Source organism: Vulpes lagopus, chromosome 6 (genome assembly GCF_018345385.1).
Source record: "Vulpes lagopus strain Blue_001 chromosome 6, ASM1834538v1, whole genome shotgun sequence".
Taxonomy (NCBI): domain Eukaryota; kingdom Metazoa; phylum Chordata; class Mammalia; order Carnivora; family Canidae; genus Vulpes; species Vulpes lagopus.
Window position 1 is genome coordinate 45,546,538 of NC_054829.1, and position 144,179 is coordinate 45,690,716.

The 144,179-nt window shown below is 38.6% G+C and overlaps 1 protein-coding gene across 2 annotated transcripts; it reads right to left on the reverse strand.

The window, feature by feature from the left end:
- Positions 1 to 35,758: 35,758 nt before the first annotated feature.
- FRMD6 (FERM domain containing 6) lies at positions 35,759 to 111,573 on the reverse strand. 2 transcript variants are annotated; one of them, XM_041759464.1, is made up of 14 exons: positions 111,451 to 111,573; positions 73,587 to 73,831; positions 67,370 to 67,460; positions 64,175 to 64,254; positions 63,054 to 63,130; positions 60,707 to 60,893; positions 57,166 to 57,321; positions 54,010 to 54,075; positions 52,878 to 52,946; positions 49,961 to 50,135; positions 46,231 to 46,566; positions 44,600 to 44,731; positions 40,662 to 40,753; positions 35,759 to 38,758 (listed from the first exon to the last, which is right to left on the reverse strand). In XM_041759464.1, exons 2-14 carry the CDS (start codon positions 73,683 to 73,685, stop codon positions 38,474 to 38,476), a joined length of 1,845 nt encoding a protein of 614 aa, XP_041615398.1. In that variant the 5' UTR covers positions 73,686 to 73,831; positions 111,451 to 111,573; the 3' UTR covers positions 35,759 to 38,473. The 2 variants fall into 2 exon arrangements, with proteins under 2 accessions (XP_041615398.1, XP_041615397.1); XM_041759463.1 differs by having other exon boundaries at positions 64,151 to 64,254.
- Positions 111,574 to 144,179: the final 32,606 nt, after the last annotated feature.

Genomic DNA, 144,179 nt, shown 5'->3' on the forward strand with positions numbered 1-144,179 from the left:
ATTGGGAGCCAAGGCCAGACCTCTGCGGGTATTGCTAGTCCCTCTCCCTGACCATTAGTCATGCTCTGTGGCCGTGAGTCTTATTTTTCCAGTTCCAATCTTTCACAAACAGGTTAATCATTGCTCTAAGAGAGAGAGGAAGAAGAAAAATGATTTAAATTCACTCAGAGGCTGAGAGTAATCATACTAATGCATTAGTTCAGATGTTATTTTGGGGCAAAATTGCTATTAGTCTGCCATAATTCATCTGAAAGTTCTGTAATAAGCTTTCCTGCCATTATTTATTATTTTATAGCACCAAATATGCAAAGTGTAGTCTGAGAGATGAAAGTGGTATGCAGAGATTCTGCAATAAATTCACTTAGTGTACTTATTGTCTTCAATTCAAGTAATATTTTTGGATTACCAAGTATGGATATAGCCTTGTGCGAGGCACTGGCAAGGGGATGAGATACAGAAAAGAGAATCAGATGTTTATTGAGCCCATATTCTGGTCAAGGCACCCTGAAAATATGGGAATTCTAGTGGGCCCTGGGAGTCACAGTCTGCCCTCATTTGCTTATAATGTAGGTGTGGGGATGGCATGAACAGACAAAAATGGGCAACATATGTTTTTCCAGCTACATAAGGTATAATTGACAAAAATTGTATATACTTAAGTGTACGATGTGATGTTTTGATTTAATGTATACATCTTGAAATGTTTAAACGAGCTAACTAACATACCCATCACCTCACTATTATTATTTTTTGTAAGAACAATTAAAATCTGTTCTCTTGGCAAATTTCAGGCATAGCATACACTATTACTATTGTTCACTAGTCACATGTGGCACAATAGCTTTTCAGAATATATTAATCTGGCATATCTGAAATTGTATACCCTTTAGTGAATATTTGCTCATTTCCCTCACCCTTTAGCCCCTGGCAACCACCATTCTAATCTTTTCTCCTAAGAGTTTGACTTCTGTAGATTCTACATGCAAGTGATATGATGCAGTATCTATCTTTCTGTGTCTAGCTTATTTAACTCAGCATAATGTCCTCCAAGCTCATCCATGCTGTTGCAAATGATAAGATTTCCCTCCTTTAAAGGCTGAATGATATTCCACTGTGTGTGTTTTACATTTTCTTTATCCATTCATCCATCAATGGATGCTTACATTGTTCCATATCTTGCCTTTTGTGAATAATGCTGCAACAAACATGGGAGTGCAGATACCTCTCCAGCACTGTGATTTAATTTCTTTTGGACATATAGCTCTATTTTAAAATTTTGAGGAATATCCATACTGCTTCCCATAACAACTGTACAAATATTGTACAAAGGTTCCCTTTTCCCCACATTCTTAGTACTTATCTTTTGTCTGATAACAGATGATTAAATATGTAGGAGGTAATATCTCATTGTAGATTAATTTGTTTTTACCTGATGATGAGTCATGTTGAGCACCTTTCATGTATTTGGTGTCCATTTGTGTGTCTTCCATTGGGAAGTATCTATTCAGATGATGCCCTGGAATCATTGTGCTGAGCCAGTCCTATGCCTGCCCGAGCCTTGAGGGCCCCAAGTCCCAAGGAAGGGTAGGAAAAGAAAGTGGATGGCTGGGGGCTCAGCCCCAAAAGTTCAGGGAGGCAAACACAGGGGCTAGTTGAATTTGGCTTTGGAAAAATCCATCTCTGGATGCTGATCCATAAACTTCTTTAGGATCTCCTGCTTTTTCTGTTCATCTGAGGTTGAATTCCTCATAATATTTTGGATATTGACCCCTTATGAGATGTATGGTTTGTAAATATTTTCTCCCATTCTGTAGGTTGTCTTCACTCTGTTGATTGTTTCCTTTGCTGTGCAAAAACTTTTTTAGTTTGATACATCCCACCTGTCTATTTTTGTTTTGTGGACCCCCTTTGGGGTCATATCCAAAAAAAAAAAAAAAAAATCACTGACCAGACCAATGTCAAGAAGATTTTCCCTTAATGTTTTCTCCTAGTAGTAGTTTTATAATTTTAGGTCTTGGGTTTAAGTCTTTAACCCATTTTGAGTTGGTTTTTGTATACAGCATGAGATAAGGGTTTGATTTCATTCTTCTGCATATGGATATCCAGTTTTCCCAGTATCACTTGTTGAAAAGATCATCCTTTCCCAATTGTTTGTAGGTGGCACCCTGCCAAAGATAGATTGACCATACACATGTATTTATCTATGTGTCCTCTATTCTGTCCCATTGGTCTCAATGTCTATTTTTATGTCAGTATCATACTGTGTAGATCACTACAGCTCTGTAGTGTATTTTGAAATCAGGCAGTATAATGCCTCCAGCTTTGTTCTTCTCCCTCAGGATAGCTTTAGCTGAAGGCAACATATTAACATTAAGAAATACCTTGAGGCTAAATGAGAGTGTGGATTGTAAGCGTGAGCTCCTTTTGTCACAGAAATCTTTTCCAAGGAGCAGTGACGTAGAATTTGAATATAATCTAGAGGGGTAAGAAGCATGGGCTCAGAGTCCAGATTCAGGTTTTGGCTCTATCATTTACCAGCTGTGTGAATCTACAAGCTACATGACTCTTCTGTGCCTTGGTTTCTTCATCTGTAAAATGGATGTGAGTGATACCTACCTCAGAGAGTGGTTGTAAAAATTAAATGAAGAAATAATACTTCAGCTGACTGCAACACTAGTGCCATTCAAGTGCTAGTTATATAGTTTCTTGTGGTTCTGATGGGCACAGAGGAAGGAAGAGCAACATCACAGGCTTATGGTAAAAGACGATATAAGCCATCCATTACTGGAAAAGAGTAAATAGCATGGGGTTGTCCCAGTCTCTCCCACACCCCATCCTTTTGCTCACTTGGCTCCTGAGCCACAGCATGTGGCCAATAGAGACAAATGGAGGGGGACACAGGATTTACACTGGTTGATCTCTTGGGTTCCCTTTGACATTCTTCAAGAGGTTCTGGTGGGGTTTGAATTGCTTTTCAATTACTCTTGCCTTCTAATGGCTCTTCGTTTAGCAGTGACACAGGGCGGAGACTGTCAAGAGGGGCTTCTGGTTATTTCCTTTTAATCTGAAGTGATCTCAGCCACATCTGAACCCTTGGGCCACTTTGTTCGAATTATGTTTTTTTAACTCTGGCTTAGTCTATAACTGAGTATGTTTCCTTTTGCACATTGGATATGTCTCTGATAAACCCCATAAGGGTTAAGGCTAGGCCTCATGTGCTTTGTATTCTGACTACAGCCCTTTCCATGGAGTAGCTTCTCATCATTATGGTTGAAATTAGAAAAAGAGTATTTTCTAGGTTCAGTGATAAGCCCACTACTTGGAAAAGAAAGTTCAAACCTGAAATAGTGGAAATCTTAAGAATTTTATAACCTGATCTTGAGCAGGATTTCTATTCATTCCAGAAACCATATGGGCATCTTTAATTTGAAGTAAAAAATGTGACTACTTGTTTTTTTTCAGTTGCTGGCATTGGGCAGAATCAAGAAGCCTCGGCCAGCCCTGGTTTCCTCCCGAGGTATGGCACTTTATTAAGAATGTGCTAGAGCTGGGGCTGTAATGCTGTTAATGCAATTGGTTTCCTAGTCAGATAGCTGTGAACAGAATTTGAAGGCAGGGATAGATCTTTTCAGATCAATTGCACTTGTAGCTTATAATGCCAAGAAACCTCTTCAGTGTACAGTATTTAAAAAGCAACTCATAATCCATATTGTAGTTTAGAAAATATCACAGGAGAGGAAAGTATCCAGATAAATTTTGGATTTCAGTTATCCTTTCCAGTGCTATTATTGTATAAGAAATTCTTATAACTGAAAATAAAGGTTTAGAAAAATAGTTTAACATTTGTAGCATTTAGTTCACTCCTTCCCACCTACTCCCCAGCCAGTGGGACTTAACAATGAGAAGGCAAATTTCAGTGGGGTCAATTGAAAGAAGGATTTTAGAGAAAAAAGAGGGACAAGGTTCTGTCATTAACAAAACAGTGTGACTATTTTGTTAAATGCCATTCTGAGGCTGGAGGCTACAAAATCGTGGCTTTCAACCCTGGCTGCCCATTAGAGTCATCATATCTTTTTCCTGCTTGTTTTTATTTTTACTTTTTATTAAAATATGACATATGTTCACAGTGAAGTATACTAATCCTAAGTGTGCAGCTTGATGAATTTTTACAAGGGCATCTACCTGTGTATACCATCAGATCAAAATATTTCTAGGACCTCAGAAGCCTCCCCAGAGGTAACCACTCTTCTGATTCCTACCACCATGAACAAATTTTGTCTGCTCTTAAACTTCATATAAATAAGATCATAAAATATGCAATCTAATGCATCTGGATTTTTTTTCTTAACTGAATAGAATGTGATTCATCTAAGCTGTTGCTTGTATAGTTTGCTCTTATATTAATGTAATATATACATTATATTCTGTGTAGTAGTCCAACATATGAAAATATATCAGTTTATTGATTCTTCTGTTTGCTTTTTTTTTTTCAAGGTGAAGCAAACAGATCGGTCTTTGTGTGCATAAAATATTTCTGGAAGAAACTGTTAACAATTGCTCTGGAAAGGGAAACTGAGTGATTACAGCCAGGGATGAGACAGAAAATTACTTTTCACATACAGCTCTTTGTAGCTTTTGATTCTGTCCAGTGTATCTGTTATAGATAATACATAAATTTAAGTAACTAAACATTTTATTTAAAATTAAGTCCTTCTTATGTTTCAATTCTGGAAGTTCATTCCCCCATTGATTGACATTTGGATTGTTCCCAGTTTTTAGTGATTATACTTCTGTGGATAATCTCATACCCGTCTTTTGTGGCATAGACACCAAATTCTCTTGGGCATATAGGAGTGGAATTGCTAGGTTGTAAGGAAGGCCTATGTTTACCTTTAGTAGTACTGTGAAACATTTTCCAAGATAGTTATATTAATTAAATAACAGAGTTTTTTGAAAGAGTGTGAGAAAGCAGGTGGGGAAGATCACAGAGAGAGGGAGAGAGAGAATCTCAAGCAGATTCCACACCCAGCACAGAGCCCAACATGGGGCTGGATCTCACGACTCTGAGATCATGATGTGAGTCGAAATCAAGAGTCAGATGCTTAACTGAACCACCCAGGTGCCCTGGTTATATTAATTTATATTCATACCAGTAATGTATGAGAATTCCAGGTGTTCTATGTCTTCTCCAATAGCTAATATTACTCGATTTTTAAAAGTTTAGCCTAGGAAGATTAATAAGATACCAACCACACAAAGACTTATAGAATTCTTCTTGGGCAGCACTCACACATCACTACTTTTGGAAGTTCTCCCAGACTATTCCAATGTACAGTCAGGGCTGAAAATCATGAATTTGAATGATGTCCTTACCAGGCTGGCTATTAGAATCAATGGGAAAACTGTAGAAGATACAGGTTCTTGGGTCCTATCCCAGACCTACTGAATCAGATTCTCCAAGGGAAAACCTGTGGTTTGAACTAGATCCTGGAGTGATCTGGATGCAACAAGCCCTAAGTTTGAGAACCACAGATTTAAGACATGTTTACCAAAAATTTTAGCTACTTTTTTTCATTGAAAAAGACATGCACAGTAAAAAGCAAAGAGAAAATTAGTTACTTTGCATACACAATGGAAAGTAAAACTTCTCCTAACCTACACCCCCACTGCCCCTCCACAGAGGTAACTGCACTGCTGAGTTTGATGTTTTGTGTGTTTTCTAAAAATTTTGTAACATACCATATTTGTTGAGACACTTTATGTTGTATGTCTTTGAAAATCCTTTGTACACTGGCTTTAATTTTAAAAAGAACATGGAGAGAACTGATTTCCACAACTGAATAGTTCAGATTTAGCCCTGGTTTCAGGTACAGTAAGAGTTTGACAATCAAACTCAAGTGTCAATTTTTTACACCTCTTAGCTGTTCTTCTGATGATAATCAGGCCCATTCCTTTCATGGCAGCAAGATGGTGGCAGCCATTTCTGGCCTCAGAAATTCATCTCCTTACACATTGCCACCATTTTCTGGTCCTTTCTCTACAAATCCTGGTATTTTCTGTCTCACTGGTCTGAAATGGGTCATAAACTCATCCCTTATTGGCTGAAGCCTGTCTCTTAGCTCTGAAGAGTAGGTCATTTTACCAAAATATGTGATTACAAATGTGAGTGAATTTCCCAAAGGAAAATCAAATGAATGTTCTCGACAGAGTAATAATCATGGCTAACCCTTAATATCATTTACTATGTAATAGTACACTCTATAGTTATCAAAAACCCCTTTCAGAAAGCATGCTTCAGCCCTCTGGTCAAGATAGGTTGTCCCAGGGAGTCTGGCCTAAACCCCAAAGGTCCTTGCAATGTTTGATTTATTGTCTTCTTCCTCCTTGTCTTATTAGCAGGGTAATCGAGGGTATGCCAGGGCAGAAGCTGGTGGAATCTTAGAGGCAAGGGATGGTTGGTTTGGAGCGCGTGCTCCTTCCACCAACTTGGAAATGAATTGGCTGAATTCCATTTATTTCCCAATTGATAGGCACCCATCTCTTCCTGAAGCTGTGAGATTAGGCTATCTTCCTTAATAGCTATCCTTTGTACACATACTCTTGAATAGCTTCATCATTGACAATACTTGCTGCAGTAGCAGGGTTTGCAGAACAACTGTGATGTTAAGGATTAGCCTTATAGTCCCATTTAGCTCTTCCAGACAACTTCCTGGTCACCTTTGGTTAGGACTGGTTCTTCCTTAAGGTCACCCATTAGGAAATCCAGGGGTCTCCTACTCTAACACTGATGCTGGGCAAAACTGTACCAAAACAAAACGGCTTCTGCTCTAAACGGTCAACATATGTCCTAGTACTGGCCTACTTAAGATTTACAAGCAACTCTGAAATTGTAAGATTTGTATGAGTAATTCTAAAAATGGTTTCCTTCCTATTTCTATTTATCAGTCGTGGCTGATATATTAGGTGTCATCCAAATGGTATATTAGGTGCTGTCTAAAACTAGAACAGGCGTTGTCTTGGTTCAAATGGATTAACAGCTTTATTGGAGGTGGAAGGGATAGTAACAACATTGTAAACTGTTGTGTGTACTACAAGTCCCTTATATATACACTTTATATGACCTGTTTTTATATCATAACGCTTTTGATAGACATAACTTTTTCACTGGGCTCTATTACCACTATTATTACTACTATTATTATAAATTTGTTTAGTTTTTTCTACATTAACAGTGGGAACCCTCTTTTAACATTAATCTAGAACTTTCTAAAAGTATTCATACTTTCTGACAGTATTGGAATGTTTTCAGCCTATCTAGCGTTTTCTCTAAGATTGATTCCAATATCCACCAAGGAACTCTCGCTCCTTTTCATGGCAAATAGTGAGATGGGTCAGGATGTGGAGTCTATGTTGCACTCTGGACATGACTATGACTTTTGGCTGTAGGAATGACAGGATCAAAGGCACAATGTACCATAAAGCATGGTTCTCAACCCAGACAAACTTGTCATCCACAAGACATTTGGCAAAGCTTGGGGACATTTTTATGTGTCATGACTGGGGAGAGGAGACTTGCTACTGGCATGTAGGGTCTACACTCTAGATGGCCAGGGATACTGCTAAATATCCTATAATATGCAGGATAGACACCACCACAAAGAAATATCTGGTTCCAAGTATCAACAGTGTTGTGGTTGAGAAACCTTGCCATAAAGCATTCACTCATGCTGATGCTTTCAATTTACCTGCTCTAGTTCTCTATCTTTGTTTTTGAAATATCTTATTGTATACAGGTAAGTTTTTAACCCTTTTGTGCATACTTACACATACACACAAAGCTTTATGTCTATGCCTATGAAATTTGACATTTTGTGTTATATGTTACCACACTGAATCCTGTATTTGAATTACTGTGCTGCCCAGAAAAGCAGATATTATCCCCACTCTTCACGTAAGAGCATGTATGGTGCTCCAAGGGCTGCATTTTAGGTTAACTAATGTGATTTACAAACAGAATATATAAGCAGAAACATTATGGGAAAGTGTAGTGTGCTGGCCATGCTTTTTTTCCCCCTTCTTCTTTCTCCCTTTCTTCTCAACCCTTAGTTCAAAATCTGAGAACTGATTCCAAATAGGGCAGAATCTATGATCTGCTGGTTGGTACTATCAGAGAGCAGCACCAGCTGTCAGAAAACAAAAGCAAGACACGACCTCCCTCAAAAGGACCATTTCTCAAGGGAATCTTAAGGGCATGCAGCCTCTAGCATGATAAGTAGCACCCCTGGGATAGAATCCATATTTATATTTTCCTGTTAATAGTGCCGTTTTCATTCCTTATTATTTATTTAAGGTTTTTTAATTTTTTAAATGAATTTCTACACCCAGTGTGGGGCTTGAACTCACAACCCTGAGATCAAGAGTTGCCCTCCCCACCCCTTGTCCCCGTGGACTGAACCAGCCAGGCGCCTCTCATTCCCTCCTTATCTTTAAACATATTTGAAATATAGCAGATATACAGGAAAGTGCACATATCATAAGTGTGCTACTTGATGAATTTTAAAAACCTTATCACACCTGTAGAATGCACCTAGATTGAGATGCTAACCATGACAAGCAACCAGAAATCCCCTTGCATTCCCTGTCGGTTCCTATTCCCACCTCCCAACCAAGTCATTTTTTAAACTTCTGATAGCATAGACTGTTTTTTACCAATTTTTATAATTTAAATAAATGAAACAATACAGTATGTACTCATTTGTGTCTGGCCTGTCCCACCCAACAGTGTGTTTGTGAGATCCATGCACACTGTCATGGGTTACTTAGTAGATTCATCATTCTTACTGTTCTATAGCATTACAGTGTGGAATATAACACACTTGATCCATCTGACCATTGATGAACAGTGCAGCTTTCACTTACGGGCTATTTGAAATAGTGCTGTTTTGAACATTCTTGTCACTGTCTTTTGGTGAACATACATAACATGCGTATGTATTGCTGTAGGTTCCTAGGAGTGGAATTTTTGGGTCATAAATATGCACATTTAACTTTAGTATATAATGCCAAACAGGTTTCCAAAGTGGTTGTGCCAATTTACATACCCAGCATTAGTGTAAAAGGGTCCCATTTGCTCCACATTGTCACTAACACTTCATATTTTCCATCCTTTTCTTTTTAGCCATACTTGTGGGTTCACAGTGGTATTGTAATGTGGTTTTCAGTTTGCATTTTCCCTAAGATGAATGCAACCAAACACCTTTTCATATACTAGTTGGCCATTTGGATATCTTTCGTGAGATGTCAGTTTTCTATTATTCATTTAAAAAAACTTATGGTATTTTCTTCCTTGTTTTATTTTATTTCCCTTGCTGTGTAAAGGCTTTCTTCCAACCCTTGCCCTGGGGAGTCATTATAACATTTGAATTTTTAAGGTAACATTCTTTCATTTTATTTTTGAACTGTGCTAATTCACTCTGTTCCTTTTTCTTAATAAGGAGCATTTTATTATACTTTAATGATCAGTTGTTAGTATACTAAAGATATAAAATAAAGGACTTCATTTCTTCAGAAACTTAAAATGTAGGGGATCCCTGGGTGGCGCAGCAGTTTGGCTCCTGCCTTTGGCTCAGGGGCGATCCTGGAGACCTGGGATCGAATCCCACATCAGGCTCCAGGTGCATGGAGCCTGCTTCTTCCTCTGCCTATGTCTCTGCCTCTCTCTCTCTCTCTCTCTCTCTCTGACTATCATAAATAAATAAAAAATTTTAAAAAAAGAAACTTAAAATGTAGAAGTATAACCTATTAAGCAAAGTAAGTCCTGCTCACAAGGTTTGCTTTTTGGCAGGTATTTCAACTTTAGATCAAACCAGTGCCAAAGAAATCGGTAATATTGAGGGCTTTCTGAGAAATCTTTGATTTTATTAATTTAAAATGTGATTAAAATGCATATCAAGCTTTTTTTTGGTGAAATACACATAAGATTACAAAATATAAGGTTAGGTTCTTACTCAGAAAGCTTAACATAGAAATTATTTCAAGAATAATTTCACAAGGTGGTCTGACTTCATAAGTACTGATTATAAAAAATACATATGTAAGGGTGCCTGGGTGGCTCAGTCAGTTAAGTGTCTAACTCTTGATTTGGGTTCATGAAATCAAGCCCCACATTGGGCTCCATGTTTAGCTTGGAGTTTGCTTGAGATTCTCTCACTCTCTCTCCCTCTGCCCCTCTCCCTGCTCAGATGAATAAAAAAGTCTTTAAAAATATTTACATAGGTAAATTAAAGCACATTTCAGTTAAAATTCCACCTTCATTAGTGTATTAGTTCAATTTTTAAAATATTTTTGCACACAATTTTCATCCATATTTTTTAATAGTTTCAGATATTATGAGGTTCAACAGAGAAAGGCTGTATTGTTTTGATGTTAAGTATCCACATTTTCTGCATCATGCTAATATACTGTGCCTGGAACTCCCCCTGCCTTCTCCCAATTTTACATTCTGAGGGAACTGTATAACTACCACCATTAAAATTTGCCAGTAGAAATTTATTCCCAATTTCACATGGACTTATCTTTTAAAATCCCTCATAGAGAACCCATAAAAAACTCACACATATATGGTCGATTAATTTATAACAAAGAAGCCAATAATTTACAATGGGGAAAGGATGATCTTGTCAACAAATAGCGTTGGGAAATCTGGAGAGCTACGTGCAAAATAGAAAAACTAGACCACTATCTACACCACACACAAAAATCAACTCAAAATGGATTGAAGACTTGAACATAAGACCCAAAACCATAAAACTCCAAAAGAAAACATAGATGGGAAAGCCCCTTGATCTCAGTCTTGGCAACAATTTCTTGGATTTGACGCTGAAAGCAAAATCAAACAAGTGGGATTATATCAATAAACAGCTTCTTTATAGCAATAGAAGTTATCAACAAAATGAAAAGGCAGTCTATGGAATGGGAGAAAATATTTGCAAACTATATATCTGGTAAGGGGTTAATATCCAAAGTATATAAAGAGCTCATATAAGTAAAAAGAAAACAGACAAATTAATTTAAAAATAAGCAAAAGACATGAATAAACATTTCTCCAAAGAAGACATAAAGATTGGCAACAGATAAATGAAGAGATGCTCAACATCCCTAATCATCAGGGAAACGTAAATCAAAACCACAATGAGATATTGCCTCCTCACATCTGTTGGAATAGCAATTATACAACATATATATATATATATATATATATATATATATATATATATATATATATTTTTTTTTTTTTAAAGACAAGACGTAACAAATGTTGGTGGAAATGTGGAAAAAAGGGAACCCTCTAGCACTGTTGATGGGAATGCAATACAATACAGTGCAGCCACTGTAGAAAACAGTATGGAGGTTCCTCAAAAATGTTAAAAATAGAAGTAACATATGATTCACAAATGTTGGTAGAATAGAATAACATATACATGGGGTATATATACAAAGGAAATGAAACCACTATCTTAAAGAGATTATCTGCACTCTCATGTTTATTGCAGCATTATCAACAATAGCCCAAACATGGAAACAATCTAAGTGTCCACCAATGGATTAATGGATCAAGAAGATGTGGTATATATATATACCACACACACACACACACACACACACACACACATATATATATATATATATAGAGAGAGAGAGAGAGAGAGAATATAATATTATTCAGCCATAAAAAGAAGGAAATCCTGCCATTTGCAACAACATAGATGAACATAAATGAAATGTCAGAGAAAGACAAATGCTATATGATCTCACTGATACCATAGAATCAAAAAAATAAAAAAAGCCAAACTTATAGAACAGATGAGTTGTTGTCAGGCAAGGGGTGAGGGAAGAAATGGGTAAAGGAGGTCAAAAGTTTTAAACTCCCAATTATAAAACAAATAAGCTCTGGGGGTGTAATGTATAGCAGGTGACTATAGTTAACAATACTGTATCACATATTTGAAGGCTCCTAAGGGGGTAGATCTCAAAAGTTATAATCAAAAGAAAACAAATTTGTAACTATGTGTGGTGATGGATGTTAATTATACTCATTGTAGTGATCATCTCACTATATATACATACGTTGATCACTATGTTGTACACCTTAAACTAATATTGTATGTCACTTATATCGCAATTTAAAAAATTAAAAAAGAAAATCCCTCAACTGAGATATAACAGATTTTTAAAATTGTTATTTTTACCATCTTTTAATGTTTAATTTAATAAAAGCTTCAAAATTACTCATCGGCACTTTCATTTTAAAAGAGGAAACAAAGTTGTTACTCTCCCCTGCCCACATTATAGTTTAGCAGGGAAAGCATAGACCTCAGGCCAAAAACATCAAAACTTTCAATTAACTAGTAACTGCTGGCATGTTTCCATTTAAATATCTTTACCTCGTTATCTCTGGTTGCTTTTCAAATCATTAGGTCACTAAAGTCTGCTTTTGAGACAAAGATTATTCCTCCCCCAGAAGTCAGGGGAAATATAAAAAATGAAATTAGTGATTAAGGATATAAGTTAATTAATGCAACCATTTTGGCTTAGTTATTTAAAGTCCAGTTTTTTTTTCCTCCAGCACACTTGAAAATACACTATCCCCCAGCTATCAGAATTATACTGAGATCTGTAATTTTTCCATGATGAATTTATCTCACATTCACGAAGAAGAGAAAGAATCCTGAAGGTGAGCCACACAAAACTAATATGTTGACACACATATACCAAGTTTTACACGTATACACTCCCACATATTTTAAAAGATGGCTTCTTTAATACTAACAATGAGATTTTTGTTCCAACTAAGGAATTTTGTTCATGCTTTTGAGACACATTTGCCTAATGAACCATCACCTTTTAACCTTATACTCTTGGAACACTTCACCTTTGTTTTTACCACTTTACCCATCGTTAAGCGTACAACTCGATGACATTAAGTATATTCACATCATCCACCTCCAAAACTTTTTCATCCTCCTAACCTGAAACTCTGTTCCCCTTAAACAGTAATTTCCCATGACCTCCTTCCCCCTGCACCTGGCAGCCAGCTTTCTACTTTCTGTCTCTATGAACATGACAAGTCTGGGTACCTCATAGAAGTAGAAGCACACATTTGTCTTTTTGTGATTGGCTTAATTCACTTAGCATGTTGTCTCAAGCTTCATCCCATGTTGTAGCTGATGTCAGAATTTCCTTCTTTTTTTAGACTAATATTCCACTGTATGCAGTTACCATATTTTTTAATTCATTCCTCTGTTGACAGACATTTAGATTGCTTCTGCTTTTTGGCTATTTTGAATAACATTGCTAAGAACATGAGTGTATAAATATCTGTTTGAGTCCTTGTCTTCACTTTTTTGAAAGAAGGAAAGAATCCCAGGAGTGGAACTACTCGATCACGTGATGAGGCACTGCCATGTGTTTTCCACAGTGGCTGCATCATTTTATTCCCCCAGCAATGCATAAGTGAACACTACTTTTAAAATTCATACTTCTGAATACCTTTTCTAAAAAGCTTATGATCTTAAGATCAGCACTTGTCTGTTTATTTATTTACGGAGATACCTAGAATAAAAATTTTACCTTTGCAACTGGTGGAATCACCCTGAGTCTGGGGGCAGCTCTGACTGGTATGTACCTACCTGGTTCCTCCTGCTGGGAGTCTCTTCTGACTCCCTGAGGGAGGTGGATCTGGGTAGGTATCTTTCCCTAGCTCTGTAGCCAGAGGGGCATATAAACACCACTCAGCAAGTCCTGTTGACCCAATTGTCCCAAGTGGCAGAGACCTGGCCTCTTCTAGAAGGCTTTTCTGCAGATTTGTAACTGTATTCTAGAGGTGGTCTCCAAACCCAGAATGCCTGTTTACAGTTTACTCTATCTTTGATCATCTTTTCAGATCCTCCTCTTTTTTTTCCTTTGTGTAGTCTTCTAATTAATTTAGTCTTTAGCCTTTTAATATTCTTTGCCAATACATATCTGAGAATTCCTCTGGGGTTTCCTTGGAGCCAGATCTTTCACACCCTGGGCAGGAAGTTATTTTCAGATGGACTTCTAGAAAGTGATTGCATTTTGATTAGGATTTGTGAGTTATACTTGTTGTGACCATTGGAAAGGCCAAGAGGCATTTCTGTACTTGAAATATGAGGAACTGACTTTTGTCACTTGAGGTTAGGAAAAGGTGGAGGTGGCACAGAGGATCATTCTCGTGGACGGGAGGGAGTCTCCAGAGTTTTACCCTCATATTTATTTGAACTGATGATGTCTGAGGATTCTCTCTCTAGCTTCCCTTATGCCTTCTCAAAAGATCCCTCTTGCAAACAGGGATATGGCAAGGACTGGGCCTTAGAGTGATTGTGTGTATGCTTGTCCTCTATCCTCGCTGACAGCTGCTCCTAAGTCTCCTGTGCTGGATCTGCTTCCTCACAACCTCTAAGTGGTGAAGTGTCCTGGACCTCTGTTCTTAGACCTCTTCTCTGTTCTTTTATTTTTTTTTTAAGATTTTATTTGTTTATTCATGAGAGACACAGAGAGAGGCAGAGATATAGGCAGAAGGAGAAGCAGGCTCCCTGTGGGGAGGACCCAGGACCCAGGGATCCCAGGGATCATGGACCCACGGATTATGACCTGAGCCAAAGGCAGACGCTCAACCACTGAACTGCCCAAGTGCCTCAGAGAACCTCGTCTCTGTTCTATCTACATTCATTCCCTTGATTTCTACCCACCCCTTGCATTAAATAAATCATTATGCTAATAACTCCCAAGTGTATATATCTGGTTTTGTCCTATTCTTAAAACACTAAATTTGTTTATCCAGCTTCCTACCCCGTTATCTCAAACTAGATAACTGAGAAGAATGTTAAATTGAATGTATTTAAAATCAAACTTTTTTTTTTCTACCCACATACATTTTTTACCTTCTCTCTTTCCTAGTTCAGTAAATAGCTCCATTTATCCAGTAGCTCAGGTCAAAATTCTTGTCATCTTCAATTTTTCATTCTCAACTGTTATATCTAATTCAACCTGCAAATTCTGCCACTTTTATATCCTAACGTCTATCCAGCCTCACCTCCTTCACTGCCTCCTCCCTGCTCCCCCGCCATCTTCCATGCTTGCTCCTCCACAGAGTTCCTTAGGTTGATCTTTTATCATATCACCTCTGTTCTCAGATCTCTAAGGGCTTCTCATTTTATTCCCTGAACAAAGCTCAGTCTTTGTCATGACCTGTGGGCTATATAAGGCCCTCCTATATGATCTGTCTCTGGCTGCCACTTTCACCTCTCGTGCTGCTTCTGCCCCATTCCTCTAGTGTATCTACGCTGGACTTACAGACATTCCTCACACACACCCAGCATTCCCACCTCAAAATATTGAACCTTGCTTTTCCCTAAGTCTGGAACACTCTTCTGTTTTGACATGGCTCATTTCTTCCCTGTATTCGGGTCCCTGCTCCTATGCCACCTTCTCTGAGAGGCCTTTTCTCATGACCTTATGAAGAATGACACCCCCCTCAATACCGTAGGTCATACCATATGAAATGGCCATCTTTGTAGGTCAAAATGGTAGAATATTGTCAGTTTCAGTTGGTTCAGCACACACACATGCACACATAACATCATTGTACTTACCTGTCATCCTTTATGGATTTATTATTGCTTATTATGAATTATGGATTGTTTTATTGCTTATTTATTGACTTATTATTTTCTCCTCCCCGGATGTGTATCTTGAAGGCAATGATCTGGACAGCTCATTCTAGATGGTATCTGAAACAAAGAGGCATCTACAGATCACCATCTGCTGTACACTTCTCCCATCTTCTGCTGAGGCCTTTGATAAATTAAGCTCGTTAAACTGCTCTCTGTGCAGGCATACTGGCATTTTTGGAGGCCAATCCCTTTCACCCCTTATCAGGAGCCATGCTCTTCTATCCTCAGATTTTCTGTTTCGAGATCCTGTCATCCCTTTTATACTGTTTTCTCTTTCAGATTGTTTGGTTATGGGATCAGACTGCACTTTCCTCCAAACTTCTGAGAGTTGTGTGCTGACTTCAAGTTCCATGTCAGAGCCTCCTCCGAATGTTTTTTTGGGGGGGGGGCATTTTAACCCCCCCATGTGAAAGATTCCCAGTCCCCCAGCCCTAGCTTCCTATACTTCTGCTTCAATAATCAGTTTTTAGTTCTTCTTCCAAGGTCAGAATTAAATTTAGGAGAGAAGTTCCTTGTGTTTCTTTCTCTTCCTCTGCAAAATGAAATTAACAGCAGGACAAGGTCAAAAGTATACCATATGTTCTGCTTTTAGAGAAATGAGATTTCCAGTTGAAACTCAGAGGGCTGGTAAGTTCCCATTACCACTATGACTTGCAAATGTGTCAATTCTGTGATCTTTTAGGAATATATTAATCAGAGCTCCATCTTGTTTATCTGAGGCTATTGTATTCACTCATGTTATGCCAGGTGCTTTCCAAACCATTTAACAGAGGGTGGAATCTTCAGTCATCAATATGACAAGGTTTAGGACTTTCCCCAGGGAATACACCCAAAGACTGTAACTTGAGGTCCTAACGATTTGATTCAAAGTATTTACTGAATGCCACTGTTAATGAAAACAATTTTAATGATACTTGTTGAAGATGGTGAGACAGACCTTATTCAGGACTATCATGAACGTATTGGGACCACTGCAATGAGATTTCACGGTGGGAGAGAGATATTGGGCTCAACTCTGAATGCAGGATGAGCAAGTGGGAATTTAGAGCCAAGGAGCACAGATAGGGTCAGTAGATGGAAAATCACTGAGAGGAAACATCCAGGGTAAGGGGGATTTGTCTAACTAAACTGACTGATTCTTGCTGCAGACAGGTCAGGGTGACCAGACATCACCTGGGGGAGTAGTGGAGCATGGGAAGCCTGATGAGATATCAAGGGTAGAAGGTTCTGGTTAAACTGACTTAGCTGGGCTCTTGCTAAAACTAGAGTTTTATAAGGTAGTGCACAAATGGGCTTCAGAGAAGGTTCAGGAGGTTAAGTAAAGGTTGATCAAAGCAAAGCATTTTTGCCACAGGTAGCAAGAGGAAGTGGATGGGAATAGCACAGAGTAGGGATCAAGGGCCTGGATCTGGAGTCACACATACTTGGTTTTGAATCCTAGTGCTCTGTGTATTAGTAAAACCAGTAACTTTAACAGAAAGGAATTTAACAGAGGGAATTGGTTAAATGGGTATTGGAGATGCAAAAAGGTAAAAAAAGAAGAAGAAGAAGAAAGGAAGAAGAAGAAGAAGAAGAAGAAGAAGAAGAAGAAGAAGAAGAAGAAGAAGAAGAAGAAGAAAAAGAGGCCACTGAGGCACCAGAGGGATGGTGACTTTAGGAAGCAGCTATTACTCCTAGGACTAGCAGGACAAAGAGAAGAGGATGAGGGCATTAGAACCTCAAAACTTAGAGCAGAGCCCTTTATAACTGGGGGCCCATACCTCTGGGTTGATTGGCGCTGGCATTTTTGAGGGCTGGTCTGGGGATGTGGGAAGTTACTGCCACTGAGATGAAAACCACCACAGGCATGATGCTGACTATACCAGGAAGCAAACAGGAAGCAGCAGTTCCTTCTCCCTTGCCCAGACCTACAGTCTCCCGCTAGCATGCCAATGAAGAGCCAATGACAAAGCAGAAATGTGGTTTGCAGAGTCCCAGCCTCAGCATCACAGAGATTGGTTTTAAAACAGAGAGAAGTCACTTACTAACCAGTATAATGGCCTTATAGGAATGACAGAAGCCCTCTTGGCCTCCATTCCTGTACCTGGGTAACAGGGAGAAGCACCTCCTCTCTAGGTTTTTGTAAGGATTCAATGAGTGGTGAATACAGATTGCTCAGCAGGTGCATGGACAGCAGCTCCACATCTGACTGTGTCTGACACCCCATCTTCAGCCTCAATCCAGCAGCCAAAGGCTGACAAGGGAAGGAAGAAAGATTGAAAGAGGGAAGAGGAGAGAAAGGAGGAGGGGGAGGGTAGAAGAGAAATGAGAGGCATCCTGGGCTTGTGTAGCAATGTCTAGTGGGAAATTTTACACCACGGAGGGAAGGGCTAAGGCTCTGTGGACCATCCCTGGTCCCCTTGGGAAGTCTTTTCCCATTTGGAACAGATTACATGCTCCAGGTGCTTTTAATGACTCCTGGGTGTTGTTATGATTTCTGCAAAATCAAGGGAACGAATAAGAGTAGCTGGAGGTATGTGATCATTTTCTAAGAAGTGAAGGCTCAGTGGCTTGGCAAAAGGTGACAGCAGGAGGTCTTAATAAGTTAGACCACAAATTAATTCTGTCTTGTTTCTCCTTTAAGTATTTTTTTTCCTTGTGTCTTTGGCGCTAGCAGCTATTCCAACTGTGTAATTAAGTCATTTCTAAAACAGCTGAGCAGCTGGGTCAGTACTATATGTTCCAGTGATCATTGGCTGTCAGGCTGAAGCTTAAATTAATATTCTGAACAGTTATTGAATTTATGCTGCCCCATCTTCATGGAAACCAGAAACTGGAATGATTCCGCTATTCAGGCTTCTACTTTCATCAACAAATTCAAGGAGGGATACAGTCCAGAGCCAGCCTGTTATCTCCAACAATATTTTTTAGACTGGCTGTTGATGTGAAAAGTAGATAAGACTAAATTTAGTCTGAGGAATTGGAAATGTAACTGTTCTCTGTGTGTGCCCAGGCTGGACAGGACAATCATCACCCCACCACACGGAGGTGTCTCTTTGCCTTCCGGCCTCATTTCCTTCCTGGATAATAAACATAAATTCCCTATAATGCAAAAGGGTTACTTTCTGGAGGTGCAAATTGAAATTTGCTGGCTGTATAAACTTATGAAATTAGTTTTGCTGGTGGAAGAAATCTTAATTAAAGGGTTGTTTTGAAATAAGGAAGAGTAATAAAGTATTTTTCATTATGTTCACCTTGGCACCAGCCACATTCATTTAAATGATCTAATTTTATTCTTCTTATTTAATGGATGACATTAGATCAGCTTTCCCAACAGTTTCATTTCCAAAAAGTTGATGAAGTCAAAAGCTAAGTATATATGGTAGATCATTAGGGTTTCTGCTTAGAACCACCAATATCCCATAGTCCTGGATTCTGCTGTTTTGGGAGAAGATGAGATTTTAAAATATGAGTCCCTCTTTTCAAATAAAATGGCTATGTCCTGTATACTAGGAGGTCACTTAACTAGCAGAATTACAGAGGAAAAGGCATCTCCTCCAAATCAGTAAATTTGCTCCAATATTAGTTTTTTTGGGTGACTTTTCATAAAAAGAATTAAACAAAAATAATGGATTTAATGTGTGAGAATAAAAATTGGGGAATTTAAAAATTGGTGGGTAGTCATATCAGAAAGTGGGGGACAGGGTATTTATAAGTATTTATTGAAGGCAGTAATGGGAGTAAAATTTAACTTTTAAGAAAATATTTATTTATTCATGAGAGACACACACACACACAGAGAGAGAGAGAGAGAGAGAGAGAGAGGCAGAAACATAGGCAGGGGGAGAAGCAGGTTCCTTGCAGGGAATCTGATGTGGGACTTGATCCCGGATTCTGGGATCATGACCTGAGACAAAGGCAGGTGCTCAACTGCTGAGCCACCCAGGCATCCCAAATTTAACTTTTTATTCCATCTTTGTTTGTTTGTTTGTTTGTTTTAAGGTGAGACTATATCTACCTTCTCCTCCAGCAGGCTTCTTAAGGAAAGAGCAAAGGATTTGGTGTCAAAGGCCTTGATGCTCCTCTCCTGTTTCCAGTCAAGATAGAATAACAGGGATGAGATTTACAATTCCTGCCTGAACCAACCAAACCAAACCAAACAAAACAAAACAACAACAACAACAACAAAAAACTGAAAACAAAAAACAAAACACCTAAAATAAAGAGAGAGAGAGAGAGAGAGAAACAATGGGCTTTTTAAAAGTATGAACATTAGAAAACAAGGGACTGTGACTCTTGAGGCATGATTTAAAAAAAAATGATGAGTCTTACTATTTGTGTAAAATCAATGCAATCCTAAACAAAACCGCATTAAGTTTTCTTTGTAGAAATTAGAAAGCTGATTCTAAAATTTGTATGGAAATGCAAAACACACAAACAAACAAAAAATCCCAAACAAAAATAGTCAAAACAACTTTGAAAAAGAAGAGCAAATTTGAAGGGCTTATCCTACCTGATTTTAAGACTTATTATAAAGCTATAGTAATCACACCATATGGTATTGGTATAAAGATAAATAGATCAGTGGAACAGAATAGAGATTCTAGAAATAGGATTACATATATCTGGTCAATTGATATTCAAAAAAGATGCAAAGAAAATTCAATGGAGAAAGGACAGCCTTTTCAATAAATGGTGCTGGGACAACTGGATATCCATTTGCAAACAAACAAATAAGAAATTCAGTACGCTCTCACATCATGTAAAAACTAACCAAAATGGACCAGAGACTAAAAGTAAAACCCCAAATCACAGAATTTCTAGAACACATAGAAAAAAATCTTTGTCACCTGGGGTTATGCAAAGACTTCTCAGGTATGGCACCAAAACCATCATCTATAAAAGAAAAAATTTTATAAATTTGACCTCATCAAAATTTAAAACATCCACTCTTTGAAAGACATTAATAAGAGAATTAAAAGACAATCTACAGAATGAGAAAAGTATTTGAAAAATCACATATCTGATAGATACTCATATCAAAATATATAAAGAACATACAAATCTCAATAAGCAAACAAGCCACTTTTTAAAATGGGCAAAAGATTTTAACAGATACTTCACTAAAGAAGATATATGAATGGCTTATAAGCCCATGAAAGGATACTTAAAATCATTAGTCATCAAGGACATTCAGATTAAGACCACAACATAGGGGATGCCTGGGTGGCTCCGTAGTTGAGTGTCTGCCTTCAGCTCAGGGGGTGATCCTGGGATCTGGGATTGAGTCCCACATCAGGCTCCTTGCAGGAAGCCTGCTTATCCCTCTGCTTGTATCTCTGCCTCTCTCTCTCTCTCTCATGAATAAATAAATAAAATTTTTAAAAAAATATTTTTTAAAAAAGACCGCAACACGGTATTATTACATACTTAACAGAATGTATAAAATGGAAAAGACTGACCATAGCAAGTGTTGGCAAAGATGTGGAGAAACTGGAACTCTCATACACTACTGTTTTGTAAAATGTATAACCACTTTGGAAAACAATTTAGCTATTTCCTAAAAGTTAAACACGTACCTATCATATAACCCAGATATTCCATTTCTAGCTATTTATCTAAAGGAAATGAAAGCCTAGATCCATGGCTGGGACTTGTACATTAATGTTTATAATAGCTTTATTCATAGTAGCCCCCAAATAGAAATAGTCTAAATTTCCACCATCAGGGAATGGATAAATAAACTGTGGTTTATCCATATAGAAGAATATTCATCAACTATAAAAAAACAAACCACTGATGCACACAACACGAATGAATCTCAGAATAAGTATGATGAATGAATAGAGCCAGACAAAACAGGGTGCATGCTATATGTTTCCATTTATATAAAACTGTAATAAAATGAAAACCATAGTGACAGAAGGCAAATCAAAGTTTGCCTGGAGATGGTAGTGTGAGGGTGGAGAATGAGGGGGCGGGGACAGGGGGAGTCCAAAGGGGCTGGGGATAACAAATATGTTCATTATCCTGATTATGGTAATGGTCTCATCATTTCATACCTGTCAAAATTTATCAAATTTTACTTTGAATATGGGCACTCTATTGTAGTTCAGTTATATTTCAATAAAGCTGTTTTTTAAAAGGCCCGTGTTCAAATCATAGTTGTGTGATCTCAAACAAGTTTCTCTTCTCTGTCCTTTTTTTAAATTTTAAGATCTTATTTATTTATTCATGAGAGACACAGCAAGAGAGGCAGAGACATAAGCAGAGGGAGAAGCAGCTTTCCTGCAGGAAGCCTAATGTGGGACTCAATCCCAGGATCTTGGGATCATGACCTGAGCCAAAGGCTCAACCACTGAGCCACCCAGATGCCCCTCAGTTTCTTAACCTCTGTGTCCCTGAGGTCCCCCAGAAGACAGTAATATTACAAGCGTCTCACAGGTGAGACCCTGTAGCGACAGCCCTTAGAAGAGTACTAAATCAATAGCAGATACGGCATCTTGTCCTCCCTTTATAGAGACCTTGATTTTACTATTCATGCCTCAGACAGTGTTCTCTTTCTAGGTTCCATCTTTTACCTTCGGAAATCAAAGGACCTGAGTTTTGAAGCTGAGGTAGTTCAATCTCTTAAAATGCATTTATAAACAAAGTCAGATGGGGAGAAACGAGAACACACAGGAGATTAACAGAGCACTCAGGTAGAAATCACGCTTGCCCGATCAGCAAGGGACAGAATAAATTCAAACCATCTGCCAGTGTGTGACCCCGCTCCCCAAATTCCCCACATTCACATGATCAAAAATTATAACAATAAAATAAAAAAAACCCAAAGATCATATGCTTTTTGCCTGACTCCAAAAGAATCCAGATCAGATCCTGAGACTCTGTGACTTGGGATACCTCACTCACTCTTACTGAGTCTCAGTTTCCTGACTTCTAGACCCACTACCCATCTGACCATGAGGGAGAAACATGAAAAGTACCTTGGACAGCACTTGGTTCAGGTAAGGTGTTCAGTAAAAGTTGAACAGGCTAGGTTGTGGTAGCTCTTGAGTAGTGATCTCTGGTCCCAGTTCACTACTCTTTTCACTATTCTCTGCTGCTAGTTCCCTTGGCTAGTCCGTGGCAGAGGGGCAATGAGATACCAGGTATCTTAGCTCTCGGTCTGGCATTCTTGCCATTGTGCAAGGTCATTTCTTTTTAAACCACCACGAATTGGAATTAATTTATTAATTAGGGAGAAGGGTGCCTGGGGATAAAAATCATAAAGGTGGCAGGAAAAATCCCTCTGGTCCCTACTCCAATGCCGTTAATTACCAGTGCAGTCCAGTGTCTCTCTAGTGGTGCATTCTCTGATTGCTACTGCCCCTGAACCAGAACCCTTTCATGAGCTTTACACCAGGTAACCCTGATGCTGGACTGGAAATAAATGGTTCCGGTGCATAACTGCTGTCATGGCACTCCTCCACCACAAGATGGCACACAGCTCTCTTCTTTCAGAAGAGAAAGAAAGGCTAGTGCAGCAGTGGAAATCTCAAACCAGGCATGTTGCAAATCAGATGAAAATGCATTATTTTGAGTTGCCTCTTTCACTCTTAAAAATAGTCAGTACAAACCAAAGAGCATGGAAGGAGATTTCGCTAGCCTGAGAGGTGATGGGAGAAAGTAGCCCAGGCTGCGGAGACCCAGGAGCCTTGGTGAAGTGGTAAATCGTGCCTTCTTGAGGTTTGCACCTGGTCCTGTTGCCTCCCTCCTTGCTCCTAACTCCAAAATGGATTTCTGCCCCTGGCTGAGTGTCTACTTGAGCCTTGATGAGACTGTGATGTTCCTGATGATGTTCCTGTTCCTCTTCTACTCCCTTAAAGACATTAGTTCCCTATTGCTTTTCCCATAAAGGCAAGGACAGGTTTTTCACATTTCTCCCTGTGTTCTCTGCTGCAGAGCATCCACTTTAGACATGACTTATTGTTGTGGTCATACCAGTACAGGGAGGTGGGAGCTGATTTTATTCTGTATCTCACCTGGAATACACCCAGGCCTGGGTGGGCTGCAGTGGTTCTGGCCTTCCTCCGAGCCACGTCTCCCTAACAGCCCTCTGCTGGCAGGGCCACCATCTTCCTTCCAGGTCCTTCCTCCTCACATAGAATCTGTCAGCTGGCAAAAGGTATATTATAGAGCCTAGAGCATTTGTAATACCCGCCCCCCAGTAGCTCATACATCTCTTTTGCAAAGAAGAGAATATTCCCATTGCCCAATGTAATGAGAAGCCCTGCACTTAAAGCTGGTATCATCATCTTTCCTATGAAATCTTGAGGAAATGTGCTACAGACACATAGACAAATAATTGCAACATAAACCTGACTGGGGGAGGGGGCGAGGGCAGGTTATAGATGATCTCTAGAGCCTTAGTGGGAGTTAGCGAGTCCTAGGTGGGCAGAGGAGTGAATAGAGTGAAGAGGAATAAAAGCAGTGAGTCAAGGAATGGGTCACTGCCCATTCCTTTAATGCTGACATAGAAGGGATAAGAAGCAGAAGAGAAGCTACTGGAGAGAGATATCCATAAAGGAGACAGACAAGAAATGCCAAGGAGGTGTACGTAGAAGCAGGAAAGTGCTTTGCCATAGACTCTGAATGATTAGAAGGAAGGAGTCAATGGTTTTGATGCAGCAAGATAAAGACCGTGGACTTTCCACACTGGTGACAGCGAGGTTGCAGAAGTCTGATGGCAGTGGACTGGAAAGCCAAGCGGAGTTGAGAAAGTGGGGACAGGGAGACCAGGTCACCTTTTGGGTGGCACTGGCTCAGAAGGGGAGGAGAGAGGTGGGCGATGGGGTGGTGACCATGGGGTGAGGACCCAGGAGGGCTGAACTGGATCAAGGTAAAAGAAGCTTCTATTATTTGTTTGATTTTAAAGTACATGCATTTTTTAACTTTTTATTTTAAAATCATTATAGATTCACAAGAAGTTGCAAAAACAGAGAGGTTCTACACATTCATCACCCAGCTTCACTCAAGAGTAACATCTTAATCTGTAGTATATATTAACAAAACCAGGAAATTGACATTGCTACAACCTATAGACTTTATTCAAATTTCAGCAGTTTTCATATGTACTTATGTGTGTATGAACAGTTCTGTGCAACTTTATTATTAGCATCAATTTGTGCCACTACCACAATAATCAAATACAGACCTGTTCAATCACCATAAAGAACTCCCTTATATTGCCTTATCCCCTGATGACCATGAATCACTATAACTGTCATTTGAAAATATTATAGAAATGGCACCCTATAGTATGTAACATTAAGAGATTGGCTTTTGTTCACTCAGCCTAATGTCTTTGAGACCATCAATGTTGTTGCAGGTACCAAAAATTTGTTCTATTACTGGGTAGTACCCATTATATGGAAATATCACACTTGTTTCAGCCATTTACTTCTTTGAAAAACATTTGGGTTGTTTTCAATTTGGGGCTATTACAAATGAAAGTGCTATGGTCATTGTGTAGAAGTAGGGTAGAAGTTTTTGTGATGTTAGTTTACATTGCCCTGGCAGATTTGCCATATTTTTATCATATGGTAAGCGTTTATCCACTTTTAAAAGAAACAGCCATTTTTCAGAAGACTGTACCATTTTGCATTCCCAATAGCAATTTATGAGCGATCCAATTTTTCCACAGTCTCCCCAGCATTTGGTACTGTCAGTATTATTTATTTTAGCATTTCTCATCGGTGCATACTATGGGGAGCTTTTTACTGTGTTGTGTTTTATTTGCTTGTAGGCTAGCAAAGGTGAGCTTTTGACATGTTTATGGGCAGAGGGAAAGGAATGAGAGAACATAATGAGTTGAAGGTTTAGGAGAAAGGAGATGAGTGGACGGACGTGGTCTGGAGAAGGAAGGAAGACAGGATGGAATGAGCTCTGGCAGCAGGATGTGAGCCTTATTCTCTGACACTGGAGGAAAGAATGTCAGGATGGCCAAGTGAGTAGAGATAAGCTGAAAGTGAGAGGTTCAGAAGTTGACTCTGAACAACACAGCAGCAGAACAAGATTGGAAGTGGAAGGCCCTGATGGGTGGCAGCATGTGCTTTGAAGTTAAGCTACTCTGGATTCCGGTACCAGTTCTACCACCACTCACCAGCTCTTTGACCTTGGGCACGCTATTTGATCCCCCCAAGTACTTGGTGTCCTCATTTATACAGTGAGGATAATAATAGCCCCCCCCCCCATAGGGTCATTGTGAGAACTGAGTAAGGTTCTATGCACTCGATGAATAGAGAGCGGCAGGGAAGGTGGTCGCACAGCCAATCAAAGAAATGAACCAGAGAAATGCGTGGTCCGCGTCGTTGGATAACTTTTGGTTTACATATCTTCCTACTGCCTTCCACGAGACTGAAAACAGCCTGAGGGTAGGAGCCATATGTCTTATTTTCTTTGTCTTCTAGCAGCCAGTTCCAGGTCTCCCTCCCTCCTCGAGGGCTCCCAGTAAAATCTGTTCAATGACTGAATGAATGAGTCGCGGTCAACCCCACTAGAGCTCGGCCTGGGACCCGCGGGCCGCCTTCCCTCCCACCACGTCCCACCTGCCCGGTTCGCCCACCTGCTCCGGGACCACCCCGCCCACGAGCGAGGATGCCTCGAGCCGGGCTGTGTGACTCAGGTCTGAAAACGCACAAGCGCCTTACTATTCGCGATTAAAGTCAAGTGATCTGTTTCTGTCGGCTACGGATGAGGGCGAATTAAAAAGGAAAAGAAGAGGAAGCTTCTGGGCGAGACTTCTTTGAATTACCTGTTCTCGGGACCACTCGCGTCCTGGGAGGGGTCGAACTCCAGCAAGTTCCACAGGCGCGAGGGAGGCGGCCCGACGCCGGGGAGCCGAGAGGCGGCCGAGCCGCGGGGCCCGCTCAGGTGCGCAGCCAGGTGAGGCGCGCGGCGGGTGTCCGCGAACCCGGGAACGGCCGCGCCGGACCAGCGGCCGCCGCAGCGCACCTGTGTCTGCTGGCGTGTCTTGAACTTTGGTCCCCACCCCTCCCTTTTTAAAAAAATAATTAATGCATCGGAAAAACACCCCACTTCGCGTCCGTCTCTCTGCCTCTCCCTCCTCGCTCGGATACGATATGCAGCTAAAAATGCCGCCCGCAGACGCCCAGGGGGAGGGGCTCCCCGCCGCATCGTCCGTAAGCAACGGAGGCAAAGCAGGAGTTTGGAAAATCCACACACCGCCTGCCACCCCCTCCGCACAGCCCTCCCGTCTCGGCCGCAGAGCCTCTGCCAGCGGACGGGGAGGTTCAGCTTCGCCCGGGGTCTCGGCCAGACGAAGCCCTGGATCCCTCCTGCCGAACGGCCGGCTCCGACCGCCAGGGGTCAGGCTGCGGTCAGGATCAGGCAGGGACGCCCGGAGGCTGAGCTCCGCCCCCCGCCCTCGGGCCCCGCCCCCGCGGACGGCCCCGCCCCCGCCCTCGGGCCCCGCCCCCGCGGACGGCCCCGCCCCGCCCTCGGGCCCCGCCCCCCGCGGACGGCCCCGGCCCCGCCCCCTAACGCCTGCGGGATTCCTTCCCCGTGCGTCACACAAGCTGAGTTAGACCCGCCAGGGAACGATTCCCTCATTTGCATTTGAGGACCACGAACCTAAAGGATCCCGTGGGGGGGGGGGAGGCGGGGGGAGGAGAGGAGGAGGCGCTTATTCTGGGTCCTGATTCTGGAGGCAGACTCTCTGGTGGAGGGTTTGGGACGACGAATCTGCATTTTATGCAAACTCCTTAAAGGTTCTATGGCAGGTGGTGCAGGAACACACTTAGACAATGCTTTAAGCAGTTCAAACCAGGGCCATCCCTAAGTGGCGGGATTTGGCTTTGTGCCTTGCCCAGGACTTAAGCATGCCAATGGGATGAGGCATCATATCTATGGCCCCTGGCCACTTGAATAAACATCTAAGATTGGGATGAAGGAAAATTCTTACTCCCTGGTCCCAGATGAAGACCGTTGGGGCTGGCCCTGCCTTCTCCTGATGTCCTTCATGCCTCTCTGTTCCTTCTAATCATTTCTGGGCACTGGTTTCCTTATTCCATCCCCTTTGATGTGCCTCCTTCCTTCTCATTGTTCAGCAAAAGCATCCTGGATACAGGCAGCAAAGCTCTGCTCAGAATCATGTTTGTTGTCCCTCCTTGGTGCTAAGACACAATTTACTCCATGAGCACCCCAATGTACTAACAGCTTTTCAGGGAGAAGTGGGAGTGAAATACAGCACCAAATATGCTCATCTGTTGTAAGATGCAGCCCAGTTCGAATCAATAAAAATGTGTTTTAGAGCTGAGAAAGGTTTCTTCTTCTCATAATCGAATGTGACTTCATTCATTCAAGTCAAATTCATAGAGTACCTTCTGTGCCAAGAATCTGCTCTAAGTGCTGTGGGAGGAGTAAGCTGGATTCACAATGCTGTCACCCTCATAGTGCTGCTATTATGGTGTAGGAGGCAGGAAATGAGAGCATGAATTAATGAATGAGAGAATGAATTAGTGAATCAGAGAGTTGGAGATTGTGACCAGTGCTATTAAAGAAATAAGTAGGATAATGTGGCAGAGATGCTGGGTAAGAAGAAGAAACAGGTTCCTAAAGTAGAGCTCATAGCTCGCATAACTGAATCCAACCCATTCTGGCATTGTCATTTTGGGTGCCATCTATTGGTGCTGAACAAAAGCACAATGGCCTGGCCTGTCCACAGTTCTCAGACCTTGGAGGCTGTCCAAGGGGAAAGAACGGTTTGTCTTTGAACCCCATCAGTTGGCCTTTCTGAGTTTCTCACTGAAGATAAATGATGAGATAAAAGTGGCAACAATCTATAGGAGAACTTTGCTCTCACTCTTCGCAGGAAGCCCCTGCTTCTCCTATAGCATGAATTTGTAACTGACAGACGCTGTTGACTCCCTGCAGATTTTTACCCCTGGATTTCAGAAAATTCCTACTGCATCTGAATTGCTAGTAAAGAAGGAAGAAGAGAAAGCTGAAGTAGGAGAGGATTGACTTATTTCACTCAGCATAAGGACAAACATTATATGGTCTCATTCATTTGGGGAATATAAAAAGTAGTGCAAGGGAATAAAGGGGAAAGGAGAAAAAATGAGTGGGAAATATCAGAAAGGGAGACAGAACACGAGAGACTCCTAACTCTGGGAAACTAGCGAGGGGTGGTAGAAAGGGAGATGGGCGGGGGGTGGGGGTGACTGGGTGATGGGCACTGAGGGGGGCACTTGATGGAATGAGCACTGGGTGTTATGCTATATGTTAGCAAATTGAACTCCAATAAAAAGAATAATAAAAATATTTTAAAAAATGAAGTAAGAGAGGACTGCCCTGGGGCCATCGACAGGAGCGGTCTAGAGTGGTCTGGGCCTGGAGGAGCAGGGCTTCTGGGGTGCGGTAGAGGAATGAGTGGGCACAGCAGAATCCTGGGTGGTTCCCCTACAGTTTCTGATGGGCTGGTGTACTGCGAGGCCTGGAAATTAATCTTTTTTTTTTTTTTTTAACTTATTTGGGGATGCCTGGGTGGCTCAGTGGTGCCTTTGGCTCAGGGTGTGATCCCAGATTCCCAGGATTGAGTCCCACATCGGGCTCTTCATATAGAATCTGTTTCTCCCTTTGTCTATGTCTCTGCCTCTTTCTGTGTGTCTCTCATGAATAAATATATAAATTTTTCTTAAAAATTAAAAAAAAAAAGCTTCTTTGGAGCTTCTGAGAATAATTAGGGTTTGTGAACACTTGATCTAGGGCATAGACTGGTCAACAGTCTCCCACCCTGACATCCTCTGTGTCTCCACCCACTCCCTCCGCATCTAAGGCCTCGCGTTCCATCTTCAGCCCCACTTTTTGTCTTAGCCCCCCTGAGGCCAGGGGGCTGAAACCTGAGTCAGCCCCAACCCCACGCCAGGTGGAGCAATTGACTTGGGCCGGTTCAATAAAGGCTTTGAGTTACCAGACACACATCTGCTGGCTGTTCTCACCAAGGAAACGGGAGCCAGATCACTTTCACTGGGCATCAACCCCACATGTCCCCAAGTGCAAGGAGAAAGGGAGATTCATCTCGCCTTCTGGTGCTTTCACTACAAACAACTCCCATGTGGCGGCCCAAAGTCTTTGGCATTTAATAGCCCAACACCTCCCAGAAAAGCCTGCAGGCATTGTCAGGAAGAGTCCAAGCCCAAAGGAAAGCAGCCTGCCTCTTCCCTTCTACCTCCTGGGCTTGTGCCCATACGCTGTTCATCCTTCACGGGAGACAAACTTAGGAGCCCACTCCTCAAAACGAAGACTGACTCCCTACTCCACTTGCTTCCCTGTGCTGATCCTTTTCTCTTTATGGTCTCTGGAACCCAGGGTTCTGTGCTAGGGACTGAGATTAGTTTTCTTTTCTTAAAAAGAATTTTAAATTTTTAAAGTAATATGTTTATAATGCCTCTAACAAAAATAGCAGCTTCCTCTTCCCTCCCCAGATGCTAACACTTCCAGTTCTTGAGGTGGTTCTAGAAGTATTAACCTCCATATTTTCAAGCAACATTCTCATAATATGTGTGTACTGCTTTTTCAGTTTGGAATCTTATCCGTCAGTTTCCTATTATGGAAGATAAAATACCGCTTGGTACACACATTCACTCTCTCTCTCTCTTCTAAGACTAAAGGTTCTCTGGTCCCAATAGAGCTTAAAAAGCAAGTCTTTTAAATATTGGAAAGAAAAGTGCTGTTCAGTACTATACCCAACAAAGATCTCTTTCAAAAAACAAAAATGAAATAAAAACTTTTTTAGGCCTACAAAAACTGAAAGAATTCAACACCAGTAGATCTGTATAGGAAATGTCAATGGAAATCTTTCAGGCAAAAAGAAAACTGCAGATGAAAGACTTGATTTGCAAAAAGAACGAAGAGTCCCAGATATGGTAAATACGTGGGTAAATATAAAACACATTTTTCTCATATTTTAAATCTCTTTTTAAAAATAACTGACCATTTAAAAAGCAAAAATGAAAACAATGTGTTATGAAGTTTATAACATGTTAAAAAGTCAAAGGTACCACAACCCCAAAAGACCGGGAAAGGAAAATACAAGTTTCTTATACTATATTTGTAGTAAATTTATACTATATTTGAAGTGGTGTAATATGATTTGCAGGTGGATTCTGATAGCTTAAAGATGTGTACTATAAACTTTAAGGCAACCACTATAAGTAAGCATAACTAAGAGGCAAAAGAGAGAAAGTGAAATAAAAATCATGAAGCCCAAAGAAGGGAAAGAGGAAAAAAGCAACAAAGAAGAGGACAAGTAAAAACAAATGGAACGTTGGTACATTTAAACCCAATCATATCAGTGATCAATTAAATGCAGAAATCATGGAAGACACTTGTTTACAAGGAAGAGCCTAGAATGTTTTGAAATACAGACCCAGTGAGAACATATTTTCCAGATGCAAACAACTCCAGAGAATTCCTGTCATTAGTGATAGTGATGAAGAATTGGCAATTTCTTTCTATAAAGGGCCAAGTAATGAATATGTTAGGCCCTGCAGGCCCTATGGCTCTCCACCCTTGTAGCTGGGAGGCGGCCCAGATGATAGGCAGGTAAACAAAGGAGCCATCTGTGTACTGAGTGCTCAGCCCTAGATGGGGACACTCAGGCCTCCAGAGTGTGCTCTCCAGTGCTCTCCCTCTCCTGCTTCTTCCATCCTGCTCTCCCCCTGGCTTCCCCAGGTAACCATCTGCTTTCTCAATTCTGGGAGCCCTCTGGCACCTGCTTGGGTCCCTCCTCCCTCAGTGGCCTGGAAACTCTAGGCAGTAAACTGAGACCTTGACAAGGCTCACCTTGTTTGGTTTTCTCCTCTCAGGGCTCACTCTACTGCACTATCTATTGCTGAAGGTTTTTAAGAACATTTTTTAGACCTATTTTTTCTTTATTTTTATTATTTTAAAAAGATTTTATTTATTCATGAGAGACACAGAGAGAGGCAGAGACATAGGCAGAGGGAGAAGCAGGCTCCCCATGGGGAGCCAGATGCGGGACTCCATCCCAGGACCCCAGGATCACGACCTGAGCCAAAGGCAGATGCTCAACTACCGAGCCACCCAGACATCCCTATTTTTTCTTCTTTAAAAGTTGTTGAAAGTGAGAGGGTAAAACTGATTCTATCACTCCATCATGGTTGAAATGTTTCACTGTTGGGATTTTGATTGAAATTGATGGGGAAAATTGATCTTACATTATTGAGTCTTTCCTTTAAGGAATATGGGGTATTAATTTAGGCCTTCTTTTAATTTCTCCAGTGGTTTTTGTGGTCTTCTACATTCACTTTGCTGTTGCATTTAAGGCCTCTGTAGAGGCTCCTTCTCTTCTTTCTTAGCATCTTATTTACATCCTGTAGCAATAGAGGGATGGAGTCTAAATAAGACCCTGGGGCTTCTGCTTTTTTAAGTAGCTGCTAGACCTATTCTCTTCCTTCAATCTGTAGGTCAGAAGAGGGCCTGTGACTTGACCTCTGGGGCTGGTTTAGTTCCAGCTGACTCTTTCATGATGGCTGAGCAGGGTTGAGCAGCTCTGGACTGAGGCCTGGTGTGTGGTTGGGAAAACCCTAGAAGCACCCCTCATGGGACACCAGGGTAGAAACTGACTTAAAGCTGCTGCATTTGGCATGGATGCCTGAAGCTTTTCTCTCTTTTATTTTTTTAAGTAGGCTCCACACCCAGCATGGAGCCCAATATGGGGCTTAAACTCACGACCCTGAGATCAAGACCTGAGCTGAAATCAAGACTCAGACCCCTAATGGACTGAGCCATGCAGGTGCCCTGCTTTTTTTCTACTTATTTCTACAGTTAGGTGTGGATAACACCTAAGGACTGAATTATTGGTCTGCTGGGGGTGCTATCTTCTGTATGATTGTGGGGTCACTCCATCTACCTTAGTTATACTCTGGGCCTCTTTATTGATGGTTAGTAATGCACAGAAAAAAAATCATCTCTAATAATATCTCTGGGATAAACAGGCATTTGTGGGCTAGTGAGGGAAGTTGGGGATATTGTGTTGTAAACATCAAGCAACCAATTTAGAAGCAAACTTGGAACATAATTCCTTTCTAAGTTGGGAACTGTTTTTATGAAATCCATCTCTTGTCATAATGACAGTAATAAAATGAGGAGACCTTAACTGACTACAGTTGATACCAGATGGGTAAACACCCATCCTAAGTAATGAGTTGGCTAATTATAGCCGTGCCCTGTTTATAGATCTTCGATTAATCCCTTGAGAGTATATAACTCCATCACCCATAATGTCTCATTGCATCTGAGTAGGACTTTTCAGAGGTCAGCCTCCACCATTAACTCATATAAATGTCTAAGAATCAAAGGGCTAGGTGGAATTTAGCTTACTTTTATTCATTATTCTCTGTAGGGATCAACTTATATAAAGCATCAGAGAATTGACGAAGCAAATAAAAGTGACAGGGAAGAGATGTTAAAGTATTTTACTGTACTCACATAACCTCCACTTTCATGCTTAGCAAAACAATTATGTGTATATGTGTATATACCACCCAGCTTTCTAGAATGTGGGTGTATTCAGACTTCCTGAAATGGTGAATTCAGTGCCTCACTTGAATGTTGGTCCATTCTCTGACCCCTTTATTGGTGAAAAGAAAACAACATCATTCCCACAAAATGCAACACTGGAGATGCAACTCAGTCCAGGTGTGGATCACTCTAGCTCAGGAGCAAGTCACCCAGCTGGTCTACATTGCTTGGGTTCACCTATAGAACAATGGATCTACACCCTGGATACACACTAGTTAGCATTACTGGCCAAACTTTTAGTAGTACCATGCCCACCTGGACCAAATAAATCAGAAGCTCTGGTCTGGGCCATGGGCATTGCTGTTTTAAATACTGCAGGTCATTCTTATGTGCAGCCCAGCTTGAAAGGCACTTTCCATAGATTAGAGTGATTGTGGCCATTGTGCCAATTTTTAACATTCAAAGCATTCATGCAGAGTAGATTTTAATTCATTCTATAAAGCAATGGTGAACTTTTTGGTTTCCCAAGGATATTGCCAAGCATGGAAAAGTTACCTATTTCTCTAGGAGTTAGCTTAGAAGATGATTGTGTGTAAGAGAGAAAGAGAGAGACAGGGAGGAGAGAGTGAGAGGGGAAGAGAGAGGCATAGCTTCCTAACTTTTGAATTTTCTTCTCCCTGCTGCCACATTTTTGTTCAGGTCATTTCCCCAGTCCCGCTCTCTTCTCCCTACCTTCTTGTAGCACAGATCCCATTATTCCTCTCAAATAATGTCTCCCAAACATGACTCCTTTTATAGTCCCCTTCAGTGGCTCCCTGTCTAGAAAAAAACCACCGAAGTTCCCCTCTGGGCACTTTCATGACTAGTCTGGAGAAAATCGACTAGTCTGGAGAGAATCCTTACTTAAGCCTAACGGCCCCTGAATGAGCACTGTCATCTCTGGCTTTTCATCTTCATGGGGACAGTTTGTACCTCACCCCAATCTGCCTTAAGTCCCCCTTCAAGGCTCTTCTTCTGAGTAAAACCTTCGTTCTTCCCACCTCCCATTCCCTACCTACCCCCCCAGGGTCGTCATTGCTTCTGTGCCAGAGCAATACCCAAATAATCCTTCTACAGGTCTGGTGTAGAGGTGTTCCAAAAAAGTGTGCAAATTTCATTTCTCACACTATCAAAATCCTACATGTGTCTTCCGCATTAGATGGAACATTCTCTTAAGTGCAGTGGGTAACATGGTATATGTGGTAGAAAAGGCAAAGCTTTTGGAGCAGATTTGGGTTTAAAACCCTGCTCTAAGCTTACGAGCTGCAGGATCTTGGGGGAAGTCTGAGTGTTTCCTCAGCTGTGAAATGATTTGACTCTCTGAAGGGATGTGAAGATGAGATGTGACATGTGTTGTGTCAGATACATAGCAGATGACCAGAAAGTTGACTCACAATTTTACCAGATATGCTGCAAAATTCATGAGGAACACTTCTGTACAAAGTAACTGTTGGTTAGAAGATTTGAAAACCCTCCTTTCTCTCACCTTTGTCATCAGGGGCATAACTATTAGTTAATCCCCCAAATAGCGCCCCCCCCCTTTTTAAGATTTTATTTATTTATTCATGAGAAATAGAGAGAGGAAGAGACATAGGCAGAGGGAGAAGTAGGCTCCCCACAGGGGAGGACTCCATCCCAGGACTCTCGGATCACTCCCTGAGCCAAAGGCAGACGCTCAACCACTGAGCCACCCAGGCATCCCCCAAATAGCCCTTTGAATTATTAATTTCATCAAAGACACACACACACACACACACACACACACACACACACACAAACAAAACAAAAACAAAAACAAAAACAAAAAACAGAGAAGCTGATGGTCATCCTTTCACAAGGCCAGACAGGCTTCTTAGACTCCCGGCTCCTGACTGGAAGCAAAGTTCCAGGCTCCGTTCTTGATGCCACCACTGCCCTCACATTCAGCCTGAGGATTGCATGTTTTTAAATGTAATCACTTACTTTTTAAAAATGAAAATTTAACACCCCAAAGATGATGATTTTGAGGGAAAAATTAAGGTGGTTATTTTAACTTAAAAAGTGAAACATATTCTATTTTCCTGCATCCTTTCAGCCCCTCAGCTTGGGCCTGCATGGTGCCTGGCTGCCACAGCCTCTTGGAGCCTCAGTTCCTTCATCTCTAACTTGAGAATCAGAATAGTACCTGCCTTTTGCAAGTATGAGGATTGAAGGAGTTAATAGAGGAAGTCCTAACCCACGTGGGAAGGGGACAGCACTCGGCAGGGCTCAGCCACAGTCTTCTTGAGCCATCACAGCAGCCGAGGGGGTGGTCCAGCTCAGAGCTCTCCCACGCAGGACCTTAGCTTGCCCCTCCAGGTGCTATACTATGTGAAGGAAGAATACAAAGAAAACATTCACTCTTTAATGCCTCTTGCTTAACTGAGAACTCTAATAAAAAAAGAAAAAGGCACTTTAAAGACAAATAAAAAGTAACTTTATTGACTGCTAATCTTAACATGAAATGCCTATAAGAAATCATTACAAAATAACAGTTTTCTTTTACACACTTTTGGTATCATCCTGATATGATGATCCTTTCACAGAAAGGATTATTTACAGTTTATGTAGATATAAAGCTCATTGTTGCAAATACAAATGTAGATGTATAGAGGCAATATATACCAAACTGGTATACCGACTAGCAACGATATTAACAAATGCAGAATAAATTACAGCTTCATATGTTTCTTTTCCTTTTTTATTGTTTAAAACAATTTCCAAATACAAAATGCAGATAACCAAAATGATTTTCATATACATATATATAATTCTGCTGCAAACAGAGGATCAAAAAGCAAAAATGTTCCTTAGCATGTTTCATTTTTGAAAACCCACAAGACTATCCATGAATCCAATTATTAAGAGGGTGTGCAAAACCACCAACAATGCTGGTAAAACCCTGAAGACCTGATTCTGGCTGAAGTACAGAGAAAATAAAGCACTATATACTTAATTAAATTAAATATGCTTTTGTCTGGATGTTTGCCGGAAACGCTAAGAGCTAAAGAAATGCACTGCATTATGGTCTGGGCTCTTTAGAGTTAAACTTCCCAGGATTTGTCTCCAAAGCATCTATATGAAATGTTGATTATTTAACGACTTACTTATAAGTGAAGCAGTCATTAGATGATCCTTCTACCTTTTCATACATAAGACTGGAGATACTTTTGTACATTCTGACATCTGAAACTTTGGTTCTTTTAAAACTTTTGATAAAAGCAAAATAATTTCATGACTACAGAACTCTACGTAACTTTTGTTCCTTTCTAAGTGTGGGGTTAAGCTGATCTGACCGGGCTTGTAGTGTACACACTGCCCTGCTACATCTGCAAACGGGCGTGCCGAGGCAGCCCAGGTGGGGCTGTTCTCCATGTGTTTAGAATACTGATTCCCACCCACGGGAACACTGCTTGTTCTGTTGTACCTTAAATCTATTTCTTTGTTACCTGAAAACTTAATTTTGTATAAAAATATGACTGTTTCTTTAGAAAATAATATATAGTTTCTTTTTAAGAAAACCTGGCAGATAGAAAAAATGGTATATCAAAATATGGTAAACAAATGTTGTAAAATATGAAATCATTACAAACATCTCATAGAAAGACATTGTGCTGAAGTTCTCTCCTGAAGTGCGAACAGCATCGTTACTGTACAGCTAAAGGTTAATAAATTCACTCTCCTGACTTGGTTTCATATATATATATATATATATATATATATACTATCAGCAATGGCAGTAACTGTCTTAAAAATGGCCCCCTCTCAAACACTAACATTTTTTTGTATACTTTAACTTCAAAATTGACAAAAAGATACCCTCTGGAGCAGTGGTATTAAACCCTGTTGCATATTAGCTCCATCTGGAGAGTTTTAAAGGAAAAGGCAACTCCACCTGGACCTCACTGCAACAGACTGATTTTATTGGTCTGAAGTGGGATCCAGACATTGTTATTGTTTTTAAAGCTCCCCAAATAATTCTATTGTGCAACCAGGGTTGAGAATCATGGCAAAAGACATATGAGAAAACAGTCATTCTTAACTCTATATATATTAACTGATTGTCTGTAGGTATCATTCATTCAGTGACACATCGTCCATAGTAAACAAGACAGACCACGTACACAAAATAGTCATGGAGCCAAGATGAAGAGTTAGTAAGCTTTAAACACATATAAACACACGCAGTCTCGGGTATTTATATATGTATAACATATACGTACAGTTAGGGTATTTTGGTTAAGCAGAAGCCAGCCTTACCGTAATTTGTTCTTGATTAAAAACAAAGCAAAACACCAAGCACAAACATTTTCTAAGACCTTTCCATAGCTTTAACAAACTGGTTTTGTAAACTCCACAAAATGCATGATGACATGAACACAACTGATCAGTTACTTGGATGAGAAGCTCAGATGAGTCCCAAAGCTTTCAGGAAGGGCGGGAAGAGGACATGGCACTGACCAGGCATGAAGGAGTCACAAGGCATCATAGCACGCAGAACTTTCTGGTTATTGCTTCATTTGCATCTTCTTGACCCTGGGCTGCGCTTCTGTTATGTACGTATCTTTGGCTTGCTAGAACTACAGGATTTTGACCACTTCATTAGTGTTCACTTTGGGACAGCCCCAGTGAGGCAGCAATGGCTATGTACTAGGCAATGGTCTCTCCATTGAAAGGAGAGACTCTCTTTTCTTCTCCTCCCTCAAGCCACATGCATGAAGGAGTGACCACAAAAAATTTACAAGCAAACAAATAAACCTAACAACATCTTTCACATAATAAAAAAAATGTGATGTCGTGTAATCAAACTAAAAAACAAAACAAGGAACAGACACACCACAATTCAATGTTCTGAAGGCTTGGTAACTAGTAAAGCACATTTCCTTCCAAAGGATCATGAACTTCCGGGCACTTGTCTTGCTGTCCATTCTCTGTAGTTCTTTTATCTCTGTGTAATACTTAAAGTGCAGTTGTCCCAATCCCAAGGCTTCTATTTCCATTGCCAATATCATCAAGAAAGAGCTATGTTTTGGGGTGAAGAAAATATGGCACAATAATTAAGGAAAGAACCCATGGCTTTTCAGCCTCCAGCAAACAGCAGCCGGCCTGTACAGCTAGCCGCACGCAGATGTACTTTATACAACAAACTCTGGAACTTCATCATGTGTGAGATCCAGAGAAAAGTACTTGCTGGTTCTTTTGACTGGAAAAGCATCTTGGATGTTGACACACTGCTGAGCCAAGCAGCTGTTGCAGTAGAGGCCTTCTTCATCCAGTTCGTGGCCACACCCAAAGGTGTAACTCTGAGCAGTGTCTTGACATAGACCTGCAATGCGCAAGAAGTCTTTCTGGTAAAGTCTGATGTCATCAAGGCTCAAGCTATGTCGATCGGTGGAGGTCTTTGGTTTCCGACATATAGTCTGCAAAATAAGGAAAGGTTAAAACAACTTTAAGAGTATAGACTAAACTGAAAGGTTAGCAATATTTGCCCTTGTAAAGAGAGAAGCTGCAAAATCATAAAAGGTTATGGAATTCTTATATGTTGGAAACTAATTTCTAATTGGAGGTTTCTGGGCCTCTGAGGCCCTGTGGGGAATATGTCAACACAACCACCATCACCACCACCATGAGCAACACTGGCTAGCATTTACTGACCCCCTATCATGTGTAAGGCCCTAATGGTTCAATCTTCCTGTCAGGTCTAAGATGACAGTGGCATTATTTTCCCCATTTTACAGATGAGTAATCTAAGGCAAAGGAGGTAAATGCAATAGGAACCCAACTGTCTCTAGCATTTCAGAAGTCAAGAAATTGTCTTAAAATAGGGCTGGATAGGTTAAGATGGGGTCTAATTTTTTTTTTCATTAGAATATGACATTCAGCATGGCAATACTCTCATGCTGAGGTCCGTTATCATTTTAATAAGATGTGGGGAAGTGAACCATTCAAGAAACACAATTTGAAGAATTTTTTTTTTTTTCTTTTAAAAGCTAGAGTTCTTGGATAAAATACTAATGCATAGTACAGAAAAGGCTGGGAGGTGAGAGGCAGGTCCCAAACACTGTAAGCAGTATTCTCCCAAATACTTCATACAGTAGGCAGCAGACTTGTAGAACTCATTACCCCAAGAAGTGGTATTAGCTGAAAATATAAATAAGTTAAAAAATGGTTCAGATAATTACATGAATGAAAGATACTTCATGGGTTATTTAAGGGAACTCAACTCTGGCTGCCAAACATCATAAAAGCCAACCTTGTCAGAATAAGTTATCGCTTTCTGCTTAAAGGCAGAAGTGCCAGGAGGAGAGAATGGGGTCTGAGCCCAAAAACATTTTATTAGGAAATACCACATCTGAGCACTCTCTGAAGATACTGATCCCCTGTACTCATGCAGGCTTCCCAGGTGCCATTGGGATCTCCCACGCAGAATGCACTAGGGCCGCATCACAAATCCACACGGCAGGCCCACAAATGTGCTTCCCATCTTGGAGGTGCAGAACCCAGTCCTTAGCTGCGCCCCACAAACATTTATATACAGTAAGATCTAACACCGGGTGTCAGAACTAGAGGGCAAACCTAGGCAGTGTGACCCTGAAGCTCGTAATCATCATGCTACACATACTGCTTTAGAAATTATTAATTGGAGTATTCAAAAAAATATTTAATAAAATATCATGTACACATTAATACTACTTAAATGAGACAGGAAAAAAGGGAGGAGAGAGGCACACACAGAAGGCAAAAAAACAAAAAAGACAGAGATGCTCCAAGAAAGAGAGGCAAAAGTGGAGAGAGAAGGTGAATGCTCAGGAAACAGAGGTGAATATCAGCTATATAATAAACCCAGATGCTGCAACTATGAGTTTCACAGTATTTTACATTTTGGTATTTTAATAGTCTAGCCAGTGATCACAAGTTACCAAACAGTCTCAATCAGCATACTTTGAAAGTATGTTTCATTTCTACCATAACAAACCTGACAAAAAAATTATCCTCCCAGTTGTTAAGGTCAACACACACACACACACACACACACACACACACACACACAGAGCACCTGAAGTCTGAAGTCTAGACACTTCCCTACTATAAAAAAGTATGAAACAAAGTACATAATTTATCTAAAAAAAAAAATCAACTTAAAGATGCATGGAACTAGAAAATAAAGTGGATATATATATTCAGAACAAAACTAGAATGTAACTAGTGAGAAGCACTGCCTTAAGGGTTTTTAATTTTTGCTCATTTATATAAATGTAAGTTCCTTTTTAAAGTTTTCTATAACTTCAGTATCCAATTTAAAATTTCCAATTCCTTCTGTACCTGTGGAAGAGAGTCAGTACTCTGGCCGCGAAGCTTGACAACTGTTTCTGAGGAGCTGGAGGTGGAAGAACCGATTTCTTTCACAATCAACCCTAAAGTAAAACATGGGGAAAAAAAACAACCCAACAATGAAGACTTCTTATTATCCATACTTCTTGCCACATGTCTGACATATACTACCACCACGACTGAAAGGTCAAATATTAACCATTACTGAAAAATCTGCTATTCTTCCATAGGAGACAACCAGAATGGAATATATACTGTCTCTTGTCTTACAGTAAATAGGGACAACAGGGATAAATGTGGGGTTAGAGTACAGGAAGGAGCTTAGGACCTGAATTTTCTAAAGTAAATGACAACTTCTAATTAATCTATTTATGAGGGTAGTAACAAAAAGACTGTAGGTGTAAAGCGGTTTATCTCCTAAGGTTCCCACCACTCCACAGAGCATGAAGTCTGAACTTAACCCCTGCTGAACTATGACGTGGCCTTCTAGGCTTGGTTCCCCTTAGATATGCAGTGATTTAGTGTGAGGTTTTGACTTCCAGAGTCATGCGGATCTGGGATGGCACTGGCTCCGGACAAATAATTAGCTGTGGATGCTGGTCAGGGACTTAGGCTCCCTGTGTCTCAGTCTCCTCCTATATAGTAGGGCTGACAGCAGCATCTATCCAAAAGAGTTTAATGATGACTGAAAAGCAAATGCACGGAAAGGGCAAGCCAAGGTGCGAGGTCTGCAGATGGGACACACTCAGCTCCCAGGAGCTCCTCAGGCTGATGGGGACCCTGCGGCACTTGCCTCCTGCAGCAGATCCTACAGGGGAGAGACCACAAATGGGAGGCCCCCCTGAACATTCAGATCTGGATCTTCAAGACCAACAGGATCCCCTAATTACCTCAGCGCTCAGGGGTAATCTGCTAATATTTTGGAAACAGAAATCCAGGGCTGAAACTTCCCTTTGTGGCTTGGCAAGTGAGTAAAGCACCAGAAAAAAAATGTTTCAAAAGATAAAACTAACAAGAACTAGAGATGGGAAGTGAATATGATCACTGACGTTTTTCTCGTGCATAGATGAAGCAACTCAGTCAAACCCCGGATCCTTAAGGCCAAATGGTTTCTTAAGGATCTTCTTCTTAGGGAAAGTATGTTTTCACCTTATAAAAAAAAAGAACCTTGAGTAATGTGATTTTTATTTAGCTACTGCTAATAACCTCAGAAATGGTATTTTGTGTTCTATCCCTTAACTATTTACTTTTAAGATTTTATTTATTTATTCATGAGAGACACAGATAGAGAGGCAGAGACATAGGCAGAGAAAGAAGCAAGTTCCCTGCAGGAAGCCCAATGTGGCAACTCGATCCGGGGACTCCGGGATCATGCCCTGAGCTGAAGGCAGATGCTCAACCACTGAGCCACCCAGGCGTCCCTATCCCTTAATTCTTTAGAAATGACTCAATAAGTCAGTGACTAGTATATGCCTTGCATATTAAGTGTTTGATAATTAGTTCAGTTGAAACATGAAAGGAAGACACTCTCAGTTTACATGTAGACAGTTTAAAAACTCTCAGGTGGATATACTCATGTTTTGGGGGTGTACAGATTGCTTTAGTGGGGGAGGGTCTTTCTCTAGAATATCCTTATCTTTTAAAAAGCTTTAAACTTTTAACAAATCATCAGAGAAAGATGTGGACTAGTGTACTTGGTTGGCAATTGGGACAGGTCCTTCTGGATTTCCTGATAAATGTGCTCTTGGCCACTATGCCTGTAAAGAATCTGCTCCCAAACCCAGACTTTGCATTAGCTAGATCTGCATCAAGTCAGGTGGTTGGAATACTAAACCAACATCTATCAAACTTCCATCACTACTCAATCTCAGCTCCATATTTTATTTATTTTATTATTTTATTTTATTTTTCAAAGATTTTAATTATTTATTAATGAGAGCCAGAGAGAGAGAGAGAGAGAGAGAGAGAGAGAGAGAGAGAGAGAGAGGGAGAGACATAGGCAGAGGGAGAAGCAGGCTCCATTCAAGGAGCCCGACGTGGGACTCCATCCCTGGACCCCAGGATCATGCCTTGGGCCGAAGGCAGATACTCAACTTCTGAGCCATCCAGGGATCCCTCAGCTCCATATTTTAAAACAATGTTTAATGCTCAAATTGTAGAGAATTTGGAAAAGTAGGATGATGCAAGAAAGAAAACAAGACCATCGATAACCCCATCATCTAGAGAAAAGGCTGTTAATACTTTTATCTATTTTTTGTATACATATACATTTTTAAATTTGAGATCATCCTATTATACAATTGGTGTTTTTCTTGCCTTTCTCCTATTATTATATATTCTTTGAAGATCCTATTACTTAATGGTTGTATAATATCTCACCGTTTGGATAGAATATACAACCTCTCATTGTTAACTGTTTAGGTCCTTTTTCCTTTTTTTTTTTTTGCTATTATAAATAACATATCAAGAAACGTTTTTGTATATAAACCTTTTTCAGCAGCTACTCTATTTATATTTTATTTCTATTTAAAATTACAAAATCTTAGAAAACTTAAATGTAGGAATATATAAAAATAAAAAGCACAAGTCTGCTTTCCTTTACATCTCCTTTTTCCCACAGACACTTTGGTGTGTACTGTTTAGACAGTTTTATTTCCACAAAAATACACATGTACACAGTGAAAGCAAGATCTCTACCCATCTATAATGTGCATATAATTGGTTTATATTTAATATATATTAAAATGTATTTATAAGGAAAAACGTCTATGTTATAGAGCAAATGAGAAAAAAAAAAAAAAAAGAGCAGAGTTTGGTATGAGAATGTTAAGCATGATCAGAGCAACCTGCCAGATGAATCTGTGTTGAGTAAGCAGAGTGATTCTCTGTAACCACTGGCAGGTCTATTCCTGGCAGAGCATCTGGAGGCTGTGGTTCTGCTAGGTTAGCAAATGAAATTCTGCAATAAAGAGAGCCTCATGCTCTTACAGATTAAATGCCCGGATGAGAGGACCAGGAGTATTGGCCCTGTTCATCTCTGATTCCTAGCACCTGTTGCATGGGTGAGGCTCACTATCAGGGACTGTGGATCTTGACAGAGTGATCGCAGGTCATCCTGGTTGTAAATACACTCTTTCACTTAAAGCTCAACATGGCTGAATAATAAGCACCCGCACCATGTCAACAGCAGCGCGACAGCACTGATTCCTAAGATATGTTTTTATATCAAATGGAGACCAATCCATAAAATGTGACAAAAGCCATTAGGAGTGACTGAGGCTTAAAAACAAAATCCATAGTGTTGGTTTTTTTTTAGGGTAATATCTTTTATTTGGTAGAAATAGATACTATATACTCTGTACTAGGGTTACAGTGAATGCATGTTTTCTAGTAGAGCTAATTGGATATGGAATTTAGTAAGTGTCTTTTGATGTCAAACTTTTTTGACACGTTTTCCTCGGGGCTCCTATACCTAGTATGATCTAGTGAGGGGAAAACAGTACAAAACAAACCTGGAGACCAGACTTCTGTTTTTAGCCACATAATATTTGTCCCCCTAATCTACAGGATTTCTCATCTGAAAAAAGGTCTTTGAGGCTCCTTCTAGATGTATTATATGACTCTCTAGTTATCGCTTAAAATAGCAAAACAAATGAACAACAACCAAGAGAAAACTGTATTTTACCACTTTGTCCAGACCTTGGGGTAGAAGAGGCTAATTCCCAATTCTAGGTGCTTCTTCCCCTTCCTTTCCCTTTCTTCCTCAGAAGATACCAGTCCTGTAGTTCGGGGCACTGCCTTGGCAAGGTTCTGATTCCAATCCTGTATGACCTAGAGCCCCACCCCATTCCTTCTATTTTCTGAGGCACCTGCTTCTCAGGCTGGGGCAGTCTATTACTTAAGGAGAAGAACTTCCCATAAGAGCTCACCAGAGTGTCCATTCAGCTTCCGTGACATGAGCATGTCCTCGGTGATATAGATGCACATGTCTGGGCTGACTTCCAGAGACTCTTCATTCATCTGCTCCAGGTCCCTGGGATCATCGACCAACATCTCTATTTCTGGAACAGAAGAAGGAAAAGACATTTGGGGATATGAAGGGAAAGGGACACCAGAATTCATAGCCATACTTTGAGGGAGGCTATGTAATTGTCCCTATTTTAAAACAGACTTGCTAATGAGAATCTATATAATAGGAAACTCTTAGGACAATTTCCCACTAGATGTATTTGTTCTCTTTTTTCACAGGATTGTTGTGTTTGTTACATGTCTTCTAATGCCACAATCTGATTGTTGATTATTCTTTACTCTTTAAGAAAAAAGAAAAGAGAAAGGGGTGCCTGGGTGGCTCAGTTGGTTAACTGTCTGACTCTTGATTTTGGTTCAGGTCACGATCTTAGGGTTGTGAGACAGAGCCCTGCATCAGGCTCCTCGCTCAACGCAGTGTCTGCTTCTCCCTCTCTCTGCTCCACTCTGTGTGCTCACGCACATTCTTGCTCTTTAAATAATAAATAGAATCTTTAAAAAAAAAAAGAAGAAGAAAAGAGCTATACCACCTTGCTGAGATGACGAAGGGTAAACTGAGACTGATGGGCTGTTTGCCTAGGGCCAGAGCACAATGAGTATTTCATGAAGCTCCCCATTTCTCTTAGCTGCCTACCTGCAAGGCATTTAAGTGACTTCATTTGAGATCCACATGAATTCTATAGTAACCAAACAAATGTGCTGCAGTTTTCCTTAATGAAGTCAGTATTTTTTCCCCAAACCTGAATGCTATAGCACTTGAGGCAGAAAAATAGTAAAAAGGTTATACACATATGCTCAGCTTGGTGATATAGGCTAGAGGTCTGATTTTATCTCAACAGAGTTAAGCAGCTAGGTACTAACTTTCTATTATATTCCCAGAGTTCCGGGTGCAGAGGAGGAGTTTAAGAAATACTAAAATAAGCAATGGTCTGAGCTCAAATATTTTTTTCCTGCAAAAAGTTTAAGACATTTCTGTCACTAGCACTACATCTACTCAGTTGTCCTAACCAACATCTATTTACTATTTTTATTTTTTTAAAGATTTTATCTATTCATTCATGAGAGACACAGAGAGACAGAGACAGGCAGGAAAAGTAAGCTCCCTGAGGGGAGCCTGATGAGGGACTCAATCCCAGGACCCTAGGATCACGCCCTGAGCCAAAGGCAGGTGCTCAACCACTCCGCCACCCAGATGCCCCGTCAATGCCTATCTAATCTGGGAATCAGAAACGCAGATGTGAGCACTGCAGGACTGACCACTGCTCCATTTCACATAAACCTCTAGGACTCAGAATCCACCAACACCCAATCCCAGGGTGGCAAAGGATCATGACTAGAAGAAAGCTTTGTTCACCACACAAGCACCAAATCATGGGAGAGGATACAAGACCCCTCCTCGTCTCTATTATTGCTTCTTAGTTATGCTCCACACATCAATTCTCCAGAAGTGACACTTGAAAAAAATACTAGGCAAGACGAAGGAGGGGAGACAGAAACAGCAGCTTGCTCGGAAAGCCCACAGTGAGCAGGTTACCATCGTCCTGCGAGTCCTCTTCCAGCCGGTCCTTGCCGCTGCTCTCCACTCCAGAAGTGTGGGAGCTGCCGTGGCTGGTCATGGAGCTGCAGCTTTTCAGCTTGCGGTGGATGGCGCTGCCAGAGTAGCTGTCCTCGGGCCCCGGGTCCCGGGGCTTGGTGTCCGCCTCGATGCCCGAGGTGTGGGAACTGCTGTGGCTGGCGGTGGAGTGACGGGACAGGCGCTTGTGCTTCACGCTGCCCGCGCTGCTTCCACTGGCCCGAGACCGCTTTTCCAGCTGGTCTACGTCAAGGTCCAGGCTGTCGCTGATGTAAGACTCCCGATACTGCTTCTTCTCTGCATGGTGAGGAGCACAGCACATCATTATATTCAACCCAGACAGAAGAAAGGGCTGGTTAGCTTTAGTGAGTCACTGGGCTAAGAACTAGGGTGCTTTCACACCCAGAATCCAGGGACTGGAGAGTGATGATTCTGACAGGAGCTCAACTTAAGACTGCAAATACATAAAAACCAATACAACAGATTTGAGGTTGGATTTAAACTATTCAGAGAGTCTTAAAGCTTCAAAACTATAGAAAAGTACTCTTCCATGTAGAATCACCAGACCACCTCTTGTCTGCAAATTGCTATTGGCCAACAGTGACACAGGTTCAGTATGTGAGAATAAATATTTAGAAGTCTTTAGAGCACTTGAACATTGCCATGACAGCCACTACTGTGATTTTGTATGCAGAAGGATCAGTCCACAATGGATGAGAAATCTTAAAAATCTGGTCCTTCCCCACAAATAATTTCAGAAGTACTGCTACATAAGACTGTTTAATAAATATAATTATACTAACTGCCAGTGATTTTATTTATTCAGTTTGGCCCATTACTAGCTTAGTTATGACTGCTAAATATAATTTAAAATAAAACTATTCTTCTGCAAATTTCTTTCAGAGAGTTCTAAAATTTAGCTTTTCATTAATGAAAAATTAATGAAGGCCCCTTTTCTCCATTTGGGGTGAACTAGTGAGGCTTTATCATCTATTTAGAAAACATAGTAATCATTGCTGGGTTGATGATTTATACTTATGTGGCCTCTGAACTATAAAACTATTCTTTAATAGGTCAGGGCCATTCTTTAACACAAGGACATACTAGAAAGTCCCTTTCATCAAATGCTTAACTAAACACTACATTAAAGCACCAAATTCCAACTGAGTTACAGGTATACAATAATATTTCTGTGTTTCAGATCAGAATTTTAAAACAGAGAAGTAGTTTAGATTCTTTATATTCTTAATACTGATGAGAAATAACACATTAGAACAATGTTAAAGATGGAGAATGCATTTGGGGAATGTTAAATAGATATTATTTCAGAAATTGCTAATTTGTAGACTAATTGGGTTCTCAGGGGCCTATTGATGGATTTAATTGCCTTGTTTTTTGGTTAAGTGAAAACACTTGCACTCCTGATGTCTAAATCCAACTCTGAAGTATAATCACCATAGGCTCCCTAGAGAGGGAAGGAATATCAGCAGAAAGAGAAGATGCACTTTCAAGGAAGCAAAACGCAGAAACGCTTGCAGAAGGTTTTGTGTACATTGTTGTGCTCCAGCCATTCACATCAATTCTAAGGAATCTGACTACAACACAACAGCCAAGTATGCACAGCCATGCAGAAAACAGACTGGGGCTAGATACCAGAGCCTAACACAACACAGCCGAGACAAGTCTCATGCGCATCATCTACAATCCATCTTTTAGAGCTAGACTGGGTTTTAAAGATTCTTATTTTCTGAAGGCAACAGGGGATGAGATGAAGATGGAGAGCTAAAGCAGTCTGCAAAATTCTCATACAATTTCTATTCACTGTTGCTTTAAAATAATAGTCATGTGGCATTTGCAAGGTGGAAAGCAGAAAGAAAATAGTTTTCTAAAAAATTCTTTAGAGGCTGGAGTTCTAAAACAATTGGGAATTATGGCTCTAGTAACTTAAAAGTTTTTCTACCTCTTTACAAACAGCCCTTTTACTCCCAACACCTCCCAGCAGGTTCAGAGTCAGTCACAGTTACTCTATACTCATTAGTATATTAGAAGGCAAGCACTGCCAACCTATTCTTTACCTCATAGGAACTTAGGGTAAATCTACTTCCTGTCAATGTGTTAGAGCAGCTTTGGGTTATGCGGCTGGCCAGAGTTCCCTTCTTACAGCTGTATCACTTAGATCCAGTACAAACGTTTAAGAAGTGTCACACCACTCAGTTACAAACTGAAGGAAATATTTACATAATTCTGAAATTTATTCTAAGACCTGCAAAATGCAGCCTCTTGTCTCCCTAGTAATCAAGGATGTCAACAGCACAGATCGTCACTATGTTGGTGTTCTTTGTATTCTCTCGGTGGTAAAAGCCCAGAGACCACAAAGCTTTTCAGATGTGATTTTGAAACAGAATGCAGTGTAGCCTCTTGACATATGATCTAAGAATAAGCTCCAACTGTTGAATAAAACTGGGTTATAAAACCTTTTTTCATGACAAAAGCATTTTTTAAACTTCTCCTTTAATGCTATGCAAGAATTCTTATGATCATTTTCTACCACAAAGTGCTAAAAGAGTCTTTCAGATAAGGTGACTTTAAATTAAATTAAAAAAAAATACAGTCTCTTTTTGTATGGGTTTTTTGTTTGTTTGTTTGTTTTGCTAAACCAACACCAGGAAAAGAGTTTTCTTGTAAAAATGATGAAGCTCTTAAGTGTGGATGAGATAACTGGAGTCAGGCTAAGGTGGGCCCAGAGAAACTTAGTTCAGGCTTTCTTTAGATCTAGAAGAATCTCTAAGTAGAAGAAACTGGTATGTTTTCTTTAGAAGAAAAAGAGAGATGTCTCTTTTCTCAGTTCTATCAACATTTATCCAACTAAGAAATCTAATTAACACCTGTTATCATTCCTTCATTGCCTTCCTCATGTAAGCCCCCAAATGCGCTTGGTACTATGTATGGTAAAAGATAAAACTCTGCCTTGTAAGAACTGAAAATTCTTTGTAATTTTATCTTAGAACCTATACGGGAGGTTCAAGAGTTCTTTCAGGCTCTAAAGGGCTCCCCTCATCATCTAAATAAGAATTTATTAAAATGCTGATGGGAAAGCTTGTGGAATAAATAAACTTTTCAAGGCTCTATAAGCTGGCCATTTAGGAACATGGCCAATTTGGCAAATGATGGGCTCTACACCTAAGTTACCTATTTTTACAAGTCTCCTTGGCGCTTCTGTCCCATCTTCATTCCTCCTAACATTCATGTCAGCATTGGAGAGATGTATTTATGACACTGATGAGTCATCATGGGGAAGAACTGGCAGTGTGGCAGCAGAGGAAGCCAATACACCTGGCAGTTACACCAATTTTCTCCAAAAACAGAAGTAGTTTGGTGACAGAGAGTGGAAATGATTCATGTTTTTTTTTTTTTTTTTAAAGATTTTATTTATGAGAGAGAGAGAGAGAGAGAGAGACAAAGACCTAGGCAGAGGGAGGAGCAGGCTCCACGCAGGGAGCCTGACGTGGGACTCGATCCTGGGTCTCCAGGATCATGCCCTAGACTGAAGGCATGCTAAACCGCTGAGCCACAGGGGCTGCCCCTTGGATCCTATTCTTTGGGGTTCTAGAGCCCCCCTGATGGCAGCTCTAGGGTAAGGGGCCACAGATGGCAAAGGCACCATTTTCTTCTTCACTCAAGACCCCCATACCTTCATTTTCCTCCAGCTTCCGGATGTGGCGCAACACAGGCTGCAGATTCATGTAGAGACGGTGGCTATTGCTCAGGAGTTGCAGGAGGTGTCGGGAGCGCATGGGGCACCCTGTGTAGTAGATGAGCTTCCTGGCTGAGGGCAAGCCATCTGGCAAAATCTCAAATTTCTTACCCTGTGGAGTGAAAGCATAAATCGGATTTGGGAAAAGAAGTCTCTAATTTGCCAATGTCCCTTTCATTTTCTTTCTAATAAAGAAAACTACAGATTCAGAAATAAATGTAGAAAGCTCCATTAAAAATCTACTGAGAGTTAAATTATTGTTTTCCCATTCAAAAATGTCACAGGACAAAGTTTACCAAAAATTCAGAGAAGTATCTAGCCAGGGTCTTCTGGTAAACACTGACTGAGGACTGTTGAGGAATATCTTTGATTTCTCTGGCTAGTTGGGCCACTTGTGCAATGGAGAAGAGAAGGGCCCACCATGAAAACATCTTCCAATGCAATTCCAACACCCTAATTCAGCAAACAAGAGGAAAAATTCTAGAAGCATAATGCATTCAAATATTTGTTGAACCAAACATTGTAGTTGTCACTGAGAAAATGACAGTAAATAGGACAGACTAGATCCTTACCTTCATAGAAATATATTCTAATAGAGATGGTAAGTAAACACATAAAAATAACTAGTTTGTGACAAACTCTGATGAGGAAATAAGGAGTTATGATAGCAGGATAGCACTTCAAATTCCTGTTTATAGGGTTAAGAAAAAAAATGGAAAAACTTCTTTAGCTGGATAAAAAAGAGAGGCTGGGGGGCACCTGGCTGACTCAGTCTGTAGAGTATGCAACTCTTGATCTCAAGATTGTGAGTTCAAGCCCCATGATGGACATACAGCACAAGAAAGAAAAGACAAGGAAAGGAAAGGAAAGGAAAGGAAAGGAAGAAAGGAAGGAAGAAAGAAAGAAAGAAAGAAAGAAAGAAAGAAAGAAAGAAAGAAAGAAAGAAAGAAAGAAAGAAAGAAAGAAAGAAAGAAAAAAGAGCTGGAAGCTAGAGGGACAGTTCAAGGGATGAGACAGAGAAAGGAAGAGATAGTATTTTAAGTTTCTCCATCATAGAGATATAAGGAATCTCATTCATTAAGCCCGAGGCCATTAACATAAAGTTCATTAACATACGTTGATGGTCAGAGTTTGGCAAAGTTTATGATAGTTATGGGATATTATAAATTCCTTCACCTCTTCGTTACTGAATTGGGCAGCAGGACTGCAAAAGGAATATTCCAGACATAACAATTCTCAGCCAGAGGGGAGAAGTAAAGCAAAGAGGGAGGCATTTTCTAACTACACAAAGTCAATAAAAAACAATATGGCTTTGTGTATTTCAGTGAGGGGTGGAGTTTTCACCCCTGGACTTTTCATTTTAAAGGAACCACCAGTGGATCCCAATGTTAGGGTGGTAATAACTGCCACTTAATGAGCACCAGGCAGGTATTAACTCATTTAATCCTCACAAGAAGCCTATAGGGAAGAACCAATTATCCTCAGTTAGGAACAAAGAAACTAAGGCACACAGGTTAAGTAACTTGCTCAAGGTCATACGACTTGGGCAGGACTGGGCTGGATCAGAGAAGAATCATCTGGGAAATTCACCAAAATAGATACCTGGTCCCCAATCCACACCCACTGGATCAAAAATCTCTTAGGGGAGAAGGATGAGGCCCAGAAATCTTTATCTTAAACAAACTCCTCAGATGAGGCTGATGCATAACTAGATTCAGGAACCACTGAGTCCAGGACCCTTAAAACATTCAACTCCATAAATGTGCTTTATTACTACTCAATTTGGGGCATGACAGGGATAACTAGAGTAATAATTCGCTCATTTTCATATAGCTCAGATCCTTTTCCTTTCACAAAGGGCCTGTGAGGAGGAGGCAGGTCAGGCCCCATTCGATGTATGAGTAAAGTGAAATCAGATTGAACTGTGCCCAAGTAATTAAAATAATGTAAAGTCAGGAACAGGTCTTTTGACTTCACAGGGCAATGTGGAGTCAGTACCCAAATGCTATTTGGCAATACAGCCCTTTATTTATATAGGCCATCTTCCTTATGGGAGAGAAGCACATGTGTACAAATCCTTATCTTCCTCTTTTCTTTGTGCATTTTTTCCAACAGTTTCTGAAGAAAAAATATGGATTTTAATGACCACTAGATATACATATTAATAACTGTAATTCTTTGAACCCTACCAAAAACCAGATATAGCTGGCAAAATAGAGAAACAGCTGGGAAAAATCATGAATTCGCTTCTACAACAAAAAAAGGATACTATTCTCAATATTCTAAAAATAACAGTACTTTTCCTGTTAAGAACTGTAGATCTTTCTTTGTAATGATGAGTTTCAAAGAGTTAGATATTAATAGAAACATCTTGTTATATCACTCTTTATTCTTTGCTCAAAGAAGTAACTTTCAAAAGAACTGGCCAACTCCTATGCTATAAGTAATTTATCTTGTGGTTATGGCTTTCTGTTTTCTGCTCCCTTTGCTATAGGCTTTTGAAAATAATTCTGTTTGATAAACTCATCTTGTACTTTCCCCATTATATTTCTTCTGCAACTAGAGTAACTTAGGATAGCACACTGGGGACGAGACTTACAAATTAAAATCAGTAATTTCTTTTGCCTTAAGATTCTTTAATTTTAGGTTCACTACTGATGAGTGGCAGGGATTAAAGCATATACAGTAAGAATATAAGAAAGCTAGTGGTATTCTTCCTCAACTTTTTAAAAATACCAGTTTTTGTACCTGGGACAATATCATTTTTAAAAACAAAACAAAAGAGAGAAGAATAACAAAAATCCACAAAAACAAACAACTGCAATTTTTCTTTAATCAGTTATTTTAAACTTACCACAAACACCAACTTTCCAACATTTGTCCAGGGGAAATCATAAAGTAATTGTTTCTCTTCATCTAAATTCTGTGGAAAAAATAATGCATGCAGAGTTATGGAGGAAACCACCAGACACTCTACAATGGCTCTAACTTCTCTCCTAGAAAACTAAAATGTGGTAATTAATATCTGAAGGAGGTCCTCAACTCTCTTTGGAGTTCAGACGGTAATTAAAACATTAGTGATACAAAACTGTAGCTTTGTGTTCCTGAGTAACTGTATTAACTGGCCTTTCAAGACAATCTTTTCCCTTTGAGCCTATCCCTAAATTTAAATAAAAAGTCCAAAAGGCTCAGGCATTCAAGAGATGAGGTAAGGTACTCAGACTTTCATAACTGGGTATTTGCCTAAATCAAAGATAAGAGATCCTCATATTCTCCTTGGTCTCACAGAAAGAGGCATTCTCTTTCCCCTGTTCATGGCTGTTGTATAATATTATCCCACTTGCAAAAGCATGACAGTTAAATATATTTTTTTAATTTTTTATTTATTTATGATAGTCACACAGAGAGAGAGAGAGAGAGAGGCAGAGACACAGGCAGAGGGAGAAGCAGGCTCCATGCACCGGGAGCCCAATGTGGGATTCGATCCCAGGTCTCCAGGATCACGCCCTGGGCCAAAGGCAGGCGCCAAACCGCTGCGCCACCCAGGGATCCCAAGCATGACAGTTAATACTTATTCAAGGGATGAGCTTTATCAGAAAAGTGCAATGGAAATTAAAATGTCTGGTCTGGCACTGTGTTAAAATGTCATTTTTTTTCTTTATATAGTTATAATGCTCCAGAGGATTAAATAGAGTATTTAAAATGAATAACCACAAAGAAAAATGTTTGGATATTAATGATCTATTAGTGATGAACCTGGTCCAATCTTTGGCTTATTATTTTCTTTTTAGAGAACTGACTACTGTCAGGGCTTGGACTGTATCACTTCATCTGTTCTACATCACCTGCATCTGTACTAGACAAATAAGAAGTAATGACCAATCCATGGCCAGAAATGAGCCAGTGAACCTATCAAAGACCATGCAGGCACACTATCATGGAAGACACAGTAGACAGCATTTGACACTAACTTCTCATTTACTAACCTGAAAAATCTGTATTCCCCGCATGGTCAATCCAAGGGTCAGAGAAGCTTCAATTTCCCTTTTATCCTACAGAAACAAAATCATATAAAAAATATGATCTTCTTGTATAATGGACAATTAAGCACCAAAGAAGACAAACAGAAGGAGAAATCTCAGGATTATAAAGCTTTTATTTTTTTTTTATTTTTATTTTTATTTTTTTAAGCTTTTAACTTAAAATAACTTTGCTCATCTTTCTGCATCCCTACTTTACTGTATGCTTTAAGAAAATCATGAGAACCTATTAAATCAATAATGGTATATTCTACTTTTTAAGCCACTTTGATTTCAAAGCATTAGTGCTTTCACTATATTGTATACACTTTCATATCTGACAATAGTCTAAATAGTTACATTATTGAAAGCTCTGGTAAACAAGACTATTTTTGCTGCTTATCTTTATTTTTTTAGTTTTCTACCTTTCCTTAGATGTTAGAATGTTGAAACTAATGTCATAACTATATTTTGAGATGCACTAGATTTTACAGGTTTCATGTGTCAACTCTGAAGCCAAAATCAGAGGCAAGCCTAAATATTTAAGGCTCTCATTTCATGAGGATAGAAGGTTGTTAAGGCTTTGATTAAGTTTGTTTGGAAAGAAAATTCTTATTTCTAAGAAGTTCAATTATTAAAAAAAAAATAAAAAAAATAAGTTCAATTATTACTTGCCAATACTCTATACATTATTTTAAAAAAATTTTTTAACATATAGTGTATTATTAGTTTCAGAGGTAGAGTTCAGGGATTCATCAGTTGCATACAATACGATATACATTCTACTGGCTAAACCATAAACTATGCAAAAAATAAACTACAATAAGCATATGGAAAAAAATTCCTGAAATGTCCTCTGAATTTTAAATGTACTCTGAAATTTGGCCACATATTTTAAGTCCTTATCTATAATAATGGGATATAAGGTTATGAAGTTCAAAATAGAAGATAAATAAAATTACTAAGTAACTAAAATATTTTCATTATGATATTCCTCAACACAAATAAGTGAGTATGATTAGTGCCAGTTTTTCCATGAACACAGGAAGAAATATGTTTAGAAAATGCATCCTTATATGGCATAGACAAGACATGGCCTATTTTCACTATTTGGATTTTTCCCAACTAGTATGTTTTTATATCAAGAAAGGTATATACAGTATAGGTTTAACAGGAGAAACCAATCTATCACTGAGTTTAGGTCAATTTCTTCTTAAGGCTACTCTGATTGCTTCCTGAAATAAGACTGTGCTCATAAAAATGCTGGCTGTGCAGGCACAAGGTGTGCATTACTAAGAAAGGGACACATAAGTTTCTTTTCCCAGAATGTTTCTTGTCCTTTGTCTATTTTATTTCCACTCTACAAGAAACCCTTAAATGAAACAGGTTTAATGGCTTCTTGATTTCTCTGAAGAATGAAAACTCTGCTCACAAGGTAACATCTATTTCCCTACTTCATTCAGTTACATTATTATTTATCATCTTGGTTTTAAGTAAGTAAGAGAGTCATTTTCTATGCCATGTAGAAGTACCACACTGTAAGTAAATAAAGGATTAATTTTTACACAAAAGATAAATTGGGGATATTTACTAAAGGATTCTTTAAAGTACTAAGTGTCACTATCAAATAAGAAGCAAATGATAGTTACTGAGCACTGACTAATGTGCCAGACATTCCACCTGGCCACTTCAGAGTCATTATATCATAGAATTTTCCCAACCTTGTGAAATATATAGAATCCTTTCCACTTGGTAGATGGTCCAGGATTATAGTTATATTCACCTAGCATCACTTAATAGTGGTGATGTAGGGTTTCTGACATCTGAATCTAAAGCCACACTCTTCTATATACCATTCATATTCCCAGTATACTTTAAAATAAAAACTGATTGTCTAATGTCATCTATTTGCATTTTCTCATATGAATTGATGTGTCACAAATGAAATCTTTTATGGAAAAAAAAAAAAGAAGTAACTACTCAGCCCTTTGGGAACTTGGCCAAAAAGATCCCACGGAACTCAATAATGCCTCTCAAGAATGATAGGACATTAACAATGCATCTCTTGGGCATGGAAGTGAGGGAAAAAAAAATACCATTCCTTGGTACCTTATTAAGTTTTCTGAACCAGCCAGGAAGATTATCTAGTAACACACCTAAACTACAGTTCAGCTTCCAGTGGTCCAATTATGCTAATCTTACCACAAAGGGTGTAGTAGTAATAAGAAGCATAGCAATAACAGTGATAATGGTAACAGCTTAACATCATGCTTAAGATGTGCTGGGCACTGTTTTAAACACTTTTTATCCATAAATTCCTTTAGTCAGGTAGACCTGAGTTGGATTCTAGCTCTGCCACTTGCTAGTTTCATGGTCTTTGGATGTTTCCTCATCTGTAAAATGAACATCACAGTTTCTATCTTACAGAACTGTGAAAATCTAAAAAAGAAAATAAAGCGTGCCCCACAGAAACAATACTTAATAAACATCAGCTGTTGTGGTGGTGGTTCTTATTAAGAGATACAACGCAAGTATAGCCTCACTTTGAGGAACATTAAAAATTACTGATCAAACGAGTTGCAAATGTTACTGCCCAAGGCAGACATACAGATTTGGAAAAAAGAAAGATAATTATTTCATAATTACTGAAAAGCCAGGTTCACAATCTGAAGCCACCTGTTATCTCAGTATCAGAACCATTAAAGAAAGACTCCATCATGTTCCCAGTCTCAAGGAAAAGCACCATTAACTCCAACACTGACCTATGATAACAGTTCACATGAAACTTTTTTCTTTAAAAAGCCCTTTAATGGGGTGCCTGGGTGGCACAGCAGGCTAAACGCCCGACTCTTGGTCTCAGCTCAGGTTGTGATCTCACAGTCATGAGATCAAGCCCTGTGTCAGCCTAGAGTCTGCTTGGGATTCTCTCTCTTTTTCCTTCTGCCCCTCCCCACCCCCACATGTGTGTCCATGTGTGCACGTGTGCTCCCTATCTCTCAATAAATCTTTTTAAAAAATAAAAAGCCCATTAAAAAGTGAAATGACAAATTTTAACAAAATCTTCTTCTAATGGAGAAGGTATTTTTTTTCCTCAGAAGCTGCATACACACTACAGTTTTGTACCTTATACAATCTGTAGTAATGCACAGCAACATCATCCAGTCGGACGGCCTCTTTGATGTATTTAAGATGTGCCTCGGAAGCAGTCAGTGCAAACTGATCCTTGTGCATGTTTGGAATGTGCTTCAGGATGTAGTCCTTCCCTCTCTTGGAAACAACCTGTTGGAATACAATAGATATGCAATGCAACATTTGTTGGAGGGATGGAAGTTCTACCCTCACATCCCCAAAATGATGAAAGGACAAGAACCTAAAATAGGCCATGTAAATTGGCTAATTTCCAGTAGGAAATTTCCCACTTTTATTCTGTTTTCACCATCTGTTATGTTACTAGGCTGAATCAGCTAATACTAGAAGCTACAAAGTCAATATAGCTGTAGTACTGTAGATCTGAGAAGAAAAATCACAAGAAATGAGAAAAATATGTTCTTTTGGCTTTAAACTCACCAAGAAAAAAAAAAAACATGCAAACTTGCAAAATTTTATACACATCACTGTTTATACTTGCAAAATGATTGGTACCATGCAATACATTGACTGTCAACACATATTCCAAGTTCTGGATTCTACTTAACTCTTCTAAAATTACAGCCACAAGAGTGGGAGGTTCTAAATGTTGATCCAAAGAAGGCAGGGGACTGGGAGGAATTCTCTGAAACATGTCTGGTTTTTGCATAAAAGGTTCATACGAACGCTCTATTTGAATACTTGTGAGAATACAATTTCATTCAAACATTCATTGCAATTCACTGTGGCTCAGGTTTTCATCAGAGAGTAGCCTAAGCCTTTCAATGCCCAAAATATATAGTATCCAGCAGCTGCAGGCTAAGAGAAAGGTGCTGATTAGTTAAGTCTTAGCTGATTTCATGAGGATTATAAAATATGAAAACAATTAGGCAAAGAAAGCAAAAAGAGTAGTGTTTAACATCATCAGAAAAAAATTAAAGGATTCTTAATTTTAAAATGTTTTTATAGATAATGATGTTTTGTTTCTTCCTATTGAATTAAACTTGATAAATTCCTGGCCATTTAAGAAGTTTTGCTGAGAACTCAAAATTACAGAGTTTTCCTTCGAGACTCCTTTTACATGGAGGTAACCTAAGTTAGGAGTTATCAAACTTTTCTCGGATCAAAGAACACTCAGAAAATAGTATTTGTAAAGGCACTGAAGTAAGTGGCTTTGGTGATCCCAAAGATTGAAGACACTCATATCTCAGCACCCTGGAGGCTATGGCACCCTAACTGGTGAGCTCTGATTTAAAAGACCAAGATTCAGGGCACCTGGATGGCTCAGTCGGTTAGGCGTCTGCCTTCAGCTCAGGTCATGATTCCAGCATCCTAGGACGGAGGCCTGCATTAGGCTCCCCATTAGTGGGAAGTCTGCCTCTGCCTCTACCCCTCTCCCCTGCTTGTGATCTCTCACGCTCTCTCAAATAAATAAAATCTTTTAAAAAATAATTAAAAAAAATAAAATAAAATAAAAGACCAAGATTCACCGAGTCCCTGATGGCAACTAGGGAAAGAAACACAGGCTGATTTGGGTTCCACAGATACTGAATATGTAAAAGCTTGACACCTTTTGTGGTTTCTTTTTAACAAGAGAAGCACTGTCAGTCCACAAAACCTTATATTAAGCACCTCAACGTGAAATGCTGAAGAAACAGAAAAGGTGACATTTGTGCCTGTCCATTAGAATATACAACCAAGCAGTTTACTGGAGGCAAAAGATAAACAGATTATTTGAAAAGAAGACATAAAACACTGTGTCTAGGGTATTCCAGAGCCCAGAGGAAGGGCATTTGGGTACCTAATGGGTTCCTCCAGGCAGAGGATGAACAAGGGTTAGCCAGGTCAAACAGGGTGAGGGCTTTCCCCAGCTAGAGGGACTTTAGAAGGAGGAACACAAGTGTGAAACTCCACAGGACGTGCAGAGACATAGGAATTGCTGGATATTGTCAGAGCATAAAATTCAAGGCACAGGACAACCAGAGAGGAAGCTGGAAAGACTGGCAGAGATCAGATCCCAGAAAGTTCCTCGGTCATGCTTGAGAGACAGGCTTTCACTCTGAAGGTGATAGGGGAGCCACGGAAGGTTTAAATCAGAAGCAAAAGCAACTCAAATGCAAGCTGTGAAGACTGAAGCACAGACAAGCCCCCCAGAGCAGTGCTGCTGAGTGCTGACAAGAGCTGGAACCTGGGAGACAGAACGACGATGGGTAGGGCACACAATAACAATAAACATTTAGGAAGTCAACCACAGCAAAAATTCAAGAGAATTTTATTTCCTAAGCTAGGTGATAGGTGATCAGTGCTTTATATTAGAGGATGTTCCAGATGACTGGATAGGGCAGGGAGAAAGAAGGGTGATGGGGGAAGAGTTCTGATGACTCTCAAGTTTCTGGGTGACTAAGTGGATGGCAGCGGCAGTAGCTAAGATGAGGGATGCAGAGGAAGGAATGCATAGAATTGAAGTGGGAAAAAGATGACCTTGATTTGGAGCATTCTGTGTTTGAGATACCTATGGGTAAAGAGCTATCTAATGGTCACAGGGAAGAGAAACAGATTTGGGAGTTGCCAGCACATAAGTGGTTGTTAAAAAGCATTCATTTGGATGAGATCTCCCAGGATGGGAGTGGTTAAGTGTCAGATGCGGCCAAAGAAAGAAGTGGGAAGTGTCCACTGGATCTGGCAATTTCAAGGTCACCAGTGACCTTAGGGATAGCACCACAAGTGAAGTGGTAAGGAAAGAAGGCAGAAGGAAGCTCCCTGAGGAGTTCACCTGGGAAATAAGGAAGGTAAAAAATCAAATATATGTTATTTTTTTCAAGAGGCTTTACTGAGAAGGCAAGGTGAGAACGGTAGTTCTTTTTTCCTTTCTTCCCTGAGGATGAGGTAGGGCAAGACAAATATACTTTGTATGTTCTAACTGACAAAGTTAGTTTGAGCAGAGGCTAAGGATGTGTAGGGAGGCAAGTTACAGCAGAGACCTGGACCAAGACAAGTGGGCACCATACATGGGCAGGGTTGTGTGGAGAAAGGACACTTGAGACAGGCCATGCTGGAATAATCTAAATTTTCTTGCTGAAGAAATGGCATGCTTCCTCTCTTGGGAGTAGAGGAGATGGCCAGCAGAGCAAGGAGTTTACTTATATTTGTTTTCTCAACACAGGAAAAGTTGTAAATGATCTTATCTTTAAAAGATAACGTTTTTCTCCCTTCAAAGGGAAGAAAATGATGCTTGGATTAAGAGTAAATAAGAAAATAAAGATATACAAATGCCAAGAGAAGGCTGGCAACTTCCAAGTTCCACCATATTCAGGACAGACAGCAATCCTCTTCCCCATTAGCTGTAAGTGGCAGATCAACTATATCCAGAGATCATGTGTACCATGCTTTCAGGTGTTAAATTTATATTTGGGCATCACAGAGGGTTTTACTGGCCACAAACATCTGGGTTCCCATTTCTGGAAGCAACAGGAGTAGCAGCATAATGAACTAGAGATGTGCTAGAGAAAACACTTTAAGATTCGAAAACAGTGCCTACCCAAGCAGGGAAGTAAGCCTCTGGCTCAAAGTATTTTCCATAGTGCTTATTCCTTTTGAAGTTCCCAAGATCAGCCTGCAGGGCAAAGGCTGCCAGCAGGAAATAGGCTTCTTCTCGGAGTACACACTGCGAATGAAGAACTTGTTTTCTCAGGTGCCAGTAATAATAGTATCGTGCTGCTCTGTCACTAGGAAAATAAAAGAAAACAGACCTCACATTTGATGGAACAATCCAATGGCGTGTAAACAGAACCCAAATCCTGCTGTCTGTCTAGTGACAAGAGGTCTTCTGTTTCAGCTCCCTCTTTCTCCCTCCCCACGCCCAACTCCTTGAAAAAAAGGGGGGAGGGCTTGTAGCTAATACCTGATTGCTGCCTCACCCAGGTCACAGGGAGACAGAACTCCACGTCTGACTCCCCAAACAGCAAACATACCATTTCCTGAGGCCTGTAACATTTGATTCATTCAGAGAATGGAAACAAGGTCTGAATCACTCCACTCCAATATAGTTAACATTTCACTGAACAAGGATTAGTATAGAAGCCTAAGCATTTGTTGTCTGCATTAAAATTATTTTGCTGCAATAATGCTCGCAAATCTGAGGGGACAACCCTGGCTCTAATGTTTTGCTGTTCTGTTTTGGTTTGGTTTTCAGCTAAGCTCATTACAAATACTCTAAGACCCTTTTAAAAATGTTTCTGTTTATATGCCCCCCCCCCAAAATTAACTTATAGTGCTTTTTTCCCCTCAGAATGAATGAACTGAAAAAAAAAACTTGCCTTAAATCTTTTTCTTTAATTGAGTGGATACTTTACGGGTGTGGTTTTATATGCACATGTTATGACAATCCTGATACTCCTCACAAATGGAAATACTAATACTGCACTCATTACAATCTGTTGAGGTCAGAAATAAATATAGTTCTCATTAACTACATTGAGTAAGAAGTGCTGACTGGGGAAAAACATGGTCAAGCTCCAAAAAATGTCAGAGGCAAATGGGATGCCTCTGTGATCAAAGTAAAAATGCAAGGAAAAAAAAAGCGCGTGCTTGTGTGTGTGTGTGTGTGTGTGTGTGTGTGTATGCGTGTATGTATTTAATGAGTATATTTGCCTTCCTATTATTTTAGGTTGAATGTTTACCTGAGATTCATAGCTCATTAGCAGATGACAATAAAAACCTGAGTTGATTTCAACTAAGATGGTGTTTAAGAATGAAAAGTTTAAAAATAAAGCATTTATGTAATTTTTTTCCCTCAGGACAGAGTACTTTTCAGAGCACTTCTTTTTATAATGCTGACCACACAGTGTTTGGACTAGTTCATCCCTGGGGAAAAAAAGAAGTACAGGGATGAATTAAACATTGATTAGCCCCAGGGGGTTAATTAGTGGCTAAATAACATATTTTCCTTCTTTTCAGCACATTCCATACTTAGTAGGTAAACTGAGTAAATATTTCACATAAGTTCAGAAAAACTAAAAAAAGTTTCTTAATCTTTTAAAAAATTATTTACAGCTAATATTTTTTACTTTTAAATTTACATATGGCAATAATACAAATATTAAGAACGAACCTCACATATAACTCATTAGCCAAATGTATCTATCTTTTTAACACGTGTTTCTCAGAGTTTAGAAGTAAATAAGTAAAACAGAGTTCACATTTCTAGTATTTTCTATCAGTCAACAAAACCACTTCTGAAAGTTTTCCAACACTGAATACTATACAAATGATAAACTGAGTTTCTGAAATGGTAAATTCTGAGTTTGTGTAAGTATCAGTATTGTTCATGCACCTACCTACAGAAAAAGAATCAATTACCTACCTTTGCCAAATGGCATCTAAGATTCTCACAGGACAGCTTCATTGGGTGTAATCTTAGCTTTAACGCTACTGCCAAGAACAGAAGCAAGACCCCGAAGGTGAAAGAAAACCGGGCTGTATAAACAGCATGCATTTTTATAGGAGAGAATTCTTGCTGCTGCCCTACTCCCCACTCTTCCACCAGAAAACAATATAATACTTTAATCAGTTTCTTTATTCTCCACAAAAATGCTAGTTCCTTCTTGAATGAAGTATCCTTTTGGTGACTGATTATCGAAAATGTGGAATACAGAAAATATTAACATTTTTATCAACAGTCTATCATTCATTTGTACATTGAACAAATATTTATTGAGTGTTCTAGGAACTGAGGATATACGAGCATACAAAAAGAATTTTTAAAAAATCCTTGCTCTTTTGGAATGTATATCCTAGCGGGTGGAAACAAACATGAGTACTTTATTTAGTACGTTAGGAGGTGAGTGCTTTGGGTAAGTAAGGGTTTGGAGTCCTTGTCCTCCTACCTGATCAATCTGCCATTTTCCACATAGTACTGCACACGGAAGTGAATGATCATAGGAGGTCCAAATTGGTCAATACCCTAAACAATGACACATATAAAAAGCAAGCTATTTTTAGTTACCACAAAAAGGGGTTTCAAAAGCAACAAAATTCTGTAATTTACAAGATAGTTTTTATATCTTGAAAGGTTTTATCTTCCAATGGGTGGTGGCTGGCAAAAGGCAGACAAATGTCCCTCTGGATACCAAGTTCATGCAAAACTGAGAAGTTATAAAACATCATCATCATGTATCTGATACTCATTCACTGTAATGCCAATGACAACATAAGGGAAGATAAAAATAAATACCAGTGGAAATTTCTAGTTGAGATCCAGCTCCTCTCTCAACTCTATCCCCTGTGGTGACCATTTGCTCCTCATTACAAATGTTCTCTTGTTCCTCTGACATTCCACATACCAAATTCTAATATACTGTTTGTTTATTTTGACTTTAATGTGCCTTACTTTGTAGTTGGCTTTCAAGTAGCCTTCCCATTTATTCCAAGAATTCTTAAAATACAAATTGAAGGATCTAGGATTAGACACTAGGGATTTATTCCTGATTTACTAGGGTGATCCTGGAAACATCAGGTAAATTCCCTGTGAATGATCCCTCATGTAAATGGAATTGATGTTTACTAAATAAAGGCATCATCAGTATAATAAAGTAGCAAAGTAGCAAAGGGAAGTGTAGTAAAAATGAATTTAAAAATTATGAATAGCTTCTAGAACATCAGTTTTGACAGCTAATACAGCCAGAGATGAGGAGTAAGCAATTTTTCCATGGCTTTCATCTCAAAGCATTATCCCAAAATTACTAAAGTTATTATCCAACATTATTTAAGCAGATACTTAAAAACTATTGTTATGTGCTATAAACAATTAATACACTTCATTAACATGACATTTTAGAACTTATAATTCATTTCCGTTTCCCATTCTCTACTTCATAATACTTTTATGAATTAAAATTTAAAAACTAAATATTTTTCTAATATACATAGCTAAAATAAACCTTTTAAAAAATCAAAATAATTTTGCTTATAAATGTAATCTCACCCAAGTGACTTCGTATTGTCGTACCTTGCTGGCCTCTTTCTTCCATTCTTTTGGACAATATTTATACAGCTTTTGTGACAACTCCATATAGACATGTTCATTATCTGCACATTAAAAAAGGAGACAAGATGATAAAGATGAATTTAAAAGAAAAGAATATACACAAAAATGGGTTTTTTAAAAAAAAGACTCAAGATTTGTGAATGTGTTCTGAATTCACACAATACCATGAAAACTCAACAAGATACTAAAAGCCAAAAGGTTGGCTAGACATTAATGACATCTTTTGAAATTATTTTGCATTTGCAACACAGAACACATACTATTAAAAATATGTATTACTTAGAAGAAATACTAGCTTCTACCTCCCACTTTTACTTAGTTTCTATGGTCAACCTAATGTAGAGTCAAACTTGCAACACTGTGTGCTTCCTTGCTTTTAGAGAAACATGCTTTCGTTGAGCTCTCAGAGGATTCTTGTCATAGGTGGAGAATAATGAAACAGGGCAGAAACACCATCCTAATTGTTATGTAGGAAATTAGGGGACCCTGAGGATAACTGCCTATTTCCAAGTGAGGGGAACTTGCCCCATGTTTTGTGAACAACAGCCTTTAAGGCTATTTCTTCTCTGTGTTCTCCACATATAGCATAGCCTGATAAAATGGCAAGTCATTACTTACACTGCCTTTGGGATTGATCCTATGGAAAGAGGAAAAGAATCTCATGCAAAAAAAGAATGTCAAAGTATTTCCTCAAGGGCATGATGTTCTTAAGATGAACAGAAGCTATGATTGTTAAAACTCCAGGTAAAAGTGATCTAAACATGTGAAGACAGGCTGGTAAAAAACATTAAAATTTTCAGATTTCCCAAAGAAAATCTCTTGAAAGAGGGATATTTCACAAGAGCCTTCAGTATTTCTCTCTCTTACAAAGCCATCTTCTTTTTAAAAGAGTTTATTTATTTATTTTAGAGAGACCGCGCATGTGTGTGTGTGTGTGTGAGTGGGGAGAGGGGCTGAGGGGTAGGAAGAGAGAATCTGAAACAGACTTCCTATTAGCCGTGCAGCAACCCAACATGGGACTTGATCCCACACAGTGAGATCATGACCTGAGTCAAAACCAAGAGTTCACGGCTTAAATGATTGAGCCAACCAGGTACCCTCAGAGTTTTAAGCCTAAAAAGTTTATTCTATTTTCTCTAACCATCACTAAGGGAGTATGCTCATGGAAAGCTCTACATAAAAATAAATGTACTCACTCTGGAAGGGTAGAGTATCTCTTTGACTACTCCAAGGTTAAGACACCTGACTGAATGCTGGGGTGTTTTGACTGAGAAAAAGCCGTAAGAGAATAGGAAAGGTAGAGCTACTCTGTTTATAAATGACATATTAAGCCAACCAATTTGAATGAAAGGGATAAAGAAGAGGTCTCAGATACATAAAAAGGGTGCTACTTAAATTCACTTATCAGATCAACTAAATTATCTCCCATCTCTCATATGCTACCAATTAAACATGAAATGAACAAGACCAGACAACCTTCCTGTTGAATATGATTTGTGTTTGGCTTGAGTTGCCAACTGAAGAAGCAATATAATGAACAGAAATGAGACTGTTCCCTGTGTAATAGCACATATTTTTAAACTACCACCATCTCTCTACCATCTGACAGTTTGATCATGGCTCTATATTTTAGGCATTCTAAAGCATATAACAAAATCTGACAAGCAGGTGAAGCAGTAATTTCAGTTGACATGAGAGAAAAGTAAAATTGAGAGAGTCAAGTGATATTTCTAAAGCCACACAGCTAGCTAGTGGTAGAACCAGAATTAGAACCAGGTCATCTTATTCCTTTTCCAATGTTCTTTCGCCACATTACAATATCTCTTTTTAAAAAGGTATCTTAAAACTCTTATTTTGAAATCTAAGGAAGCTGTAAACTGGTTTTATTAGGCTGACTTGTTGAACAACACAAATCAACAGTCTGGCTGTAGTTGTAGCATTAAAAGAATTAAAACTTTGAGTTTAGAATAAAAGAAAAATTTTTTAGAATCTATACAGCATCTTATTTCTCCCAGACCCTTCCTTGAAAGTATGACTGAGAGATGTACTAATAGAAGGATAGAGTTAGTAGATAGATAGTGTGTTTTTATTGCTTTAATTATTGCAGGAAGAAACCAAAGAGCAAATGGCTGATTCATTGGTTGAGGTGCTCACTGCTCCAGGGTCCCTGGCCTCTCCTAAAAAGACAGCTGAAAATGGTTCACATTTTGGTGGAGAAGGGCCTTGTTTTTCAGCTGATCATGATACACTTTTCCATTTGGCAGATCTAAGCATTTATGACACTAACACAGATTCTCAAGATGTCATAAACTTTTACATTTAAACTAATTCCAGGAGTAGAATATGATCCATATACAAGTAAAAAATTAAATACATTTCACAAAAGTATATTAAAAGTATTATTGAAAACCTGAATAAAGATATAAATGGTTTTTTGACATAAGAGTAAATTAGATAAATTTAAAAATATGATTTGAAAGAAAAAGGTTATAAGGAATGGTGCTGGCAAATCCTGGTAACTTAACTCAAATATTATGGGGTTGGGGTGGGGGAAGAGGCTTATATGGAGCCATTTATGTGGAGAAAACCTTCACATAAAGTATATAGCAGAAACTCATCCCCCATCTCCAAGTCATACAGTCTAATTGGAAAAAATGTATGAAGAGGAAAAAACAGAAAATAAGAGCAAATTAGTAGATCATTTTGTTATACTATATAGTCAACAGTAGGAGAACTTGAGTAGAGGAAAGTTATTTTTCTTATGTCTAAATTTTTTAATGTTAGAAGTTATAAAACAAATTATAAAAACATCCAAGATAATTTTCTACTAGCTCCAGCTGCTCCCTGAGTGCAAGGCAACAAAAATCAAGCTTGGTTCACTAAAACAGAAAAGAACAAACACAAAATCTAGATTCCTTAAAAAGAACTGATTTTTAAGTTTAAACTATAATGCATGGTTTAAAATTCTAAATCTCAGAAGAAATACATATCAGTTAAGATTTAAAAATGAATACTAGACTACAAGTAATAACCAGTTTATGGGTATTATGACAATCACAATCTTATCACAATATGCCCAAATTAAGTTATAGCAACAAAATATCATTTCCCCAGGGATAGTTGGTTAAATCTGTCAGCGGTGGGACAAAGACCTACTTTGTATAACACTGAGTCCAAAGAGGTGACAGTCCTTTAGCCTGAGTAGGTCACACACCTGGACCAGCAACTGGTGACACAGAATTTTAACCTGTAGAGAAAAAACAAAACAAAATAAACAACACAACTTGAGATAATAAGTAAACCAAGCCTACATGCTGAGCCACAATCAGGCAATTTATTTATTTTATTTTATTAAAGATTTTATTTATTTATCTTAGAGAGAAAGAGCATGCAAGTTGGAGGAGTAGCAGAGTAGGACAGAGAGGCAAGGGGAAAGTATCTCCTGCAGACTCCATACTGGGTACAGAGTCTGACATGGGGCTCAATCCCACGACCCCAAAATCATGACCCAAGTGGAAACCAAGAGTCAGACACTTAACTGACTGAGCCACTCACGTACCCCCACAATCAGGCAATATAATGCACCTTACATATATGCCTTAAAAGGACAAGTTAACACTAGCAAAACAACTGTTGGTTCATGGAAATTGCTTTAATTTGTGTTGTTTTTCAGTAATGATTATCACAATACAAATTTTTACGAAATGGTAATAAGGTACCAATGCAATCTTGTGCAAGACTCATAAATCTTATGACACATGGACAAGGACTTATTCTAAAACCAATGTGCATGATAAATATATCAGAAGGTACACAAAACAGGCTACTCAGATTATCAAAAGCAAGTCAGGCAAGTATCTTTACAAGGTATGTTTTCCTCTTGATGGTCTAAGCAAAATATTTATATACTATTATAGTGAGTGAATAACTCATTTTATTTATCTTAATCACGTCTATTGTCTTATAAGTACCTAAATAAGGGTCCCTTCTCAGTCCTAGTAGAATTCAAACATAATAAAATCCTATTAATTTGGAACTCTGTGACTAGGTTATTCTGAAAAGTTACATGGTGAACAATTATATACTCTTTAAAAGACATAATTTTAATGACTTCTCTAATATTTAATCAAGCATTTTGAGGGATAGTAATTCTGCTGGGTCTGCCTCATTGAATTTAGAATCATTCAAGCTTATCAGAGTTGGAACTGACTTTAAGAGCTCATACAGGTCAATTTCTTCATTTTATAAAAGTAGAAAATACAACCTAGAAAGCTTAAAGTCATGTAGCTAGTAAGGGCAAAAACAGCAAAACACAATTTTGCTCATTTAAGTATTCAAATATTTTTAAATGTGTACATTAAAATATATGCAACATGATGGTTTGTCATTTTAGCTATATATATTATGTGTGGCATTTCCCCCTCATTTGTACTATTAATGTGCAATGATACTGATGCCACTTAGAGTTTTAATTATAAATTCTAAATTAACTCTGAATTCATGACTTTTTATCATACCTTAATAAAGGTAACTCAGATTCAGAAAATAAAAACATGCTGAGGCCCTTCAATAACTGAAAGCCAAACAATTCAGATGGTGATAATTCGAACTGAAAGAAGAAAAAATAGGTTTATTGCTCTTTCCACATTTACTATTAAATGGCAACTAATCTGAAGCACTTTACTGGAAAGAGCAAATGGTATTTATTCAAGACCAGAAGCACATGAATTCAGCTGCTTAGGGGCAAAAGGGACTGGAAGAAGCTGGGACAGTGTCTTATTTTATATTCAGGATATATCGTTGACATTCAGTAAATGTCTGAAAAACAAAACATGAGTCTGATACCCCTGTGGGCTCCTCACCTTTGTTCTGTTTCATGACTATGGACTAGTCTCTGGCCCACTGAGCAGATCAGTTTATAGATCTGCCATTCAAGAATTTTGGGAAAATGCAGCATTGCAAGGCCACCAACACCACTGGGAGAATACATTTGCTAAGAGGAAATCATTTCTTCTTTGCTCATTAAAAAGACTGTGTGTTAACTGAATTTAAATAAAATAAAATGATTGTGTGTTTTTGAGTTCTGCATTACCACAATTCTACTTTATAAAAAAGCTTAAATAAACATGATGTAAGTATCAAATGTTATATAAAATTGAACCATTATACTACAAATTTGAGACTTAAAATTTCATACCATCTAGGGTACCTTTAATCCTTAGTTTTGACTGTATTTTCAAATGTCATAAACAAAGCTCTTGGGATAAAAATGTAATAACAAGTTAACAGAAAAATTCCAAACCACAAACCATATACAAAAACAAACCATGTTGTAACTTTGTGTAACCACTGTTCAAATAATGCTATACATTTCCTCCATATATATACATCCCATATACTTATCATTGTTCTGCTAGTTCAAATCAAGTATTTGGAGTCTACTGATAAAACTCTGTAACAACTATCAAGTATTGTTCTTGTTCAAAACTGTAATTTAAAAAAAAAAAAACAAACCTGTAATTAAGTAAGGCTGTGGCTCTGAAGTTTTGTCTGCTGTGAAAACAAGCTGGAGTTTTTTTGTATTTGCATATTATGAGTCTTCAAGGCTACATTTTAGCTGATTGTGAAATTATTCAAGTTCTTTAATCTTCAGGAACAATGGAGCTTTAAAAAGTGCTATAGAGTATGAGGTATTAAGAATTAAAGTATTACTTAAAAATCTACTGTATATGAAACTTTCTGATAAAAACAGCATTTGGGGCACATGAGTGGCTCAGCGGTTGAGCATCTGCCTTCAGCTCAGGGCGTGATCCCGGGGTCCTGGATCAAGTCCCATGTCAGGCTCCCTGCATGGAGCCTGCTTCTCCTTCTGCCTGTGTCTCTGCCTCTCTCTCTGTTTCTCATGAATGAATAAATAAAATCTTTAAAAAAACAAAAACAAAACAAAACAGCATTTGATCCTAAATGTCAATGGTTGGGGGTGCCTAGGTGGCTCAGTCAGTTCAGTGTCTGACTCTCGGTTTTGGCTCACATCAAGATCTTGGGTCCTGAGATTGAGCCCCATGTCAGGCTCCACACTCAGCAAGGAATCTGCTTGAGATTCTCTACCTCTCCTTCTGCCCTTCCCCCCACTCATGCACACGCTCTCTCTTTCTCTAAAATAAATAAATAAATAGATAGGTAAATAAATAATATTTAAAGTAAATAAATAAATAAATGTCAATGGTAATTGAGCAAGCATGTTTAAAATATATTAAAAAAAGAATTGTTCCCTTTTGTCTTACTGAACAGGTATAAACTCTTGGCCACTATTTATGTAACTCAATAATTTGTGTACATTTATCATAATCTCATCATCAAAATTTACCAAGTTTCCATGAATATTTACCTGATGATTAAAATCTTTAAAACATCCCCTACTAGTTCAAACTCATGGAGAAACTAGAATGATCAAAACACTAAATTTACCTCTCATGCAGAAAGACAGTATTTTACCAATATATATATATATATATATATATATATATATATATATATAAACTATATATATATGTCAAGAAATAAACTATCTTTGTTTAAAAATAATAGAAATATGAAAAAATGAGACCATTAATAAAACTGTTTTTGCTATAATTAATTTGTTATACTACAAACATCAATGCAATTTTATGAAAAAGATAACACTGTAGAAAAAGACAGACCTTTGGCAGCCCTGAATGGGCTTTCTAGCAATGAGGGGTCTCCATACTACTTAACTCCTCCTCCCTCCTTTGTTCAACAGCTTGCTAGAGAGGAGTCTATGTGCCCTGGAATAAGAAAATCTTATCGGCCTACAGGGGATTCAGATTCTCCATTTGAGCTTCATTAACAGAGCTCCCTAATGAAATGAACAAACAGCTCAAAGAAATTTTAAAAAGTGCTACTCTATTAAGTGCTCACTTACTAAGCAATTCCCAGCTGCCTAGCACTACAATTAGCAGTTTATTCATGTTATATTTTTAAATCCCCACAATGACCTCGATGAGGAGAGGAAGATTACCTCTATTTTATAGATGAGGAAATTGGAAGCAAAAAAATCTAACTTGCCCAAGGCTGCAGAGTGTGTCAGAGAGTAAGGATTTCATCTGAGGTCCCTGTGACTCTAAAGCCCTCCTTAAGCATGATGATCCATGGCTGTACAACCTGTGAACATAGCCCTGACCACCCTGTAGGGATATTACACTAATTTTGCAAAATAAGGTAAGTGAAGACATGTAAAATTAATCTCTGATAAGGAGTTAAAGTAATAATAACTGCTACTATGTATGTGTCAGGAATGATGCTATCCGCTAATCCTCAATTCTCACAATTACACAGTAAGATTATAGAATAGGTGTTATTCCTAATTATCTTCCTCCATTGAGATTTTAGTACCAGTTAATTTCTTTGAAAATTATAGTCAGCTCTTAGTATTCCTCATGAACCCAGATTAATCTTCCTTCCACTTATCCAAGGCCAGTAAGGTCTTGTTCCATATCCTATATGTATACGTAGCTGCACAAATGAACACACAGATATACAGTCCACTGAGTAGAAAGATATAAATGGACCTGAGAGAAATTTCTTAAGTGCTTAGGCTATAATGCCATGGATAATGAAATTTTTAAAATTCAGTGGGTATTTTTTTAATAAAATAATGTATGTAAAACAGAGTAGAGTTGTATCTTAATGTATTTTGCCCATGACCACACTGAAAAAGATAAGCTCTCAAGTTTTATTAGATTTTTAAAAAACAAATGTTGTAAAAATAATAGCCTATTGCTTCACATATTCAAAAACAACTTTGGGTACCCTAAATAACAATCTTGCTAATCAACAGAAATTCTGCCCAACAGATGACAAAATTCATTCAAGAGGTAGGTGATGGGCAGCCTGGGTGGCTCACGGTTTAGCGCCACCTTCAGCCCAGGGCATGATTCTGGAGACCCAGGATCGAGTCCCATGTTGGGCTACCTGCGTGGAGCCTGCTTCTCCCTCTGCCTCTCGCTCTGTCTCTCATTAATAAATAAATAAAATCTTAAAAAAAAAAAAAAAGTAGGTGATGCTCAGACAATCCCTATGAGCAAAAATAATGTTATGGCAGTAAATCAAGAAACTGAGGAACTGTGGTGATTGTCAGAATAAAACTGAAATAATTATGACAATAAGCAGAACCTTTTCCTGTCTAAATTTTTTAATGAAGCTACTTCAATGTCATACATATTCAGTATAACATTTAGAAATATTCTTTTATATAGCAATTGGCTTAAAAATATAGTAGCATATAGCAAAGAAAATCAACTTAAGACATGCACAAAAGCAAGTTTTTCTCTAATCCATTTGAATACAATCAGTGAAAGGAAGAATATGAACATTGATAATAGGGAGAGGGGTTGAAAAATGCTAGGCATGATTCTGATTACCATAAATCTGTTTGGCAGTCTCTACCAAAGCTAAACACAGGTATACTTTATGATTCATAACTCCACTCTTGAATAAACTCCAGAAATGTATACATATGCACATACACATAAATGAATTTCACAGGCTAAATTTTATTTAAAAGAAGCCAGGTACAAAAGAGAACACACCACATAATTTTAGCTGCATGAAGTTGGGAAAAAATTACTCTATGGAGAAAATAGTTACTACCCTTTGGGTGGATATTACTGTCTAGAAGGAGTTACAAAATATTTTTCCAGGGTGCTGAAACTCTATCATATCTCAAGCTGGATGATGATTACATGGGTGTACACAATTATAAAAATTCTCTGAGGTGCACACTTAAGACTCCTATACCTTGCTGTATGCAAATTATAACTTAATTTTAGAAATTAAGAAAAATAGTAGCATATTCCTCAATGACCAAGTTAACTAAGAGGGTTAACTCTGACTCAAGAACCGTAAGCCACATCTTAGTGCTCTCAAGTGCATGGCCTATTCTTGAAATTCGCTGGATTTAAGCTACTATTAATGATCAAAATGCATATTAAGAAGCCAGCAGTTATTACTATAACATGTGTGACAACTCTAAAGCACTTAAAAAGCAAATTCATATTATATATTAATAAAAATTTATGTCAGTAGAACATTTTAAAATAGCAAGGTGTTATTTTTCTATAATATAGTAACCAAAATTCTGTAATTTTACCCTCAGGTCAAAGAATGTTGAAGGCAGTTGCACTTAAGCCATAATTCAAAGTTTATACCTGTGTAGACAACTTTAACACCCCAATCCTGCTACATTATTAATGCTTTCATTCTGTAATGTTTTCACCCTTCACCGGTAGTAACTTGAATGTGGTCACTGGTGTGGATAGAACATTCAACTATTTCTAAAGTTGGATCCACTTACATTTATGATGATGTTCAGAGATTCATCATTGGGAAGGAAAATACACACACTCCGGCGGTCTTGCATGACTCTGTTGTTATGGAAGTTCAATTTGTTCATTGTGTTGTGGGCTCTCTAGTGGTCAGGGCTGGGCTCCGAGTCCTCGGCAATTCCTCTGATTCCGAGCACTGCAAAGCCAAACTCTGCTCCTCATCACACGCCCTACAGGAGAAGCAGCATGATGTTCCACTACGTAGGTTTCATAGCTGTAAAAAAAGCCCAAACACCAGCCATAAATAAAGGCAGCAAGATTGGTGAGGAGAGAGACAGAGAGATGAGCAGTGCAACTGCTCTTGTTGGCACAGGGACAGCACGTCTCAAAGGTAGGGTTGCCTAGTTTAATAAATGAGAACTCACTGAAATTTATTCTGTATTTTGCCCACTATCAACTGTTTTAAAACTTTCATTCACAGTCATGAATTAAACATAAAGCCACTGAGCGCCTCATATATTCAAGGCAGTACTATGCACTGCAGGGCCCACAGAAACAGAGAGCCTGCCTCTGAGAAGTTTCCAATCTCACGTGGGAGATAATCAAGAGTTCCATAAATAAACAAAATGACAAAACAGCAGCAACAACAAAATTGTCAATCACTCCTTTTTTTCCATTACAAACTCAAATACATGTCTTGGCTCTTCTATTACATTCCTTCTTCAACCACTGTGGTCTGGCTTTTACTTCTTCACATCACTAAAGTGGCTTTACCAAAGGAAGCCAGTGATCTCTAGACCATCAGCAGAATCTCTAGGATTCACTTCAAATGATCTCTCTTACTTACCAAGGTTAAGCCCTCCTTACACATTTTTTCCTCCCTGAATTTTTATGGCACTGCTCTCTCTCCTGATCCTTTAACCTGACAATGCAAACAATACTTCTATGTTTTTCACCAACCAATTAACACACAGAAATAACAAAACTGTATATCTCAAACCATGTTTGTATACAAAAGAACTGTGGATTTGGGGGATATCTAATCAATTTATTAAACATATTTTTAAACTCCTCTCAGGTTTTCAATGAATACAATTGTTTGCAAGTAATGAAGATTTTATCTCCAATCTTCAATATTCACACCCTTTCTGTGTTTCATATCTTACTGTGTTGGCAAAACTTTGCAGAATAATTTTAAAACAATTTAAAATAATTTTCTACTTTTAAATCAGTGTGTCTACTATTTCATATATTATTGCTAATATAACACTATTCAACCAAGTATATTGACTGGTTGCCTCTCAAACCAACAGTAATTATTTTTCTCCAGTAGTATTTATATTGCCTCTTTCTACCTATATTTGTTGGAGCCGAAGAGAATTTCCAGGAATACAAAATTGTTTAACCAGGCAGACAGTATAACCACACAGTTTTAATAGAAAGGCTACAGTCAGTGCTTACATAAATCAAAGCATAAATGAGATATAATCTGGTCTATTTGCTTACAGTTAAATATCCATCTGTTATCAACAGGAAGATGGGACGGAATATAATCTTACATGGCACTAAGAGTAAATATAAACTAGTATTTCTTTTTAAAGTATGAATAAAATACCATCCATAAGGGAGCTACTCAAACTAAGTAAAAACAAATGGTAATCTTATATTCAGTATTTCTTTATTAGGAAGGTGACCAAAAGTCCCCTTAGAAGTATTTCGCCTTTCTTAAAGGATCATAGCAATTGTTTCACACTAGGTTATAGCTAGCATATCACCCCATAGCATCAGTGAAGGTCAGCACTGCAGTTTATCTCCAGTATGGGATGATTAGTCCATGTGTTCTATAAACACAACGAAGTGCACCCCAAATCCAATCCACTTTTAGTTCAACAGTTCCAAAGCACCAATTGGAAGACTGGTGTTGGCTGCCTCAGAATCACCTGGGTGTCTATAATAAGTACAGAATCCTGAGCACAGTGACATTTCTACTCACTCAGAATCTTCCAAGTCAAGACTCAGGAATCTTAACCTTTTAAAAAAGTTCCCAGGTATTTCTGACATATAGTTGTGTATAAAAACCACATTTGAATTAACACAAGGAAGGTACTGAGTAGACAGCTGGTTGTAATACCTTCATAGTATAAACTGGGGAAACAATGAAATATAGAATGGAGAATAAGCAACATATGTAAGAGACATTGTCACTGTAACTGGAAAAAAGTTGTCAATATTAAAGGCTCTGAGGAGTCCTGCAGACAATTTCTTAAATTTGTTTAACTTAATATTTCTCAAATTTACTTGGTCACTGAATACTTTCCCTCTCATGTAAGTCCTATCTATTAAGGTCCTGTAGAATAAAATTCTTAAACGTACCAATGAGAAGTACGGTTCTAAAACAATTTCCTTGTAAAATCTTTTATTTATTTATTTATTTTAGATTTGAAATTTAGAGAGAGAGAGGCAGGGACATAGGCAGTGGGAAGAGCAGGCTCCCCGCGAGGAACCTACGACTCCAGGATCACGTCCTGGACTGAAGGCAGACGCTCAACCGCTGAGCCACCCAAGTGTCTCTCCTTGTCAAATCACTAATGGTAGATTTTTTCCTACATATTGATCTATTCCAACACTTAGGCCTCCTCTCTACTAAAATCTTTTCAAAAAGAAATTATCAACTATGATTACATGCATCTTATTTAAATTCAAAACCTTGAATGATATTAATCCCAGCATAATTCTTATTATTTAAATTCTACACTTCAAATTGAGTTACTACTATAATTGTCCATTCCTAATTAAACTAATTAAAGGAATGTATTTCTACTGACCTACTTTCTAGGATTTAAAAAATAAACTAAGGAAAAAATATCTTCTGAGGTTTTGAGTTTCCAGAGCTTCATTAAGATAATTTTCAAATTTCATTTGAGTACAATTTTTAGTTATTTTATGATTCAACTAATGCAGTAAAAAAAAAAAAAAAAGATTGGAGGAGGATTATTCAAGAGAATTTCATAAAAAAGCAGTCTTTCAGAAGCAGTGCTGCACCATTGCTGCTTCTTCTGCTTTGAGGATGGCAAACTAAAAAAGTCCCAAAAGAGCGATGAGATTAAGTTTTAATGCACCCAGGAGTACATGAAAGCTGATTAAAAGGTTCCAGTAAAAAGGCAAATGTCTATATCTCTAATATGCTTCAGTATAAAATGTAATCTTACATTGGACTGTCCTGGGGAAAAAAATCAGACTAAATTTATACCAATTTGAATCATGGAAATTAGCCTCTGAGTCCTTAGCTAAGTCCAAACTGAGTCCAGGAGAGCATACTTCCTACTCCAAGGCAGGCCCTTTTCTGTCCAGTGATCTTAGGATAGATTATTGCTTTTAGAACAGATATTTATGAAGAACACAGCATGCCGTGGTATCATATATTCCAGACAACGAAACAACCTTAATAATGATCAAACCCCATCCTGTCATCTTTATTAATATCTAACTTACAAATAAAATACAGTAAGATATGACTCCCCCACTTGAATTTTAAACCCACATAATTATAAACATCTCTTATAAGTTGATGTTTGAGCTTAGAACAGAATTAAGAGATGGATGTCACTTCCTTCCTTCCCTCCCTCCCCTTACATTCATCCATTCTTCCATCCATCCCAGGGAAGAGTTTTCCAAATAGAGGGAACAGCAAAGGCCAAGGTTCACCTACTGTTCAGAAAAGGCAGAATAAAAGTACTAATTATAAAAAAAAAAAAAAAGTACTAATTGTAGCTAACAGTACATATGTATTATGTGCCTGGGGCTTTTGTTAAGCACTTATGCTATATTAAAGAAAACTGTAAACTCTTTGCTATGCTTCCCATTAAGAGATGGGATCTATTTCCCCTTCGCTTAAATCTGGGCTTGCCCTGTGACTAACTCATATTCAGTTAGAAGTTCTGCCTCATGGATAACTCAATTGTGCAAATACTCTTTGTTATTTCTTTTTTTTTAAATTTTTTTAATTTATTTATGATAGTCACACAAAGAGAGAGAGAGAGAGAGGCAGAGACACAGGCAGAGGGAGAAGCAGACTCCATGCACCGGGAGCCCGATGTGGGATTCAATCCTGGGTCTCCATGATCACGCCCTGGGCCAAAGGCAGGCGCCAAACCGCTGTGCCACCCAGGGATCCCCTCTTTGTTATTTCAAAGCATTATCTCTCATTAATAGTTCAGTAGCTTACAGTTTTGTTTCTTGTCTATTTCCCCTACTCAATTTCTTTTAATCTCTAATGATAGGCACATAGTATTTGCTCATTAAGTGTGGGTTTCACTTACTACACACGTCTTTGGACAAGGAAGATCCTACCACAAGGTTTCTTAACCTTGGCATTATTGACATCATGGGTCTAATATCCTTTGTGATGTGGAACATCCTGTGCATTAGGGGATATTTAGTAGCATTCCTGGCCTTTACTCACTAGATGGCAGGAGAATTCCTCCACCTCCCAGTTGTGACAACCCAAAATTTCTTTGCAGATTGTCAAATGCCACTTGGGGCAAGGTCACCCATTGTTGAGAGCCAACTATTGAGAACAAGTTTCCTTAAACTCATTACTTTTTACCTTCTGGCTGTTTTATTTTTTTTTTAAATAAAGGCATATCTGTATCTTTGTTTTATTGTACTTTGCTTTATTGCACTTCACAGATACTGTACATGGTGGGTGAGGGGTTGTTTGTTTTTTTTTTTGTTTTTTTTTTTACAAATTTCAGGTTTGTGGAAAGCCTGTTGGTAACATTTTTCCAACAGCATTTGCTAACTTTGTGTCTCTGTATCACACTTCGGTAATTCTCACAGTATTTCAACTTTTTCATTATTATTATATTTGTAATGGTGATTTGTGATCAGTGATCTTTAATGTTACTACTATAATTGTTTTGGGGTACCTGTGTAAGATGGTGAACTTAATAAATGTGGATGCTCTGCTCCACCAACAAGCTATTCCTTGTCTCCCTATCCTCCCTATTCCCTGCAAAATGATAAAACTGGAATAAGAACAATTAATAACCCTACAAAGGTCTCTAAGCATTCATGTGAAAGGAAGAGTTGGATGTCTCCTACTTTAAATCAAAAGCTAGAAATGATTAAGCTTAGTAAAGAAGGCATGTCAAAAGCCAAGACAGGCTGAAGGCTAGGTCTTTTATACCAGTTAGCCAAATGCAAAGAAATGCAAAGAAAAAGTTCTTGAAGGAAAAGTGCTATTTCAGTGAACAAATGATAAAAAAGCAAAACACCTTTATTTAGTGACCTGGAGATATCAAACCAGCCACAACATTCTCTTCAGCCAAAGAGTATCCAAAGCAAGGCCCTAACTCTCTTCAATTCTAGAGTGAGGAAGCTGCAGAAGAAATATATGAAGCTAGCAGAGGTTGGTTCATGAAGTTTAAAGAAAGAACCCATCTCCATAACATAAAAGTGCAATGTGAAGTTGCATATGCCGATGTAGAAGCTGTAGCAAGTTATCTAGAAGATGTAGTTCAGATAATAAATGAAGGTGGCTATCCTTAAACAACAGATTTTCAATGTAGCTAAACAGCCTTCTGTCAGAAGATACCATCTAGGACTTTTATAACTAGAGAGAAGTCAACTCCTGGCGTTAAAGCTTTAAAGGACAGGCTGACTCTCATTAGCTAGGGGCTAATGCAGCTGGTGACTTTAAGCTGACGCTAATACTCATTTACCATTCTGAGAATCCTAGGACTCTTAAGAATAATGCTAACTCTTCTCTGCCTATACTCTATAAATGGAACAACAAAGCCTGGATGACAGCCCATCTGTTTATTGAACACAGTTTACTGAATATCTTAAGCCCACGATTGAGACCTACTACTCAGGAAAAGGTTCCTTTCAAAATATTACTGCTCATTGACTATGCACCTGGTCACCTAAGAGTTCTAATGGAGACGTACACTGAGATTAATGTTCTCAAGCCTCCTAACACAACATCCTTCCTGAAGCCCATGGATCAAGGAGTCATTTCTGACTTCCTAGTTTTATAATTCTAGAAATAATTTCCATAAGGCTATAGATGTCATGGGTAGCAATTCTACAAATGGATGTGGGCAGTCAATTGAAAATCTAGAAAAGAGTCACCATTCTAAATTTAGGCCATCAAGAACATCATTAATTCATGGGTCAAAAGGTCAAAATATCAGCATGAGCAGGAATTTGAAGAGGCTGATTCCAATCCTCATGGATGAGTTTGAGGTGTTCAAGATTTCAGTGGAAGAAGTAACTGTGGATGTGGTGGAAACAGAGAACTAGAATTAGAAGTAGAGCCTGAAGATGGGACTGAACTGCTGTAATCTTGGGGTAAAACCTGAATAATGAATGAGGAGTTGCTTCTCTTAACAGATGAACAAATAAAGTGACTTCTTGAAATGGAATCTACTCCTGGTGAAGATGCTGTGAAGACTGTGGAAATCACAACAAAGTATTTAGAATGTAACATAAGCTTACTAGATCTAAAGCAGCTGAAGGGTTTGAGTATTGATGTCATTTTTGAAAGAAGTTCTATTGCAGGTAAAATGCTATCAAACAGCATCATGTGAGACAGAGAAATCGTTCATGAAAGGAAGAGTCAACTGATGCAGCACACTTCATTACCATCTTATTTTAAGAAATTTCTACAGTCACCTCAACCTCAGCAACCACTGTGCTGATCAGCTGATCCCAGGTGAAATGCTTGAAACCTGGGTGCCCTTGGGCAAGGTTCTTTACTTCTTTGTGTCCATTTTTCTCACCTCTAAAATTTAATTTTTGTGAAGATTATTCAATTCGCTACTCTTTACTACCAAGTAACATTATCGATGTCCTATTATTGAAAATAAGTGGAAGAACTGCTTTTTGGTAGTATGTGGTGGTTATAACCAATCATTCTGTTATTAATCTTCTCTTGACTTCTAAAAGGAAGTGTTTTTCTCTTGTTTGTGGCTAATAGATTATTTCACTTCTAAATTTAATAATGAAAAAAAATAAATTTAATAATGAGATTTGCTACATACACCTTGGGGCTGGGAATGGCAAAGCACCTTCCAATTAAAGTGGACTTAAATTGGTGCCAACTAATGCTTATCATACTCTAAGGAATAAAATGATGTGGTTAGTTCTACAAATGTTTGTACTCTTTGACCCAGTAATCTCACTTCTGGGGAATGCATAAAAAGGAAATAATCAATCAAAGTACATCACATTTTTGATCATAAGTACTCACTAAACTATTATCAATTAAAGACTGGAAAAAAAATCTACACAGTCTAGTAATAAGAATGGATTAGTGAACTGTAGTACACCAATAAAAAACACTATTGAGCACATTCTCCCCAAATCACAAATATCTACTGTAGCCCAAAATTACTGTTTCACTATGTTTTTAGAATAGAACTAGCAGGACTAAAGGAAGCTCCTAAATCAAATAGGTAGAAAGAAAGACAGTAAGACAACAAGGCAGGGAGAAAAACAGACAGAAATTAATGACTCAATCAATCACAAATTTCTGTTAACGAGCAAGTATATAAGTTAACTGGTACTTGAGTCCTCCAGCACCTCGTTAAAGTATACTCCTTTTTGTCTCACATCATTTCTAAATTCTGGTCCTTAGAGGCCTTATCACGTTTTTGAAGAGTTAAAATTAACACAGTAGAAATAACAGGAAGTAATACAATTATATTTCAAGTTGAATACTAAACTGTGTGGTCAAAAGGTTGTCCATGGATTTGTGGAAAGGCTGAGAACAGAGGGAAGTACAGCTGCTGAGGAAAGATTTCATGGAGGGAGGTGAAATGGTTTGTATGCAGTGCGGAGAAAGAAAGAATGACAACGGTGAAAGTCATATATAGATAAGGGCCCCAGATAGGGAGGCAGGAGACAGACCTGAGCCCCTCAGAGAATCTGTGTTGCTGTCCCATGATGCAAACCCAGGCCGGAGAGATGAGAAATCAGGCTATGGAGCTTTCCCCTGAATTATAAGGCATCTCCTTCAGTATCCTGACCGGGCTTCCAAGGAGACTCACTGAGACATCACAACAGTATCCTGTAGAGGGTGTCATTTTTCAAAGTTCTGTTCTATATTAACCAATCACATTCTCTAGCTTTGGCAACTCACTTTATTCACTTGATTACAGAGGCCAAGCACAGGGTAATGATAATATTGTCAAAAAGGAAAATGAAATCATCACTTTTTTTCACAATTGAGATTAAAAATATATTTCTTCAAAGCATGATTCTAGACATATTCTGGACTATTCTCTAGACAGAATAATAATAAGCATAATTATAATGGTTTCCAACCCGGAGTTCATAAAAGAAGTAATGGGCACAACAATCAGACTAGAAAAAGAAATAAAAGGCATCCAAATTGTTGTTTTTTTTTTTTTTGAAGGAAGGCTTTCCTTTTTTTTTTTCTTTTTTTTTATTTTATTTATGATAGTCACAGAGAGAGAGAGAGAGAGAGAGAGGCAGAGACACAGGCAGAGGGAGAAGCAGGCTCCATGCACTGGGAGCCCGATGTGGGATTCGATCCCGGGTCTCCAGGATCGCGCCCTGGGCCAAAGACAGGCGCCAAACCGCTGCGCCACCCAGGGATCCCAGGCATCCAAATTGTTAAAGAAAAAGTTAAACTGTCACTATGTACAGATGACATGATACTATACATAGAATACTCTAAAGACCAAAAAATTATTAGAATAAATGAATTAAGCAAATTTGCAAGATATAAAATTAATACACAGAAATCAGTTGCATCTCCATATACTAATAATGAAGTAGCAAAAAGAGAAATTAAGAAAACAATTCCAGACATATCCAATAAAGGGTTAGTATTTATATAAAGAACTTCTATATGGCAATTCAGATGGCCAACACAGATGAAAAGATGCTCATCATCACTTGGTCTCAGGGAAATGCAAATTAAAACCCAATAAGATACCAGCTCACACCTGTCAGAATGGCTAAAATCAATAACACAAGAAATAACAGGTGTCGGTGAGGATGTGGAGAAAGGGGAACCCTCTTGCATTGTTGGTGGAAACGCAAACTGGAAGAAGTATGGGGAGGTTCAAGAAGTAAAAAACAGAACTATACTAAATGATCCAGTAATAGCATTACTGGGTATCTACTCCCAAAATATAAAAATACTAATCCAAAGGGATATGTGCACCCTCTGTTGCAACATTATTTACAATAGTCATGAAATGGAAGCAGCTCAAGTGTCCATCAACAGATGAACGGATAAAGAAGAGGCGGTGTTTACACACACACACACACACACACACACACACACACACACACACACAATCAGATATTTCAACCATAAAAAGAAAAGAATGAAATCTTGACATTTGCAATGACAGGGATGAAGCTAGAGGGTATAATGCTTAGTGTTATAAGTCAGAGGAAGACAAATGCCATATCACTTCACTGAAATGTGAAGTTTAAGAAACAAAACAAATGAGCAAAAGGAAAAAGAGAGGGAGAGAGAAACCAAGAAATAAAGTCTTAACTACAGAGAACAAACTAAGGTTACCAGAGGGGAGATGGGAAGGGATGGGTGAAATCGGTGATGGGGATTAAGGAGTGCACTTGTAATGAGCACTGGGTGCTTAAAATAAAAACTTAAAAAAAAAAAAAAAAAGGATTCCATTTACAACGGCATGAAAAATAATAAAATACCTAGGAATAGACTTAACCAAGGAGGTGAAAGATGAGTAACTCTAAAAGTTATAAAACATTAAACAAGAGATTGAAGACACAAACAAATGGTAAGATATTCCATGGTCACTGATTGTAATAATTAATATTGTTAAAATTTCCATACTACCCAAAGCAATCTATAGATTCAATTGTCATCAGAATACCAACAAGATTTTTCACAAAATTAGAACAAATAATACTAAAATTTGTATGGTGCCACAAAAGGTTCCAAATAGCCAAAGTAGTCTAGAAAAAAGAAGAACAAAGCTGGAAGTATCACAATCCCAGGTTTCAAGATACACTAGAAAGCTGCAGTAATCAAAATGTACCATACCAGCCCAAAAACAGATACACAGATCAATAAAACAGAATAGAGAACCCAGAAATAAATATTCGCCTTATATGGTCAACTAATCTATGATAAAGGAGGCAAGAATATACAATGAGAGAAAGTCTTTTTAATAAATGGTGCTGGGAAAATTGGATGGCTACATGCAAAAGAATGAAACCAGATCACTTCATTACACTATTACAGAAAAAAAATACCTCAAAAATTAAATACTTAAATGTGAAGCCTAAAACTATAAAATTCCTGGAAGGAAACATAGGCAGTAATTTCTTCAACACTAACTTTAGCAACATTTTTCTAGATGTCTCCTAAGGCAAGGAAGACAAAAACAAAATTAAACTATTGGGACCACACGAAAATAAAAAGGTTTTGCACAGTGAAAGAAACCATTAACAAAACAAAAAGGCAACCTAAGAATTGGAGAAGGTATTTGCAAATGATATATTCAGTAAAGGGTTAATATCCTAAATAACTCAACACCAAAAAAAAAAAAAAAAAACCAGAAACAAACAAAAAACCTAAACAACCCAATTAAAATGCAGAGGACTTGATGGTATACAGTGATGCTCAAAATCACTAACTGTCAGGGAAATACAAATCAAAACCACAATGAGGTATCACTTGTTACAATGGCTAAAATAAAAAAGACAAGAAATAAATTGGCAAGGATGTGAAGAAAAAGGAATTCTCACACACTATTGGTGGATTGAAAGCAAACTGGTACAGCCACTGTTGAAAACAGTATGGAGGTTCCTCAAAAAATTAAAAACAATTATCATATGATGCAGTATTTCTACTACTGGGTATTTACCAAAAAAAAAACCAAAACAAAAACAAAAATATTAATTCAAAAAGAGATATGCACCCTATATTTGTTGCATCATTATTTACAATAGTCAAGAAATGGAAGCAACCCAAGTGCCCATCAATAGATGAATTGATAAAGAAGATGTGGTGTATATACATACAATGGAATATCACTCAACCACAAAGAAGGCTGAAATCTTACCATTTGCAAAAATAGGGATGGACCTTTAGAGAGCATTACGCTAAGTGAAATAAGTCACACAGAGAAAGACAAATACTATAGTACAATTTCACTTGTATGTGGATCTAAGAAACAAAACAAACAAAAAGCAGAAACAGATCCAAAAATACAAAAAATTGGTGGTTGCTAAAGGGGGGGTGGAGGGATGGGCAAAATGGGTGAAGGAGAGTGGGAGATACAGGCTTCTAGTTATGGAATGAATAAGTCATGGGTATAAAAGAGCATAAGGAATAGTCAATGATATTGTAATAGCATTATTATGATGACAGATAGAAGCTACACTAATGGTGAGCATAGCATAACACAGGAACTTGTCAAAGTATTATGTTGTAAACCTGGAAACTAATGTACCACTTTGTGTCAACCATACTTTAATTAAAATAAAAAGTAATGAGATCTTTATAATTATTTTAAATATTTCAAACACCCTGATAAAACTGGCATATATTTTTAAAAATTGATATATTTACCTATGGTGATATTTCAAGGAAAACTAAAAGATCATTCACTTAAGTAATTTTAATACCATTTTTCAAGTGCTTATTTTGATAGTACATTTAGTGGGTTTTTTGTTTTGTTTTGTTTTGTTTTGTTTTTTAAATTCATGAGAGAGAGAGAGAGAGAGAGAGAGAGAGAGAGAGAGAAGCAGGCTCCATGCAGGGAACCCTATGTGGGACTTGATCCCGGGACTCCAGGAGCATGCCCTGGGCCAAAGGCAGATGCTCAACCACTGAGCCACCTTTTACCTGCCAGATTTAAAAAATGAAAACAACTTATTTTGATAGACAATCTTTTCCAACATGAGGCCCAAGGAAGATGGGGGAGAGGAAAGACAACCAAAGTGATCTCCAGTGGTCGAAAGGTTGCGATTTAGTTGTATACATACATTTAAAAAATAATCTTAATAAAAAAAAATCCTTCCTTCTGTCTAACCTATCATTCTAGTGCTTTTCTCTGCCACCATATATCTTCACTGTATTCTCATCTGGATTTCTAAATGTTCTGTCTTGTTTCATTCTTTAAGTCGGCCACCCCAACCATGCTGCCAAGGTGACCTCATTTTTTTCTCTTTCCAAATGTTCACTTAAATTCTAGTTATTTAACATATAGTGTAATATTGGTTTCAGAGTAGAATTTTGTGATTTATCACTTACATACAACACCCCATGCTCATCATAAAAAGTCCAGGGTGACCTCTTTAAATGGCACATCCAATCCTGCATCTCACATCCCAGCTCACACACTCTTTCATGCTACAGCACTTCCATAGGAGAACATCTAAACTCTAAGGCACAATCTTTCACCATTGGGTTCCATCCGGCCTCTGTGTGGGCATTCTCTAACTCATGCAGTACCTTTACTACAATTGTTTTCATTGTAGCTCTCCGAGCAAGTCTTTCTCTCATATGTCTGTGCTTTTGACTGTACTGTTCCCTCTGCCTAGATATCCTCCCTGGCCTATTATCCATTCACCTCCAAAAGAACAAGAACAAAGTATCTTCGTTCTCCCCCAGAAACTCAAGATACTTGTCTGGGAAGCATGCTTCCACATTGGTAGGAAGCTGATGGTCATTTCCCTTGCACTCTTATCACCTTTGTACTTGTTGGCAAGTCTGTCTCCCCACAGAGAACTGGAATCTCCTCCAGGATAGGATCCATCAGCATCATGTCTCTAATGTCTGCAGTAGAATTGGGTCTAATAATAGGCAAACGGTAGGAAGCAAGGAGTAACTTATTTATAAATTCACTAGATATTTGAATTTTCTAGCAATTAAGATTAAAATCATGTTTTTGAAGAAGTATTCCCCCATCTCACTCCAGAAATGGGAGTCAGTATTGGTCGCAGCTTCTTGAATATTCTCTATGTGTTAATTACAGGGAAAAAGTACATATTTTTCCTTGTTTTTAAAAGTAGAAGACAAACATGAAAGAAAATTAATTTCCAAATCTTTTAACAAAATACAGTTTCTGGGATCCCTGGGTGGCGCAGCGGTTTAGCGCCTGCCCTTGGCCCAGGGCGCGATCCTGGAGACCCGGGATCGAGTCCCACATCGGGCTCCCAGTGCATGGAGCCTGCTTCTCCCTCTGCCTATGTCTCCGCCTCTCTCTCTCTCTCTCTCTCTGTGACTATCATTAAAAAAAAAAAAAAAAAAAAAAAGTTAAAAAAAAAATACAGTTTCTAAGACAGCTTCCTGTGTATCAAGTTAAGCCAACTTATGTGAAAGCAAATATATTAAAAAATACATTGGTTGGGAGGCATTAAATGGCAAATACCAAAAATATCCAACCCAAACTTGAACTCTGCAGCCAAACTGCCTGAGTTTGACTATTAGCCAGCCATTTCCTAGGTATGTGACCTTTGACAAGTCCTTTCACCTCTACATCTTGGCTCCCATATCTGTAAAATGGAAATAGTAACAGCATCTACTTTAAAAGATGACATAGGCACATAGTAGACACTATAGAAATGTCAACTCTTAGTAAATTAGTTAAATGCTATAAGGAAAATTTATAAACACCAAAGTAACTTGAAGGCTACCAATGGGATGAATGGGTAGTTTGAGATGTCATGCAAAACCTAGTTTCTTCCTGGTACCCTTTAAGGTTTGCATCTCTCTGAGTGGTCAAATAAAAAAATGAGGAAGCAAACATGAATAATGATACTCACCCTAACTGGATGTCTTAAGTCACCAGCCACCCATCATACAGCAGGGCCAACTGTGGGCCATCTCTAGAGCTAGAGGTAGGATCAACTTCCCCTGAAGTACATGGGCATCAAAACAAAAATCTGAGTACCTTTGGGAAGCTGGGAGATGAGGGGAGATGCTAAATAGGTAACCAACAAGAACAAAGGCAATGGTAAAATTCATGAATTTTAAACCAGAGAAACTTTATTTTTTTCATAGCCATCTGTATTCAAAAGTCATATCAGGTTTAGCAACCAGGCACAAAAATTCCTTTCAACCAAGATGAATTTCTAGCATGACATCGCCAACAAAAAGTGCTGTTCTCAGGGAAAATCCTCCAACTTAGAAGCATCTGCTTCTAATTTCCACAATGAAATCTTTGATTCCTTCATTCATGGGACTTGCACTCAATTCCCTCTGACACTGGAACTGCAGCTTTCTAGATAATGATTTTGCTGTGAAATTCTTATTATCTGGTAGTAACAGAGAAATTCTTATATTACACACAAATCTTTAACATTATACTCTCTTTGGAAAAAATATTTCAGGAGAAAAATAAGTTAATGTGAAGAATATAAACAATTCTTTCCTATGAATACAAAGTTCAAAAACAGGTGACTAACCAATAATTCACTCAGGGATACATACATGTATTGGTAAGACTATAAAGAAAGGCAATGTAATGATTAACCTCAAAACTGTTCGGAATGGAGTAGTCTGGGAGTAGGGGATGTCTTCTGAAAGAGGAAGGAGCAACAAAGGAGCTACAGAAATTATTATTTTTCTTATGCTTGGTAGTGAATATAATGATGTTGATTACTATTTTAAAATGTACATAGACACTATAAGCATTTTCCTGTGTATTTTATAATTAACAAGTAAACTTATCAGAGGTGGTATTATTGAAAATGCTGTGAATAATTACATACTGGTGATTAAACTTGAAAAAAATACATAAGGTAGGACCAATACACAATTCTGTTATAATAGCCTACTACTGTTAACATAAAACAAATCCTATACAAAGACTTGAACTACAGCAAACTAAAATAATCCTTATAAAATATTATTGTGCTTATTGCACAATTGTTTCTATGGCCCAGAAATGGGGGAAAGCCTTAGATATTCTGGTATTGTTAATGAAATCTCATAAGAGTATTCACAATTTGGTAGTATGTGTATGTATCAATTTCTGGGGTTCTATCTACTACTAAATGGAAAAATAATGCAATAAAATAACCACCAAATGAAAACTTTATCACTGTGTCAGATTTTACAGATGATCTATTCCAGCCCCTTATTTTTATTGGTAATGAAACTGATACTGTGAGACACTGACCTGCCAAGATGATACCAGTCAGTTTTAGGTACCCAGTGTGCTATACTTTTCAGGATTTTTCTTCTCTAAATTCTGTTCAAAAGCTCCCATGAGTAGGGAACAATTTAATTTAAACTAGTCTCTTTAAAAAATTTATTTTTTATATAAAGATAACTAAAATGTTTAGTAAAGTAAATGTACCCAAACACTAATAAAATCTGCCTTCCATGCTGACAGTTGTAGAATTATATGTAAAAACGTTTATGACACCAGAAAATGAGTTTGAGATCCTAGGAATCCAAATTTTACCCTTATATACATAAATTATGGGCTGCAATTATTTTGTTAGCCAGACACATCTGAAAAAGTAGCATTTGCAGCAGGACACACCCTTACACATGCACACATACTGTTCATGTGCCAAACGTGCAGAATGGTGTAAAGTAAAACTCACAGGTCCAAGTATTCTTTACAGTAAAAGAAGATCAAAAGCACAATCTATAGACTTCAAAGTAAAAGATTCCTCCAGACATTTTAATAAGGCTTTATATTGCTACAAAAGTTCTTTTTAACATCCCATTAGGGGCTTGCTGTGAATACGTAAGTTAGAGGCAAAGTTCTCACATAAACTTATAAAGACATCTGAAAATATCAATATCAAAAGTCAGAGAAAACATTTATTTTAATTTAAAAAAAGCTTGAAACTCTAATTTCAGTTTTAAAAGCCTTTACATAAAAAAAAAAACTGATAAAATTTTCATTTTATATAGGGCTTCCCTGTTATATATGGCTACCCTATTCCCCTGGGGCATCATCCAATCATTAGCCAATCTACTCTAAGAAGACTGAAATGATTTGTGCTATTCTGCAGAAACACAAATCCAAAACTGTTAAGGCAGCTGTCAGGAACATCACTGAGAACCAAGGCTGTATACCTTAGGTTTTCCCCAAGGTAATCTTCAATCAGAAGTTGGCTCTCTTCTACCCATCATCCAGTGTTAAATTCCCTTAGCTTACTTTTAGAAGATTACCACCATAAATTTGCCAGCTCCATTAAGTGTGAAATCTCATTTTCAATAGTATTTACCTATATAGTCTATTTCCCATACACCCATTCACAGGCCTTGTTTCTAGAACTCTTCTCAACCAGGGTTTTTGAAATAAGAATAAAACAAAGTCAAATCAATTATTATCAGTGTATTTCAAAGAGAGTAGAAGCAAAGTCATTTATCAGTGAACCGCAGGGCTCCCTGGTGTGTAAAGTCTACAGAGTCCAATAGTAAGTCACTGAATAGCCTAGTCAAGTCACCTCCATTTGACTTACCTGTTCATTAGTTTTTCTGGTTCTGTGATGTGCATCCCCCCTGCACAAAGCCAAAGGACAACATTCCTTCTTATAGTAATCATCCTCTAATGCTTTGAGAGGAGACTTAAAAGTCTGTTTTTTAAAGGGTGTGGAGGAAGGAAATCAGAATTACACTTTACCCTACGACGACAGGGTTAATCCTCCCTGAAAAATGGAACCACAACTCAACCTTGAAGTTAAACCAATCGAACAAACAAAAAACAGAAACCAAACTATCTCTGTTTAGCACTGTTTTTTTGTTTTTTTTTGTTTTTTTTTTTTTTTATGGCTCTAATCATCCTGGAAAGGGAACAAGTCCTGAGGCTCATCTATAGACTTTTATCCTGAAAAACGAGATGAGCAGCCTATTCCAAGGTCAGCCATTCCTCAGGCATGACCACTGCCCAACACCAATGGTGCATCACTGTCACTTTACTCCCTTAATCATATTCAAGAAAATGTTATATATTGCCAACAGATGCCTTGGAATCATATCACCTCAGATCCAGAAGCAAAACTACTCAAGGGTTCAAAAAGTACTCATTAAGAGAGGAGTGCATATTTTCCTTCATGACCTTCACATTTGGAAAAGTGAATTAAGAAAATATATTGTTGGTACTAATCATGGACTCTCTAGAGAAAGCCGGATGAAAATTCTTGTTCAGATAAGATTTGGAAAGTTGTAAGATATCTACTGGTAACCTTCGATTTAGTTCTTGATAATGAAGAGACAAATCCTGAAATTCCCTCTAAAGAGTCTTCCAAATACATCTTCCAATTGCATTAATCTGTCTAGAATTTGGAAATTACTTGCTCTAAGAGATGACAGTTGAAAAATCTACAGCTAATATTACACTCAATAGTGAAAGACTGAATGGTTTTACCCTAAGATGGAAATCAAGCATGTCTGCGCTTACTACTTGTATTCAAAGTTGGAAGGCTTACTAACTAATTTTCAGACTTACTATAAAAAATACATATATTAATCAAAGTAGCATTATACTGGCCTAAAGAGATATCGGTCAGTGGAACAGAGAGTCCAGAAAGAGGCATACCTAAAAAGTCATTTGATTTTTGAGAAAGGTGCTAATGTACTTTTAGTGAGGGAATAAGCTTTTAACAAATGGTGCTGGAACAATTAGATATTCATATGGAAAAGAAATGACCTCAGCCCAAATACAAAGAAAAATCAACTTGAAATGAATTATAGATCCAAATATAAAAGCTAAAACTGTAAAACTTATAGAAAACTAGCAGAATATCTTTCTGATCAAAAAAAAATTTTTTTAAAGGATAAATTGGGCTTCTTTACAATAAAAAATTCTGTTCTTTGAAGGACACCTAGGTGGCCCAGCATCTGCCTTCAGCTCCGGCGTGATCCTGGAGTTCAGAGATCGAGTTCAGGGATCGAGTCCCACACAAGCTCCCTGCAGGGAGTCTGCTTCTCCCTCTGCCAATGTCTCTGCCTTCTCTCTGTGTCTCTTGTAAATAAATAAATAAATAAATAAATAAATAAATAAATAAATAAATAAATAAAATCTTAGAAAAAAATTATGCTCTTTGAAAGTCACTTTAAAAATGGCATTGCAATCCCCAGACTGAAAAAAATTTTTTTTTGATTTAAAAGTCACTTCACTGAAAAAGGTATGCAAATGGCAAGTAAGCATTTGAAATGATGCTCAATATTATTAGTCATTAGGAAAATGCAATTAAAAACTACAGTGATATACCACAACGCATACCCCTAGAATGTTTAAAATTGAAAAGACTGGGATGCCTGGGTGGCTCAGTGGTTGAGTGTCTGCCTTCGGCCCAGGGCGTGACCTGGAGTCCTGGGATCGAGTCCCACATGAGGCTCCCTGCATGGAGCCTGCTTCTCCCTCTGCCTGTGTCTCTGCTTCTCTCTCTCTTCTCTCTCTCTTTCTCTCTCTGTGTCTCTCATGAATAAATAAAATCTTAAATAAAATAAAAAATAAAATTGAAAAGACTTTTAATACCAAGACTTGGTGGGAATTAGGAGCAATGAGAACTCTCAGACACTACTGGTGAGAATGTTAAATGATATAACTACTTCAGAAAATAACTGAAACAGCAGCTTCTTATAAGGTCAAACATTCATTCATCATAGAACTCAGATATCTCATTCTTGGATATTTGCCCAAGATAAATGAAAAGATACATCCACCAAAGAGTTATACTTAAAATCCTTATCAAAATACCAATAACATTTTTCATAGAACTAGAACAGATAATACTAAATGGAACCACAAAAGACTCCAAATAGAGCAAGCTGTAGCAATCAAAACAGGATGGTACCGGAACAAAATCAGGTACACAGATCAATGTAACAGAATAGAGTACAGAAATAAACACATGCTTATATGATCTATTAATCTATGACAACGGAGGCAAGAACATACGTGAGAAAAAAGTCTCTTCAGTATACAGTGCTGAGAAAACTAGACAGCTACATGCAAGAGAATGAAACTGTTCCACTTTTTTACACTATACGTAACAGGATTAAGGGCCTACATGTGAAGCCTGAAACTCTAAAACTCTTGAAAGAAACTACAGACAATAATTTCTTTGACATCAGCTTTAACAAATTTTTTCTAGATATGTGTCTTAAGGCAAGGGAAACAAAAGCAAAATTAAACTATTGGGATGACACAGTGGAGGAAATAGGCAACAAAATAAAAGGTCAACCTAATGAAATGGAGATGATATCTGCAAATGATATATCTGAAGATTGTTATCCAAAATATATAAAGAGCTCATTCAACTCAACACCAAAAAAAAAAAAAAACAACAAATAATCCAATCAAGAAAGGATAGAAGACATGAACAGATATTTTTCCAAAGAAGACATTCAGATGGCCAACAGACACATGAAAAGATGCTCAATGTCACTAATCAGGGGGAATGCATACCAAACTACAATCAGGTTATCACTTTACATCAGTCAGAATGACTAGATTCAAAAGACAAGAAATAAAAAATAAATTAATTAATTAAAAAAAAACAAGAAATAAGTATTGGTAAGGATATATAGAGAAAAAGGAACCTTCATGCACTGTTGGTGGGAATACAAGCTGATATAGCCACTGTGGAAAACAGTATGAAGTTTTCTTAAAACATTAAAAATAGAATTACCATATGACCCAGTAATTCCACTATTGGGTATTTACCCAAAGAAAACAAAAGCACTAATTCAAAACGATATAATATGCATCCCTATGTTTGTTGTAGCATTATTTACAATAGTCAAGATATGGAATGAATCCAAGCATCCATCGATAAACAGATGGATAGAGAAGGTGTCATATATATGCACAATGGAGTATTACTCAGCCATAAAAAAAGAATGAAATCTTGCCATCTGCAAAAAATATAGATGGACATAAGGGGTATAATGCTAAATGAAACTAGTTAGACTGAGGAAGACAAATACTGAATGATTTCACTCATACAGAATTTTACTCATATGGAACTTAAGAAGCAACAAGGAACAAATAAACAAATTCTCCTTAAGAAGAAACAAAGGAACAAATAAAAGAGAAACAAAAACCAGACTTTTAAATATGGAGAACAAAGTGGTGGTTGCCAGAAAGGAGGCTGGTGAGAAGACAGGTGAAATACATAAAGGAGATTAAGAGTATACTTATTTTGATGAGCACTGAGAAATGTATAGAATTGTTGTATCATTTATTGCACATCCGAAACCAATATAACATTGTATGTTAACTACACTTGAAAAAAAAATTTAAGAATATAAATGCATTGATTGGTGTGCCTCAAATTAAAAAAAATTACACATGAATGTTCATAGTAACTTTATTCATAAATAAGTTCCATTTAAAACTGGAAACAGGGATCCCTGGGTGGCGCAGTGGTTTAGCGCCTACCTTTGGCCCAGGGCGCGATCCTGGAGACCCGGGATCGAATCCCATGTCGGGCTCCCAGTGCATGGAGCCTGCTTCTCCCTCTGCCTATGTCTCTGCCTCTCTCTCTCCCTCTCTCTGTGACAATCATAAATAAATAAAAATTTAAAAAAATTAAAAAAAAATAAAACTGGAAACAATCCAAATATCCATTAATACCAGGTGAATGAATAAACAAATTGTGACAACTGAATACTATCCAATAATAAAGAACTATCAATACATGCACAAAAAAACAAGTCGGATGATTCAATTTACATTGAAATTCTACAAAAGGCAAAACTAGAGATGAGCAGTTGTCTTGAATAATAGAGGTGAGGGAGGAATAAGGAAAAGAAGGAAGGAAGAGAAGAAGACCACTAAAAGGGGTATAGTAAAGTTTTGGCAAGACAAAAATGCTCTATATCTTGATCGTGACACTGGTTACAATTATACATATTTCTCAAAAGTCACTTATCTACTTTAGAACTTCATTTTTATTATATGTAGTTTATATAATAAAAGTTTTTTTTAAAAAATCTAACAAATCTACATGTTCATTAAACTGCCATATATGTTAAGTAATACCATATTACCTTAAACCCTTTGCTTCATGACACAGAGTATAAACAAAAGTGATACAGTGCAATATTAGTCAAACTAGCTAAACCTATGGCTTCAGAAAGTTTGAACTGATACCTTAAAAACTAAAATGCAGGATTTATGGTGATTTGGAAAAAGACTCTAATTTTAAACAATACTAAGTGAAAACAAAGGTTGGCCTTTTATGTTTACCAATGGTATCACGTTGTAAGAATTCTGGAGAGATAAAATTTCTTGTTAAACAAAAATTGTGCAACAGACTTTTAAACAGGTAGCATTTCACTTGTCACGTTAGGTATAAAGGTTCACTGTCTGTCTGCCCTCATCAACCAGGCTCTAACTTCCAGAGGATGGGCCCATGCCTTATTCATCACTGAATTTCCAGCAAAATGCTTGGCATATAAATGATAGCTGAATGAAAGAAAGAATTGCAGATGTTCTCATGCTAAATTTGGATTCATTTGCAAAGCCCACACGTTAGTAAAAGTTCCTACAGAAATGCCTGTGGTATGTTTCCACAAAATACTAGCACTTAAAGATTACAACATTCTAAAAAGAAATCAAGCAAATGTATTTAATGTTTTACCTTTAAATGTATAATGTGCAATCATTTCAAAACACCTTTATTCTAATTTTCCTTTACTAACCAATCCAAAAACTTACTAGAAATTTTTTTTCAAGGTAACAGAAGCTCTGAACAAAGGATTAATAGTGTGAAATTTTATGCATATCTTGCTGTCTTCTAATAAAATCCAATAATTGGGAATTTTGTGCCAAGTTAAATGCATTATCACAGGAAGTACAGTATGTTTGAAGACTACCCTATCTAGTCCAGACTGAAACAAAAATTATCTATGGCAAAATCAATATAAACTAATTAAGGAACATAAGTTGATTTAGTATCTGGCAGAAACTAAAATTGACTTAAAAAGGTACTAAAAAAAAAAAAGAAATCAAAATGTCATACCTCATTTTGCAAATACTCTAGAAATGTTTTATCAACAGAATGCTTGTGACTGGTAACAAGAGAAAAGCAAACACCTCAGGGTTAGCAGAAGAGTATCATGTTCTGATTTTGTCACAAACGGTATCATGTAAATTGTCAAGTCACTCAAATTATCTAACCTCCTCGTCTATAAAATAGAGAGATACTACTCTGAAGATCAAATATAGTAACCAAAGTAAAAATTCCTTTTCAAACTGCAAAATGTCATATAGATATAAAATACTCTGATGCCAGAATATCTAGTTTAAGGAAATACATGCTCACCTTCAATTTTTAAGAAAGAGATAATATCTATGAATCATGGTTCTTAATCTGATGGATACTCTGCATCCTTGCCTGAGCAGTGTATGCCCAAGTACAGGTGTACAACGTTTGCGCTTCATTTTAGAGTGTCAGAGTCTCCCTTTCATGACCTGCAGTCCAGGGTAAACACTGTAACAATTTCTACACAACTTCTTTCTCCTGCTGACAGGAGTAGTAAATTATTGTCCCAATAACTATATAAGACCCTGAGGTGTGTCTGTATAGGATATCATGTTTACAAAGCACTTTCAAATATACTACTTCATCTTAGTAGTATCTTCCGTTACCTAACAATACTTTAAGATCTGTGACCTTTCTCAAGTATCAGATATAATTCAACTTCTGAACAGTGATCCTTTATAATACCAAACTCTAATGATAAAATTCTTAACATACTATATAGCTATATTGCTATCTGTATTTATCTAGAAAAATCTCAGTAGTTAAGATGCATATACCATTCTGAACACCTATTATTTTATTTTACATTTTACATTTTAGCATCTCAGAGAATTGAAAGAACACAATTTGGAATTATTCTTACAATTACATAATTATTCCCATAATCAACCATTTAAAAATATAGACATATTATTTTAAAAAATTATCATAGAAAGGTAATCAGTAACATCTTGATTTGTTTCTTTGAGGAAAATGTTCTATTTTATAGCTACATTCTATTGGTAATCTTCAAAATTCAATCTTTACTGATTTATATTTTTCAATGCCACATTAAATCTAAATACATATTACTGTTATGAAAGTTATGTTTTATTCATATGTCAGACGCGGAAACATGTAACATGGATTTTTATAAACACAGCTTTCAGTTTGTTTTATGGGTCAACTGCTCCTGGCCTGGGGAAAGTTTAAATTCAAAAAGATATTTACAAAATAAATTCCATTATCATCTCACTCCTAGGCCACTGGGCCAAGCACAAAAGTCAAATCTGAGGCCCATGTCATTTTAAGACTACTGCCTCATGGAAAACTTGATCACCAGAACAAGAGTAGACAACACCACTTCAAACCAAGAAGAAAAAAACTGTATGAGTGGTTTGGGCATTTCCAATGGATTAAGCTTGTCTCTCAGTCAGCCCCGGGAAGCACAGAAATGCTATGCATATTGTATACTGTCCTATGAGAAAACTCATGGCACGAGGAAACAAGAAATCCTACATACAGCCAGGGAAGAAACACCAAACTAAGGTATTTCAAAAGAGACCTTGTCTTCTTGCATTGAGAAATCGGAGATAATTTCTATTACTGCAGTCTATTGCTAATTTTTAAAACCCAATCTTTACTTATGGTCTTTGAAGGTTTATGGAACAAAATTTGTATTTTTCACACCCTTTTTTTTTTTTTAATTTATGATAGTCACACACACACAGAGAGAGAGAGAGACAGGCAGAGACACAGGCAGAGGGAGAAGCAGGCTCCATGCACCGGGAGCCCGACATGGGATTCGATCCCGGGTCCCCAGGATCGCGCCCTGGGCCAAAGGCAGGCGCCAAACCGCTGCGCCACCCAGGGATCCCTTTCACACCCTTTTGAATATTGAGCCTTAAAATACATATTTCCAACACCAACATGAGATCTGAATACATATCACTGTCATACAATTTATACATACACATCATTACATGTCAGAGTTTGGAGCTAAACATAAACACAATTCTGTTATTTTTTTTAAAGATTTTATTTATTTATTCATGAGAGACAGAGAGAGAGTGTGTTAATTATTTTTAATGGGTCAAATGCTTCCCTGACTTCCTGAAGGTTTAAATCTAGATGACAGTTCTCTCACGTTATACATTTAAAAAACTGTTGGGTTTACATCAAGAGCCAACAATTAACTAGGAGCTACGTAAGAATTCAAAAGAACAGAAACATAGCATCTCGTGTCCTCAAAACATCTTACTGCCTACCTGGAAAGACATGACAATGTCCTTAGCACAGACAATAACATCATAGAAAAGAAAAAGATACACAAACACGAGTCACCACCACAATATGTCTGGTCAGGATTTAAGCACTAGAAAATGTAACTCAACTGACCACTAACCAGCCTACCAAGCCCCCAAACAATATTTCATAGCCTTTCCCATCCCCTTGGCAATTGAATATTTCAGTCTCAACTGAAAATAGTTTATACATTAAAATGCATTAACTTAGATCCTATATTTAATACTGCTTACTAATTTCCTGCAAACTTATTAGTCAGATACAAGTCTAGTTCAAGAATACATAAGCCAACCAATCATTAAAGGAAACTTCATGTTATAAGTTAGATAACTTTCATTAGCTTTCCCTGCTAGTTTTTACTCTGCAAGTAAAATTCATAAAAATTTCTCTTTATATTTCTATAGGCACCAGTAAAAGCAAATATTTAGTAAATTGCAAATTATCAGTTAAACATCCTCTTCATAACTTAAAATTAATTTGTGCTCAGTTAATGCACATTTAGGGTTGAAAAGATTGATATGGAATTTATTTTAAATTCTACATATGACACTTGACATTTCTTAAAAACTATTCCCTGAACTGATTTCCTTAAATTTCCTTAAGCTCACATCTGAAAAGCCTGGGTTTATTTGAACTAAAACTTCCTAAATATGTTAATTTTTCCAAATCTCCTTCTATAATTACTAGTAACATGAGTTTCTCAACAGAAATTTCAGAAATGGCACCACTGCAGCTGACCTTTGTTTCAGTGTGACACTAAACTATGCAAAAAATTAACTTTACCACTATATTTAGATGGGTTTAGTTAAGTATAGAATTCTATTTTCTTTGGGAAAAAATGTCTAAAGCATTTCTGATTGCTGTGATAAAATACATACACCATACAAAATTCCACTCTATTTTTTGGCTCACATATGCCACTAACTTTACTGCTGAGGTTTTTCATAACACCATACTACACCACTCCAAGATCAGCTGATAAACTATTAATATTTTTAGTCACAGGCTTGGAAACAGAAAATAAAGGTACTAACCACTAGTTACTCTTGTAAATCAGCTTATTTTTTATATCCTATTATTGGAAGCCATAAGAAAAGTCCTTATTTCAAACATCTTTAAAATAATTATGGTTTCATAAAATTAAAGTTGGTTTCCAAGTTAGCTATATCTGAAATATCTAGTCCATTTTCCCATTTGTCTTCATTTACTTATTTAAATGGAGTTCAACTCAGGTACCAAACAAACTCTAAAGTTATAAATTATACTCCTTTTTTTTATCATTAATGCAATGACTGCAGCAAATGGTTAAGTTCTTTAGAAAAGTTTTTTTTAACTCTTATTTTGTTACAGAAATTACCTCCTAATTTACTTGTTTCTAAGGTTAAATTTTTACATTCAAAATATTTTGCAAATTGATGGAATTATGAGAAAGTCAGGGAGTTTAGAATTCAGCTGTGTTATACTCCCCATGAAAGCCCCACCCTCAGACCCAAGTGCTCTTTTATAAGGTCTCAAAACACCCCCTGCTTTTTGGTAATACCAGAATTGAACAATTGTATACTCTGTTATTTAATATCTGCCTTTCCAGCTAACAGGTTAAAGAGGACTACATAAAGTAGGATGTACTAAGCTCCCATAAAGTAATAGATGTTATGCAGCAAAATAGAAGCAGAAGAGCAAGTATGGCCCAGACTACGTATTAGTCTGATAATGGAGATAATAGAAGATAGTGAAGAGAACGATTTGGTTAGACTTAAGGATTGTGAGAGGACACTGAAAATAATCCAAATAACTATAATACAAGGACAGTAAATTCATGTGCCTACAGGGGCAAGCAAGAAAGGAATAAAGCCTGCAGAATGAAAATGCCAACAGCCCACTTGTTCTCAATGTCAGGGGCAAGAGGATCTCTTCTAGGGACTTTGGCGAACTGCAGAGTACAAACCCCAAATAAAAGGGAAGCTGTTGTGTTGCTCAAAAAAAAAAAAAAAAAAAAATTTCCACACCTTCTGGTTTTTCAAAAGAAGTTGCAGAATTCAATTTTCTTTTTATTAAAAATTTTCAACTTTTAAATGTTGGCAAATAAATGTTTTAATACTACGTTAGAAACCAAAACATGTCTGCAGCCAGTCTTCCTTCCCACAGGTTTGCAGCTCTGGTTTGGCATGTTGAATTCCATGCTTAAGAGATCTGGACTTCATCCTGTAGTCACTGACTTCCAAGACTTCACATTTATTTCAAAATTTGCTTAGTTTTATACTTCTGTACACTCCAGTATTTATCACGTAAAACACCTAGGGCTGCCAAATTATTTCACATTGGCCTTGTGTCAGAATTTCTGTTATAAGCCAATTACGCTCATTTAACTAACTGTGGAGTGAAGTTTCAGCTGAAAAAACATTCAAAATGATACTAATAAAGCACTGTTGACAGAGCAAGTACCTAAGAGAATGATGACATTATGTGTATATCACAATCCACTAGAAACATATAGTCCCCTGGAGTTCCACTTCTCAAAAAACATGCTCCATAATCCCCTACAAAGGAAAAGCTCTTGTTCCTTCCAGCATTTGCCCATAATTAGCAACTTTCTAAAGCCTATTACTATATCTTTCTTTTATTACCAAACAACACTCAAACATATGTAACCAAATTTTAATTCTTCCATTCGCTGTAAGCCTTTAACTACCCAAAAACAATATTTAAGCATTAAAGGCCTATGTGTCAACATTTTAATAAGCTTAGGGAAAGAAAAGATAATTAGTATCAGAGACTTGTTGATTCATTTTGATGATAGTATTACAGAAAGATAGCATTATAATTCAAAGGTAATTCCCAGAAGAGAAAATTCTTGGTGCATAATTATGATATACAATACAGAACTATGAAAATTGCCTAATCACATGCTTTGAAATCATATTCACAACGGAAGTTATCAACAAGGTGTAAAAGAAATACTACACAAGCAATGTTTCTATTAATTTTCTCTGGCTCTTGGGATCCCCTAACCTGAGCCATCCATTTGTGAACGAAGGCTTCCAGGTTCCTGGGGCACTAGGATGTATGGCTTGACAGTTGAAACCTATCACCATTGCTGAAAAAGAAACCAACCCAATGCACAGGTCTCCCTGGGGTTCTGTTGTATCCTTTTCATATAAAGGATCAATGGGTTGAAGTAAAGAACATGTCTTTATATTAGAAACACAACAAAACAAAGTCTCAACACAAAGTGACAGTGTTTCCAGGATACGGTTTTTATCAAAGGGATGCAATATAGAGAAAAGGAACCGCATTAGAACTGGTTTTCTACTTCAAAAAAAACAAACTAACTAACTAACTAACTAACTAACTAACTACACTCTACACACTAGGAGATTTACCAGTTATAACCAGAAGGAAACTCAGAGGCTCCCCTCATGCCTGTCAAAGCCTGCTGAAAATTTTCAAGGCCTCTAGTATTCTGAAGCCCCACCCCACAGTCTATCAGACATATTAAAGTGTACTCATATTCAATATTGGATATTTATAATATAAGAAACTGAAAATAAGAATTTTCTTTCAAAAGCGTTTTATTCCCCCTTGAGCCCACTCTGATCAGGTTTCATCCCCAGCCCTCCACTGACACAGCTCTTGTCAAGATCACCAATGACTTTCCTTGCTAAATCCAACAAGCAACTCGGTCCCCACCCCACTTGATCTCTCGGTAACCTCTGACACCACTGATTCCCTCTCTCTTCCCTCAGACACTGTCTTTACTTGACTTCAAGGATATTCTTCCAATTTCCCCCTATTACTGTGGCTGCTCCTTCTCTGTCTCCTTTACTGGTTCCTTCTTACCAATTCAATCTCTACAGGCTGAAACATCTCAGGCTTAGCCCAAGTACCTAATCACAGTTCATTCTTCCCATCTTATGGGTCAACAGAAATAACAGTATCTTCTAGTAATAACATTTACTCAAGGAATGGAGACATGTAACTAGGTCTATCATGTTGGAAACACGTGCATATTTCCTATGTCGTAAGATAATTTCTTAGGACATTTTTTCTCTCCTTCAATAAACTGTAAATACTAGTATGACCCAAGGCTTGGTCCATGGATTGCTTTCTCTGTCTACACACATTCCTCAAAAAATCCCATCCAAATTCTGTTGGCACCTTCCAAATGTGAATCTCCAGCCTGGATGTCTTAAACTCCAGATTCCTATATACAACAACCTACTCAACTTCTCCACTTAGAACTCAAACATCACATGTTAAAAACAGCTCCTAGTTATCTTTCCCAAAGCAATTCCTCCAGCAAATCCCCATCTTGGTTCATGGCAACTCCATAATTATGCAAAAAGCCTTGATGTTATCCTTACTCTGATCTCTCTCATACTCCTCTAACAGTTGGCCAGGAAATCTTAGTGGTTTGATCTACAAAATAAACACCTAGTCATTTCTCACCACCTCCTCCACTGCTATTGACATTTCTCCCAACGCTGCTCCCTTGTATCCCTGCTTCTACTCTTGACCACCTTGCTCCATTTCTCTAGCTCAACATAGCAGCCAGTGATTCTATTAAAATGCAAATCAAATCCTCTTACTCTTCTGCTCAGAGCTCTCTAGTGATTGCCCATTTCACTCAGGGTAAAATTACGCCTAAATTCTTAAAATGGTCCACCAGTCAGAACTTACCTGACATGCCACCTAAACCTCTTTGACCTCCTGTACAACTATTTTGTGACCTTCTCATCGTTCCTGAAACACACCAGGCACATTTCTGCCTGGGGCCTTTGCTAGTCTCTGCTGGAACACTCTTCCCCTCAAGTATCTCTGTATAGCCAACTTCTTCCCTAGAGTCATCTCAGTGAGTCCTACCAATACCATACTACTTCAAGTGCCAAAGGCTCCACTACCTTCCTCTAGCACTACCAATGTCCCTTACCCTGTTCTATTTTTATTTTTCCAATCACAGTACTTTCTAAAATACATATAAAATTTGTTCTGTTGTACTTATTGTTTACCTTCTAATAGGATATAAGCTCCATGAAGGCAGGGCTTTTGTCTTATTTTGTTCACTGACATATCTCTAGGGCCTAGAACTGTGCCTGGCACACAGTAAACATACATTATAATTAAGTGAATGAAGTTAAATAAACGTTTAATAATTCCAATTTTGATGTTTTCTTTTAATATGAGTCTTTTACTAGATCCTAACTTTTTGTTAGAAAAAAGCTCCTTTGTGCTTGAAGAATAGAAAGATCCCAGCCTGACCTGATGGCCTAACACAAATCCAGCAGCCCCAAGGAAACAAGGGACATTCTACCTTTAGCCATTAGTAATTCTGTACTCTAAAACTAGGACTCCATTTAGCACTTATCTGGAAACATATAATTCCTTTCTACACACATGTATTCTGTTCCCTCACCTAGACAAGAAGCACTTTGGCAGGGCATGTACAAAGTATCCAACATGGTGGATACTTCTTGGAGATGTAAAACCTATTTTTTGATGGACTTCGTAAACTTAATGCTTTAAAAAGTGTTCACTAAGTTAAAGACATTACACAATGCATAACAGGACATGGTGTTATGCAAGGCAGGTCCTGCTTTAATGAACACGGCAAAATGATACATCATGACTATTCTGGAAGATCCTGTGTCTATTTTGACTGGGCTTATAATTATGCTGTTTAGATGTAAATGTGTCTTTCTAATGTGCTTAAGTTTGTTTTTCTTAAATGCTCCTTTTGAAATTTTCAGACTATTAATTTCCATTGAATGAGTAGTTTAAAATCTTAAGCTTTGGAACTCATGAGAGAAAATTATAAAGGGGTCTGACCCACATTATATAAACTATGCCAATGGTGGGGGGAAGAGGGGATGAGAAAAAAAAAACAATTGCTTTATACCAATAATCGTGGTTTTCTTTAAAAGTACATAAAATCAATAGGGTACAAGAGCAAAAGACATGGGTCACTGGTACTAAGTTAAAAATACTTTGCACAATCTTCATTATCATAAAGAGTATTTTTTTAATCTGTAGATTTATTTTTTGGCATCTGGAAAGGAATAATTATCTAGTAAGCAGAAGCTGAGAGACTGAGTGAGACTACTGGAAATTAAAAGAGAATTAGGGAAAATCAATCAACCAATTAGTGATCAATGAGACAGGCCAGCAGCTACTCTCAGTGCAGTGATATAGATTGTCCAATATCTGTAACTGAGAAATACTATGTTTTGCTGTCTGCTGAATGTTATCAAAAACAAAATATAATAAAATCTCAGGAGCTACTGGTAAATTAAAGGCTCAAGAACTACCAAGAAAACTATAAATCCTATGCAACATTTTTTTTTTGTCTTCAGTAATAACAGCTAACATTACTTGACAATTTGCCATGTGTCAGTCAGACTATATCATTGCTTTATATGTACTACTTCACTTAAAAATCAAAACAGCACTGTGGCACAGTTACTATCTTTATCCTCACTTTCTAGACAAGGAAAAGGAGGTTCAGAGAATTAAGTAACTTCCTCAAGGTTACACACTGGAAGATAGTGGAGCCTGGATCTGGGCCCCAGAAGATGATATCAAAGACCTCGTTCTTACTGTTATACTTACCTGCTTTTCTTCCTTGTTGCTTCTGAAACACACTACTCTTTTCTGCAGTAATATCGGCGATCAACTTGTCAGAGTTGTGATCCTATGGTGACGCAACTCATTTTTAAAAAATTTTCTAAGATTATACATGCTAAGTTTTTGCTGTTCTAAGCAGTATATAATTTGAGCAGGATATATTTACTACCCATTTGTAAAACTTCTGTTATTTTACCTGTTTTTCACCTTCCTAATGAGCCTACGTGAAAATTCTGAGCCTTTTCTTAAATCACAAAAAATGCTCTTTTTCTCTTTAAGGAAACACAAAAGAAAGATTTATATCATTTGTTTTTCTTTATAAGCACTTTGTTTTATCTATTAGATTGCTCATAATCCTATGTTTTACAGTAAATGCTTCCTGGAGACTGCCATAGACTTCAGCATCAGAATTTTACTGTTGTTATAGGTAGAGACAGGATGTTTCCACAGATGTTTATGAAAAGATAACTTGAAGGGGGGTAAGGGTGTCCAAGGGAGGAGAAAAGTGTGTAAAAGGTAGGGACATAATGGCAGGAAGAGGCAAACAAAAAACAAAAGAAAAAAGAATTCTTCACAATATCCTAAGAATGAACTATTCTGAAAATATTTAGAAAGCAGTCCTTTGAAATTGGGGTCCAGCCTAGATCATTTATGGATCGATGAAAGAATGAGTCAGGAGGAACCTCAAGATGTCTCCTACTTTGCACTTAATACCCAACATCTCACTGGAAAGCCCTAGAACACAGGGAGAAGGAGAAAAGGGAAAAAAGAGAAGTCCTAAGGGACTTCTGCATGGGAGCAGAGGTAGAACAGCATTAAGGAGGTAAAATTCTGTCTCACTGGGCTCCTGCTCAGTTTTCTCTGGGCAGGTCTAAGTCTATCTGAACAGAGCCACAGAATACCTTAGTGGCAATCAGAAAAGGGCACCCTATCCTTAGGCCAGTGGACTCACTGCTTGAACTCCAGAATAGTGAGCGGGCTAGGTTTTAGTGCTCAGCACTGATCCAGACTAGACCGAGGGTCAGAAGCAGCTTGTACTCTTGATGCTGTCCTTAGCTGTGAGACTGAGTCACTCAACCTCACAGGGCATCAGTCCCTCCACTTATAAAAACAATGGTGAGGCTAGCTGCCAATGAAGGTCTCCTCCCTCTTCCCAATGATCAGTTAAAATCTGGCAATATCCAGCTGGTCTACTCCCATGTCCCTGAAACACTGGATTCTGTGGACTGAGTGTTTTTGTAATGTTGCATTTTTTCTCTCACATTTCTTAGGTATTTTTCTCTTTTAATCTTGAGACTATACTCTCAACTCCAAAGTACTCAACTTTTCTTGAGCCATCAAAAGGTCATACCCCAAATATCAGCCCCAAACTAACCCAAATGTCCATCAAAAGGACATAAACTGGATACATTTATCCACAGAAATAAAAGGAAAAAGAACTGCTACTTACATCAGTTTGGACACAACACTATGTTGAGCTGAAAACAGAAAAAAAGAACTTATATGTGATTGCACTTAAATGCAGTCTGAGAACAGGTTAAAACTAACCTGTGGCAGTTGAAGTCAGAGCACTGGTACCCATGGGGCAGGGATTACAAATGTAAGGAGAGGCTTCTGTGGGAGAGAGGGGGTGGGGGAGAGATGAAGTAATGATCTGGTTGTTGGTTTTTTTTTTTTTTTTATTTGGATGCTGGCTGCCTGGATATGATCACTTCGTGGTATATATTTCTGATCTGTGCATTTTTCTGGTTGTATCTAATTACTCAATAACATGTTAAAAGAAATAAAGCCACAGGGACCCCCACTCCCAAAACCATCTACTGAAATTGGACAATACAAGTGCTGCTAGTTGTGGGGAGAAAAAGAACTACTCATTTAATGTAAACCACACATTAAAGCTAAGTGAGCTTTTCATTCATTTCCTAAAATCTTCATCCAGAACTTGCTTGATTTTTATAATGATTTCCTCCTTTATATGAAACTATAGCTCTAAGTTAGTATAAAATTATTGCTTTTCTGTGTTCATATACCTATAAAACATTGCTGCTCAAGGTCCTATAATAAATATGTGTCAAACCAGGGTTCTTAAAAAAAAATCTGAAAATATTCCTGGATAATCAATTAGGAATGCTGAAGGTTCTCAATAGTTATTTTTGGTCAGAATTATCCAGTTATCACATTAATGAAATAAACCAGATAATGACCAAATCTCTTAGTTTCTTGCTGTGGAGGTTAAACCCTGCTAGGCAGGGCCACACAAGTGGGGAAAGGCATCGAAGAAAATGCTGGGCGCAGATAGCTCCAAGGAAGCGGCAGGCAACACTGCCTTCTCCTCTGGCCTATAACTGGTTCATCTGAATTTGGTGTGGCACTATATTTTTCTCCTCCTGAGAAAATTTTTCTTATCAAATCAGTGATTTCTTTCCCCTTCCCAGTGTTCTAGAATCTCTTTTTGATCAATACAGTGCACTACATGACTGCTCCATTGGATCCATATAAAAAGTGATATGGGCAGCCCCGGTGGCCCAGCAGTTTGGCGCCGCCTTCGGCCAGGGGTATGATCCTGGAGACCGGGAATCGAGTCCCACGTTGGGCTCCCTGCATGGAGCCTGCTTCTCTCCCTCTCCCTCTGCCTGTGTCTCTGCCTCTCTCTCTCTCTTTCTCTCTCTCTGTCATGAATAAATAAATAAAATCTTTTTAAAAAAAGTGGTATTATACAAACTTGCATCAGCAGTAATTACACCACCAAATCATATCAGATAATCTGGATGCACAGGCATAGCTTGTTTTCAGTTAAAATTTTATGATAACCATGACCATTGCTACTGTAGAGCCCTTCTGGTCCTACAGCATGGCAAGGAGGCTCTAGTTTCCACAAATTTGGGGGGAATAATTAAGTTTTGTAGAGTCAGTAGAATTTAGACAAAAAGTGTTCCCAGTCTTTGAAATGATAAGTAGGGTGGGGTGTTCCACCCAATAATAAACATCCCGTTCCTAAACATTATTTAACATCAAAGCAGCAATTCAACACAAATGCAGGCGAGCCATCCAGGATAATAATATCACTTAACATCACTATATCAAGTTGTATACAGATAGTGTAGGGCACCTTGATATTAATCCTTTTTTTCTCAGCCAAAAAGATCTTACTTTTTAATTTCCACTTTCAAATAAAAGTTTTCCCTTCTTCAGCCTTGTTTCAAATATTCATCCTAAATTCAGATTTCCCTTGCAACTCAATGCCCGGTAGTCTACTTCCTCCTTCCTCTTTCCTCTTTATTTCTTTGACTTACTTTTACTTATTTTTATAAATAAGCCTCTTCCTTAGAATAATGGCAATTCAAAAGGCCCTCTCTATTACCCTCCATATCAAAGTTTAACTACAGAGGCCAACAATCTATTTTTCCTGTTTGTGTGTAGGAAAGATACTTTTTTTTTCCTTAAGATTTTATTTATCTATTTGAGAGAGAGAGGGTGCGTGCGTGCACAAGAGTAGGGTTAGGTGCAGAGGAGAGGGAGAAAGAGAAGCAGACTCTCCACTGAGTAGGGCTTGATCCCAAAACCTGAGATCATGACCTGAGCCAAAGGCAGACGCTTAACCCACTGAGTCACCCAGATGCCCCTAAGAAATGTACATTGTAACTAAAATCACACCAAGCATAAAATTCCATCATTGTATCTTTTCTATTTCTCCCTCCTACACTCAATTGTTTAATACACAATCACAATGTAATTAAACTCCCAAATGTGTAATTACATAATCAAAGACTTCTTAAAAGTATATAATTTTAAGTGTGCAACACACACCCTTTATAACTTTAGTGCTGGAAGTACAGATTTTTTAAAGGACTGGAGTTTTCTCATAGGTTGTGTTAGCTGTTTCTTGGTGAGGGAGCAGGGTAGAGGATTATATGGACCAACTGCTTTATCAGAAACCACAAACTGTATTACAACAGGATTCTACTGAAGACTGCAAACACACAAAACTCTATTTCCTTTAAAAGAGAACTGGAATTGCATAAATGAAAGCCAAAGATTCTATGCTTTGCCTATAAGAATACACAATGCTGAATACTTCTGGCTTTCCTACACAGGCCTCATTTACCAAACCAGGGTATTTATAAGGTTTGTATTAACATGGAATAGGAAAAACCCATCTCTGCATAAATACAGAAAACATTATATTCTTTAGAACACTTAAAACAATATTAAAAGGACTTTAAAGAAGGCCTCTGAAATTTAGTTCTGAACTCAGAAAACCACCTAAGGGATAATTTGTGAATGCCATCTGGGATCCAGGCAGTTTCATCAACAAAAGGGAAAACTTGTTGAGATCATCCAAATCTAAAATTCACATACATTTTTACATCTGGACTGAATTAATCTTTTCTTGGTACTGGCTTTCATGTAATAAAATAATTGTTTGCAGGTTTTTTTTGTTTTTTTTTAACCCTCAGTCTCAGAAATCAAAATGTGCAGCATCCAAGTTGAAAACTACAAAGAATTCCTTTATCAAAAAGTTGTGAGACAGGACTCATTTACACTAAACTCTGAACTTGACAATTCAGTCAAAAACAATTCTGTTTGAAACTTTCATTTCAAGCATCTGCCACAAAAGGCTACACAAGTCTATTATGTCATAAGTTCTGAAAGCCAAAGGCTTTATAAGTGTAGTTAAAAGTGGAAACTAAGTCCAGAAACTAGAAAAGCTCTACAACCCCCACTTCCCTGGAATCAGCTAGCCCAACTGAATGAATTTTTACAGATTGTGTTGCCAGAAAAGATTACCTAGCACATGGACACTTTGCTTTCAAACACAGTGTCTTCATGCTAGCACTACTGTTTTCCTAGAGAGCTAAGACCGTCTTAAGTCAGCAAGTTCAAATTATGTACTTGAAGCTGATAGCTTACCCCAGTTGTCCCCCAAAAACGAGGGAGTGGAAGTAGAGAAAGATTTCCTTTCTCTTAAGATGTTTTGAGTTCTGCAAGAACTGCTGATTACTGTGGTCCATCAGTGTCAGATCTCAGGCATTTTTACAAGTAATTCAAAAGGGGGAAAATTAGTTCATATTACAGTCAGTCTGCTTTCTGGAGAAGATATCCTGCAGATAACTTGATAGTAGATATCCCCCCAGGGACCCTTCTCTTCTAATGATCCCAAAGGTCCATTTTAATATGGAATATAAATCCAGTATGTTTACAAACATACTGAAAGAGCATTTAAATGTCAGCTGTCTCATACTGTGGAGTAACTTCATTTTTAACAAAATACTTTTATTTCTCAAAGCCACACCCAAGGAAAATGATTAAGTGCTACAAGTTTTATACTACAAAGGACAACAGCAAAAGCATCTGTTTTCCTGCCTCTCTCCTCGGGGTTTCTCCCCTCCCCCAACTCTCTACCGAGCAGGCTGTAAGTCTTGGTGCTTGTTAAAAATCACTTTCTACAATACTCTTCATAATGCTGTACATTCTGAAAAACTTCTTATCCTTTAACAATGCTGAAGCTGACTTTATGCACTCACTGCTCTAAGAAGGAAAAAAAAAAAAAAAACCCAAAAGTCAAAAGCCTTTTTAATGACAGATGTATTACGGAAAATTTTCCCCACAAAGTTTTGATGCTGTGAAATATCAACTCCCTGAAATCACAGAAAGGAAATGACTTACATTCTTGGAAAATGAAGCCACTAGCAGCTTTCTCCAACAGTATTTTCTAATCCCTAAACTACACCCTGTGGTAACGGTGGAGTATTTCGCGTAAAAGCTAAATTTAAATAGATGCTTGTAAAACCCATAAACAAACATCGTCGGATCTCAGAGGGGTAAAAAAAGACAGAATCACATACTTTTTTCTGCACACCCAAAAAAGCTGCAGAGCACAGGCTTGAAGTCCAAGGCAACCTGAGAATGCTTGCTGAAGTTTTCCTTCCCCGCTGTGGGCTATGCAAAGCTCCTGGGGGAAATTTTGGCAAAACAGATTTTTGCCAAAAAAATAAAAACGAGAAGGGTGTAAGGGAGCTAATATTTCTTTGGACGCTAAGTACACAACTGCACGGCCTGAACATCTGCCAGCTTTCATTTCAACTTCAAAATATACTTATTTTGACAGCTTTCCATTTATTCATCCCCTTAAAGAAAACGCCCTCCGCACTAGGTTATGCTGTCCCGGGACTCGAGGTGCTGCTCCCAGCCCTGTGGGTCTCACGCGGCCCCCTGACAGCTCCCGGCCCTCCTCGAGGACAGGCTGGTGGTCTCCCCTGCCCCGGGCCGGGCCTGCACGCCGCAAGCACCTCCGGGAACCCAAATTCTGCAGGCCGCGCCCCCAACTCGCATCCCACCGAGGCCCCCTTCTGGCGCCGCCGAGCCCCGGCTCAGTCTCGGGCTCCCCGACCAGACGCTTCAGGGGCCGTGGGGCAGACGCCGCGCTCGGGTCCCTTCCCGCAGCCGGGCTGCCGGGCCCCCGCGCGCGCACAACAGGCGGCAGAGCGCCCAGGAACGCAGGCTCCAGGGGCTGGCCCCGGCGCCCCGTCCAAGGCGCCGATGGGGCGCACCCGCCAGGAGCCCCCGGGACAGGGCGCGGAGGACCACCGGGGAGCCGAGCGCGGCACCGTGAGCCCGGGGCGCAGCCCGCAGCCCCGGCCGGCCTCCCGCCCTCGCTGCACAGGAGGCCACGAGCTCCCCGCCTCCCCCGCCGCCGGGCTCGGCTGCCCCCGGGCCCGTCCTCCCGTCCCGGCGTGGGCGAGCTCCGCCGCTGGAGGGGCGACCTTCCAGCCCGGTGCGCGACGCCCAGAGCCGAGAAAGCAAGAAGGCGGCGAAGAAAGACGCAGACAAGGGGGCACCGCTTTGGCCGGGGCTCTCGGCTCCCAGAAACCCTCCCCAAGCCCCGTCCGGCCGCCGCCGCCGCCCGGCCGGCAGGGGGCACAGTGGGCAGCCGGGGCGCGGTGGCCGGGCCGGGGGGCGGAGTGGGAGCCCCCCCAGGCGCCGAGTTCCCGCTAGTACCTCGCAGAAAGCCCGGAGCGCCAGGCGTCCGACTCCCGCCAGCTCCCGCTCCCTTCCTGCCTCCGCCGCGCCAGCCCGGCTCTTCTCAGCCCCTCTGCCCCGGGAGCTAGACGAGCGCTCCGCGTCCGCCCCGCCCCCCGCCTCCGCCCCGCCCACCGAGGCCCCGCCCCCGGGGCCCCGCCCACACGTCCGCCCCGAGGTGGCGGGGGTGGCGGCCGAGCTGCGGGAGCGGAGCGGAGAGCCTAGCCTGCGGCCGCACGTGGAGCCCTGCCGGCCCCGCCCCGGACCCAACCAAGCGTCCCGCGGAGGGGTGCCGGGGCTCGGGGGCGGGGAAAGCGGAGGCCGCCACCCCCACTCCGGGGGCCTGAGGCGGGAGCAGAGCGCGGAAGGGCGCGGTGTGTGCGGACCCCTGCGATCTGGACCTTTCCCCACGCGACGGAGGCGGGAGGGGACGCTGTCGGCTCCCCCCTCGGCCGAATGGTCCTCCCCGGCGCGCGGCCCCCGCTCCCCTGGAACGCGCTCTCCCGAGCCCAGTCGGGCTGGGCTGGGCGGGGGCGGCTGTTTGGCCTGAGCCTCGTCTTACTAATTCCGAGCGGCGGGCGGAGCGCAGGCCCCTCACAGAGGCTGCGATCCCAGCGGAGGAGGCTTCGTGACTCCTCACTTCCCTCCCGGCCTCCTGTCCCGCACCCACCGGCCCGCCCACCCCTCGGGACGCCGCGCCCTCGTGGGTTTTACGCTGGATGGAGGGGGCGCCGCCTGGAAGCCAAGCCTCCCCCGCTAACTCTCCCTGCGATTGTAAAGGTAGACACAGCCTCTGTTTGCTGTGGTTTTAGCCTACGTGACCCCCTCCGAAATTCTGTTTGCCTGCTCCCGAAGGTGACGGGTGATGCAGAGGGGCCCCTGGAAGTGTTTTTTTATGGCGCCAAGAGTCCAATCAGGAGACTGGGGTTTCTATGCCTCTTTTCGTTGCTGGGTCCGGGAAAGAGCTGCACCTCGTGGATCAGCCTATGCCCGCTGGGACCTGCCACTCGGAACTGCAGACAACGGAGAGCCCCAGCCTCCATCCAGCTGGTTCCCAGGCCAGGGATGCACAGCGCTCCCACCTGCTGGGCTGCCGCCCCCCCCCCCCAAGGTCTTAGGCCGACTGCTGACCCAGTGACCTCTGACCAGGGGCGGCAGTAACGCCCCACGGGGCCCCTCACTAAACTAATAACAGGGTGTATGTTTCCAGGTATGACAAATGGGTGAGGAGACCAGCAGAGGAGAACCTGAGAAAGGACAGTATCCAAAATCAGATTTATGCTGACAGAAGCCAGCTTAAAAAATGCTCTTTTAATCCAAACATCAGTAGGTAAAGCTGGCTGATTGACAGTGTGCCTGTTTGCCTACTTTGCTTGGCAAAAGACATTCAGTTTTGTGTTTGTTAGGGCTAAAGCTAACTTGGAATAGTTGCCTCTTTCCCAGCTTTTACAATTTGGGAGCCATGATACTGGAATAGAATATTAGAAGCTTTGATCTTTTTTCACAGTTGATAATACATTCATAGTTTATTTCTGATAAAGCAAAGCGGCAGTGTCCAAGGATATTGCGCTTATGATTTCAAGTCGTGACTTCATATGGAAAAGAAGACAACTACCTCTCGATGATTGCCTTCTAAATTAGTTGTACTTAATAGAATAAAATTAAAAATTAGTCTACAGTAGTTGATGAAAATGTAGGCATTTAAAAGTGGAGGACTGCACTTTTCTCTCATCTTTATCTTTTATATGCATTCAGAATGAGTGCATAGTGAACACTAGTTGGTAAGGCCTTAATTTTATGTCTAATGAGATAGTTCAGTATTTCAGATGAAAAGATAAATGAGTAAGACGTTATTATCTTGGAAAACAGTTCCTAAATCTGATTTCTTTTCAGGCCTTCTGAACCTAGCAGATAAAGAACAACATATTGTTAGATTGTGAAACATTGCTGCAATATAAAATAATTAGGTAAACCAAGGAGAAAAATATTTTAAACAGCTTTTAAAAAAAACATATGTTTAAGATTGGGTTTATGGTCTAGAATTAGATTGTAGCAAAATTTACTATGTGAATATTTTTTTTAATCATAATGATCATATTAACAGTGAATACCACAAAAAACATGTACTCTTATATAATACCTTTTGTAAACTAAGTACTTTAAAACTCTTAAAAACCATTTTATAAGCCCCTGAAACATCATAAAATTCTGAAAGGATTGCTTTGGAAAACAACACATAATCTACTCAAGATGGAAGTGGAGCTGAGAGAGGATGGGTTGTGTTAGGTATTTCTTATCACAGGAAATGTTTCCCCGCATTTGTTAAGTAAAGAATTCAAATTCATAGGTAAAGTTATATTTTATGATTCTTTTTGATGTTGAGATATAGTTCTATTTTCATTGGTATGACGAGATGTTTTCCTAAATATGAGACATTCATTGCCCATCAGTGAAAGATCACATTAAGCACATCTTAAATTACTACTCTTTCCATGGCATATAAATATTAACATAACATATATTTTGGGGGGGGGGGGGGTTTGGAAGAAGTTATTCATTCCATGAATTTATTGAGTACTTCCAAACACCAGGCACAGGGTTAGACTCTGGGATTTGAAAGTAAAGATATTCCTAGATTTTATAGTAGTTTGAGGAAGCAGGCCTATGAGTAAACAATCACAATCCACTTTAAATCTTGCCAGCGTGAAACTATGCAGGAAGAATCGTGAGAAGGCCTAGGACCTGCAAGGAGGGCATCAGACATCCTCTGTGTGGATAAGATGGGTGAACTGAGGTGGGAAGGATAAACAAAAGTTTGTCTAGGAACAGGTTGGTTGAGGTGGTGGTTCTCAAACTTGGCAGCACATTGAAATCACCTGGGGACTTTCAAAAACTAAGTTCCAGGCATTTGACTTAATTGATCTGGGATGTGGCCTGGGGTTGGAAATGTTTTAAAAATCCCCAGATTATTCTAAGTGGAGACACATGTGGGAACCATGGGTTGTGGAAACCTTGGGTCACAGCATCTCAGGTAGGGGGGGCACAGAGTGAGGACTGGGGGCGGGGGCAGGTAGTGTTTAAAGCATGATGGCCATAGCCTCATTTTATAATTGAAGAGGCTTAAGCTTTGGTGGCCCATATTTACACAATTTTGGCATGAAGAACACAAATAAAAAAGCAAAGAGATTGAACTGCTCTAATTCACATTCCTTTACAAATATTTTCCAAACATTAAACTAGTATTTTGAGAATTATGATCAGTTCAGTACATTCAAAGAAAAAAATTTACTTGTTTTTCATCTTCCATATATAATTCAGGGTTATTTGGGACTCAGTATGTGTTAATGCTGAAATAGAATTTAGAGAGGGATACCTCGATGGTTCAGTGGTTAAGTGTCTGCCTTGGGCTCAGGTAATGATCCCAGCATCCTGGGATCCAGTGCCATATAGGGCTCTCTGCAGAGAACCTGCTCCTCCCTCTGCTTATTTCTCTGCCTCTCTGTCTCTCTCATGAATAAATAAATAAAAACTTTTAAAAAAAAGAGAGAGAGAGAAGGAAGTCGGTAATTTGACATACTGGCTTTTAAAGAAGACCTTCTCTAAATTAAATATTGTTCCCCATTCTGGCTGAAGGTCATAATAAAAAAATTAGGTTTTTTTTTTTTTTTTTTTTTTTTTTTTTGGTAACGACCAAAGTTCCATTTAAAAAGCAAAACAAAATACATTTGAAAGCAATCAAAATTCATTTAAATAAGTCCCACTCTAAGGTCTTAAATATCCATTTAGCTAATGTATATTATTTTGAAAGACAAACGAATCAGATGTGGAAACTTAACAGTGCAGTGATACAGTCCTGGTTCTCATGGTCTTCCATTTAAAATGTTCTTTTTATTATTCTCAGTGGTATATCATCACTGTGTTTTGTTACACAAAAATACCAAAAGAGATTATAATTCTCAAGTCAGGAAAATTGATTATCAAATAATATCTCATTATTATGCACCAAGAGCCCCTAACCAGAACAAATAATTTTGCAGGGGTAGCACAGCACAGGGATTAATATATTATGGAGCACTCTAACACTCTAATGCAGAAAGATTTACCTTTACCCTGTTTAGAGACACAAAGTTGAAAAAACTAACTGAATTCTGTTTTGGCCATCAAACTTTGAGAAAATATTAAAAACAGGATGAGAAAATATTAAAAACAGGATAATCTGATTATCCTGGGACAAAGTTTGTTTTTTTTTAATAATAAATTTATTTTTTATTGGTGTTCAATTTGCCAACATACAGAATAACACCCAGTGCTCATCTCGTCAAGTGCCCCCCTCAGTGCCCGTCACCCATTCACCCCCACCCCCCGCCCTCCTCCCCTTCCACCACCCCTAGTTCGTTTCCCAGAGTTAGGAGTCTTTATGTAATATGTAAAACTTTACAGGAGACATATTTGAAGAACCATTTTTCTTTCCATTCTATTATGGCTTTAGTTTCACCAAAACACCACATTACTGTTCCTTGAGGGCTTAAATACATGAATACTCCAGACAAAAAGTTTGATAAGACTGGGTGCGCCAGGCTAGGCCCTTCACTTGAGCAGAGGCAGCTCTAAATGGGGCAGTAAAGGGTCACACTGCAAAAGGTGGGGTTCCCCAGCACTGAAGTGTTGGAGGGAAAAGTCAGTGGCAGAGAGGCCATGCTTGTTTGAGGGATACTGCTGTTAACTAAAATTTGTGAGGAATTAAGTGTGCAAATAGCATTTCTGCTCTATGCATGGGGCTTCACATTCTAAAGACTGAAGATAGGTACAGAAAAATGTCTAGTAGAAGGGACAAGACAAGGGGTAGGCTCCCTATAGGATGAAGCTTCATTATGTGTGCCATTTGTATTTATACAATGGGCCTTAAAGTTCCCAGAGCAGTGTTTCAGCTCTGATTCCTTGATTCCTCTCTGAAAAGCTGAAGGAAAACACTCCTACCCCCAGAGGTGGGAGACCACTCCCTCCACTCCCTATTGTGGGAGACAGATGAGCAGTGAAAGGAAGTAGGAATCTGGTGATAGATTGGTTACTCCAAATTATGCCTCAGGCACACTCTGATTATCTTTATCTGAGATAATATTCCTTGAGGAGTCACTTACAAACACAAATGATAACACTACAGATGTCAGTGAAATTCTCATCAGTATTTTATGACCTCTTACCAATTTGTGCCTGAGACATATGGAACCAGAATAGAAAGGAGATGTGAACATCCATCTGCCAGAACACAGGTTTACAGCCCAGCCAATACTGGCTTTCTTGAGGCTACCAACAAAAGTTTCATTTATGAAGAGAGTTGATGAAATCTGTACATGCTGTTTTAATTTGGTGACCTTGTGTAGATTTTAAGCATAACAAATGTGCCTTTTAGCTTTATCTGCTTGAAAAAGAATGATGCATAAAAGCACAGGTAAGATGTGCTAGCTCAGGAATTTCTCAGGAAGTTCATTGAAATTAAAGGTCTCTGTTGGTGGGGCCTCCAAGGAACACCCTAACTGTGGTGGTTGGGGTTTTGGTTATAACACAAGGTCCTGATGTGCTGTTTGTATTACTCACTTGTATGTGAGGGAAAAAATATCTGTGAACACCCACTTTGGTTCTCTGTTTTCCTCTCACCTGATCCTAGGTTAGAAACAACATCTACTTTCACTCTTGTTTGGCATGCCTATGGAACCAAATGCCGAAAAAATCATAAGGAGTTCTTCCATAGGCAAAGCACTGGTTATATATTTCTTTTTCAAGGGTAGCCTAGTGTGTCATTCTATTAGCCTACACAGAATACTTCTGCTATAGTTCTTTAAAGAAAGAACATTGGTAATTAGGCATGGAGTTCAAATTAGAAACCAAGGATTGTGAGCTTGTTCTCAAATGACCTCAAACCCAGATACTTAGTTTTGACAGGCCTGGAGAAGAAAGTACTAGGTGATAGCACTCTTAACTAGATCTAGCTTTGAAGGTAAGACTCTTGGGGTAGAGAGGTAGGGCTAGGCCTTCTTAAACACACTTCCCTTTAAAAACATTATTATGTGGGGCACCTGGGTGGCTCAGTGGTTGAGGTCTGCCTTTGGCTCAGGTCATGATCCTGGGGTCCTGGGAATGAGTCCTGCATCAGGCTCTCCAGAGGGAGCCTGATTCTCCCTCTGCCTATGTCTCTGCCTCTCTCTCTGTCTCTCATGAATAAATAAATAAAAATCTTTTAAAAAATAAAACTTTATTGTATATTTATGATTCACATATGATTAAACATTATATGATTTCTTAAACAGAAAAATAGAATCAGCAAATCAGTGATTTTTTGTTCTGCCCATAGTTCTATATTGGATAATAATTTTTGTCCTTTATACCCTAATTTCTTAAGAGATAATGGGATATATACTTAACATATAATTTTACATATATATACTTCATATAAAATACAAATCAATATAAAATATTTGATCACATGACTTTTCATAGCACTTTTCTCATCTGAAATTATGAATATGTTCACTTGTTTGTCACTTTCTTTCCCTTTAGAATTTAAGCCTCATCTAAACACAGACCTAGTCTGACTAACTGCTGTGACCCCAGCATCTAGAACAGTGTCTGGTATATATTTATTGAATGAATGAATCCCATGAATGACGTATACAGAAGGGGTGTGTGTGTGTGTGTATGTGTGTATACACACATGTATGTTGAGGGAGGGTGGAAAAAAGAAGTTACTGAGATGAGAATGGAAAAAGTTGAACATTTTCTGAGATGGATTTTGGGCAGATATTCCAGGTAATGTGAGAAAGGATCTATCACTTAATACTTTTGGTTGACTTGAGTGGAATACCATGTATCACCCAATTCATATAATGTTTATATTTAAAGTATAAATCTATAATCAGAAATATTATATATCTATCAATATTCCCTAATGTATATTTTATCTCTATTTGCAGCTTTCCTTCCACCTGACTCACCCTCCAGAGTTTTGAAAAAATTAAGAAGAATGTTAGAGGGATTTTACTAGAGCAGTTAAACAATTATTGAATTTCTTGCCAACTAGATACTCTTGGGAACAGGATGGTTTGTGTTGAGCAAGGGAAAAGTAAATGGCCCTACTTCCTTTTGCTCAGTGCCCCCACATCCATGTGAAGTTTTCCTTGAGTCATCTGGAGCTGCTCCATCTCTGAACACTGGAAACCTCCCCACCGTTGCCACATCCTACCCTTCTACCTCTCCCACCAGAGCTATTGTTTGACTTGAGACTTTTCAGTCACCAAAACCCTCCCAGTTCTTCCAGTTAATTGGCCATTTTTGGCCTCACTTTCCTCTCTTTCCTTTGGAATTCAAAGCCTAGGTTCACTATTTTGAATGTATTCTCCCCTGTAGTCTATGCCCCATATCTCCTTGACCTTCTAATAAAGCTTTCCCAACAACCCTAATATTCAGGAAAACTTGGTCACCGTTTTCTTGCCTATTGCTTTGAAGTCACCAGGGAGACTAAAGAAAATCTAATGAATGTGCTGATTAGATAACATCTGAGCAGGGAGCACTTACAGATGCTTGATCAGCTTCTTGTGCTGATTAGATAACATCTGAGCAGGGAGCACTTACAGATGCTTGATCAACTTCTTATTCATCCCTGGTGGGCTCCCTTTCCCTTTTACCAAAGTGTTCAGATTTTTTTTTAAGGATTTATTTATTTAAGAGAGGTGGGCGAGGGGCAGAGGGAGAGAGAGTGTCTTAAGCAGACTCCAGGCTGATCACAGAGCCCAACTCAGGGATCGATTTCATGACCCTTTGATCAGGCCCTGAGCCAAAACCAAGAGTCGGACACAACCAGCTGCACTACCCAGGTGCTCCACAATGTTCATATTTCTGTGTCTCTCTTCAAGTCCCTCATCCCAGTCTAAAATGCTGCCACTCTCAAGGGTCAACCTAGCCCATCTCTACTAGCAGGCCACTGGTCTGAAAGGCTTAAGTATTACCTCATTGAATGCTCACAACAGCCCTTTTAGGGAGGCACTATCATTATTCCTGTCCTACAGATGCCTAAGATCTTAAAGAAAGTAAGTGGTGGATCTGAACTCAGGAAATTTGTCTCAAAACTCACACATGCTCTCCCTAATCTGTCTTATTTATGGTGCAGAGCTGACTCCAGGAGTTTTCTCACTAGGGCTTGAGCTCTCCCCACCTCCAAACATCCACGTGTCTTCCTTGGAAGCTGTTCTCTCCTGACCCCTCTCAGCCAACCTCCTACCAAAGCTCTATATCCCGATCCCACCTAGCTGTTCAGGGGCCTTCTCCATCATTTGTTTATTCACTTAGCAAGTACATATTAAGTACCTGTTGTATACCAGGTATTGGGGACACAGGTAGACAAGGCCTAATCTTCCAACCTAGGAGATTATCTAATTATTCACTCTCCCCCTTAAGTATTCAGTATCTGGCCAGCTCCTAGACCATTCTTCGCATTAACAGAGTGTTGGAATCACTGGACATTTTACACTACACCTAGCACTGACCCGGGAAGGACACCAGATACATGTCTGACAGATGGCTGAATGATTCCAGGTAAAGTAATTATAGTTTGGAAGTTTGTCCTTAGTCCTCTTTCTGAAAAGTAGCCCACTCCAGGTGGCCTCTAGCTCATACCTTTTTGTCAGCAGATCTGGGAAGGTTTGGAAAACTAACCCTTTGTCATTATGGACTAAGTGGCACTTTAGTTGAAATGTATTCCCACCAAAGGTACCCCAAACTGGTAATTGTGACTTAAGCCTTATAATCTATTGGGAAAAAAAAAGATACAATCTTATTAAAGCAATTTCAGCATTGGTAAGGGGGAAGATATTTATCAGAGTAGGCACTTTTTAAACTTATATTTTGCCACTTTTAATCTAGTAATTCTCAACTAGAGGGTGATTTTGCCCCCAAAAGAACATTTGGCAGTGTCTGGAGACATGTTTGGTTATTGCAACTCAGGGGGTTGGGAGGAGTGTCTAGTGGATAGAGGCTAGGGATGCTACTAAGCATCCTACAGTGCAGGGCACCACACAACAAAGAATTATTGCCCCCAGTTGAGAACCATGGATTTAAAGGGTGATCTTGGGGATCCCAGGATGGCTCTGTGGTTTAGCGCCTGCCTTCAGCCCAGGGCATGATCCTGGAGTCCCAGGATCGAGTCCTACGTCGGGCTCCCTGCGTGGAGCCTGCTTCTCCCTCTGCCTGTGTCTCTGCCTCTCTCTCTCTCTCTCTCTCTCTCTCAGTCTCTCATGAATAAATAAAATCTTTTAAAAAATAAAAATATAAAGGGTGACCCTGACTGGAACATTTAGTTACCCTGTAAGTTGGATTTGAGGGAAGGGTCCCTTTGGGAATGCTGACTGAGCCTGCTGAAGGTCTGTTGAAAAGTTGATAGAGGTGAATCATTTGGGACCTACCAGGTATTCAGGCTGAATTTTTCCACCTACTCTTTCCCTAACTTTACCTGGATTTTTGTCTTAGCCCCAAGACACCCGATACACATTCTATGTCTTCTTTATCACCTATTTTAGTGTATAGTGACTTCAAGAAGGAAAAGTAAATTGGATAATCCCTATATCTGACAAAAGCATTTTTTTTAAACATAAGTATAGTTTCTACCTCTGGCTATAAAATTTCTAATGTGGTGAAACACTATTCTGCTTGTCAACAGAGTTATAAGAAGATCTCAATCCAAATTAAATGACAGGTAAAAGAAGAAAAAAGCTGGAAACACTAGTGCTTTTCACTTACATTAATGAAGAATCAAGTTTTGAACTAAATTAGTGTTAAAAACATATTAATAAAGTATAAAGTTTATATTTTAACCAGGCCTGACTAGTTATTAGCTCTTATAATGAATAATTATTTAATTTGCTAAATTTTATTTTTAAGTAGTAGAAATGCACATAACAGAATAAATAATATCAGTTTTTAGCAAATGGCTCCTGCCAAATATATATAAATAAACTTTGAAAGGATCATTAAGGCCATTAAAAATTATTTGCCTGGATCATATTCTTCACATTCCTATCGCCTAAAGCCATTTCCTATCTCTATGCCTCCTTCCATCATTCTTCATATCAATAACATTTATCCTAAAGAATATATATGTATGTATTCAAATGTATTCAAAGTCTCATGAAATCAAAACCCCAGAATAACTATAAAAAGTGTCAAATATTGCCACTTAGACTTATTAGCTGATTTCTTTTAGACCATTTTTTTCCCAAACTTGCAAACATATCTGAACCATCTAAGAACTAGGGGCAAGGCTGGGCATCTCAGAATAATATACAACAGCAACAACGTCTTCAAAGGATTCTGACACCCATCTGTGACCACATGTGTAAGTGCACTGTTAATGCTCATGCTAAAGTAAGATGTAAATGAAGAGTCCAGATTCAAGATACTTGAGAAATATTTAATTTGATACCTCAAAATGCTTTAGCTATTGTAACTCTATAAATCCCTTCCAATGAATAAAACTAGGTGGGAGGGAAGGTGGAGGGGAAAATGTGTTAAGATGTGCTGGTAATCTTTTATTGCAATAAGGACAGTGATGTCCAATTTGAATTAGGGAAGGGTTGCCTATTTTTGATTCTTTGTGATGTGAATGGAGTAACTAAAACTGTGATTTTCGATTTGGTCAATAAGAAGCTATTCAACTAAAGATAAAGCAAAGGAGCTGACCAGTCTTTACTGAATAATGTAATTGCATCTACTCCCCAGAAACTTCCACATCAATCTAACAGTGGATAAATGAATCACAGTCTTAATTAACATTTCCAGAAATATGCTGATGGGCAGCTGTAAGAAAGTAGAATATAGGATATGTAAGCATCCCAATTTCTATTTTTTTCCATTTCACAGCTTTGCTCTTTTGATGCTGCCTAATAAACATGTACATATTCCATCCCTACTGCAGTGACTCAGTCAGGACTTTGGAAGGTGACACCTCATTGATAAATACAAGGTTGCATGGATAGATACTATTTTGTTCTATGAGTGACAAGTAACGTCAGAAGACTGGTTTCCAGGAATGCAATGCACTTAAAATAATGACAGGTGATTGTTTATTGATCATTTACTATGTTTTAGGTACTGTGCCAAATGTTTTATTATCTAATAACAACAGCCACCCTATGAGATATGTACCATAACAGTTCCTATTTGGCAAGAAGGTATCAATAGGCAGTGCTTGATCACACCCTTCCACTCCAACAGCTTAAATTTGCCTGTGTTTTAAATTGATCAGACTAAAGGAATAATGACCAAAGCTCTACACCCCCTCTGCATTCATTGGCAACTCAGTTCTTTCCCTTCAAATTCCCAGTTACTTCATTTGAGCCATAAAGGAGAGAACATAAAGGAAAGAGGTGGACAGTTCAGGGGAACATACTGGGATCCGACTAGCAGTCCCTGGAATCACCTCTGCCTATTAAGTGTCTATGATTTTATCATTGCTAGAGCCAGGTTGTAAAATCTAGCATGCGACAAGAGCCTCCTGTGTCAGCTGTGGCTCCCAGAACAGTGGTTGGCAATCCTGAGTCTCCAGGAGGAATTCAAACAATGCAGACCTCCACAGCTCGAGGCTCTCAGCCTGAATGGAATGGTAGGGACCAAATTACTGTTCCTATTGGCATTGAAGATTGGTCACTATGCTATCCTGTCTCATTCAGCTCATTATCCATGGAAAGAACTCGGCAAACTTTTTTCTTACTCAGAGATTTCCCTGTCACTCTTCGCAACTTGGAGAACTCTTAAAAAAAAAAAATGTCCTTGAGTTTCAAGAAAAACCAGCCATTAAAATCTTTTGGGGGATCTGGGGAAAGATGATTTAAATTGGGATGATTTTTAAAAACTGTTTTAGGTGGGTGAGGGGATGGGTAAAATAGGTGATGAGGGTTAAGGAGGGCCCTTGCTTTGCTGAGCACTGGGTGTTGTATGGAAGTGTTGACTCACTGTACTGTACACCTGAACTGATTTATTATATTGGAAGTTAACTAACTGGAATTTAAATAAAAACTTAAATTAAAAACTCTTTTAGATGGACTTACGGATTTTTTTGGACTTAAGGATTTTATTTATGAAGGTACAAACAGATCAACTTGTAATATGAATTTCATCTTTGTCCTCACATTTCAAAATTGCTCCCACTATTGTAAGCCCTACTTCAAAACATATCCCTTTAGCTTTGTGACCTATTATGCTAATTAACAGGGAAAAATATTCTTCTTGTTCTCCATTCTCTTTACCTTTGTTTTTATTTTTTTATTTGGGTATAGTTAACATACAATATTATATTAACTTCAGTTATACAACTTAGTGATCTGACAAGCTTATACATTATGCTAATGTTTACCACAAGTGTATCTACCATCTGTCCTGTTATGTCACTATTACATATCATTGACTATATTCCTTAGTCTGTACCTTTTATTTTTGTGTCTTATTCATTCCATAACTGGAAGCCCCTGTCTTCTTCTCCCCTTTACCCATTTTGCCCAATCCCAGCCCCCTCCCCTCTGGCAACCATTAGTTTGTTCTCTGTATTTTTAGGTCTGATTCTGCTTTTTGTTATTTATTCATTTGTTCGTGTTTTTTGTTTTTTTGTTTTTTTGTTTTTTTTTTAGATTCCACTTATGAGTGGAATCATATGGTATTTGCCTTTCTCAGTCTGACTTAGTTCACTTAGCATAATACCCTCTAGGCTTGTTTTTAGATACACCACGCTTTGAAATTGTGTGCCAGTAGGATAAAATGTAGTTGCTAATTGTACTGTTCTGCAATGCTGATAACATGCCATTTGCTTTATGTCAGTTTTTCCCCCCAGCAACTATGTCTAGCCAATAGTATCACTTTTACATGTTATGCTTCCAAAAAATAAAAATAAAAATTTGCAAAAGCATGTTTCCTAAAATTAGGGAATTGCACATATATTTAACATCATTTACATACTAAATGGGGACACATCAATTATAGAGTAAAATCAGTTTTTAAAGGATTTTCATTAAATGATTGTTATGTAAAATGTATATTTATTCCCTTAAATAGGAGACATTCATACAAGTAAAGTTCCCTGCCAATTATCTTAAAGAAAAAACTTTTTAAAATGTAAAATACAATTGCTGTTTACTTGAAATGTTTAATGAATGTGAGAAGATAGTTCAGAACAAAGCTGGCCTTTTCTTCCCTACGGTTGTGTCAGTCTTGGGAAGGGGCTCTCCTACCCCTCAGGTCATCTCTCTCAGGGTATAGAATCAGGACAGAAAAACTGCTACCCCATGACCCTTGGGAAATGAGCACCATACCTCATAATAATGAGAGTCTTTCAGAGGTCACATCCCACATTCTGGCCTTTTCCCTCTAGATTTTATCTTCAAATTGTACTTTCCATATGAAAAAGTAGCTTTTGGACAGCATCTTGCAGTTTTTTAAACCACAAGCATCATTTCATTTACCTCACAACAGTACAGAGACTCATGAACCATTTTCAGCCCAAGTCAGCATTTCACATCGCTGTTTCTCTCTAGCTGCCCAGAATGGGCCAACAGCACATAGCTAGAGAGAAAAATGGTCAATTGTAGGCAAATTTGATACATTGACCAAAGCAATTCAATCAGTTGAAGAGAGGCCTAGAACTCTAGGGTAGGAGTGAGCGGAACAGTCAAACAATGATCCCCACCTGCCTTCCTCATTTATTCTGCAGATGTGAACACAAACAGGTCAGAGTGAAGAGACAGGTACATAGCACAGCACTTTCATTGTGTTCTTTACTAGGGTAAAATGTGTTTTCCTAGATAAAAAATGTTTGGAAAAGACTGGTGGTAGTGGCTTTATTGGGTGATTTCTACATGCCAGGCACTCTCCTAAGTGCTATCTTTTTTTTTTTTTTTAATTTTTATTTATGATAGTCACACAGAGAGAGAGAGAGAGAGAGAGGCAGAGACACAGGCAGAGGAAGACGCAGGCTCCATGCACCGGGAGCCGACGTGGGATTCGATCCAGGGTCTCCAGGATCGCGCCCTGGGCCAAAGGCAGGCACCAAACCGCTGCGCCACCCAGGGATCCCTCCTAAGTGCTATCGAAGTGGGATTTTTTTTTTTTTTTCATTTAATTCTTATGCCTCCCACAAACCTGTGAAGTAGGTAGCATTTTTTTTTTCTTTTTGTAATCACTTTAAGAAAATGAGATAACTGAATCATAGAGAAGTTCCTTGTGCTAAGATCTATTCCCCCAGCCCCGGCTTTATTGAGATATAATTGACATATAACATTATGTAAATTTAAGACATACATTGTGATGATTTGATACATGCATAAATAGCAAAATGATTACCACAATAAGATTAGTTAACACGTCTATCCTTGTCTAAGTTCTAAAGCCAGAATTCCAGCCCAAACAATTCAACTGCGGAAGATATGCTCTTCACAACCAGATATGTATGCTGCCTTGTGATAAAATTTACTTCAACTATTAAATGAGAGTATTTAAAATTGTTTTTCTAAATATGTTTAAAAATTGAACAACAAAGAGCCTTTACCTATATGTGGAAGTTTTGCTTGCCAATACCTGGGCTCATGTAATTCAGAATGGCACTGGGTCTGTGCACAGGGTCATACCAGACTCTGCCTACTTAATATTGGGAAAGATTTGAAGCTTAACACTAGACACTGTTCAGGAGCCTCAGGAGAGGAATAATTTTTTAAAAAATAGGATTTTATTAAAGGAAACTTTAATTCAATCTCACATTTCATTTTATAAATGAGAAAACTGAAGCTCAGATTAAGTGACATTACCAGGTTATACAAAGCTAAATAGTAGCAGAACCAGGATTCAAACCTGGGCTTTCTGTCTGCATTTTCTCAGTAACTCAAAGCTGCCCCCAAATTTGTGAGACAGAATTTTCCATTTCCTTTTCGAACATTTTAAGAAATGTCAAAAGCTAACATCCATGTATTTAAATAAATTTATCTAAATTTATTTTTGCCTCTGTTATATACATCGGTAAATGAAAATGTGTTTGGATTTCCCAAGGGTACTTGAATTTCATGAGTTTTACATTTCATACAAAGGGGCCCGGCTCAGCAATTTAATTTTCGTGGGCTAAGAGCTCTGATTAAAGCCTTTACCTCAACAAATAATTGGTTTTGAGAATAGGGGATAGAGCTAATTCAGAGATATGATAAGCATTCATTCATTTACTCAGACATATATTGCATGCCTATTATGTTTTAGGCACTGTGCTAGGTATAGGTCATACAAATATAATTATGACATAGTTCTTTCTCTTTAGGAATATTTTTTCACTTTCTTTCCTATTAGCAAGGATCTGATATATTCTTGCTGCTCTCAAATTAAATTGATGTCTCCCCCAGTTGTATTAAGAGTATTATTTGCCATATGCTACATGATTTTAGACGGTAAGAGAGAAACATTTTCAAAAAATATGTGTTCATTTCAGAGTATTTCAGAAAAACAAAAACAGCTCAGAAACCCATATTTAATGGGTGTTATGGCTTGGGACATAGCTAATTATGCTCGTGATCCATTTTATACAGACATGATGCTCAGGCACGTTCTGTAATAACATTTTGAAAGTATGACAATATGATGGATTTTTTGAAAAGTACAGATGATATAGATTAACAGCATGGGTTCTGCATGTACTGAATTTCTCTGTTCATACTGCATTTTTAAAAAGATATATCAAATTGTGACTTCTGAAGGCGACCCCCATTTAGTATGTGAAATATAATATATAACTTTTTTATGTTGATGCATAATGTCATTCTCTAAGCAATTTTGTTTTAGGTACACACATTAGAATTTATTAGAGTTTTTATTCATATTGCTATCTATATTGTCTGCTTTAAAATGTTTTATTTATGAAATGTAACATTGCTTTTATTATAATTTTATGGTTACTTTGTAATTATGGCAAGTAATTATTCACTTTTTCATTTTTAATTAAAAGATGTGTTCACATTACAAACAGTAAATATCAAAATTAATCCGTAAAAACCAGCCATATTAAACTTACTTGCTTAATGAGATGCTTGAGCTTCTAGTTAGCATCTGCAGCTTCAACCTGCATATCTGGGCAATCTGCTTTTTGGTATATTCAGACTCTCTCACACACCTACATCACTGCTTTGTAAGCTCTTAAACAAAACACCACGCTATGAATGACTGGGAGAGGTGTAAAAGGCTGTAACATTCCAGAGGAAGCTAGCATCTCAGATTTCCCAACTAAAAAACCCTGGTAGTATGATTTTAAGAAAGAGAGTGAGAGAGAAGAGGAGGCAAAGCAACAACAGACTCCCAGGTGCAATTTCCAGAAAGTCCGATTTAGTAGCTTGGGGCTGATTATCCTGCGTTTTAAAAAACTCTTCAAGGTCAGAAAATTCAGCCCTACAAAAAAATATTGTAAAAAAATTCCCACCTATCCCATTTCTTAGATTGAACATTTATTAGTATTTTGCCATATTCACTGCATCTATTTCTTGGGAAGGATTTTACAGCAAATCCTAAGCATCATGACATTTCACACTAAACACTTGAGTAGGCATCCTTAAAAACTGGCCTTTTGTGAATAACCAGATACTATTATCATACCTAATAACATTAATAATAGTTCCTTAGCCTTCAAACTTTCTACAGATCCCCAAAATGTCCCCTCACAGTTGGTTTGCTGAAATCCAGGTCCAAACAAGTGCCATGAGTTGCATTTCATTATTAGATGAGTAGGTTTTGTTTTTAAATGAAGGGTTCCCCTTTCACAGAGACTACCGTGAAAAGAGTGCTCAGTCAGGCTGGCCCTTTCTGCTTTTAGAAGCAAATTCAGATTTAGAAAGGGGGCATAGATAGCATTTCTCTTTCAACATATTTCTGTGCTCCAGGAGTTTACCAGTCAGGGTCTTTATGGCAGATGTTAGACAGAATCCAGGTGAAATGGCAAAAGTTGCCTGCATGTGTGAACCTCAGGTAGACAAGAAACTGTACGACAAAAGCAACTGCAAATTTGCTGTGCTGTCTTTCCCCAAAATGTTGTACAAAATGTTCCTGTGATTAAAAGTTTCCCTTTCAGAAATGCATAAACTTGTAGAATCACCATGTTGTATAACCTGAAACTAATGTAACTTTGTATGTTAGCTATACTAACAAAAAACAAAAAGTTTTTCTTTTCAAGCAGTTCAGGAAATACCCCCATGCAGCATCCCCCTCTTGGAGGCTCATAATGTACATTTAATATATTAAAGTCTGTTTGGTGTTGCACAGATTTTATTCAGTGTTTCCCAAACTCATCTGATTTATGGAGTTGGGTTTCTTTTCCCCATAGATCACCTGTTAACATCTTTTAGAACATAGTTTGAGAAGTGCATTGATTCAATGCTACTATTATTATTGCTTTTATTAGGTACACCAATGACCATTTGTTCTGGTAAAGGATTGAATAATCACATTTGCTAGTTTTCCCCCTCACTCTTAGATCCTGTGGTATAAACTGGAATTTTTAATTCCCACTGAAAGGTAAGTGCTAGCAAGTACACGATATGAGCCCAGTAACAAAATGCTGCCAGAGTTAGGATTTAATCTAAAGCCCTAAAATTTGAAGTCTTAATTGGTAAAAATCCAGGTACCTGACAGGGTTGAGTGTCATTAGAGAAAAAAAATAATTTCACAATGTATTACTTATATTCTCATCTCCCCATCCCCTGTCCCTTTTACTGCACTTCGAAACGATGTGTGAACCTATGCGTCTAACTTGATGCCCTAAGGAATAGAAGAACCTAGGGAAATAGTGCCATTCCCCTTTAAGCTAGTCATTCTAAAGAGGAGTTCTCACTTTTCCTTTCATGATGATCATATAAACATTTGTGAAAAACAAATGAAGTAAGTGGCACATAAATCAAGTACTCCTAAAGATGGAGATTAAGGAGTTCTCCACTCTGGAATCTGTAAATGTGTTTTTTGTTTTTGAGAGTTGCTCCAAGCACCCTGTAGCCTCTTCTGAATGCTCTTCTCTATCTACACACTGCTGTGACCGCCACCACGCAGGGATGCCAGGTGGTGGTGGGTGGCAATGACATCAGGAGAGATTCCACTCACCCGAGGGAAGCAGAACTATTACTCAAAAAAATGTACCAGTTTAATTCTGGAACTTCTTAGTTTCTCACCCCAGGTGGTAAAAATGTCTCCACACTATCTGGGCAAGGGTTTATAATGAACAATCTTTTCTCAGCTGGGAGAAAGTCAAAATGCCTACGCAATAAACCAGACCACCACCTCTCTCCATTCCTTCTGTGGCTGTGAGTTTGATTCTTCATCCCCATGGTTTGAACTTTGTAGATATATACGGCCCCCAACTATGGAAATAAGAGAAGCCCGGCACCACAAAATAAGTGTCAGCTGTATAATACAGGTATAATAATTGACCATTGTAAATCTCATTGTTAAATTTTCTCATTAGTTAGCAGTTACATTAACTTTTTCCCTCTGCTCATCAGAATTTTCCCCCCTTGATTATTTCCTCTCAGTTGGCACAGTGAAATAAAATTGGATTCCAACTAGGTGACCCAGCTTGTAACCCATAACCCAGCTTCACTTAGTAAGTGTGTGTTGTTATGCAAATTACCTAACCCTCTCTGAGCTTTCACATCTTCACCTGTGAAATGGTGATTACAAGATTATCTCAAGGATTATGAGAATTTCAAGATATGAAAAATATGAAAATGCTCATCTCATATCCAGTATGAGGGCAGTTGGCAGATGTTGGGTTCTTTGCTTTCTTTTCTTCTCTCTGCTTGCATTATTTGTCACCCAATCTCATCATTTCAGGAAGAAATTCAAGAATAAATGACTTCCCTGAATGTGTGCTTTTTTTTTTTTTTTAACATAACACAATGATATAACACTATGAAAGGCTTATCCTATAAGGATCTGCTTCAGTTTGTTGGAACAGAGGAGGAGCTGTATAGGAGAAGCAGTTGTCCAGTTGGCTAGAGGAAGAATACAGTCAGCATGGATCCTCTACCCCTACCCACATCAAGTGCTAGGTTTTAGTTTTAGTTTTTAACTTATTCTAATCATTCAGTCACAACAAGAAATGGAAACTAAGCATTCCTTTTCTGCTTGTATAGATATCAAATGGCCTGTTTCAAGTTATAATAAGACTCTGGCCAATATGGAAGGCTTGTGATCCTACTGAAAGGGCATAATTAAAAAGACGGACTATAGTAAGTATTGACAGGGATGTGGAGAACCTGGAATCTCATATTGCTGGCAGGCAGGTATATCTTTCAGGTTGAAAAATAATTGGGTGGTTTTTAAAGAAAATCCTACCATCTTAGCCAGCAATTTTGCTCTTGGGAATCTGCCCAAAAGAAATGAAAACATATATTCACACACAAAAAAACACGTATGTGACTATTCATAGAAGCATTATTTATAATAGCAAAGGACTGGAAATAATTCAACTGTCTATCAGTTGGCACATGAACAATGGAATAGTATTCGGCAATAAAAAGGAACAAGGATATCTGCTGCAACAAGGATAAAAGTCAAACATAGTATGCTGAGAGAAAGAAGCCAGATTCAAAAGACATTGGATGATTCCATTTAAATGTCTAGAAAAGGCAAATCAATAGAGACAGAGCATATTGGTGGTCACCTGGGGGATGGGGTAGAAATAGTGATTCACTGAAAACAGGCATAAAAGATTTTGGGGGAATGTTGGAAATGTTCTCAAATTGGATTGTGGTGATGATTAAATAATTCTAAATTTATTAAAACATCAGTATATTATACATCTAAAGTAGATTTTATGTCAATTACATCTCCATAAAGTTGTTTAAAAACAATGCTTATTGTTATGCAATTCATGAGATGATCTCCATGTCAAAAGCAGCAGTAAGAGATTGTGGAGAACATCATAATCAGGCTGTATTTCTGGAAATAGTCACACATCTGTCTTTCAGCTCAAATATCCAATAGTTCATGACTCTGATTATAAACAACTCCAAAGCTCCAACTTTCCAACTGGGTAAGGCGGGGGCAGTGGGCATGGGGGGAAGCAGAACCGGGTGATGTCAGCCACAGAGGACAGAATATGGAGAGAAGATGAACAGGCCACAGCTATTTCTGTTTATCTACATCAGGAAAAGAGATGATAGGATGTCTACACGATCCAATCTTTTGACAGCTTGGACCCAATATGCCCATCCTGACATTTTTCATCTTGGCCAGCAGTTTCTCTTTGCCCCACCTGTCCCACTCCTCCTTTTTCTTGATTTCCAACCTCCATGGGCTGCCCTTTTCTATCTATTAGTCCTTCTGTCATCTATGCATCAGGGTGTCCTATCTAGCTAGACCTTCTAATGAGTCTCAACCCCTGTATGCAACAGTTTATACCAAGGAAAACTCTGTTTTTCAATCATTATTTTTCTTATACTTACAAAACTTATGAAATTTCTTTCTAGGTCTCATTCACATACATATACTTAAGAAGCTAAGATGATGATGATGATGATGATGATGATGATGATTATTATTATTATTTAGAAGCTAAGATTATTAAGGGTGCCTGGATGGCTTAGTCGATCAAGCACCTGTCTTTGGCTCAGATCATGATCCTATGGGTCCTGGGATCAAGCCCCTCATTGGGCTTCTTGCTCAGTGGGGACCCTGCTTCTCCCTCTTCCTTTGCCTGCTGCTCACCCTGCTTCTGTTCTCTCCCTCTGTCAAAGAAATAAATAAAATCTTTAAAAAGAAAAGCTAAGATTGTTAACTGGCAATTTACATTACCAAGGAAAGTGAATGTGAGAATCTCAAAGTAGTAAAGCTTTACTATTTTGGAACTTGATAATTTAATAATTCTCCCTTTCATTTCATTCAGTCCTTGTATTTCAGAATGAAATTATCAAGAGAAGAAGCATTGTTATCATGCAGATAAATGTGATATATTCCTAATACTGATGGCTGCACTTCTACTAGGCATATAAAGAATAATCAGAAATGTGTGAATCAACTAAACATCAGATAATTTGGCATATGGTGCTTATTTAAACTAAAAGCCTATTTAAAATCTACTTTAAAATTGAAAATATCCTCCCATGTCTATATCTACCAGTTGAATACTTTGAATTTTGAATTACACGAGTTTATTTTCTATAAGAACCAGGCACCTTATTTAATCTTCACACTGACCCTATGAGATAGGAATAATAATTTCCCCCCATTTTATAAATGAGAAAAGTAATACATAAAGAGGTTTTCTGCTCAAAGTGACAGTTGGTGGGTAACATAACCAGGATTCAAATCTAGGTCTTTCTGACTCTAAAGCCAAGGTCTTCAGTCACTATACTGTACATCTAAATAGAAATCATGATAATACCTTGCAAAAACTATCACCCTAATTTTTTAAAATGGAGAAGCCACAGGACAGGATGGAGAAGGACAGGGCATATGGCTCACTCAAGAAGAGCCAAGAAGTTGGTTCCCTGTAGATTTCTGTCCTTGACCCATAAGGGCCTCCTCTTCAGTGCTTTATAACTTGTTCACCATGCTCTCTTGAACAGGACTCTCTTCTTTTACAGGGTACTTACCTGAATTCTAGCTATAGGTTCCAGACAGCCAGAAAAATTCAGACTCTTCATTTTCTGGAAATCACTGGAGCGGCTGAAAATAAAAGGACCATTTTTTGTTTAGCTTACCAGGTCATCAGAGATAATTAAGTAGCTATTTTATTTAGTTAACATTTAATGCAAAGATTCTGGCATCAGTTCCACTGATAAGAAGACATGAGACTATGGATCAATAACATTATCACATGGTGGATATATGCATAAATTTTAATTAACTAAAACTAGTCATTTTACTCAAGGTACATCATTATATATAAGATCCCTTTAAAATCTCTCTTTGGTATGTTTCAGGCTTATCCTCTCAATCTGACATCAGGCAAGAGTAACAGAGAATAGAAATCCTGAGAATGGAATGAGAGATTTACAGAGGAATACGCTTTATACCTTTCATTATGAAGATGTGGCTGCTGCTATTTAACTGTGCAAAACAATCCTGTCCTGATTTTGATGATGGTGAGAAAAAACTGTACATTATATGGTTTCATTCATACAGAGAATATAAGAAATAGTGAAAGGGATTATAGGGGGAAGGAGGGAAAATGAGTGAGAAAAATTAGAGAGGGCGACAAAATATGAGAGACTCCTAACTCTGGGAAACAAACAGGGGTAGCGGAAGGGGAGGCGGGCAGGGAGAAGGGGTGACTGGGTGGCAGGCACTGAGGAGGGCACTTGACAGGATGAGCACTGGGTGCTATAATATATGCTGGCTAATCAAACTTCAATAAAAAAAAGTACACACACACACACACAAAAGAAAAAGTTGCACAGGCAAGCCTGGGACATACTGCAACCTTTCCCATTTTCCCTCCAGAGTTCTCTGATCATGAGTTCAAGTAAAGCCATTCAATTCTATTCCCCCTCAGTAAAAGGAATCTCAAAACCCTTTAATCTGTTTGGTAAATGAATATAAAATAGAATCATTATTTCCAGATCTTGGTTTCATAACCAATAATGATTCCCATTTATTGAGAACCTACTATAGAGAAGTCACTGTAGTTGACATTTCACATTTATTATTTCTAATCCTGATAACTAGGGAAATTAAGTGTTCTTATTCCTATTTATAGGGGAAAAATGTCCCCAAACATCTGAGGACAAGGGAGATTAGAAAACTCTCACTAAACATTCATGTGCTTTCCATCATGCTATCTTATTCTTCACTGAATCTTAGAGAACCACCAAGGATTAGATTACTTTTTTGCCACTTAAACAAACATCATCAGTTCCCTACTGAATGCCTAAATAAACCTAGGATATGACAACCTCCCCAAAATAAGAAGCAGACCTTGTTCTTCAGGAGCCTGTAATTCAATAAAGAGAAAAGAATGGAATGAAGTTGCAAAAAGAGTGAGTCAGCCAGCAAGTGCTACAGGAACTTATAGGAGGGCACAGACATGAGATGATGAGAATGGGGGTCACCTACCTAGGTGGAGCCAGGTGCAGGTGGGCCTGGCAGAAGGCACATGTTGGACAGCAGAGAAGAGAGGGAAGAGCATCCTGCAAAGACTGGAACTAGGAATGGACATGATGCACTGAAGAACAGTGAGGACACCCACCTGGGAGGGGTCGGTGTGATGGCGTTTCTGCCAGGGAGCAAAAAGATTCGAATGCAACAGTGACTTAACTATGGCAGCTGTGGCACTAAGGAAATTCCATTCTAGTCAGGCAGGGTGGAGGGAATCATTATTTAGGTACTGCTTCCTGTCTCGAGTAAAAATATGTCTGTTTTTTGGACAGCATTTAAGAAAAAGAAAGGAAAAAAGCAAGAAAAATAGAAAAGAAAGAGAAAGAAAGAAGAAGAAGAAAGAAAGAAAGAAAGAAAGAAAGAAAGAAAGAAAGAAAGAAAGAAAGAAAGAAAGAGGTAACAGAAATCCCAGAAGGGCCATGGGACAAATACAGGGTTAGAAATCAGAATTTCTGGGTTTTGTTTTCATTTTCAGTCATTTATTCTCTGAAAATGCAACAGCAGAAATCATTGAAGCACCTCTGAATAAATTTTTGCTAAATGGGAAAAACTATATAATCATCTCCCTCACCATACACACAAATTCATCCCATTCTCAATATGCAGATGGTTAGAAGTAAAACTCCCAAGTGTTCAAATTACTGATTTAGACAGTGAAAGTGGCCCCAAACTACCCTGTTTCATCCCCTTCAAGCACATACTATGCTGGAGACAGGCTGGGTGGCAAATGATGTTTTAAAATTATAACACTGGGATTTTTTTTTAGGTTAACAGGAGAGATGGTGTTAACCCTCTCTATAGTTTTAAGGCATAATTGCCAGATACAGTGTAATTTTTTACTGTCATAATCTTCCTGCTACTTGAACAACTTGAGAATCCTCCAATGTGTTTAATTACATAGTTTTAATTGTGCAAGACTGGGGTGAGCACTTATTTTAGTGAGTTTTATGGAGGCAAGTTAGCCTTCCAGACAAATGTTCCCAAATGCTCCCTCAGCTCTAATTTGGATTTAAAAAATTCATTTTACTAACTTGCTGAGCTTAAAAGACAGTGCTGATGTTTAGCTGTCTCAGCGCTATGGTTTATAAGGACAAGTGAAGAGCATCCCTTTGGGCTCCTGAAGCTGATCTGAAAGCAGATCTAGACAATGCCCATGTTCCTGGCTAAGCAGAGCCTAGCAGAAGCCATTTCATACAAGACAACAAAGGGACAGACATATATATTCCACAATGGGATGACACACCCATATACACATCATCTTACAAATTCATCTTGCTTTTTACTCAGGCAGCAATATTAAAAGCCAGGAATGAAAGGGACCAAGGGGGAACGTTCAGAAATTGGAGATTCCCATTTACTCTTTCACATATCATTCAGGTCCCCCAGGCCCTTGAAATTTTCTTTTATCCCAGCTGGTGAATAGTATTGTCCATATGGTGTCCTCAATAAGGGATACGGTTTCTAAGTTGGGAAACAGCAGGATAAGGATCGCAGCAAATTCTTTGAATCCATTTCTTACTTTACAAGTGCTCTACAATGCCATCTTGCTTTCATACATTGGTTCATTTATTTGACATTTATTGGAGATCTACAATTACAGTAAATTCAGTCCTTACACTGAGACTGCTCATAGTCAGTCAGTAAAACTTGATGAGACAGTGTGGAGAAATGCGATATGATCATGAACTAGGTGTTAATGGTGACAGGAAGAGGACAGCATGGTGAAGTCTTCTAGGAAACCGTGATAGCTGGGGAAACTCCAAAGGTAATGAGGAGTACAGTCCAGGTGGAGAAAACTTATCAAAAGAAAACAGAAATGACACAAATAAATAAAATCATGAATGAAAGAGGAGAGATCACAACCAACACCGAAAAATACAATCATAAGAACATATTATGAGCAACTATATGCCAACAAATTAGGAATCTGGAAGAAATGGATACATTTCTGGAGATGTAAAAACTACCAAAACTGAAACAGAAGAAATAGAAAACCTGAACAGATCCATAACCAACAAGGAAACTGAAGCAGTCATCAAAAACCTCCCAACAAATAAGAGCCTAAGGCCAGATGGCTTCCCGGGGGATTTCTACCAAACATTTAAAGAAGAATTAATACCTATGTCCACTATCACCGCTGCTGTTAACATAGTACTAGAAGTCCTAGCCTCAGCAATCAGACAACAAAAAGAAATAAAAGGCATCTGAATCAGCAAAGGAGAAGTAAAAGTCTCACTCTTCACAAATGACATGATACTAGATATGGAAAACCCAAAAACCTCCACCCCAAAATTGCTAGAACTCATATAGGAATTCAGCAAAGTGGCAAGATATAAAAATCAATGCATAGAAACCAGCTGAATTTCTATACACTAACAATGAGACAGAAGAAAGAGATATTAAGGAGCCAATCTTATTTACAATTGCACTCAAAAACCATAAGATACTAGGAATAAACCTAACGAAAGAGGCACAGGATCTGTATTCAGAAAACTATAGAACACTCATGAAAGAAATTGAGGAAGACACAAAGAAACGGAAAAACGTTCCATGCTCATGGGTTGGAAGAACAAATATTGTTAAAATGTCTATGCTGGGGATCCCTGGGTGGCTCAGCAGTTTAGTGCCTGCCTTTGGCCCAGGGTGTGATCCTGGAGTCCCGGGATTGAGTCTACATCTGGCTCCTTGCATGGAGCCTGCTTCTCTCTCTGCCTGTGTCTCTGCTTCTCTTTCTCTCTGTGTCTCTCATGAGTAAATAAAATATTAAAATAAAATAAAATAAAATGTCTATGCTACCTAGAGAAATCTATACATTCAATGCAGTCTGTGTCAAAATACCGTCAATTTATTTCACAGAATTGGAACAAATAATCCTAAAATTTGTATGGAATCAGAAAAGACCCCAAATAGCCAAAGGAATGTTGGAAAAGAAAACCAAAGCTGGAGGCATCACAATTCCACACTTCAAGCTCTATTACAAAGCTGTAATCATCAAGGCAGTGTAGGGCTGGCACAAAAATAGACACATTGATCAATGGAACAGAATAGAGAACCCAGAAATGGACCCTTAACTCTTTGGTCAATTCATCTTCAACAGAAAAGGAAAGAATATTCAATGGAAAAAAAGACAGTTTCTTCAAAAAATAGTGTTGGAAAAATTGTATAGCCACATGCAGAAGAATGAAACTAGACCATTTCCTCACGCCATACATAAAGCAGCTTTTTTTTTTTTTAAGCAGCTTTCTAATAGGAGAGAAGCATGTCCAGAGACTTGAGAAAATATGTGTATGACCTTCATGAAAATAAGAAAGGTTATAGAGCTGGAAGAGGACTGAGTGATTGGCAAAATTTAGCTTTCTTTTTTTTTTTTTTAAGATTTTTAAGATTTTATTTATTTACTCATGAAAGACACAGAAAGAGAGGCAGAGACACAGGCAGAGAGAGAAGCAGGCTCCATGCAGGGAGCCCGACGCGGAACTCGATCCCGGGACCCCAGGATCATGCCCTGAGCAGAAGGCAGGTAAGCCACCCAGGTGTCCCAGAATTCAGCTTTCACAGTATTCAGCTGGACTCTGGTTTTCACAATAGAATGAATTTGACTGTTTGAACTTGTGGAATTTAGAAGTCCATTTTCCTTTACTTTATTCCATTTCATTTTATTTTATAGATTTTATTTATTTATTTTTTTTGAGAGAGAACAAGTAGGGAAAGGGGAAGAAGTAGAGAATCTCAAGCGTATTCTGCACTGAGCATGGAGCCTGACACGAGGCTCAGTCTGACAATCCTGAGATCATGAAACCAAGTCAGATGCTCCACTGACTGAGCCACCCAGGTGCCCCTCAGGAGTCCATTTTAAAAGCCATTTCCTTGACTGATAGGAAACATGATGGCAGACAGGCTCAAAATGCATAACTCTGAAGCAGAGATTCTACAATGTATCCACTTGGTGATAAAACAAGAGCATCTCATTTCATTTCTTGAAGTACGATCAGGAATTCCACTGAGATCATTTTTGTGTTGTTCTGTTTTAATAATCAGCTATCCCTTTTTCATATTCCATAAACCAAGGGTATTTTAACATGTGTGTCAAGGTCAGCTGATTTTAAAATCTGATCTATTTTTTTTTTTTGAGGAGCAAAATTTGATCTCCTATTTCTTGAGGTATTAATTCATTTTTATTGTTCATCCAAGAGAATTGGAGATCTTATGATAAATGACAAAGCCAGATAATGAGTCAGTGCAGACAAAGAATTAGATTAAAGGACTCCCAGTGCTTGGTCCAAATGAATCTTCAGGGTACTGTGAATAGGAGCAAATATCCTAGAAGCTGAGTAGAGTATGTATGTGTTGGGGACTGAGCAACAGCAGAGCTGGGTCAGGGACTGACTCAGAGGAAATAACCCTACCAGTGAGTACTGTAACAGGACCTGAAGTTCATAAACATGCAATGAGCCATTTTCTCCTACATTTCTTCCTACAACCAAGAACTCAAAATCAGGACCACTGCTACCCCTTTCTTTTGTCTAGGACCCTCAGCTCCAGGTGGAAGATGGATTTTCTTATACAGAGCTGCCTTAATTGATCATTTTCCTAATTCAATTGGTATAAATATGACAAGGGTAAGAAATAGCCTGATTTACACCTTACTGGGATGATGCTGATCCCTGTTTCTATCACCAGACTCCCTCACCTGAGCAGATACCCTTATCGCAAAGTGTGGAACTTGAGGCTTATACAAATTGTGTAGGAGTTAGAGGGTAAGGAGAGGGATGCTCTTTAAAAAAAGAAGATAAAAAATTATGTATGTAAGATTAAGGACAAAAATGAATAATTATTAAGGAAAAAAATTACAACAGGTAACTGAAGCCTTGAAGATTTGGAACTTTTCCTAAAATACCTCAGGGGAATTATCAGTGAATTATCAGGGGAATTATGCTTTACATAGAAACACTTCCTGCTCACACTCTAGTGTTCACTCTACTCCTACAATACACTACAAGTCCTGGCCACTCTGAGCATGCACAGGGACCCAAGTAAGTGAGGGACCTGAAGCTTATGTTTCATTGGCTTCATGGTTCATCCACATATGGTATCCCCGATTGCAGGATGACTTGGATACACATCATGGTTTACCAGAAAGTCCCAGGTTATGCCTGTTATTCTTGTTTAAATTTTAATAATTCCTTTTAATTATGAAAATAAAGTCCTGGTTTGCACAATAAATTATATGCTCACCCTATTTTTGTAAGTCACCTCTGTAACCACAAAAGCTAGGCCCAGGTAGGAAGCTCTCCATCCTAACTTTTGGATCTTCATTGTCTTTCTGCCCCAGCTGGACCTAGGGGAATCTCTGTTTCCCAATCTTAAAGTGGGGCTAATCACATTGACCTATTTATAGTGGGTTGCAAGGAAAGTTCCTGTTGTGTGGAGCTGTTGTCCTTGTTGTTTTTTTTTTAATCTTATTAAAAGTCATTGTTTTACTATAAATTAAAACTTAAAACAAAATTAGTCACTAGTGTATAAGGTTTCTCTTGTTTAGAGACCCAAGACTGTAAGTAATACCATCTAATCCAGCAGAGTTAGTTGTCTTTGTTCTGCTTGCATGAAGATCCACCCAGCTTCTTAAATGACCTATAGGGTGGAGCAGCAGGAAGGCCTGGTTAAAAAGATTACCTGGGTGCCTGTCCTTCAGGTGATACACTGCATGTGAATGTGCTGGTGGACTAAGGAAGTGTTATCCATGCAATAACTTCGTTTTGGTGGGTCAAACTCTCAGTTCATCGCTATTAATGAAAGACAAGCAGGAAAAGCAAGCCAGAAGACTCCACCCCCATGTGAAGCTGCTTTGCATGGCTGGACCAGTGTGGACAACAAGACAGCTTCATTGTGGGCAGGCTACTGGATCCAACACACCACTTCAGAGCCTTTGAGTCATATGTCAAGCGCAAATAACCAGGCTTATTTTCCCTGCCAAAGTCACATGCAATGTCAAGGCAACATCAAAAAGTTGATTTAAAAGGCAGTTTCCTCTGAGTGCTGATTTAGGCATATAAACAGTGGCTTGGTTAAATGCCACTCTGTGTTTAAAGTAATTATACTTCAGCCCTGGAATGTGGTGATGTGAAAGCCCCACTGCAGCAAACAAAGTTGATTCTATCAGCAAACTCTGGAAAGTCAGCTGGCCTGGATGCTGCATCTCCCTGAATTTACTACTTTCTACTTGGGGACTGTCTCTGGAAAAGTCAGAACTTGAGGACAAGTGTGGGTGCACTGCCCAGTTCTCCAACGCTGGTGCCAGCTCATAACCAACAGTATGTCTGGAACATGGCTTGGGAACCTGGGCCCGCAGGAGCTACAGTCACTCATGTTCAGTGGGTGCCCTTGGAAATACTGAGGCTCGCAGGAGCAGTGGTGGCTTTGGTCTGTGTGCTACCCTGTCTTGCAAGATCCTGCTGGGGCTGGACAGCCACTGCTTAGCAGGCAGAGAATGGCTTGGTAGGTGGGCAGGGCTTTTTGGGGAGGGTGACATCCTAAGGAGCAAAGAGACGATGGCTCTCAGTTGCTGGTTCTAGAAGCCCTGCCTTGATGGCGTATACAAATATCTGACTGGTGGAGTCTAACTTCATCCTAAAGAGAAGGACACAGGGGCTCTTTTATCCATATCCACTACGGAATCATACCTTTCTCAGAGAAGAAGACCAAGTGATCATCTTTCTGCCCTACATCTTGGCAGCCAATTCCCAACTGCGTGCCAAATCAGTGGAAACTTTTCGTGTGTCTGGGAAGAATCATTTCCCTTTATCCCTACAGAACTTCCTTCATAAGTTACTGCTGGCAACTATATTCGTGCTAATTAGCTGCCCTTGATGGATTTATTTCATCCAGTTGTAAATTTTAGAGGAGAAGTTCCCAGGCCAACTTAAAAGTAGAAATCACAGAACAAGCTGAGTGGAAATCAGGTTTGGATGACCTCCACAGAGCAAGTCACGCCAATTCCCATGGGGTTTTTGAGCACAGTGTTCCCAAGGAGGCAAGTCAAACAACAGACCTGGAAGAGATCTTAATGAGAACTTTTAGTTTAGTCACTTCATCTTACAGGAGGACCTGGGGCTCAGAAGGTGAAGAATTTGCCCTGTCACACAACCATTTACTGATAACCTTGGAAAGTGAAAAGGGTATGGGTGACACGAGGACTACTTGGGAAATTCTTGCTTGTCTTCTGAGACAACCTGAATACAGTTGTCAAAAGGAAAGGCCTGGTCTGTTTTTCTAAAGTTTATCTTTCTTTTTACTTTCTAACTTTTTTCCATGGAGTGATGTTGTATCCCCAAAGAGAACACATGTATTCCAGCTGATGAGATGTTTTAGATATTCCAAAAAGTATACAAAGTAGCTGACATAATTTTGGTAGGTACAGCAGACCAGCTGTTGGAAAGTACAAAGCTCCCCAAACATCTGGACTGATCTGCATCCTAGGCTCCAGTCATAAACTGTCCATTAGCTCTAAGCCTTTATGCTCTGAGTCTGGAATGTTCTCTGATTTCCCATCTGTCTCTGGCTCTTTAAGAATAGTTAGGAAAGGTGGTGATGGTTGGAAGATTTGTTTTATGGGCTATTTGAGGAGAAATCTTTCTGGTCATATTTATGACAACTCTTCCAAATGGCATTTTTTTCTTTGTGTATTGGCCTCAGATTTATTAGAAGCAGAAGTCAGGATTTTCTCTTCTGTTTTTTTTTTTTCTTCCTCTTTTCCTCCTTCATTCCCTCCTTTCCTCCCTCGCTCTATCCTTCCAACTCTACCTCTTGTTTGTCCTTCTTGTCCTCCCCATTCTTTTTTATTTTCTCCTCCTCCTTCTTCACACTTCAAAGCCCAAGTGTGGTATTTAATAAACAGTCACCCACAATAAATGCTTGTGGAAGGGAGACTGTTACCAGCTGGTTGCCTGTTGAGTCCTGGCCTCCTGTGCATTTATTAAAAATGAGAGTTCCTTCATATTGCTCAGCTTTTGTAGAGATACTAGAGATACTCATGTTTTAATATACAAGACTCTTCATTTTACAGAATCAAGACAAAAAAGTTTCAGTACAGAACTTCTGTCTTGAGAAACTTCTGTTTTTTGTGCAGAGCTGCATTCTGCATGGTTAAATTTAAATAATGTCAAAGTAACCATATGACAGATTATATTTTTTGCCTCAGAATCAATCCTTTGAAACTCTTTAAACATAGGGAGTCCAAGAATCCTTTGGAATTCCTTAATATCACAACTTTATGTGGATCTGCAATCAGATGAAACCATGTTAGTTCTTCATAAAATATATATTTATAATTATAATAATTATTTACTGATTGCGATGGATTAAACAATTTGCATTTCAATTAAATGATTCTGAAAAAACAAATCACAAGTACTCATCTTCTCCACTGAGCCTGTTCCTCCTACAGACTTCCTGGTTTCTGTCCACAGCCACACCGTCTACCTTCACATTCAATCTATTACCAAGTCCTGTCAATTTCACTCCCACATTATATTTCCATTCTGCCTATTTTGCTTCCCATCTCCATCTACTCCAGTATACCCAAGCCACATAAGTTCTTTGCTGGACCACTCATCCCATAGCCTCCCACCTGGTCTCTCTTTTTCTACACTTGCCTCTCCCCAATCCGTTCTGCTCACAGCAACCAGAACAACCTTTGAAACGAGTGAACATGGGCAAGCTGTGCTCTTGTTCCAAATTCCTTAACATAGGTCTAGATCTCTTGCCCATTTTCTCTTGGCTCCCTAAACTCTAGCTGCCTTCAGCCTTCTTTTGGTATGTGAAATGATTGGGAACATTTTTCTTTCTCCCCTATCCCCACACCCCTACCTCAGACACTCAGTAGTGCCTTTTCATCATCAGATAGGTCTTAACTAAATGTCAATCCTCAGAAAAGTTTGGTACCCAAACTAAAGTAGTTTCCATCGTTATTCTTAAACATAGCACCTGGATTTTCTCTTCCAATACTCTCACCACAACTGATTATGGATTTGTGTATTTATATTGTATGATAACAATATATTTTTATTGTATTATATATAATGTCTAACTTCTTCTGAAGACTATAAACTCTATGAGGGCAGATATCATGCATGTCTTAGTTCAGAGAGGCATTTAATACATCAATATATATTCAACAAATACTTGTGAACAAATGAATCATCATGGTAATGCATCATATATTGCATTATTTTTTTAGTTAAAAGTGTGCGAGTATAATATACCCTTAATTTTATGTGCCTATTGACCAGATGATTGTATCCCCTTTTCACAGATAGTAAAGCAGGTTTAAAGAAAAATGAATAAATTAGGGAAAGTGGTTTAAGGTCTTCAAATTCAGAGTTGCCTAATATAGGAAAACAATAACATTGATTAACATTTACTGTTCTCTTATGATATCCCAGGAATATTCAAATTGTATTAGTTCATTTAATCCCTGTAACAACCCTATGAAGTAAGTAACATTACTATCCCCCCTATTTAATTTTTAAGGAAATGAAAGTTAGGTAACTTGTAAGGTCTCAAAC

Excerpts from the sequence above, each read along its gene's own strand:
- FRMD6 (XM_041759463.1), bottom strand. The coding sequence starts at position 73,685 with ATGAACAAATTGAACTTCCATAACAACAGAGTCATGCAAGACCGCCGG. Across the intron at positions 67,461-73,586 it reads CTCTGAACATCATCATAAAT|GTTAAAATTCTGTGTCACCA; the intron begins GTAAGTGGATCC and ends TTTTCTCTACAG. Across the intron at positions 38,759-40,661 it reads GTACTGACTCTCTTCCACAG|ACTATATGTCGGAAACCAAA; the intron begins GTACAGAAGGAA and ends CTTATTTTGCAG.